At 42.2% G+C, this 122,915-nt stretch overlaps 3 protein-coding genes and 1 non-coding gene across 4 annotated transcripts; 1 reads left to right on the top strand and 3 right to left on the bottom strand.

The window, feature by feature from the left end:
• Positions 1-11,974: 11,974 nt before the first annotated feature.
• Positions 11,975-27,238, bottom strand: PTGER2 (prostaglandin E receptor 2). Its single transcript, XM_005899960.2, has 2 exons — positions 26,017-27,238; positions 11,975-16,116 (listed from the first exon to the last, which is right to left on the bottom strand). Exons 1-2 carry the CDS (start codon positions 26,839-26,841, stop codon positions 15,883-15,885), a joined length of 1,059 nt encoding a protein of 352 aa, XP_005900022.1. The 5' UTR covers positions 26,842-27,238; the 3' UTR covers positions 11,975-15,882.
• ANKDD1A (ankyrin repeat and death domain containing 1A) lies at positions 26,840-82,291 on the top strand. The gene is given in 12 exon segments (XM_070378482.1): positions 26,840-26,901; positions 26,963-27,224; positions 62,932-63,045; positions 66,916-67,002; positions 67,420-67,601; positions 70,999-71,089; positions 73,510-73,602; positions 74,909-75,023; positions 76,734-76,963; positions 79,261-79,465; positions 82,024-82,077; positions 82,080-82,291. Coding segments are annotated over 12 exon segments (1,707 nt in total).
• Positions 82,292-95,519: 13,228 nt separating this feature from the next.
• SPG21 (SPG21 abhydrolase domain containing, maspardin) lies at positions 95,520-115,584 on the bottom strand. Its single transcript, XM_070377279.1, has 9 exons — positions 115,444-115,584; positions 111,554-111,640; positions 108,788-108,949; positions 103,364-103,444; positions 102,338-102,483; positions 100,380-100,488; positions 99,609-99,716; positions 97,428-97,568; positions 95,520-96,198 (listed from the first exon to the last, which is right to left on the bottom strand). Exons 2-9 carry the CDS (start codon positions 111,614-111,616, stop codon positions 96,082-96,084), a joined length of 927 nt encoding a protein of 308 aa, XP_070233380.1. The 5' UTR covers positions 111,617-111,640; positions 115,444-115,584; the 3' UTR covers positions 95,520-96,081.
• A 4,307-nt stretch (positions 115,585-119,891) lies between these two features.
• Positions 119,892-119,963, bottom strand: TRNAS-GGA (transfer RNA serine (anticodon GGA)). Its single transcript has one exon. It is a non-coding gene; the product is annotated as a tRNA-Ser (tRNA).
• Between the last annotated feature and the right edge of the window lie 2,952 nt (positions 119,964-122,915).

The following is a 122,915-nucleotide window of genomic DNA, read 5'->3' on the forward strand; positions in this document are numbered from 1 at the left end:
AGACCTTTGTTGGCAAAGTAATGTCTCTGCTTTTCAATATGCTATCTAGGTTGGTCATAACTTTCCTTCCAAGGAGTAAGCGTCTTTTAATTTCATGGCTGTAGTCACCATCTGTAGTGATTTTGGAGCCCAGAAAAATAAAGTCTGACACTGTTTCCACTGTTTCCCCATCTATTTGCCATGAAGTGATGGGACTGGATGCCATGATCTTCATTTTCTGAATGTTGAGCTTTAAGCCAACTTTTTCACTCTCCACTTTCACTTTCATCAAGAGGCTCTTTAGTTCTTCTTCACTTTCTGCCATAAGGGTGGTGTCATCTGCATATCTGAGGTTATTGATATTTCTCCCGGCAGTCTTGATTCCAGCTTGTGCTTCTTCCAGTCCAGCGTTTCTCATGATGTACTCTGCATATAAGTTAAATAAACAGGGTGACAATATACAGCCTTGACGAACTCCTTTTCCTATTTGGAACCAGTCTGTTGTTCCATGTCCAGTTCTAACTGTTGCTTCCTGACCTGCATACAAATTTCTCAAGAGGAAGATCAGGTGGTCTGGTATTCCCATCTCTTTCAGAATTTTCCACAGTTTCTTGTGATCCACATAGTCAAAGGCTTTGGCATAGTCAATAAAGCAGAAATAGATGCTTTTCTGGAACTCTCTTGCTTTTTCCATGATCCAGTGGATGTTGGCAATTTGATCTCTGGTTCCTCAGCCTTTTCTAAAGCCAGCTTGAACATCAGGAAGTTCACGGTTCACATATTGCTGAAGCCTGGCTTGGAGAATTTTGAGCATTACTTTACTAGCGTGTGAGATGAGTACAATTGTGCGGTAGTTTGAACATTCTTTGGCATTGCCTTTCTTTGGGATTGGAATGAAACTGACCTTTTCCAGTCCTGTGGCCACTGCTGAGTTTTCCAAAGTTGCTGGCATATTGAGTGCAGCACTTTCACAGCATCATCTTTCAGGATTTGGAATAGCTCAACTGGAATTCCATCACTTCCACTAGCTTTGTTCGTAGTGATGCTTTCTAAGGCCCACTTGACTTCACATTCCAGGATGTCTGGCTCTAGGTCAGTGATTGCACCATCGTGATTATCTGGGTCGTGAAGATCTTTTTTGTACAGTTCTTCTGTGTATTCTTGCCATCTCTTCTTAATATCTTCTGCTTCTGTTAGGTCCATACCATTTCTGTCCTTTATCGAGCCCATCTTTGCATGAAATGTTCCTTTGGTACACACCCACAAATACAACAAAAAAGGACTGATTGGAATTGCATGAAATTTATAGATAAATGTGGTGGGACTTGACATCTGTACTTTGAGTCTTCCCACTCATAATATATCTTTACATTTAGTGAGTCTTTTATGTCTCTCAATTAAGTATGATAATTATCTCCATAAAAGTCTTTCACATCTTTTAATAGATTTATTCTGAGTTTTGTTGTTCATTTTTTAAAATTATATATAATTTATTTAATATTATATATTTAATTTTTTTAACTCTATTTTCTCTTTGTCATTTTTCTTTGTCTATTGTCAAAGCCTATAGGAATATAGGCTTTTCCAGACTAATCATTTTTTTTCCCAGGAAAATTGCTGAACTTTAAAATAATTATTCTAATAATTTGCCTAAAATGCCTGTTGGATTTCCCATATAGGTAATCATTACCTACAAACAATGTGTCTTCCTTTTTAATTCTCATATTTCTTATTTCTGTTTCTTGTCTAACTACATTGGTCAGGCTTCCAAGCCAATAGAATAGGGTAGTGATAGTACTTCATTCTTGTTCTAGTCAACTAGCTTTGTAGTTATATATATATTTTCCTCTATTTTGAATAATGAAACAACATGTACTGTTCTGGTGATAGCCTGTCCAAACCACGGAGATTAGCAACCTCTCTTACACTATCAGTTCTGTAAAGATCTCTCTAGAACGAGCCTCCATCTGTCTACCACTTGTTTTCCTCGGTTCAAAAGACAGCCCTCTTGGGAAAGTTGATTGGCTCACCCTTACATACTCTGATTATGGTATGAAGTTAAAAATATTCCCAAAGGAAGTCAGAAGCCAAATAAATCTTAATTAGAGTATTATTATTTTAAAGGATCACAGTGTAGGAATCTAGAGTAGATATAATACCTTTTGTGAGGGGTTTCCCCAGTGGCTCCAAGGTGAAGAATCCACCTGCTATGCAGGAGACATGACAGGAGTCGCCGGTTTGATCCCTGGGTTGGGAAATCTCCCGGAGAAGGCAATGGCAATCGACTCCAGTATCATTGCCTGGAAAAAACTGTGGACAGAGGAGCTTGGCAGGCTACAGTCTATGAGGTCATAAAAGAGTCAAACATGACTTAGGGACTAAACAACAATACCTTTTATGGGGCTCCTACCATCTTCTCAGTGATGTGCATGACATGCAGAAGACCTGTGTGCTCTGGAGCAGCACCTGAGCTTGGCCCAGGATTTGAACAAACTGAATAAGGAAATCCAGCCCTTTGTTGGAGGTACAGTGGGTCCAGCCACTGCTTTTCCATGCCAACAAAGTGAACCGGCAAATCCTCAGCAATTGTGTGACCTGTAATGGTGTCTGACCCAACAGCAACATTCCGAGCTTAAACTTGGCTGCTGCATCACTTCTGCCTTTCATATTTGGCAAAAAATTTTCTTGTGACCAGCCTGACAACAGAGTCGTGAGGAGAAGGGAACCGTGGAAAACACTTGTAGCTTAACTACATTGACAATAAAAAGCCACCACAATATGGGCTTGCTAGGTCATCGAAAAGTATCTTACATATACCACATCATCTGGGCCAAATTTTAAAAATTTTTAATAAAAGTCTATTAAGGTTTCATTTGAAAAATATTTTTTGTGTTCCAACATTGGACATTATCCGTTATTTTTTCCAGAATCCTAAAATCCTTTTTGGAAATACAGTGGATAAAAAAAAAATAAAGTATTCCTACGAGTGTGTTTGATTTCCACAGGACTTTCCAAAGAAAAGTCTAAAAAAGAATCCTCTTAACCAACATTTGCATTTCCAGAGAAGAAACCTCTCAGTGAACACGTCTTATTTACTGATGTTTGGAAACAAGATATACAGTCATAATGATCTCTTCATGAAGAAAACAAGTTACTTTCTTATGTATGCAGTTCCTAATTTTTCTCTCTCTCTCTTTTTTTTTTTAGCCAAAGTTAAATGTCCATGTTGATCCTGATTCTTAGTTAACAATTCTTCTCTCAAAACAGTCTGAGTACAAAACAAAACTTTTAGATAAAGATTTAAAGTGGAAGCCCACTAAAAACTTTTTGTATATGGTATCTGGCCTAGTTCATTATTTATGTCACTATTCTGAGATTGAACTCATTTAAGAAATTCAAACCATAGCTTCTAGCTTTACCCCTGGGGTATTATTGTTCTTTAGTATAAGGAATGCAAATGTTTATCAGATATCAGTTTTATGTTATGCCTTGAGAAAACTTCATATAAAATAATTTGCCAATGCAGGAGACCCCGGTTCAATTCCTGGGTCGGGAAGATCCACTGGAGAAGGGACAGGCTGCCCACCCTAGTGTTTTGGGCTTCCCTCGTGACTCAGCTGGTAAAGAATCCGCCTGCAATGCAGGAGACCTGGGTTTGATCCCTGGGTTGGGAAGATTCTGGAGAAGGGAAAGGCTACCCACTCCAGTATTCTGGCCCGGAGAATTCCATGGACTGTCTAGTCTGTGGGGTCACAAACAGTCAGACACGACTTAGTGAGTTTCACTTTCAGGACATACTCTGAAGATCTTCCTGGAGTATGTAATTTTGAAAGTGAAAGTGAAGTCGCTCAGTCAGGTCCGACTCTTTGCGACCCCATAGACTATAGCCTACCAGGCTCCTCCGTCCATGGGATTTTCCAGGCAAGAATACTGGAGTAGGTTGCCATGTAATTTTGAGGGTTCCTTATTTAAAGTTATTGCTGAGTTTGGATTCTCAGAGATTTATCTGTGAGACTGAATTGGGGTTAAGTGTTTTTGTTTTTCTCCTCAAACTTGGGTACTGTTTGTAAGATTATTTGCAGGGGAACAAACAACTAGTCTCGGGTATGTTTTTCTATCCGTATTCAGCTTCTTTTACAGATTTGGTTTTGGATCATGATACGATTCCACAGGCAGCAGTGAGATGTATATTACCCTAACTGGGATCTTGCAAACTACAGCTGGGGCTTCCCTGGTGACTCAGTAGTAAAGAATCCACCTGACAATGCAGGAGACACAGGTTCGATCCCTGGGTCGGGAAGATTCCTTGAGAAAGAAATGGCAACCCAACCCATTCCCAGTATTCTTGCCTGGGAAATCCCATGCAAAAGAGTCAGACATGACTCAGCAACTAAACAACAACAATAAAACTACAATTGATGGAATGTGATGGATTTCTTTTGGTAAATTAAAAGAAAATATTACAAGGCATGCCTTCAGAGGTATATTATAGTTTTAGAGAAAAAGCAGAGGATGGGTTAGTTTTAGTTATTACTGGGTTCGTTTAATTATTACTGGCTTGGTTAGTTATTGACCATTATGTTGAATTAGTTTGATTTTCATTAGTGTCATGATAGGAAGAAGAGGTCAAGAATCCCTTCCTCAGAGACTTCAGGACAGGAAGACAGCAGCGCTGCTGATGGAGGGGACAGGTCAGCCAAGGTAGGGAGAGGAGAAGCTGGAAGTACCTCAGCCCTAGACAGGAGTCAGGGGTTGTGTGAGATAAGAGAAGCAGCAGACCCTGTCCATCCTTGTTCATCCGTTAAGGAGCTTGGATCTCACCTTCAGGATGACAGGGAGCCAATGATGTAAGGAAACTGGTGACTTAGGAACGAATTGGTTCTGGACTGTAGTCACAAATTGGACTCCTAGGTCCTACCGTTACGTTGTAGAGTAGGGTTCTATTCATGGAAATGTATTTCATGAGAAGAGAAATACCAGCCATGAAAATAAACAGAAAAGAAATAATACAAAAGATATGCTTTTACAAATGTGTATAAGAACTATGTAGTGAAGGTTACTTTTAGGGGTTTGGGGCTTTGTTTGGTCTTTTTGCATGAATTGTGCTAAAGTTGTCTTCTCTTCTTTGAAACTCTCTGTGTAGCAAGCATGGGAATATTTTATTTTTCCAAAGACCTTTGGCCTCAATTAAAAATTAGGGTTCTTTGTGCCTAAACTGCTAGCTGACAGATTCATTCATTCACTGAAGAAGTATTTATTGAACCCCCTGCTATGTGAGATATTGTTTTAATGATAAAAAAGACAAAAAAATTTCCATCATGGAGTTTTTTTCCTACTTGAAGAGAAAGAAAATAAACACATACACACACACACACAAACACACACAGTAATGCTAGTTAATGAGAAGGGTGAATAGACTTGTAAAGAAAAATGAATAGACTGTGGGGAGGAGGAAGAGTGAGAGAAATACATTAGAAAGTTATTTTATTTAAGTCAAGAAAGACTTTGCTGTGGAAGTGACATTCGAGCAGAAACCTGAATGAAATGAGACTGTCTGGGGAAAGGCCTGCGCCAATGCCTCCAAATCTGAGTGTTACGGAAACAGGTGGGGCAGGTGCCCAAGTCACTACTTCTTTGGTGATTCTCTGCTGTGAACACAGATGTAGTTCCAATCGGCTACATCACCTCTGACTTCACTGGACTCTTCAGGGTCCCCAGTGAACCTCAACCTTGTTGGTAACATCTGTCAAAGTCACGAGTGGGCACAGATAAGAGGACGCTGGGTTGGCGTTGGTATCGGTGGTGCTGGCGGTCTGCATGCGGGCGCGCCTCTTATGATCAGAAAGCTTTGAACAGCAGAGGGTTGGAACTCAATATTCTATTAATATGGGATCTTAATAAAATGATTATTTAAAAAGTCAGTAATGATAATAATCACCAGCATTTTTTTAAAGCGTGTACCCTGTGTTAGACGTTATCTTAAGTATTTTACGTGACCTATTATTTGATTCTTTCAGAACATCTGTGAGGTGGCAAGTACCTCATGAGAGACTGAGAAAAGAGACTTAGAAAGTCTTTTAGTAACTTGCTCAAGGTTACACTGTAAGAGGCAAAGGCGGGGTTTGAAATGTGGTCTGTCTCACGTCAAAGCACAAACTTTATACCAACCACTGTGTAATTCAGTCTCCAAGGGCAACGTGCTGGCAGCATCGTGGAGGGTGGGTAGGCGAGGATGTGACTGCTAAGCAGAAGGAGACAGCACTCCTCACTAATTTCCTGACAACCTCTTCCCTCACCTGGGTATCCCGCTACATAGTCCAAGAGTAAACACAGTCCTTCTATACTTTTGAATGGAGATTTGCTATTGACAGGAAAATTGAACAGACAGATTTCCCACAAGGAGAAGGTCTTGTGGAAATTCATCTTTAAGAATAATTAATATCCATTTGTGCAATTCCAAACCTTATTGCATTTGTGCAGGTTGAATCAAGAAATAAGAAGTATGGAGGGCTACCCTATATATAAGGATAAACTTGTGATCCTTAGGAAGCTGGGAAAACACACAAAGTCAGATAATCACAGTATGAAGCTGGACCTCTGATGGATGAACCGTATCTTCTTTGGGGCAGAGTCACTTTCTTCTATGACACTTAAAATTGTCATTAGGTGATGCTGAAATAATTCCATTTTCCTTCCAAATAGCTCATATAAATTTAAATAACAACAGTTCACAACTGCATATATATTTGGCTTCTTTTTTCCTAATGGGAACAGGATGATAATTATATACATTCTTTACATCAAACCATTAGCATTATATTAGTGTTTAGTCTGACTTGTTGGTGTGCAGGTTGAAAAGGTTAAGATAACAGTTCTTGGACAGAGCAGCTTTACGGACCACATCAGTCTTCAGCCTGTAAGACAGCTGCCATTAAATTCAGTATCATTAGTCTTCGTTTTGGTTTTCGTTGATAATTACTCACAGCTCAAAAATAGAATATATGAGGAAAAATGAATCAAAGTGATAGAAATTAGATTCTGATTTTAGTTTGCCTTGTTAATGTCTCTCTGTATACAACAAATACGACGTTTTTTGTGTTTTCTTCCTCTTGCAGGGAGTGTGGCTGCTGTTTTAATTTTTTAAATGTTGAAACAACTGTAAGCTCACAGAAACACTGAAAGTATAGTACACATGACCTTTTTCCTCTGAGTTATCTGAGATTAGGTTTTGGAGGTGATGCAGAGTAAATTTTTAAAATAGAGGAAGGCCCTGAAATCTGTAAGATGCCATTCCAAATATATGGGATGTTTGGCCTCCATAAGATACCGTAATATTAGGCCTCAAAACAAAATAGACGACAATCTCTCCCTTCTGGAACTCACATTCTAGTGCAAAAACACAGCCCATGAACGTTATAAATATGCTAACTTTAGGTATGTTTGAGGTCATTTACACCAGAAAGTGATCGAGGAGGGTAAAGGGAATGGGGAGTATAAGGCGGGGTAGGAGGGACTTTAGGAAGGGGGTCAGTAAAGGCCTCACTGAGAAGCTAGCCCTGGGTTAGCATTCTGAAGGTGAGGAAGAGAAGGGAGTCATGGCTGTCTGGGGGAAGAGCATCTATTCCAGATGGAGAAAACAGCCAGGGCAATGAGCCTGAAATGGGAGCCTCTGGTGTGCGCCAGGCACAGTACATGGGCTGCTTGGTTGGAGTTAGCAGGGCAGAGAGGTGGGAAAGGGGCCTCGGGAGGAGGGGGCTGCATCCTACAGAGAGAAGAGCTCATTGATCAGATATCTGCATTCCAATCCCAGCATCACCACTCTTACTAACCTTTCAGGCTGTTGGTTTAAAAAATAGTAATCAGGTTTTTCCCTCATGTTATTTGTGTCTTAATCCAAAATTCCTATTGCAAAGTATTTTTTTAAGGGTCTTTTTTTGTGTGGATCATTTTTAAAGTCTTTATTGAATTTGTTACAATACTGCTTCTGTTTTATGTTTTGTTTTTTTGGCCATGAAGCATGTGGGATCGTAGCTCCCAGAGTGGGCATTGAACCTGCACCCCCTGCATTGGAAAGCCAAGTCTTAACTACTGGACAACCAGGGAAGTCCCCTATAGAGCATTTTAAATAGTAATATTTTAACAGGCTCAATGTTTAGATAAACTAAAGGCAGGACATTCTTTTTAAAAGGCTTTAATACTGATAACACAAGATAATTGTGTTTCCTCACTTTCTTAGCAGCCACTGTGGTTCCCTATAACTTAATCGAGAACACAGAAGAAATTTGTAGAAGGAAGACAGAAATCTGACTCTCCCCACCTTCCTCAGTTTTCCAAACTGGTATTTCACAGGAAGATGTGAACATCTGAGTGTTTCCTGTCAGAAATGGGCCTCTGACTCCCCAGTCGCCATAATAGGTAGTAAATAGAATGAGGATCTCTAGTTTATAGTTAAGCTCTCCTTTTTTCAGAACGCCTACTCACACCAGAAGGATTCATTTTTACGGGTCAAAGAGTAGTACACCACAGTACTCAGCCTGGCGTGTTTTGGTTATTGTGTCTTTCATTTTACAAGTAACACGAGGACATTTATTTTTAAAAGCATAAAAGGTTAATGTTGGGTTTTCAAAATCTAGGGCTTTTCGGCTTGTTCCTCTGAGCTCTTTACAATGTGGACATGTTGAGTTTTTTAAGAGCTGAAAGATAATCTCAACTATGTCTTTAAAGGTTTAATTGTGCAGCTTTTGAATTTTTAAATGTTTACTTTATCATGACATATCAGGCACTGAGATGAGCATGAGGACTGAATCTTAGAACTGAGATGAGTATTGACCAGTTAATTCTAGCAAAAATAGCTTTTGAGAACTAAAAGTGTGAGTTCCATTTTCAAGGAAAAAATTCTTTGGGCAGCACTGGCAGTTAAGTTCCACATCATCTCAAGGGCCGCATTGTTCACGCAAAAGACCAAGCTCAACCAGTAAGTTCAAAGCTCTCCATCCCTAGTCTACAGAGCCAACCCAAGAACCATAGGCCAGTGACTAACGAGAAACCAAGGACTGTGGTTTCAGGCAGCAAGATCAGCACCATAGCCACAATCGTAAGGGAGTCTAACAAGGACGTCCTTCGTGAGCAGCTCACTTCCCTCCCGCACACCCACTTTTCCTCTCTGTAAAGCAGAAAGCCAGTACTTCCATCTGTTGAAGGGTATGAAGCTATGACCCAGTTGCTCACAAAGCTTTGTGGTCTCAGTTTGCATTAATGGAAAGATAATGTCCGGGTCAAGCCGGCAACTGACATATCAGCACTCAGTGCTGGTAAGGCTGGTTTAGAATTATTTCTTGGTATTTGGTTCTGACCCAACACATCAAGAGGGACATTGGTAACTTGGATATTAGGAGAAGGGCACCAAAATGGTGAGCTGTCATGTAAGGGAGAGTTGAAGAAAGCAGGAATGTTTGGCCTAGAGAAGTCTTGGGCGCCGGCTTCAGGAACATGAAAGGTCAGCTGTGGCCCAGGGCTGGACCTGGGGATCTTGAGAACGTGATGTGTCAATGAGATCTGCTCAGTTTCCGGTTTGTGACCGCGTTGTGTCCCCCAGCACTGCGCACACCCTGTTTGAGTAGCGGGTCAGGTGCTGTCCCCTCTTGCCTCCTCCCTGGCTGCACTGAGAGGCAGGGGCCATGGTTTGTGTCCTGCTGTCTTTCTGTCTCTCTTGGTCTCTTTTATGCTCTACATTGTCCATGTGTACCAGCTGTTATTGCATTCTCAGAAATACAAACTCATCCTGCATACATATTATCATCTTCATTCTTGACAGCTGCCCAGAGTTAATAAAAGAATACCATGACCGGCCAAGAATGAGCAATCTAAGTCAGATGTGTGTGAAGAGGTCAGAGGGGACATTCAACCAAGCATCTGAGAAAATGCTAATCCCTAACCTTATTGCACTGTGTTGAATGTCCTGGTTGCACTTACTCATTTAATCCTCAAAATAATTACAATAACTACAGAGATGGATAACTTAATTGGGCTTCCCCAGTGGCTTAGTGGTAAAAAAAAAAGTATCCTCCTGCAATGCAGGAGATGCTCAGAAAACTAGGGTTTGACCCCTGGGTCGGGAAGATCCCCTGGAGAAGGACAATCCACTCCAGTATTCTTGCCAAGGAAAATCCCATGGACTGACAGACTACAGTTCATGTGATCACAAAAGAGTCACATACGACTTTGCAACTAAGCAACAACAATAATTTTATTATCTTTATTTAATAGACGAGGAAACTGAGAATCAGAGAGGTTGAGCTACTTGTCTGAGAAGACCACCAGCAGTCTGATACCTGTCTAATATGCCCAGATAAATCTAAAGTTTGCTGAAAGGGGAAAGGTTGAATGTGTGCATCAAAGATGACAGGACCCAGTGGAAGGGGGAAAGGGAACAGTCTGCTAGGAAAAGCATGCTCCAGAAGCGGATGGAGAGAGGAGAGTAAAGACAGAATAAAGACAAATCCTGTGATAACAGAAAGGGCAACGTGGACAGATGGCCTTGGGAGCCATGCTTTGTCCAGATTTTTTTCCATTTTATTGAAATTTGCTTTTTTTAATATATATTTTTACCAGCATTTTAAACTATGCAGACTTGCTGAATTGTTATATATACTCTTTCTCTATAATAGCTGTGTAGACACATCCCAGCTTATGTTAGGTTTGGGGATATGGCCTACCTTTAGCACTAACTACTGGTATTTTTCTAGATTTTTCTCACCCCTCCACCTCTGGGCTTTCTTAAAAGTAAGCTTCGGTTCCTTTCTAAACCAGTATGTGTGACTATTACCGTTTGTTCTGCTTAAGAAGAGCTATTAGGCTGTACTGCTGTGGCTGGGGAAAGCAGAACAATGCTTCAGCCTGATCTCCTTTCTCTCCTCCAATCATATAAACCTCCTTCAGGCTTGGATAAATGTAAATGCTGAGCCTCAAGGGAGCAGGGCCTAGGACAAGTATTTTGGTGGGGGAATCTACAGGATTTTGCCCCTCTCCATATACTTGGGGCTAATGCCTATTCCCCAGGCTTGCTGGAGGATATCTGTTTGGAGTGGAAGGCAGGAAGAAAGGCTCCCCGTGTTGTGGTTTCAGTTTTGTGTTGGTGTAATTTTATTTTATTTTTTAGTAATTTTTATTGGAGTAGAGTTGCTTTACAGTATCGTGTTAGTTTCTGCTGTACAGCAAAGAGAATCAGCTATGCGTGTGCATTTATCCTGGCTTTTTTTAAAGACGGTTATTTATTTATTTAGCTGGTCCAGGTCTCAGTTGCGGCACAAGGGGTCTTTTCGTGGCAGAGTGTGAACTCTTAATTGCGGCATGTGGGATCTATTTCTCTGACCGGGGACTGAACCCGGGCCCCCTGCATTGGGAGCGCAGTCTTAGTCCCTGCACCACCAGGGAAGTCCCCAAGTATCCCCTCTTTTTTGGATTTCTTTCCCATTTTGGTTACCACAGAACTGTTGGTGCAATTTTTAAAAGAATGTATTTTTAATCTCCTTACACTGGATATTCCCCATCTGCCCCTAAGCCTACTCTCCCCCTGCACTGTGGCCCTCATGATTTTTACTGTCTGGGTTACACTTGGGTTTGGCCAGTGGGAGGAACAGGCCGAAGAGCAGGAAGATCTTCCAGGAAGGTCCCTTGCTGCTTCTCTCCCTCCCTCCCTCCAGGTGGTTCCCTGGCAGCTGTGCTTCCCTGCTTAAGGACAGCTTCTGTTGGGTGGGACACAGCTGTCACGACTCCTCCCTTGTCCCTTCAGCCCTGGGAGTGGTAGCAGCTTCCAAGGGCTCCTCCACCATCTTTGTTGATTCCTTTAACCCTGCCCTTCCCTCTGTAAATATTTCCTTCAGTCAATAGTCCTCAGTTACTCTTTTGAATGTGCCAGCTGTTTCTGCTGGAATGATCATTTGATCTGTTCGATTTGGCATATTTAAAAGAAAAATGAAACACCCGGATCACAGAGTTAAACCACCCAAATCAATTTTTAATAGTACATACCTTTTATAGGAAATACAAAAATATAATTCAATAAAATTTACTTACAAATAAAAGTCACAAAAGTTACCAGGAAAAAAGTAATTATTCTGAAATAAAAATTAATGCCCAATACATGGCCTTGTTCCATGTATACACAAGACTGTAGCTTCTATGAATTGCTAAAATGACATTTATTTCCATAATGTGTATTTCAGGTGATCAAACGCTTTGTAAATTTAAAAAGAAAGTCAATGATAATGCTGTTAGTATAATGATTATAGATATGTTTTAAAAGTGCAATCAAAGAGGAATTCCAACAGAGTCATGTCTGATAAAGGCAGAAGATGGCCATCCTGAGCAGGCATGGCAAGTCCACATATAATAAATGTCTACAAAGACTGTTTCTCTGTGAATAATTCAAGTAGGGGCGCTTCTCAAATTCAGAAAACCATTATTTTTGGCTTAAAATATTAGATTTGACTAAGGGAAGTAATGGAGAAGGAAATGGCAACCCACTCCAGTATTCTTGCCTAGAGAATCCCATGGACAGAGGAGCCTGGCAGGCTACAGTCCTTGGGGTCCCAAAGAGTCAGGAATGACTGAGCAACTAAACCAAGGGAAGTAAACAAACCTCTACTTAAATGTGAACTAATTGTCTTCCCCTGCCTTTCAAAGTCATCAAGTTCTGAACTTGAAGATGTTAATTTTTCCTTGGTTCAAAGCAGAGCTGACATTACATTAGCACAAGGGCAATCTGTCTCTGAAAGTGCACTGCTGAGAGCAGGCCAGGGCACCAAGAGCTGAACTGAATCACACTGAGAATGTAGTGATGAGGCTCGGATTTGCCCTCCACCTGCCCAGGACTTGTAGTCTCCGCCAGTATGGCGGTTAGGGGTCGGTGCTCTTTCTGGCTCTGGGTTGTCGTGGGTCCAGACCACTTTGAGAGTCAGGTCTTTCAGAGGCTTTCTATAGTTTCTGAGAAACCACAGGCCTTATTAGGATCTTAGGAAATTCAAGGACACATTTTAGTACCAGAATTTCTCAGTTTTCTCTTGGAAAAGATGATCCAGGGCCACAGTGAAGCGTGCATGCCAAGTTGTCTCAGACGTGTACGACTCTTTGTGACACCAGGGATTGTAGCCCGCCAGGCTCCTCTGTCCATGGGATTCTCCAGGCAAGAATACTAGAGTGGGTTGCCATGCCCTCCTCCAGGGATCTTCCTGACCCAGGGGATGGAATCCCCATCTCCTGCATTGGCAGGCGGGTTCTTTATCACCAGTGCCACCTGAGAAGCCCCACAGTGAGCCACCCAGTAACAATTCAGCTCAGAACAGAACTGCTTCAGCCCATCCTGTTTCTGGACACCTAAAGTTAGGTGGAGCTGCTTTACAGTATCGTGTTAGTTTCTGCTGTATAGCAAAGGGAATCAGCTATGCATGCGCATTTATCCTGGCTTTTTTTTAAAGACAGTTATTTATTTATTTAGCTGGGCCAGGTCTCAGTTGTGGCATACTGAGTTGAATATCCACAATAGTTTTCCTCTCTTTTCATTCCACTGACTGTCAGGGACAAAGAATAAAATCCAGGTCTTCCTTTATTATAATTCAGTTTTCTGATATACCAGACTAAGTTCTGTGTTTTTTATTTAACTTGAAAATGAGTCAACAAACTTAAACAGGTACGTCTGATATGATTTTTAAAAAAGAAATATTTACATATCCAATATAAGTAATTTTTCTATTACCTTGAAATTTCCATTAATAGTAAGTAATTTACTATTACATAGGATTTTACCTTTCAATTCCTTCCATGTAAATATCAGTGCAAATAAATTTCAGGATTTAGTCATTTAACACAGTGCAAGGAACAGGAATATACTAGGAAACAAAGCTCTGGAAATCTTGGTTCTTAAATGGCTTAAACTCATATTTTGGGACCACAGAGTGAATAATTTTGTTTTCACTAGTGATATTATATCCAAGTTTGTCCTTTTTTTTTTCTTTTTAAATTTCTCAGGCATTATTCAAAAATTTGGGGGGATGATGAGGTAGGGTGAATGATTGTAGGTAACATTTTTATTTGGAGGAAGAAAAGTCATCTGATAAAAGAAATTAATCTTCCAGATCCAGAGTAACTTTAGCATTTTATGTTCAGGAATTACCCATGAGCCTAATTAGTCTTCTTTAGAACAATTTCTTATCTTGGTGGACAGGGAAGCTTTATTTACACATCCAGATTTTAGCTAAGTTAAACTTAGCCTGGTTTGTTTAAATTAGTACAAAAGCAAACCATTCACTTATTCTTTTTAAAATAAGGGATAATTTGATATAGATTCTGTCATAATACACTAATTTCTAAATTGGTTTGGAATCACTCTTAAGTGATCATCTAGTCTGATAACTACTTATAGGAAATAGTTTTGTGTAAGCAATTCAATGAGACTTTGAAAAAACTAATATTCTTTTTTGGTTTTTATTACAGCTATGTTGTAATAACACTCACTGCAAAATATAAAATAAAATAAATAAAGTGTCCACTATATTGAATATCATGCTATAAGGGGAAAAATTTCCTCTAATATCAAGTATTGTACTGAATATCTCAAACTCTAATTTGCAATGCAACCACACTTTAAAAATCTGCTAAATTAAAATTTTAAACTCCACTTTTATCTAATTTTTAAAATTAGTATATCCACACAAACTATAAATTGCTATTTGGGGGGAATTCATCACATACTATTCCATTTTCAAATCTTTTGTTTTATAGCTTATTTTTGTAACATTTCAGATGAGTTTATACTATAACTAAGATTTAATTAAACAGTGCAAATTCACTGAAATATTTTGATGCTGAATTTATACAATGCCAAACATTTAGATTTAGAAATATATTATGGTATGACTCACTGTATGATTTCCTATAGAGCATGAGTCAAGCCATGTTTCCCAGATAAACATACAGACATGAATTTTGCTACAACACCATCATCCTACAAACTGTGTCAGTCACAGCCTCGACATCAGCATTAAAAGAGTTCAGTGTAACTGAAGAACTGACCAGATTTTTCAGTTTTTAATTCTAATATTTGCTTCAGACGTAGCCACATACACCCTTCCCTGGAAATAAAAAGTAAAATATTAATGAGAATTACTTCTCTTAATAGTCTACTATTTATCGCTGAGAGGAAAATTCCTAAAGTCCTTTTCGTTACCATTAGCTTGACAGATGTTATAAAATAAATAACCTGACACTCTGACACACATCTTCTCATGGATGGGGAAAAAAGCTGACATTAACCAACTGAGCCTACTCTTCTGTGAGTAATACTATCGTGACAAGAGCATGCTCCCACATATACAAACATACAGTACAAAGTACTTATGATTTTCAAACTCATTGTCCAAAGAAAGGGTTTGATAAGCAATCACAAGACACCAGGCTTGGTTGCTTGCCCAAATCCACTTCCTAAAGAACACGTAAGTTTTTATCTGGTTAGACTGTACACTGTTATGTTTATAATGGTACTAGCCTAGAAGATTAAAATAGAAAACACAGTAACTATTTAGGGTTTTAAACAAATTACAAAACTACATGCTTTCTCATTCAACAAGGACGCTTAAATCCAAAGGCACGGGATCATAAATACATTTGGTTGTTCCTCCGAAGACCATGAACATGTTCCTTGAGGGTAGGTTTTATAGATCCTTCCGACACCTTGCAAGAAGTGCCTTGTCAGCACATCTATAGCCCAAACCACTCCTGAAATGTTTGTTTGCTCTGTTTCATTAGGGTAACGTCATTGTCTTTATAAATTTTTTTCCATTTCTCTAAGGAACCATTTCAAAATGATCTTCCAGATGGTGGTTAACTAGCACTTCTTAACTACCATCCTCAAAGGTCAATCTGTTTACTGGCATTTGACTGTGTAGAACAGGAAGTTTGTGTTGCTTCTTGTGTTCTTAATGAAACCCGACAGCAGAGGACTGAACGCATTAGTCTCAGAACAGGAGGTCTCAGGATGGCAAAGACCCAAGGGTCAATTATTGAGTTAATTGATAAAAATCTAAGAGCTTGGAGGTCCCACTTTTCTTTCCGGGAAGAGTTTTCATTCATATATGCAAAAATCTGTAAGAAGCAAAAGGGGGGAAAGACGTCAGTTTTATATTGTAGCAGTAGATAGGCTTCGACCATGTGCAATTTCTTAAGGCTGAAAAGCAAAATGTGTTTTGTGTGGTGGCTGTGGTGCTGAGAGGGAAGTTGCAAAATCTCACCCCTCTCACACAAGTTTATGCCTTAGGGACACTCTGAAACAGAAGTATTGTCTCCTTTTGATAGATGGGGAAGTGAGGGAATAACAATGTGTGGCACTGACTTTCAAATACTGAATTATGATAATTCAGTGACAGAGGGCACACAACAGAGCTTATGTTCTGGCCACTGGGCTGCCTGGGTTTGAATCCTGCCTCCAAAAATAGCTCTGGGACCACAGGTAAGAAAACTAACCTTTTTGTGTCTCCCTTTCTACATCTCTAAAATGAATGACAATGATAACAATACCTATTCTTGGGATTGTTGGGAAGATGACAGGAAGTCATCCATGTCAGCTACCGAAAACAGTGCTCCCTTAAAACGTGCCCCACAATGATAATCCTTATTATCTTCATTTTACCAGTGAGGACACCATAGGGCAGAGACAGCAAGGGATTTGTCCAAGTTCCCAGGACTGGTTAGTGGACAACTCAGGACACAAAGGTTGACAAAGGTCCATCTAGTCAAAGCTATGGTTTTTCCAGTGGTCATGTATGGATGTGAGAGTTGGACCATAAAGAAGGCTGAGTGCCGAAGAATTGATGCTCTTGAACTGTAGTGTTTCAGAAGACCCTAGAGAGTCCCTTGGACTGCAAGGAGATCAAGCCAGTCAATCCTAAAGGAACTCAACCCTAAATATCTATTGAAAGGACTGAAGCTGAAGCTCCAGTAATTTGGCCATCTGATGGGAAGAGCCGACTCATTAGAAAAGACCCCGATGCTGGGAAAGATTAAGGGCAGGAGGAGAAGCGGGTGACAGAGGATGAGATGGTTGGATGGCATCATCAACTCAATGGACGTGAGTTTGAGCAAACACAGGGAGATGATAAAGGACAGGGAAGCCTGGCGTGCTGCAGTCCATGGGGTCACAAAGAGTCGGACATGACTGAGCTACTGAACAACAACAGGACACAAATTCCAAGTCCCTTGACACCGAGCAGTGCTCACTGTTTGCGACATCCAGGTCGCCTATGTAGGCCAAAGGTCTTCAGAAAAGTCTTAAACACTGGAAAGCTGACACATCATTACACCTTGGCCAATGTTCTCAAAGTGGTATACCAGCTCTCATCTGATTCCTTAGGTATTTAGGGAACACACAACTTTTGGATCAGATTGCAGAGAATGGAACAGCACATACCCGATAAAGATCAAACACTTCCACATAGCTTACAGAAAAGAGTGAAACATGTAAATCATACCCAGTCGTTTGAAGCCAGTTCTTTATAGAGCTCCAGGGCCTTTCTTACCAACTGCAGAGGGTGAGTTAGAGACCTATTTCTTCTTTCCTCCACTCTCCCTCACCAGAAGAAGGAATAGTTTCTCTCCTATCCCCCTAGTACTTAATTCTGCAGGCATCTGGCAACTGCATATACAAAGCAAATTGCAGGGAGGGAAAGAGTAGTCATCTTCGGGTTGCTTATGTTAGGACAATATCGGGAAGGTTTGGCAGCCGTAGGTGTTTATGCCAGAGAATCTTGGCTTAAGGGAATGGAGAAGAGACTTGGCAGATGAGCAAAGGGAAAAAAAAAAAAACTGAAGGTGGATGTCCCTGAATACAGAAAGAAGAAAAAAGTTAGGTGGAGATATGCAAGGGAGCAATACTTGTCTTGTCAGCTAAATTATTTTAGATGAGAAATTTACAGTACTTCTATGGTATATTTAAAGAGCAATTTAAATATTGCTCTTTAAATTGTGACTCTTAAAATTGTGCATCTAATTATGGCACAGAATTGACTATAAGGTCTTGAATCCGGCTATAATTCAGTGTGTGTGTGTGTGTGTGTGTGTGTATATATATATATAGAGAGAGAGAGACAGAGAGAGAGAGGGCTTCCCTGGTGGCTCAGATGGTAAAGAATCTGTCTACAATGCAGGAGACCTGGGTTTGACCCCTGAGTCAGGAAGATCTCCTGGAGAAGGAAATGGCAACCCATTCCCATATTCTTGCCTGAAGAATTCCATGGACAGGGAAGCCTGGTGGGCTACAGTCTATGGGGCTGCAAAGAGTAGGACACAACTGAGCGACTTTCACTCACTCAAAGAGCCATTTTGGAGTTTTGGAATTCAGGATGATATTGTACATAAACCTGATAGATTAAAATATATTAGTCACTACACACACATACAACTGAGTGTTGTGTCATAGAAAAAGTTTGTAGCTGGGTTTATGACCTAATCTCACCCAAAAACTATAACACTGGATTGTCTAATGAGCCACATAGAGAGGGCTCAGCATTCCAGTGTCACAGTTCACATGTGCAGATGAGTCAGGTTTTCAGTGGCAAGATCAGACCATAGTTTCTGGTCTCTTTAGAGTGTGACTGACCAATGAGAAGTAAAAAATGGTTTCAGAGGATGAAGCAATTCTGTACTTTATTTCCTTTTCATCCACTATACTGAGTAATTTTTAGAAATGCTTAAAATTTGCATTTTAGGAGGTGGCCAATATGTGCATGCTTGTCGAGGTTGTGTCTGACTCTTTTCGACCCCATGGACTGTAGCCCGCCAGGCTCCTCTGTCCACGGAATTTTCCAGGCAAGAATACTAGAGCAGGTTGCTATTTCCTCCTCCAGGGGATCTTCCCAGCCCAGAGATCAGACCTGCATCTCCCACATTGCAGGTAGATTTTTTTATCCACTGAGCCACCTCTGTACCCATTAAACACTAACTCCTCATTCCCCTCTCCCTTCAGCCAATCCTGGATTTTCATTACAGGCTTACACAATGGATCTAGGTCAATTAATTAATAATGTTTCATTTATATTCTGGAATTCAGTTTCAGAGGCTGGTAGACTGTATACATGTTTTTGTACATGCTACTAATAAATTTGCTATGAGAAAAATATCAAGGACAAATGTAAACCAGTCAAGTGAGTTTTAATTCCTTAGGACAGACTCTCTACAGGGCTTTGCTAAGAACAGAGAGCTTGTGATACCTACAAAGCCGCACCAATGAAAGTTAGTGTCCTTTGGATTTGTCTTCCACTGAATCCCCTCAGCCTCCACGTAAAACTTCATCTTGGCACTGACCTGGCGCTGTTTGTTTTAGCTATTTCCCTACCTTTAATGCAACTACATAGCACGTTCAGAATTTTAGAGCAAATAAGAACCTTATTTGGCTGCTCATTGAAACCACCTGAGGATCATTAAAAATACTCTGATGGAAAAAAATAATAAAGAAATAAAAATATTCTGATGGCTTTCTCCCTCCCTCAGAGACTCTGATTTTATTAGTCTGGGCTATAAGCTGGGTGTCAGGGCTTTTAATGTGCCCCAGGAAACTCTAGGGCTTCCCTGGTTGCTCAGTGGTAAAGAATTTGCCTGTCAGTGCAGGAGACATAAGAGATATGGGATCAATCCTGGGTCAGGAAGATCCCCTGGAGTAGGAAATGGCAACCCACTCCAGTATTCTTGCCTGGAAAATCCATGGACGGATGAACCTGGAGGGCTACAGTCCATAGGATGGCAAAGAATCAGACGCCACTGAGCATGAATGCATACACAGGTGATACTAACACAGTGCAAAGTTGAGGCCCACTGCTTTAGACCCTTACCCAGTACCTGAAATAGTTTACAAGTATTCATCCATCACACTTAACAACAAAAGACCTACTGAGGCCTGGCCAATTAAACATGACTTGGAGTTTCCAGAGTTCAGTTCCTGATTATTAATATACAATGATTTCTTTTGAAAATGGAATCTTATGGGAAAAGTAGCTAATATTTACTGAATACTTTTGTGTCAGGTCTGGTGCTAAACAATTTGTGTCTTGTTGTATTTAATCCTTCTACAAATCTGTAAAAGTGTTATTAGTCCCATTTTTGTAAGAAAGAGATCAAGGCTTAGAAGATTAGTTACATTGACCCAAATCATACCATGGGTAAGCAGGGAAGCCTTGCAGCCACAGAAGCAGGACCAGACTGTCTTCTTAGCCACTACACACTCTAGCACCATCTGCATAAATACCCTATGATGTGAAGTGTTACATGACATTCACCACTGACTGATTATGGGTTTGTAGGAGATTTCTTTCCAAATGTGTCACAAAGATTTATGGGTATTACTGCTCCTGTTTATAGATTTAAAAACCATGGCTATCTAAGAAGCTCTTGGCTTTCTTTGGGGCTTTTCTTTCCTCCACGCTTTCCACAGCCAAATGGCAGGCAGTGACAATCACCTTGCCCAAGAGGGCAGACATAACACATCACTTCTCTTTAGGGAAATGGCCTGTAGTTCTTGCTGTCTACCTTTTTAAAATTCAGTGTGATCATATCAGTGTTCACAACCACCATTTCATATCATATGCAGAAGGAAAAGGTGTCAAGTGAAAATATTCATGTAGAAAAACTTTCTCTTAAAAGGTAAGGTGTATTACAATTCTTTAACAATCCCCAAACAGGAGAATGGATACATGTACAAGTGTGGCTGCATCATTTCACTATACACCTGACACCATCACAACATTGTTAATCATCTCCAATATAGAGTAAAAAGTTTTTAAAAATCCCCAAATACATCACTGATGATGTTTGAATGATAAAGGGCCTTCTAGGATTGCGTGTGGGAGAAGGCAATGGCACCCCACTCCAGTACTCTTGCCTGGAAAATCCCATGGACGGAGGAGCCTGGTAGGCTGCAGTCCATGGGGTCTCGAAGAGTCAGACACGACTGAGCGACTTCACTTTCACTTTTCACTTTCATGCATCGGAGAAGGAAATGGCAACCCACTCCAGTGTTCTTGCCTGGAGAATCCCAGGGACGGGGGAGCCTGGTGGGCTGCCGTCTATGGGGTCACACAGAGTCGAACACGACTGAAGTGACTTAGCAGCAGTTTTGCGTGCATATTAACTCAAAATATCACCAGGCAAAGTTTATCATGGTTATGCATAGAGATTTCTGAATTTCTCTTTCATTACTACTAGAATTCTGATATTGTGCAAGTATGTAATCAACAAATTTCAAATCAGTTTTACAACCCCCTTCATGTTAAATTTTACATAAAGAGTACCAGGAATGAATGAGGGAAATTCCAGTACTGTTTACTTGCGTTTGTTCTGTATTTGAAAGATCAGATTTCCACTAATCAGATTTACCTAAAAATTAGAGCCCTAAAGAATTCTAAAGATGAAGAAATTTTTAGAATGAGTCAATGGTTCACTCTTGAAATTTTAGAACCGAATAAAATGCATAAGTACTTTATCCTAATGACATGAGGAAAACAGTTTAAAATGACCAGAGGCTATTAACAGTTATTAGGAAAGTAGTGAGAAAGTGGCTAAATATAGGTTGGAAATTTAGAGACAAACAGTATCTGAGTCAAGAATGGATGTCTGATGTGTTTCCTGTGTCCTGTCTCATTTCAGGAAGAAAGAAAGTTTCCCTCTATCTCTGTGAAATGATAATAACATGTGATTAATATGAGGAATTTATTAATTTATACAATATTCCTTTAATGCAAAAACCATATGGAATATGTTATCGGTCCTATGCATGATTTTATATTGGATAGCCAAAACAATGCTTTTTTAAAAGATCAATTAAGAAATGTTTAACAACAAAACTTTATGTGAGGAGTAATCAGATTATTTCTTAATTTAGACCAGTATTTACACTAGCGAATCTTCTAAAATCTCAGACTCAGCCTTTTAATGCATAGGTCTGTGCAGAAGCAAAAAGAAACTGCACCCTCGGTCCCAGCTGAGGCCCCTTGATCTGCTGTGGAGAAAAAGGTCTTTGCCACTGTATTTTTACAGCTAAAAGTTGAGATTAAGAGACAAAGTGGTGCAAATATTTATAACATCTTCACAACTCTCTTATAAATCTTGGGTTGATCTTTTCATGGGCTTCCCTGATAGCTTAGTGGGCAAAAAATCCATCTGCAACCCAGAAGACACAGAAGATACAGGTTCAATCCCAGGGTTGGGAAGATCCCCTGGAGGAGGAAATGGCAACCCATTACAGCATTCTTGCCTGAAAAATCCTATGGACAGAGTAGCCTCGTGGGCTGTAATCCAAGACATTGGATTTACAGAATCAGACATGACCGATTAACTAATCACAAGCACACAATCTTCTCATATGTTACCCCCAAATAAGTATTTTCTTTCTGATGGTATTGTGGTTAAAAGCATAGGTTCTGTGTTTAAACTGCCTGCCTTTGAATGCTGGCTCCAGTATTCACTAGCTTGGGACCCAGGGTAAGTTATTTGCCTCATTTGTAAAATGGGAATAAAAATGCTACCTCTATGACCGATTGTTGTGAAGGTAATGGGTTAATATATGTAAAAATTAGCACTCAAAAATGTTAGCAATTTTGATGGTGGTAATAATGACCTGAACTTCATTACAGCGTACTGAGCATTTTACATTCTGAGTTTCACTTCCCACGCTTCGGAAGTCCTAGGCTGGCATTCTTGGAGGAAGCAGTAATTGTAACTTGCCCATACTTTGGGACAATGGTTGACATCAGCAGTTCAGGTTTCCTCAATGTCCTACCCCTCTTTCCTCATTCCTGGGTTGCTGAGCAGGCTGGAGTCCCACTGGGTACACAGCTATGAGTTCTCCTTGTCGGGCCAATGGTGTGGCCCACTTCTTGTGTGTTGAGTTAGTTGCTCAGTCATGTCCAACTCTTTGTGGCCCCATGGATTGTAGCCCACCAGGGAAGACCTGTGGCCCACTTTGAGGGCCCAGAAAGCAGTTCTGTTATCTCAAGGAAGAAAGAGGCAGAGAGAGGGCAGATTGCTAGCATTTTCTGGAACACAGGAAATTAGTTAGAATAGTTCATTAATAATTATTTTACATTGATTCCATTTTTCACTGATGCTATTTGGATATGTTGGGTTAAATAAAATATTTTAGTTAATAATTAATTTCATCTTTTTTTTAAGCTTTTTGTTATGTGGCTACTAGAAAATTGGAGAAACGCTGGACTGGATGAAGCACAAGCTGGAATCAAGATTGCCGGGAGAAATATCAATAACCTCAGATATGCAGATGACACCACCCTTATGGCAGAAAGTGAAGAAGACCTAAAGAGCCTCTTGATGAAAGTGAAAGAGGAGAGTGAAAAAGTTGGCTTAAAACTCAACAGTCAGAAAAATAAGATCATGGCATCTGGTCCCATCACTTCATGGCAAATAGATGGGGAAACAGTAGAAACAGTGACAGACTTTATTTGGGGGGGCTCCAAAATCACTGCAGATGGTGATTGCAGCCATGAAATTAAAAGACATTTGCCCCTTGGAAGAAGAGCTATGACCAGCCCAGACAGCATATTAAAAAGCAGAGACATTACCAACAAAGGTCCGTCTAGTCAAAGCTATGGTTTTTCCAGTGGTCATGTATGGATGTGAGAGTTCGACTATAAATAAAGCTGAGTGCTGAAGAATTGATGCTTTTGAACTGTGGTGTTGGAGAAGACTCTTGAGGGTCCCTTGGACTGTAAGGAGATTCAACCAGTCCATCCTAAAGGAAATCAGTCCTGAATATTCATTGGAAGGACTGACGCTGAAGCTGAAACTCCAGTACTTTGGCCACCTGATGCAAAGAACTGACTCACTAGAAAAGACCCTGATATTGGGAAAGATTGAAGGTGGGGGGAGAAGGGGACAACAGAGGATGAGATGGTTGAATGGCGTCACCGACTCATGGACATGAGTTTGAGTAAACTCCGGGAGTTGCTGATGGACAAGGAGGCCTGGCGTGCTGCAGTCCACGGGGTCGCAGAGTTAGACACAACTGATCAACTGAACTGAACTGAGAAAACTGGAGATTCCTTCTGTGGCTGGCATTTGTGGCTCACAGGGTATTTCTGTTGGGCTGTGCATGCTCTCTTAGAAAAACAGGAGAATTTCTGGAGGCAACCAGAGGCCTTTGCCTTGTCCACCAGAGCCCTGGTTAGGATGTGTGGAAATGATTCCTGCCTTGGGTGGGAGATTGGTGTAGGCCATTTCTTTTTCTATTATTAATTAATTACTTTTTCATTGTGGCAAAAAAGCATATCACATAAAATTCACCCTCTCAACAGTTTCTAAGTGTATAATTAAATACTGTTACCCAATGCACATTGTTGTGCAAAAGATTCCCCAGAACCTCTCAGCCCAATCCTACATGGCTGAAACTACATCTGCAAAACAACTCCTCCTACCCCTCCCCCAGCCCCTGGCGTGCACTGTTCAATTTTCTGTTTCTATGAGTTTGACTACTTCAGGTACCTTCTCTAAGTGGCATCATACAGTATTTGTCCTTCTGTGACTGGGTGTAGGCCGTTTCTGAGCACAATTTTCATGTACACCAAGTAGAATAAAAGGACATGGGGGAAAGCACCCCCAGAGACCCATGCCAAGCATTCTGAAATAGCAGAATGTAAAGCACCATTCTGTAGCCTTGACTTTTGAATTGTCAGATAAGCCTTCCAAGAAATAAATTAATTCTGGACAGTGTAGCATTTCATAACGTTTAAAGCACTGTATAAATGAAAGTTACAAGTACCAATAATCCATAGATAAAATAAAATTAGTTAATGGTGCATGTAAATGTCCTTATTAAGAGATGACTTGATACTTCCCGTTTAAGGTACAGTTCAAATATCTGTTTTGTGACAGGCATCATCTCTTTCTTTTCACCAAGACTGTGGCAGGTTAAGAGTCAACTGTTTATTCCCTGTAGGAGCAATCCTGTGCTTCTGAAGATTAGGAAGTGGAGATGCTAAAACTCAGAGTTCTCATTTCTCTGTAAGAGGTCAGCACTTGCTCAGATACATCCCAGGCTCTGCTACCCATGTTACATCTTAGGAGGTTCAAACTTACAGCATCATGGAACTAACTGCTGGTATTGCCTCCAACCAGGGCAGCACCCAGCCCAGAACCTAGGCAAGGGGTTTCTCCAAGCAACCAGTCTTTCCTCTACTTATTATCATGAACATATTATGAATTTTAATGGCAATCAAGAGTTATACTTCCAATATACATGTAATTTGGGAATCCTGTAAACTAGATTTTGTTGAACAAGACAATGAATGTTCTGGATTTCTGCAATGTGGACCCTTCTCACCTGGGACCATTCTTAATGGCAGCTGGAATGCTACTGGTTGGGCATCACATTTTGCTTTGAGAGAAACAGAAGGCAGAGCCTAGAGAACTGGCACCAGCTGATTGGGGTGGCCTGGAGGACTGGCCTGGAGGTGAACTACAGCTCAGGGAAGTCAGATTGTAACTGACAACTATCCAAAGGTAGATGGGAACTGCTTCTTCCTCAGATAGGAAGCCATTCTAGCCTTGTAGACTGGAACTGGCTCTAAGATGGGGTCTGGGCTGGCTTAGTGGAGGACCAAGACTCCCTTTCAGGGGTGCTGTGTCACCGTATGAGAAACACTAGCATGCTGCTGCTGCTGCTGCTAAGTCACTTCAGTCGTGTCCGACTCTGTGCGACCCCATAGACGGCAGCCCATCAGGCTCCACCGTCCCTGGGATTCTCCAGGCAAGAACATTGGACTGGGTTGAAACACTAGCATAGAGATGCCCATTTGCTGGGGTTAGGGAAGCAGGAAGTGGAGTAAAGGTGAGACTTGAGAGGGGAAGGCAATAGACCTTTACAAATTAGGTCATATTTTTACAAGTTGTGAAAATCTGTGTGGTGGTGGAAAGGGTGGGAGTAAGAGGAAAGAGTGTAAGAAGGCTGCACCGAGCTCGGCTGTAGAAACCAAATGAGTGCCTTACCGTGAAAGGCAAGGAGCAGACGGCGAAGGTGATGGTCATGATAGCCAGGAGAATAAGATGGTCCGTCTCCTCCGCCATGGATACCCTTTCCGCTCTCCTGTGGCTGCTGCCCAAGGAGGGTCCACAGCGGCTTCTCCTGCCCCGGCGGTGCATGTGGATGAGGTTGACGATGACACTGAAGTTGCAGGCCAGCACGGCGATGATGAGCAACATCAGCAGAGTGGCGTAAAGCCGCAAGTACGTGGTCTGCTTGTGTCCGATGAAGCACCACGTCCCTGGGTTGTACTGGGCATACTTCCAATGATCCAGCAGCGGCAGGGAGCAAAAGAGCAGGGAGACTATGTAGATAGTGGGCAGCACAGCCAGCCCACTGCGGCGGGTGACTCGGCGCTGGTAGAAGTAGGGGTGTCCGATGGCTAGGTAGCGCTCCAGGGCCATGGCGAAGAGCATGAGCATCGTGGCCAGGCTGAAGAAGGTCATGGAAAAGGCAAAGTAGGTGCACACGCGCCTCTCCGGCCCCAGGGCCACCAGAGTCCGGTTCTGCGCATACGAAGCCAGCACCACGGGGCTGATGAGGCAGGTCCCAAGCAGGTCGGTGAGAACCAGCTCTGTCACCAACACGTGGAACAGCGAGATGGAGTTTCCGCGGCCCTCGCTACGCCCTGAGTCCCCCCGCCAGCGGCGCACCAGGAGCGCCAGCGCAATGAGGTTCCCCAGCACCCCGGCCGTGAACATCACGGAGCTGATGGCCGGGCTTTCTCCAGAGGGGAGCCACAGTGGCTCTTCGCGGTTCTCGGACTGGGAGTCGTTGGAAGTATTGCCCATGGTGGGGTGCCGGGAGGAGAGACGCGTCCTTTTCTCCCGCCGGCGCGCACCTGGCGGGAGGTGGGGTCTGAGAGCCCAAGTGCTACGAGACTCTGAGCGAAGGGGAGGGATCCAAATCCAGAGCCCCCTGCCGGTCCCCGGGGCTCACCGAGGGCGGCCTCGGCCCGGGTCTCCTGCGGCTCCCGGAGAGGCCGCGCGGCTGTCGCATCCTACGGTGCCCCGGGCGCCTCGGGGGACCCGCCGGCGCCTCCTCCGCGTCTCCCGGGGTGGCGGCGGTCCAGGGGCGAGAGCCGGCGAGTTGCCGGGAGGTGGACGCGTCACGCTACGAGTCTCTCCGGGCGCGCGGGGGCGGAGACCGGCCAGGCGAGGGGCGTGGGTGGCCGGTGAGAGCAGCGGCCCTGGTCCCTAGCTCAGGCGGCTGCTCGATGCCCACAGGCTGGCTGACCACCGCCTGGACGGTAGTCCTTTAGCCTGGCCGAGGGCCTGGTGGGAGTGCGGGGCACAGTGTGGGGTACTGTGTCGGCACAGCGTTCACGGAAGGCAACGCCAGGGAGAGCAAAGCGACTCAGCAAGCAATAGAGAAGTTGGGAGGACCCAGTACCGTGAGACGTGAAAAAGGGAGCAACAGACACTAAAGACTGCTGACAGTAAGACCAATGTGTGTGTTTGTTTGTTTGTTTTTAACATTCTCAGGAAGACACATCAGGAAGGCGGGGCCAAAATTAGGAGGAAGTGAAAAGCAAGCCCGCGCATTCGAGCAACCGAGCCATGAGTGCACGCCAAGCTGTCTGTTGCACCGTCGCTTTGATTCGGTTCCCAGCATTTCTCCTTTTTCTATGTCAACACGGTAACGGATAACCACTTGTTTAAGCAACCATTTTTTTAAAGTTCTTTGTAATTGTGTACAATTGTGTTTGTGGGTACAGCTTAAAACCACATTGTTCTCTACCCAAGCTCAGCTGCGAAAGAGAAATGTTGTTCAGCCATATATATATATATATATATATATATATATATATATATATATATATATATAAAATAAGTCCCACGACCCATGCCTGGAAGAGTTTATTGGTTGATGACAGTTTCAGAGACTGGAGATGACAAATTTGGTTTGGTAGTTTCTTACTGCCTACTGTCATTTATTCAGTCATGAAAAAGAGCTGATGTTAAAAACAAACATCAGTTTGACAGCCAACATGTGCTGTGCTGTATTTAGTTGCTCAATCCTGTCCAACTCTTTGCCACCCCATGGACTGTAGCCCGCCAGGCTCCTCTGTCCGTGGGAATTCTCCAGGCAGGAATACTGGAGTGGGTTGCCGTGTCCTCCTCCAGGGGAATCTTCCCAACCCAGGTCTCCTGCATTGCAGACGGATTCTTTACCTTCTGAGCCACCAGGGAAGCCCGCATGGATAATTACATTCTGTAAGGAGGGTCATAGGCAATCTTTCCTTTACTCCCACAGGATGGCTTCCCATCCCTGTCCAACCCAACCCACCCCCCACCCCGACTCGGCCAGTTCCCTAGGCAGATCCATCCCCCTCCCAGGCCTCCTCCCTTCCCCAAGTGCAAGGATATGCACTCAATGTCCTACCATTGAGAACTGGTCTAATAGATTTTGATACACCTATGCAACACAATAAAAAATCATTAGAAAGGATGAGGTGTATCTGTATTTACTGATAATGTGGAGTTAAAAGCATGTAAATCATTCCATTCATATAAAATTATATGCGTAAGTATTTGTACAGAGCAGCATCTAGAAGGATGTTCAGCAAAATATTAATGGTAATTTCTCTGGGTAGTACTTTTTTCTTTATGCCTTTCTGTCTTGGTGAATTTTTCTATGTATTACCTTTATATCAGGAAATGCAAGGAAGCTGCTTTTTATTTAGAAAAAAATTAATTATTGGAGGACTCTTCTACTTGGTGGAAGGCAGGGGGTTAAATGCTAATGTTTTCAATTCTCTTTCCATTCTGTTTCTTAATGAATGGGAAGGTCTTATCAGTTTCTTAAAACTGATCAAGAAGATTGTCCTTATTTGAAAATTGGAAATCATCACACATTAGGCAGCATTTCTAATGACATGGAGCCCTGCCCCACTTAAAGTGACTGCTTTGACAATAGACTCTTGGTGTCTGTCAGCTAGTGTCATTGCTAGCTCAATTCTGACACTACCATTACCAGGAAGTCATAAACACATAGCAAAAAGTCAACTAAAGGATCAAAAAAACAAAAAAAATTAAGTGAACAGAAACTAACTTCAAGACTGATTCACAACATTAAGGAAAATTGTGAGGGGGCAGGTGGAGAATCTCAATAGAGAAATGGAAACTATAAAAACAAAAAAAGAACAAAATGGAAATTCTAGAACTAAAACTTACAGCAGCTTGAGGTTGACAGATTAAAGGGTGAAACCTGAAGACTAATCAAACCTTCCTTTTCTGTCATCATGACTTTTGTGCTCCTGGGAAATATTCTCACTTTTTCCATACCACATAAGGCTTAGAGAACACTCGTTTCCTGCTGCTTGCCCTGTTTTTACCCAAGAAGTGAAGCATGGGTTTCCTATGCTCTCAGATCCCTCAAATCTCTGAGAGGTACAGAGCAACCTTATCCAGGAAACCCCGTGTTAACATCTAAGCTTCCCCAGTTCTCCTAAACTTCACCTTCCCTCATTCATATCCCATGAAACTACTAGGGGAGAAGTGGTGAAACTCTGCTCTTCCTTATCTCCTCTCATCTAGGTCTTGACTTTTAAAAGTCATAAGCTAAGAATTTATGCCTGTGTTCTGCTAAGACTGTCCTTTCTCTGAGGCAGTCAGCATAGAACTCCCTGCTGCTGCTGCTGCTGCCAAGTCGCTTCAGTCGTGTCCGACTCTGTGCAACCCCATAGACGGCAGCCCACCAGGCTCCCCCGTCCCTGGGATTCTCCAGGCAAGAACACTGGAGTGGGTTGCCATTTCCTTCTCCAGTGCATGAAAGTGAAAAGTGAAAGTGAAGTCGCTCAGTCGTGTCTGACTCTTAGCGACTGCAGCCTACCAGGCTCCTCCATCCATGGGATTTTCCAGGCAAGAGTACTGGAGTGGGGTGCCATCGCCTTCTCCATAGAACTCCCTAGCTACTGCTAAAACTAGGGGATGGATGGTCTGAAGTATCAGGAAGTACTGGGCAAAAAAATCAAACAAGCATAAGTTAATATGCCAAATTAATGCCTGGCTATATTTACATTCAGTAGGCCTGTGTGTGTAACCAGGGCTTGGTGGGACTTATTACATCCTCACAGGATTGAGAAACAACTTGATAAGTCTTTGAAACCAGAGTCAATAAAAAGTGCTTTACAAATGGAGGTGAGAATACAACAGTTCTCTTGTCCTCAGACAGGAAATATGAGAAAGGGAAATCCACAACTGTTTATTAGCACAAGGGGTTAGATTAAATGAGTCACTTCAATAATGTTAGGAAGTCAAGTTACCTGTGATTCTAATTTCCTTTTTAAGATTGATAGAGGACAAAGAATCTAATATAATCATGAACATTTTCTTTTACCAGAAAGCTTTGTGTCTAAGAACAGAACCAACTATAAGGTAGAAAAGCACATATAACACAAAAGTAAGGCTATGGTTATTCAACTTGTTTATATAAGGTATCAACTCGTTATAGAAATTTTGGAAAAATAGAAGAAAAAAGTCATCCATGAGTGAATCCATCAAAAATGTCCACTCTTAACATTCTGATGTGTGTTTCTTTCAATTTTTCTGCTACGTACATCTTTTCCCCCTACTTGTGATATTATATGTAAATTTTGCTATACTTATTCTTAAAAAACTTAAAAGTATAATGATGCTGAGCATAAACCCAGAGAAAACCATAATTCAAAAAGACACAAGCACCTCAGTTTTTATTGCAGTGCTATTTACAGTAGCCAGGACATGGAAGAAACCTAAATGTTCAACAGCTGCTGCTGCTGCTGCTGCTGCTAAGTCGCTTCAGTCATGTCCGACTCTGTGCGACCCCACAGATGGCAGCCCACCAGGCTCCCCCGTCCCTGGGATTCTCCAGGCAAGAACACCAGAATGGGTTGCCATTTCCTTCTCCAATGCATGAAAGTGAAAAGTGAAAGTGAAGTCGCTCAGTCATGTCCGACTCTTCGAGACGCCATGGACTGCAGCCTTCCAGGCTCCTCCGTCCTTGGGATTTTCCAGGCAAGAGTACTGGAGTGGGGTGCCATTGCCTTCTCCAAATTTTCAACAGAGGAATGGGTAAAGAAGATGTGGTACATATGTACAATGGAATATTGAGTTCAGTTCAGTCGCTCAGTCGTGTCAGACTGTTTGTGACCCCATGAATCGCAGAACCCCAGGCCTCCCTGTCCATCACCAACTCCCGGAGTTCACTCAAACTCACGTCCCATCGAGTCAGTGATGCCATCCAGCCATCTCATCCTCTGTCGTCCCCTTCTCCTCCTGCCCCCAATCCCTGCCAGCATCAGTCTTTTCCAATGAGTCAACTCTTCGCATGAGGTGGCCAAAGTACTGGAGTTTCACCTTGAGCATCATTCCTTCCAAAGAACACCCAGGACTGATCTCCTTTAGAATGGACTGGTTGGATCTCCTTGCAGTCCAAGGGACTCTCAAGAGTCTTCTCCAACACCACAGTTCAAAAGCATCAATTCTTGGCACTCAGCTTTCTTCTCAGTCCAACTCTCACATCCATACATGACCACTGGAAACACCATAGCCTTGACTACCGACCTTTGTTGGCAAAGTAATGTCTCTGCTTTTGAATATGCTGTCTAGGTTGGTCATAACTTTCCTTCCAAGGAGTAAGCATCTTTTAATTTCATGGCTGCAATCACCATCTGCAGTGATTTTGGAGCCCCAAAAAATAAAGTCTGACACTGTTTCCACTGTTTCCCCATCTATTTGCCATGAAGTGATGGGACCAGATGCCATGATCTTAGTTTTCTGAATGTTGAGCTTTAAGCCAACTTTTTCATTCTCCTCTTTCACACTCATCAAGAGGCTTTTGAGTTCCTCTTCACTTTCTGCCATAAGGGTGGTGTCATCTGCATATCGGAGGCTATTGATATTTCTCCCGGCAATCTTGATTCCAGCTTGTGCTTCATCCAGCCCAGCGTTTCTCATGATGTACTCTGCATAGAAGTTAAATAAGCAGGGTGACAATATACAGCCTTGACGTACTCCTTTTCCTATTTGGAACCAGTCTGTTGTTCCATGTCCAGTTCTAACTGTTGCTTCCTGACCTGCATATAGATTTCTCAAGAGGCAGGTCAGGAGGTCTGGTATTCCCATCTCTTTCAGAGTTTTCCACAGTTTCTTGTGATCCACACAGTCAAGGGCTTTGGTATAGTCAATAAAGCAGAAATAGATGTTTTTCTGGAACTCTCTTGCTTTTTCCATGATCCAGCAGATGTTGGCAATTTGATCTCTGGTTCCTCTGCCTTTTCTAAAACCAGCTATATTACTCAGCCATAAAAAGGAATGAAATTGGGTCATTTGTGGAGATGTGGATGGACCTAGAGACTGTCAGACAGAGTGAAGTTTAAGTCAGAAAGAGAAAGACAAATATTGTACATAGACGCACACATGTGGAATCTGAAAAAACTGATATAGATGATCTTATTTACAAAGCAGAAATAGAGATATGGATGTAGAGAACAAATGTATGGATACCAAGGGGAAAAGGGAAGTGGGATGAATTGAGAGATAGGGGTTGACACATATACACTCTTGATACTACGTATAAAAGAGATTAGTAAAAGAACCTATTGTACAGCACAGAGAACTCTACTCAGTGCTCTGTGGTGACTTAAATGGGAAGGAAATCCAAAAAGAGGGAATATATGTATACATATAGCTGATCCAGTCTGCTGTACAGTAGAAATTAATACAATATTGTAAAGCAACTATAGTCCAATAAATTTTTTAAAGTATAATGAATACCTTATACTGAAATATGTATTCAGTTCAGTTCAGTCGCTCAATCATGTCCAACTCTTTGCAACCCCATGGACTGCAGCACTCCAGGCTTCCCTGTCTGTCACCAACTCCCAGAGCTTGCTCAAACTCATGTCCATCGAGTTGGTGATGCCATCCAACCATCTCATCCTGTTGTCCCCTTCTCCTCCTGCCTTCAATCCTTCTCAGCATCAGGGTCTTTTACAATATGTCAGTTCTTCACATCAGGTGGGCAAACTATTGGAGTTCCAGCTTCAGCATCAGTCCTTCCAATGAATATTCAGGACTGATTTCCTTTAGCATTGACTGGTTTGATCTCCTTGCTGTCCAAGGGACTCTGAAGAGTCTTCTCTAACACCACAGTTCAAAACCATCAATTCTATGGCACTTAGCCACCAGGGAGGCCCAAGGGCTTATTATATTCCCTAAACTGTTAAAGGCTTAGTACACATTACCTCATTACTTTTTCTATCAATTCTATAAGAAAGGTCAGAGATATACTCCTCTTACATATGACCAAACTGAAAGGATAAATGCTTGAAGTTCTATGTCTAAGGAAGTTCCTTTCATTATTATTTGTATGTTTTTCTTAGGAACTAGCCTAAATGTCTGGAAAAGGAAATGGCAACCTACTCCAGTGTTCTTGCCTAGAGAATCCCAGGGACGGGGGAGCCTGGTGTGCTGCTGTCTATGGGGTTGCACAGAGTCGGACACGACTGAAGTGACTTAGCAGCAGCAGCAGCAGCCTAAATGTCAAGGAAAAGAGACATATAAATATGTTAGATGTATCTGTTCAATGGAATATTTTGCAACTAAAACAAATTAAGACCTTGTAAATCCCCACCACCCCTGCCCCTGAGTTTCTACTTTTTATTCTCTCCAGTATCATATCAAATCCAAGAGAAGTAGGAGGGGGAAGAGTATTGACTTAAGAAAGACAGCAGATAAAAATGTGGTTAATTTTATCATGTGGGCATATATAGATATATCCTACAATTTGATTTGATATTATTAAATTTTTTGTTACATAGGGTGTGTTTTGTTATGATGATATCTGTGTGTCAAAGGGGAATTCCACAGGCCATGGCTGAGTTCTGTGGTTTCTCTTCTCCATAGCCCTACTGCCTTGTAACACACCATGTGATTTTGTTATTTTTTGTCATTTGCTTGTTGACTATCTCCCTCTGAAAGAATTTCAGTTCCTAGAAGGAAGGGATCTTGGTCACTTTAATTCAGTGATGTATCATCCCAGGAACTAGAACAGTGCCTGCCAGAGAGTAGTGAAAGTGAAAGTCGCTCAGTCTTGTCTGACTCTTTTCGACTCCATGTATTATACAGTCTATGGAATTCTCCAGGCCAGAATACTGGGGTGGATTGCCTTTCCTTTCTCCAGGGGGTCTTCCCAACCCAAGGATCGAACCCAGGTCTCCCACATTGCAAGTGGATTCTTTACCATCTGAGCCACCAGAGAAGCCCAATAATACTGGAGTGGGTAGCCTATCCCTTCTCTAGTGGATCTTCCCGACCCAGGAATCGAACCAGGGTCTCCTGCATTGCAGGCCGATTCTTACCAAGCGCTTGATAAATATGTGTTGAATGAACAGAGTGGAGCAATGGGCTGAGCCGGTGCTGCTGAGGGTTTAACCTGATGGATGCAGAGAAGTGGTCACTGACTTTTGCAGAAGGTACTCCATTGGTGACCCTGCTAAGAGCTCTTTTGGCAGAATTGATGGAGAGGAGAAGGAGGTTGTCCAAGAGAAAAGGAAGAAGGGATGTGGGCAATTTCAAATAGAAACAGTGCATAATTACTTCCAGGAGTTGGAAAGTACGTTAACTGGGAAATTGTGGCCTTTTAGATCCAAATTAAGACAATCTGCCATGGAGCTTGGCATTTATAAAGGCAGGCATGTTTCAGTAAAAACTACATTTTATTGTGATTCACATATACTGTGGTTTTTGTTTTTTGGGGTTTTTTGTTTGTTTTTTTAACAAATCAAAGTTTTATGGCAACCCTGAATCAAGCAAGTCTACTGGCACTGTTTTCCCCACGGCATTTGATCTGTACCACATTTTGGTGATGCTCATAGTATTTCAAGCTTTTTTGTTGTTATTTTATTTGTTATGGTGATCTGTGATCACTGATCTTTGCTGTTACTATTGTCATTGTTTGGGGTTGGTCCGAACTGCTCCCATATAAGACAGTGAACTAAGTGGATCAAATGTATATGTTTGGACTGCTCTACTGACAGGCTGATACCTTATCTCTCTCCTTCTCCTCGGGCCTCCCATTCTGAGACACAGCATTATTGATGTTAGGCCAGTTAATAGCAATGGCCTGTCATGGCCTGTAAGTGTTCAAGTGAAAGGAAGAGCTGCAATTCTCTCAGTTTAAACAAAGCTTAGTGAGGAAGACATGTCAAAAGCTGAGATAGGCTAAAGCTAGGTCTCTTGAGCCAAACAGCCAAGTTGTGAAGGAAAAGGAAAACTTCTTAAGGAAGTTAAAAGTGCTACTTCAGTAAACACATGAACAATAAAAAGCCAAACAGCATTATTTGCTGATATGGAGACATTTTACTGCCTAAAATAGAAAATCAAAGCAGCCACAACATTCTCTTAAGCCAAAGCCTAGTCCAGAAAAAGGCCCTAATTCTCTTCCATTCTGTGAAGGTTGAGAGAGGTGAGGAAACTGCAGAAGAAAAGTCTGAAGCTAACAGGGGTTGATTCAGGAGATTTAAGGAAAGAAGCATCTCTATAACATAAAAGTACAAAATAAAGCAGATCTAGCTAAGGTCTCGGAGAAAGCAATGGCACCCCACTCCAGTACTCTTGCCTGGGAAATCCCATGGACGCAGGAGCCTAGTGGGCTGCTGTCTATGGGGTTGCACAGAGTCGGACACGACTGAAGCGACTTAGCAGCAGCAGCAGCTAAGATCTGATAGAAGATCTAGCTAAGATCATTAATGAAGGTGGCTACACTAAACAGTGATTTTCAGTGTAGACAAAATAGCCTTCTATTGAAGGAAGATGCCATCCAGGACATTCACAGATGGAGAGAAGTCAATGCCTGGTTTCAAAGCTTCAAAGGACAGGCTGTATTTTTAGGAATTCATGCCTGAATTCATGCCACTGGTGACTTTTGGTTGAAGTTAGTGCTCATTTATCAGTCCAGAAATACTAGGGATTTTTCTTAAGAATTTCCATAAGAATTCTTAAGAATCCATAATAATTGTGTACTATGCCTGTGCTCTATAAATGGAACAATAAATCATCAAAGCAGCACATCTGTTTGCAACATGGTTTATTTTAAGAACATTCATGATTCATGGGAAGAGGTCAAATTATCAACCTTAATAGAAGTTTGGAAGAAATTGATTCCAACCCTCATGGATGATTTTGAGGAAAGCTTCAGTGGAGGAAGTGACTACAGATGTGGAGAAATAGCAAAAGAACTAGAATTGGAAGTGGAGCCTGAAGATGTGACTGAACTGCTGCAATCTCATGATAATAACCAACAAGGACCTAGTGTATAGCACGGGGAACACTGCTCAATACTTTGTAACAGACTAAATGGGAAAAGAATTTGAAAAAGAATAGATGCATGTATATGTATAGCTGAATCACTTTGCTATACACCTGAAACTAACACAATATTGTTAATCAACTATGTGCTGCTGTGCTTAAGCGGTCAGTCATGTCCAACTCTTTGTGACCCCATGGACTGCAGCCCCCCAGGCTCCTCTGTCCATGGGATTCTCCAGGCAAGAATACTGGAGTGGGTTGCCATTCCCTTCTCTAGGGAATCTTCCCAATCCAGGGATCAAACCCAGGTCTCCCGCATTTCAGGTGGATTTTTACTCTCTGAGCTACCACTATTCCCAATATAAAATAAAAAGGTAAAAAAAAAAAAAAAAAAACACCTGAATGGATAAGGAGTTGCTTCTTATGAATGAACAAAGAAAATGGTTTCTTGAGATGTAATCTGCTCTTGGTAAAGATGGTGTGAAGATAGTTGAAATGATAACAAAGGATGTAGAATATTGCCTAACTTTAGTTAATAAAGTTGCAGCAGAGTCTGAGAGAATTGATTCCAGTTTCGAAAGAAATTCTACGGTGAATAAAATGCTATCAGCCCTGCATACTACAGAGAAGTCATTTGTGAAAAGAAGAGTCCATCAGTATGGCAAACTTCACTGTTGTCTTATTTTAAAAAATGCCACAGCCAACCCAACCTCAGCAACCACTGCCATGATCAGTCATGAGCCATCAACATCAGGTAGAGATCCTCTAACAGCAAAACAGTATGACTTGCTGAAGGCTCAGGTGATGGCTAGCACTTTTTTTTTTTTTAGCAGTAATGTAGTTTTAAATAAAGGTATGTACACTTTTTTAGACATAATACTATTTCACATTTAATAGAGTATAAAATAGTATAGACATAACTTTTATCTGCACTGGGAAATAAAAAAAACTATGTAACTAGCTTGAATGACTGTAGGTTAGGAGTCTTCTCACAGGTTTTCCAGCCTCTAGCTCTGTTCACCTCTGTTCAGTTATTTATATTATGGCCTGAGTGATCCTTGCAAAAAGGAGACGTGATCATGATGCTCCCCTGTTTATAACTAGTCACTGTTTCCCCACTGCCTTCAGATTAAAGTCTAAATTCTTCCACTTTGCATAGAAGACCTATCATTCCCTGGCTCCTGACTACCCTCTGTGAAGACAATGACAGTGGGAGGGATAAAAACAATAAAAGTTTAAAAACTGGAAAAAAAAAAAAAAGCGAACAACAAACTACTTATTTGGTAGGCCAGGGATAAATACTTTTTATGGTCATGAATTAAGTTGAAAATTAAAAGGCAAGAAGTTGTTTATATTAGACAAAAACACATGGAAATATGTATAATAAAGATTTCACCTAAATTGATGATAGAAAAGAACATTAGCAAAAAATTATTAAGCATAAATTAAGGCATGGGATGGTGTCCAGAGGCGGGAACATTATCTGTAAATCTAAGTTCAAAAAATAGGGAATCCAGCCACTGCCCAAAGTTGAAACAATTTGAACAAAAAAAAAAAAAAAAAAAGGAAAATATTTAGTAGATTTGAATCAAACTGAATTATAAAAATTCATGTGTCTATATAAAGATCAAGATAGAAAGAACTCATAAGTCACCATTGAGATGGCTTGTAAATTGACTTTTTACTTTGACAATTGGTAGCTAAAGAGAAACAGCAAGCATTTATACACTCTTCCTATAAGCAATAGATCAACTGGGGCTATTTGGCTATGTAGTCAATAAGGGAAAGTGCTTGAGCTTCCCTGATGGCTTAGACTGTAAAGAATCCGCCTGCAATGCGGGAGACCTGGGTTCGATACCTGGGTTGGGAAGATCCCCTGGAGGAGAGCATGGCAACCCACTCCAGTATTCTTGCCTGGAGAATCCCATGGACAGTGAAGACTGGCGGGCTATGGTCCGTGGGGTCGCAAAGAGTTGGACATGACTGGGCGACTAAGTTGCTTGCAATTCCAAGACCCTTGACTACAGCAAGCTAGATGGGTTTGGAGAGAATGTATTTCAAGTACTTCTGCTCCCTCTAGAGGAGAAATGTAAATAAATCAGGTCTGTCAGATTTTGTTAAGAGTTTTGAAGTTAAATTTTTGTGTCATTTAAAAGAACTCATTTGGAAGTAGTGAGGAAAATCTAGCTTTAATTAATTATAATTTTTTAATTTAAAAGTAATAATTTTCCATAATCATATCACTTTAATATGACTCCTGTTTCTAATCTGAAATATGTCCTTCCAGTTTAGTCTGCTGTGCAGTATTACACGGGGCTTCCCAGGTGGCGCTAGTGGTAAAGAACCTACCTGCCAATACAGGAGACATAAGACACAGGATCGACCCTGGGTTGGGAAGATCCCTTGGAGGAGGGCATGGCAACACACTCCAGTATTCTTGTCTGGAGAATTCCACGGACAGAGGATCCTGGGGAGCTACAGTCCATGGGTCACAAAGAGTCAGACACGAATAATAGAGATTATTAACCCTTGGAGATTTTTTCCCCAGGACTGTCTACTCTCTTATTTTAACTTTTTTTTTTTTTTTTTACATAGAGAGCTGCATATAAACTGTAACTGTAAATACTTTACAAAGCCAAACACATACCTTGGGTTTTAATTTGGTCATATGATGGCCATTGGAGATAATAAAAAGATAAGACATGCTTGGTTTTCTCTAAAGACTAATTAGGGCTTAGATTAGTGTGTTCCAAATTGTTAAACAGTTATCCTACATTCTATTTTGATTAATCTTTCTCTTCCTCATTGATTTGAGATGCATTCTTTGTCATGTATATAGTAAGATCTATTTTTGGGGTTTTCATTAATTGAGGGTTTTCTTTGTCATACATCACATTGTTTTAATTACCATATCTTTATATGATTAAAATAGAATAGAATTGATCCTCTCACAACTAATTTTTGTTCAGTACTTTCTTCCTTTTTTATTCTCCAAGTGAACTTTACGATCATTTTGTCAATGTGGGCAAAAATTACTGTTCTTTTAAAGAAGTAATTCAGAGCAGTAGACATTTTGATTAAACCTATAAATTAGTTCTTTTCATATTCAGTCTTTCTAACTAGGAATATAACTAGGAAAATTAACTGGTCACTTTTCCAAGTCTTACTTTATATTTTTAATATAATATGCATTTTTTTCTTCATAACATCACTATGTACCTTGTTAAGACTATTCCCAGGCTGTATGCATGTTATTGCAAACAGGACCTTTATTTGGCTTGTTTTTGTAGAGCTTCTGGTACATAAAAATGTTGTTGACTTATATTGCTTTTATTTTAAGCCATACTTGTAAACTTTTATTCATTTTAATAGTTTATCGGATTATTCTTTTATATTTTATGTATATACAATATCAGTTTAGAATGATGCTTCTCTTTCATCTTAGAAAAGTTGTGTGTAGAAAAGAGCTAACAAAACAGGCCTGAGCCTGCTATTATTACACAGACCTGCTTGCATAGCTGGCCCTTGGCTGGTTTCTGGAAACTTGGACTTTGGGAGGGTTTCCATCATTCTCTAAGTGATAAGGGTGGTATAATATTTTTAGACTGTGCAAAAATATGGCTTCCTGAGGAGACCAGGAAAGCCGTTTTGCACCCGGCAGAATCGAAGTATAGATTATTTTACTTCAGAGTTCCTTCAGTATATTTTGGGAAATTGTGGATCATCATGTTCCCATGCATGCATTACCTGAAGAGATCCAAAAGATCTTGTCTTTAAGATATCTAGGCTCGATGTTTTAAAGCAGAGACATGGGAGAGAACAAGATGGCAAAGGAGTAGGTGGATGTGGAGTACATCTTTCTCCATGGATACATCAGGAATACACTTTCAGACACAGAAGTGCATGCAGAACACCAGCTGAGAGCAGACAGGAGAACCTGACCCATGGAAAAGAATATATAGAACCACGCAAAACTCGGTAGAAAAAAGCAACTAGGGGGAAAAACAGGAGTGTTAGTAGGACCGGACCTGCCCTGGGCGGGTGGGGAACTGAAGCAGGGGTCCAATCCCCACATGGGGCAATTGTCTGAGTCAAAGGAGAAACATTTAAGGCTGAGAGTGAAACAGCTCATCTGTGGCAGCCTAAATGGAATGAGAATCAGACAGTCCTTGCAGCAGCCATACATTCACCGGGGTGAGGTGGGGCAGGGGGATGTGGGTCTCCTGGAAGGGGCAGTGGCTGGGAGTTGGAGTTTAGGAATTGTGGAGCAATTCCTGGGTGAGGGCTGCTGTTGAACGCAGCGGGACAGATCAAGGGGATGTGAGGGAGGAAATCGTCTTGGGAAATGGCAGTGGAGGAAAACCAGGCAGCCATGGAAGCAAGGAGATACTGCTGAGTCACACGTAAGGGGTGGAGCCAACACCATAGCCTCTCTCTCGCCACATGCCAGCATCAACAATAGAGAGGCTGGCCCATCAAACACCTGACCACTGAACTACAGACTAGGACTCCACCTAAGGTGCCCCTTTCAGTGCCTGACACGCCGATCTACAGAGTAGGACCCCAGTCAGGGGGGTCCCTCCACGTGCCTGACACACTGAACAACTGAGACGGACCCCAGGCAAGGGAGCCCTGTAAGTGCCTAAACGGGTGGGGCTACGAAGAAAGACTGGCCAAAGAGGCTTTCTGATCACCAGCTACAAGAGGCTCGAAAAAAGCCTCTGATAGGGCCATAACTCCTGCGGCAGAGGCAGTCCATGTCCCTGCACACTTGGCGCCGCCAGGGTCCCTGCAAGCCAAGCAGTTGCACCACCTTAATGCTTAACTCTCACAGGGGCAAAACTGCCACAGGCAAAAAAATAAAAAATCTCATGTCTCTGGGCGCAGAGTCACTGCAGGCTTTGTCTGACTCTGCGACTCTGTAGACTGTGGCCTGCAGGCTTCTGTCTCAGAGAGGGGGTTCCCCAGGCAAGAATACTGGAGCGTATTGGCCAATACTGGTTGTCATACCCTTCTAGAGCACTATATTTGCTACTACCCTAGCTGCCAACCCTCCTGAGTACCTGGTGCTGCCAGAACCCCTGTGACCCAAGCAGTTGTACCATCTCCACACCTGGCCCTTACAGGGGCAAACCCAAGCCCTCTAGGGCAGCCTCAGGAGCTAAACCCCAGTGGATGACCCACATGTAGAGGTGGAAATAAAACCACCCCTGAAACCCAGGGGCAGTATAGCTAAGGAAGAAGACCCAAAACCTTCTCACCAATTGTACAAGCTGCAGATTAAAACCACACGATCAACTAAGCAGACTCTGTGTCTATGGAAAATATAAAAGGTCATTGAGAGCTCCCACAAAAGAAAATGCACTAGCTCTGACAGCTGTGGACATTGGAGGCAAGAACACACAGGAGTAGGACCAGATTAGAACCTGAGGTGTCCCCACAGCAGGTCCAGAGATCAGCAGTGTTGGAGGGCATCCTAGGGAGGTAAGGTGGACTGTGACTCCCAGTGCGGGAAAGTACTCTGACAGAAGTGACTCAAGACAAACATTTATTATTCTTATATTTTGACTTGTTCTGTAGATTCTTTTGGATTTTTTTTTTCTTTTTCTTCCCCCCTCTGTTGTAGTTGTCAATTTTATTGGCACTAAGAAATCCAGTTAAGCTTTATTTTTTTCCCCCCTCGGTCACATTTTTTCATTGTTGTCATAAACTTCTGCCCCTGCGTTAAGCTTTTGCAGTTCTGTGGAGTTTTCCTCTTTTTTTCCTTTTCTCTTTTCTTAATTTTAATTTTTAATTTTTTAAGCCTATTATTTTTTTTACATTTATTCCTTTGTTTGCTTTTCCTACCGTTGTTTTCCCTTTGCAGTTAATCTTTAATGTATATAAATCTTCATCTACCTCTATTTAACTCTGCATATCTATTCTTTCTTTCTTTTCTTTCCCTCCTTGCCTCTCAACATATTTGTTAGTTTCATTTTCATTGCTTCATTCCCCAATTGGCACTTTGCTTTAGTTTTGTTTTTCAGTTTGTGCTTTAATTAGTTTTGTTCTGGTAGATATAATTTTTGGTTTCCTTTGTTCCCCAGGTCAATCTATAGTACTTAATTTTTGTTGGAATGTTTTGATTTTGCTTATGGGTGTATATGTATATATGTATATTCAGTCACACTTCTACTGTTGTCACAAACCTCTGCCTCGACATTGGGCTTTTGCAGTTCTGTGGAGTTTTCCTTTTCCCCCCCCTTTTTTCTTTTTTCTTCTGGTTTTTTCTCTTTTCTCTTTTTTATAATTTTAATTTTTAAAACCTATTATATTTCCCCTACATTTATTCCTTTGCCTTTCCTACTCTTCTTTTCCCCTTGCAGTTAATCTTTAACGTATATAAATCTTCTTCATCTACCTCTCTTTAACTTTGCATATCTATTCTTTCTTTCCTTTCCTCTGAACATATTTGTTAGTTTTGTTTTCATTACTTTGTTCCTCACTTGTTTTAATTTTGTTTTCCAGTTTGTGCTTAAGTTAGTTTTGCCCATAACTGATAAATATAATTTTTTATTTCCTTTGTTCACTGGCGCAATCTACTGTACTTTATTTTTGTTGGACTGTTTTCACTTTGCTCATGGGTGTATATGTATACATTCCATTATTTTAATGATTATTTGCCTGATTTTGTAACTGCCATTTGTCTGTGGTTCATCTTTGGTTTCTCATTTTTGGATATTTGCTTTACTTTCCCTTAATGCCATAGCAAGCCACTTGTGGAATCTTCACTCCTGGCCAGAGATCAAGCCCTGAGCCTTTGGAGTGGGAGCACTGACTCCAAGACCCTAGACTGCCAGAGAACTAACCCTCCAGTTCCAGTTCAGTCACTCAGTCATGTCCAACTCTTTGCGACCCCATGAATCACAGCACGCCAGGCCTCCCTGTCCATCACCAACTCCCAGAGTTCACTGAGACTCACGTCCATCGAGTCAGTGATGCCATCCAGCCATCTCATCCTCTGTCGTCCCCTTCTCCTTCTGCCCCCAATCCCTCCCAGCATCAGGGTCTTTTCCAATGAGTCAACTCTTCGCATGAGGTGGCCAAAAGTTTCAGCTTTAGCATCAGTCCTTCCAGTGAACACCCAGGATTGATCTTTAGAATGGACTGGTTGGATCTCCTTGCAGTCCAAGGGACTCTCAAGAATCTTCTCCAACACCACGGTTCAAAGCATCAGTTCTTCGGCGCTCAGCTTTCTTCACAGTCCAACTCTCACATCCATACATGACCACAGGAAAAACCATAGCCTTGACTAGATGGACCTTTGTTGGCAAAGTAATGTCTCTGCTTTTGAATATGCTGTCTAGGTTGGTCATAACTTTCCTTCCAAGGAGTAAGCGTCTTTTAATTTCATGGCTGCAATCGCCATCTGCAGTAATTTTGGAACCCAGAGAAATAAAGTCTGACTCTGTTTCCACTGTTTCCCCATCTATTTCCCATGAAGTGATGGAACCAGATGCCATGATCTTAGTTTTCTGAATGTTGAGCTTTAAGCCAACTTTTTCACTCTCATCTTTCATTTTCATCAAGAGGCTCTTTAGTTCTTCTTCACTTTCTGCCATAAGGGTGGTGTCATCTGCATATCCGAGGTTATTGATGTTTCTCCTGGCAATCTTGGTTCCAGCTTGTGCTTCTTCCAGCCCTAGGGAGTATCAAATAGTGAGAACTCACACAAAGGAAACACTTGAGTACAAGACCCAGCATAACCCAGCCACCAGTAGCACCCTGTGCAGGACATCTCATCTAAACAGCAAACAAAACAAAAATACAAACCCACTCATCAGCAGACAGGAGTACCACCTTACTCAGCCTCGCCCATCAGAGGAAAAACAAACAAACAAACAAAAACTCAGCACAAATCTCACCCTATAGGAAGCTCACACAAACCACTGGACCAACCTTAGGAGGGCAGAAACCAAAAGGAAGAAAGAATTCAACCTTTTTCAAGGAAAGAAATCAATTTTCCTTGAAGCCTGGGAAAAGAAAACCTTAAAAAAAAAAGGCAGAGAAATACTGCACAAATGAAGGAACAAACTAGAAACACAGAAGTCCAAATAAGTAAAGAGGAAATAGGAAAATTACCTGAAAAAGAATTCAGAATAATGATAGTAAAGATGTTCAAAAATCTTGAAAACAAAATGGAGGAAATGCAAGAATCAATTAACAAAGACCTAGAAGAATTAAAGAATAGGCATACACAGACAAAACAACACAATTACTGAGATTAAAAATACTCTAGAAGGAATCAATAGCAGAATATCTGAAGCAGAAGAACGAATTAGTGAGCTGGAAGATAAAATGTTGGAAATAATTTCTGAAGAGCAGAATAAAGTAAAAAGAATGAAAAGAGCTGAGGAAAGTCTCAGAGACCTCTGAGACTTTGATATTTGACCATATCAAATGCACCAACATTTGAATTATAGGGGTCCCAGAAGAAGAAGAGAAAAAGGAAGGCTATGAGAAAATTTTTGAAGAGATTATAGTTGAAAATTTCCCCAACATGGAAAAGAAAAAGCCAATCAAGTCCAAGAGGCACAAAGAGTCCCATACAGAATAAACCCAAGGAGAAACGTGCCGAGACACATACTAATCAAACTAACAAAGACTAAACACAAAGAAAGAATATTAAAAGCAGCAAGGGAGAAGCAACAAGTAACATACAAGGGAAACCCCATATGCTTAACAACTGATCTTTCAGCAGAAACTCTGCAGGCCAGAAGGAAATGGCAATATATATTTAAAGTACTGAAAGGGAAAATCTACAACCAAGATTACTGTAACTGGCAAGGATCTCACTCAAAATGGATGGAGAAATCAAAAGCTTTTCAGACAAGCAAAAGTTAAGAGAATTCAGAACCACCAAACCAGCTTTACAACAAATGTTAAATGGACTTATATAGTCAAGAAATACAACAGAAGAAAAAAGATCTACAAAATCAACCCCAAACAATTATAAAATGGCAATAGGAACATAAATATCAATAATTACTTTAAATGAAATGGAGTAAATGTTCCAACAAAAAGACATAGACTGGCTGAATGGATACAAAAACAAAACCCATATATATGCTGTCTACAAGAAACCACTTCAGACCTCAAGACACATATAGACTGAAAGTGAGAGGATGGAAAAATATATTCCATGCAAATGGGAAGCAAAAGAAAGCTGGAGTAGCAATCTTCATATCAGACAAAATAGACCTTAAAATAAAGACGATTAGAAGATATAAGGAAGGACACTACATAATGATCAAGGGATCAATCCAAGAGGAAGACCTAACAATTGTAAATATCTATACACCCAACATAGGAGCATCTCAATACATAAGACAAACACTAACAGACATAAAAGGAGAAGTGAAAAGTAACACAATAATAGTAGGTGACTTTAACACCCCACTCACACAAATGGACAGATCATCAAAACAGAAAATTAATAAGGAAACACAAGTCTTAAATGATACATTAGATAAGATGGATCTCATTGATATCTTCAGGACATTCCATCCAAATACAGAAGAATACACCTTCTTCTCAAGTGCACATGGAACATTCTCCAGGATAGACCACATCTTGGTTCACAAATCAAACCTCAGTAAATTTAAGAAAATTGAAATCATATCAAGCATCTTCTCTGACCACAACGCTATGAAACTAGATATCAGTTACAAGAAAAAAAAAAAACTGTAAGAAACACAAACACATGGAGATTAAACAACATGTTTCAAAAAACAAATGACAATGAAAACATGACAGCTCAAAACCTATGGGATGCAGAAAAAGCAGTCCTAAGAGGAAAGTTTATAGCAGTACAATCCTACCTCAAGAAACAAGAAAAACATCGAATAGACAACCTAACTTTATACCTAAACCAACTGGAAAAAGAAGAACAACAACAACAAAAACAAACAAACAAAAAATTGGTAGAAGGAAAGAAATCATAAAGATCCAAGCAGAAACAAATGAAAAAGAAATGAACGAAACAATAGTAAAGATTAATAAAACTAAAAGCTGGTCCTTTGAGAAGATAAACAAAATTGACAAACCCTTAGCCAGACTTATCAAGAAAAAAAGAGAGAAGAATCAAATCAACAAAATTAGAAACAAAAAAGGAGAGGTTACAACAGACAATGCAGAAATACAAAGGATTATGAAACAATTATGAACAACTATATGGCAATAAAATAGATAACCTGGAAGAAATGATCAGTTTCTTAGAAAAATTCAATCTTCCAAGACTGAACCAGGAAGAAATAGAAATTATGAGCAACCCAACTACAAGCACTGAAATTGAAGCTATGATCAAAAATCTCCCAAAAAACAAAAGCCCAGGACCAGATGGCTTCACAGAATTCTATCAAACATTTAGAGAGGAGCTAATGCTTATCCTTCTAAAACTCTTTCCAAAAATTTCAGAGAAAGGAACACTTCCAAATTCATTCTACAAGGCCACCATCACCCCGATACCAAAATCAGACAAAGACAACACACACACAAAAAGACTACAGGCCAATATCACTGATGATCAGATCAGATCAGATCAGATCAGTCGCTCAGTCGTGTCCGACTCTTTGCAACCCCATGAATCGCAGCACGCCAGGCCTCACTGATGAACATAGATGCAAAAATCCTCAACAAAATTTTAGTGAACAGAATTCAGCAACACATCAAAAAGCTCATACACCATGATTAAGTTGGGTTTATTCCAGGGATGCAAGGATTCTTCAATATGTGGAAATCAACCAATGTGATACACCATATTAACAAATTGAAAGATAAAAACCATATGGCCATCTCAATAGATACAGAAAAAGCCTTTGACAAAATTCAACACCCATTTATGATTAAAATTGTTCAAAAAAAGGGCAAAGAAGGAACCTACCTCAACATAGTAAAGGCCATATATGATAAGCCTACAGTAAACATTATTCTCAATGGTGAAAAACTGAAAGTATTCCCCATAAGATCAGGAACAAGAAAAGGATGTCCACTTTCACCACTATTATCCAACATAGTTCTGGAAGTCCTAGCTATAGCAATCAGAGAAGAAAAATAAAGGAATCCAGATCAGAAAAGAAGAAGTAAAGCTCTCACTGTTTGCAGATGACATGATACTGTACATAGAAAACCCTAAAGAGAGTATCAGAAAGTTACTAGAGCTAATCAGTTAATTTAGCAAAGTTGCAGGATACAAAATCAATACACAGAAATCACTTGCATTTCTATATACTAACAATGAAAAAATCAGAAAGAGAAATTAAGGAATCAATCCCATTCACCATTGCAACAAAAATACCTAAATATCTAGGAATAAACTTACCTAAGGAGATGAAAGAACTGTACACAGAAAATTATAAGACAGTAATGAAAGAAATCAAAGAAAACATAAATAGATGGAGAGATATTACATGTTCCTGGGTAGGAAGAATCAATATTGTGAAAATGACTATACTACCAAATGCAATCTACAGATTTAATGCAATCCCTATCAAATTACCAATAGCATTTTTCACAGAACTAGAACAAAAAATTTCACAATTTATATGGAAACACAATAGACCCCGAATAGCCAAAGCAGTCTTGAGAAAGAAGAATGGAGCTGGAAGAATCAACCTTCCTGACTTCAGGTTATACTACAAAGCTACAGTCATTAAGACAGTATGGTACTGGCACAAAAACAGAAATATAGATCAATGGAACACGATAGAAAGCCCAGAAATAAACACATGCACCTATGGTTCCTTATTTTTGACAAAGGAGGCAAGAATATACAATGGGGCAAAGGCAATCTCTTCAATAAATGGTGCTGGGAAAACTGGACAGCTACATGTGAAAGAATGAAATTAGAACACTTCCTAACACCACACACAAGGATAAACTCAAAATGGATTAAAGACCTAAATGTAAGACCAGAAACTATAAAACTTGTAGAGGAAAACACAAGCAAAACACTTGATGACATAAATCAAAGCAAGATCCTCTATGACCCACCTCCTAGAGTAACAGAAATAAAAACTGAAGTAAACAAGTGGGATCTGATTAAACTTAAAAGCTTTTGCACAGCAAAGGAAACTATAAACAAGGTGAAAAGACAACCCTCAGAATGGGAGAAAATAATAGCAAATGAAACAACTGACAAAGGATTAATTTCCAAAATTAATTTCCAAGCAGCTTATACAACTCAATGCCAGAAAAACAATCCAATGAAAAAGTGGGGAAAAGACCTAAACAGACATTTCTCCAAAGAAGATATACAGATGGCTAACAAACACATGAAAAGATGCTCAACATAGCTCATTATTAGAGGAATGCAAATCAAAACTACAATGAAATATGACCTCACACTGGTCAGAATGGCCCTCATCAAAAAGTCTGCAAACAATAAATGCTGGAAAGGGTGTGGAGAAAAGGGAACACTCGTACTGTTGGTGGGAATGTAAATTGATACAGCCGCTATGGAGATTGCTTTAAAAACTAGGAATAAAACCATATGACCCAGCAATCCCACTCTGAGGCACATACCCCAAGGAAACCAAAACTGAAAGAGACACATGTATCCCATTGTTCACTGCAGCACTATTTACAATAGCTAGAACATGGAAGCAACCTAGATGTCCATTGACAGATGAATGGATAAAGAAACTGTGGTACATATACACAATGGAATATTACTCAACCATAAAAAGGAATGCATTTGAGTCAGTTATAATGAGGTGGATGAACCTAGAACCTATTATACAGAGTGAAGTGAGTCAGAAAGAGAAATACTGTATTCTAACACATATATACAGATTGTAGAAAAATGGTACTGAACAAATTTATTTACAGGGCAGCAATGGAGAAACAGACATAGAGAATAGACTTATGGACATGGGGAGAGGTGGGGAGAGGGTGAGATATATGGAAAGAGTAACATGGAAACTTACATTACCATATGTAAAATAGATAGCCAACGGAAATTTGCTGTATGGCTCAGGAAACTTGAACAGGTGCTCTGTATCAATCTAGAGGGGTGGGATGGGGAGGGAGATGGGAAGGAGTTTCAGAAGGGAGGAGACATATGTATGTATATATATGTATAAAGTAAAGTCACTCAGTTGTGTCTGACTCTTAGCAACCCCATGGACTGTAGCCTACCAGGCTCCTCCGTCCATGGGATTTTCCAGGCAAGAGTACTGGAGTGGGTTGCCATTTCCTTCTCAAAGGGATCTTCCGGACACAGGGATTGAACCCAGGTCTCCCGCATTGTAGGCAGATGCTTTTACTGTCTGAGCCACCATACCTATGGCTGATTCATGTCAAACTCTTCTGTTGAGGCTTGACAGAAAACAGCAACATTTTGTAAAGCAATTATCTTTCAATAAAAAATAAATTTTAAAAATATATGACTTCCTGTTTTCTTTCTAAAATTCTGAAATTTTGTTATGTGCCAGGCAGATGCTGCTTATGTGACCAACTCCAACAAAAACTTTGGGCACTGCAACCCTAATGAGCATCCATGTGGACCACCTTTCACAGGTGCCCTCACAACTCATTGCTGGAGAAATTAAGCACATCTGTGTGACTCCACTGGCAAGGACTCTAGGAAGCTTGTGCCTGGTTTTTTCTGCACTTCACCCCATATGCTTATTCCCAATGCTGACTGTGCTTTGTAGCCTCCCACTCTAACAAACCATAGCCACAAGTACAACTATGTGTGAATCTTGTGAGTTCTTCTAGAGAATCCTTGAAACTGGTAACAATTTGTATCTTTTCTGTGTGGTACTTTTTATCAAGTTTAACAATGGCACCCCACTCCAGTACTTGTGCCTGGAAAATCCCATGGATGGAAGAGCCTGGTCGGCTGCAGTCCATGGGATCGCTAGGAGTCGGACGCGACTGAGCGACTTCACTTTCACTTTTCACTTTCATGCATTGGAGAAGGAAATGGCAACCCACTCCAGTGTTCTTGCCTGGAGAATCCCAGGGACGGGGGAGCCTGGTGGGCTGCCGTCTATGGGGTCTCGCAGAGTCGGACAGGACTGAAGCGACGCAGCAGCAGCAGCAGCAGCAGGTATCATCTGCTGTGAATGACACAGATGGAGAGAGGTTTGGATGCCCTGCGTGTGTGCATGCTAAGTCACTTCAGTTGTGTCTGACTCTTTGCAACCCAGGGACTGTAGTCCACCAGGTTTCTCTGTCCATGGGATTCTCCAGGCAAGAATACTGGAGTAGGTTGCTATGCCCTCCTCCAGGGGATCTTCCCGACTCAGGGATCTAACCGGAGTCTCTTAGATCTCCTGCATTGGCAGGCGGGGTTTTTACCACTAGCGCCACCTGGGAGGCCCCTTTGGCCCCCTAACTGATCTGATTTCTTCTCCTGTATCCTCCCTCCCTGGGACTCTGGAAAGTGGATTATGGAAACTACTGGTGCCTAGTATCTTTCTACAACTGCAATATTTATCGGTGTCATATCTCTGTGATCTTTAATTTCATTCCATGTTATTTTCCCAGTTAGTTAAATTTGTCTCTCCTACCTCTCCTCCTTCCCCAAACAGTCAGCTTTTCGCTCACTTATATTTCTTATCATACTTTCATTTGTTTATCTTTATCATTTTAAATCCCATTTTGCTTAGGAATTGTGTTCTTTTTATTAAATTGTAAATAATGTAATTTCTTTTCATAATAAAAAAAAACTTGCTGTTATAGCTTTCCCTCTAAAATACAGGCTCCTATACTCTTTTTTACATTCATTCAGTTCAGTTCAGTCACTGAGTCATGTCCAACTCTTTGCAACCCCATGAATTGCAGCACGCCAGGCCTCCCTGTCCTTCACCAACTCCCAGAGTTCACTCAAACTCACATCCATTGAGTGGTGATGCCATCCAGCCACCTCATCCTCTGTTGTCCCCTTTTCCTCCTGCCCCCAATCCCTCCCAGCATCAGAGTCTTTTCCAATGAGTCAACTCTTCACATGAGGTGGCCAAAGTACTGGAGTTTCAGCTTTAGCATCATTCCTTCCAAAGAACACCCAGGACTAATCTCCTTCAGAATGGACTGGTTGGATCTCCTTGCAGTCCAAGGGACTCTCAAGAGTCTTCTCCAATACCACAGTTCAAAAGCATCAATTCTTCAGCACTCAGCTTTCTTCACAGTCCAACTCTCACATCCATACATGACCACAGGAAAAACCATAGCCTTGACTAGACAGACCTTTGTTGGCAAAGTAATGTCTGTGCTTTTGAACATGCTATCCAGGTTGGTCATAACTTTCCTTCCAAGGAGTAAGCATCTTTTAATTTCATGGCTGCAGTCACCATCTGCAGTGATTTTGGAGCCCAAAAAAATAAAGTCTGCCACTGTTTCCACTGTTTCCCCATCTATTTGCCATGAAGTGATGGGACCAGATGCCATGATGTTAGTTTTCTGAATGTTGAGCTTTAAGCCAACTTTTTCACTCTCCTCCTTTACTTTCATCAAGAGGCTTTCATTGGTTTGCTTTAATTATTTACCAAAACAATTTTAGTTATTTCATTTAAGGGATTCCCTCCCTGTTCCAGTGATTGTTTGATAGTCTGAAAACTTAAAAGAAGTCATATTTTGAGTAACGTAGCAGACTAGACTGTTTAGACTAACTCTCCAGATGAAAGCAACAAAAAAATGTTGTTCAAAGATTTCAAGTCTGAAAAACATAAAAATGATAAGATAGTTGGGATTTATCAGGCCAAAATCTGAATGAAAAGGGAATTTGGAGGGAAAGTAGAACACTGATGTTGCTTTTGCCTCAAAAGACATCTGCCAATTAAGGAAACTTGGTTGTTACTGTTTAAGTCCTCTGATGGCCCTTGAGTTTAGAAATTAAAGGTTTAGTTGTGCAAAACTGGAGAGCATAAGAGGAAGCCTTCCCCACTAAGTCTAGGATCCCAAAGGGTTATTTCCTCAGGTTAAGAATGAACCAGAAGAAAACCTACTCTCACTATCTAATCCTCATCCCCAAGAGACACAGGGAAAATAAAGTCCTTTGATGCCGAACAGTGCAGAGGGAGTAAAGAAAAGAAAAACCCTGCCCCCAGGAAGTTAAAACCATGAGCTGGTAGAGATTGTGAGTTTGTAACCCCGATTCACATTTCCTGGTTTGTCCAAAAAAGTGTTATGCTGTGAACTTGTCTAAAGTAGTCCTGGACAGACTAGGTGCCTGGCAAATACAAATCCTCTCTGGAGGAAGGCACCATCATCCTAGGAAAGGATGAATTTTTTTTTATAACAGTTCAACTGGAGACAACTGGTTATTTACATGGTAAAAATACAAAATTGACTATATCACACCATTCACAAAATAAATTATAGGTGGGCTAAAACCCAAGAGTGAAGGCAAAACTATAAAGCTTTTATAAAATAATGTGGAATAATATTTCAGGTTAGGAAAAAAATCAGGACATAAAAAGCTTAACCATAAAATAAAAGCTTAATAAATTAGATTCCAATAAATACAACTTCTATTCATTAAAAGTCACCATAAAAAGACTGAAAAGACAGATTACAGAATGGGAAAATATTTTTGCAACACATATAACTAACAGTAACAGTGGATAGGACATTTACAAATCAGTAAGAAAAGACATCACGTGGCAAACCTAGGCAAAAGACTTGAACAAAAGTTTTATAAAAAGAGAATTTCCAAACTGCCAATAAATATATGGAAAGGCATCAGATCAGATCAGATCAGATCAGTCATCAGTCCTGATTCTTTGCGACCCCATGAATCGGAGAACCCCAGGCCTCACTGTCCATCACCAACTCCCGGAGTTCACTGAGACTCACATCCATTGAGTCAGCGATGCCATCCAGCCATCTCATCCTCTGTCATCCCCTTCTCCTCCTGCCCTCAATCCCTCCCAGCATCAGAGTCCTTTCCAATGAGTCAACTCTTCACATGAGGTGGCCAAAGTAGTGGAGTTTCAGCTTTAGCATCAGTCCTTCCAAAGAAATCCCAGGGCTGATCTCCTTCAGAATGGACTGGTTGGATCTCCTTGCAGTCCAAGGAACTCTCAAGAGTCTTCTCCAACACCACAGTTCAAAAGCATCAATTCTTCGGCGCTCAGCCTTCTTCACAGTCCAACTCTCACGGCATCATTAATAACAAGGAAAACACATTATAAACCTCAGTGAGATATCATTACAAAGGTACCAGAATGGCCAAAATAAAAAGTCCAAAATTACAAATGGAGTGATAGGAGCTACCAAACAGTGCTGATGGTGGTGTAAATTGGAAAACAATTTTTATAATATAATAAAATAGATGATGCACATACTCTACAATCCCAAAATTCTACTCCTAGGCATATGCCTTAGATATACTCTTTTCATGTCTGACGTGTCTGAGATTGACAGCATATGATATATTCACACAATAGGACATTATTTGGCATAGATGTCATATGAACTGCAGCTATACAGTGAGGTGAATCTCAAACATAATATGTAGTGGAAGCTCCCCAGATTTTCCTTTCCAGGCCAGGGCACCCACTGGCCTCTGCTCTGGGAAAGTTGCCCCCTCTTTTAAAAAAAAATTATTTATTTATTTATGGCTGTGCTGGGTCTTCATTGCTGTACAGGCTTTTCTCTAGTGTGTGAATAGGGGCTGCTTTCTACTTGCAGTGCTCAGGCTTCTCATTTTGATGGCTTCTCTTGTTGCAGAGCACAGGCTCTATCTAGGGCACATGGGCTTCAGCAGTTGCCAAATGTGGGCTCAGTATTTGCAGCTCCCGGGCTCTAGAGCACAGGCTCAGTAGCTGTGGTGCATGGTCTTAGTTGCCCCGTGGCATGTGGGATCTTCCCAGATTAGAGATTGAACCCATGTCTCCTGCATTGGCAGGCAGGTTCTTTACCACTGAGCCACCAGAGAAGCCCCTGGAAAATTGCCCTTGACCTGAAGGTCCCCCTCCCCCAGTAGACCCTGGCCAAAGACTGCTTATGACCTGTGGGCCCAGCACAGTGGTGTTTTCCAGGCTCCAGGGTTGTGCAGGGAGCAGGCTGCCTCTGAGACAACATCTTTGCTTGGAGCTTGGAGCTGCCCTGTCCTGGCTTCCTTGACTGCCTTACTTCTGAGAGCACAAGCTTCACAAATCACACACACTGAACCTTTGTCTCTTGTCTGCGTGGGAGGAATCTGATCTTAGATGTAGTACTAAGCTAGGGAGAAAGATACAAGAGTACTCATTTCATGATATACATTTAAGTGGTAAAATAACAAAAAGTGAAAGCATGGTTATCCAAACATCAGGATAACGTTCACCTCTGGTTCTGTTTCTTGACCTGCGTGGCATTTACTTGAATGTTCACTTTATTATTTAAACAATATATGCACATTTTATGCACCATTTTAGTGTGAATGATACACACAAAAAAGTTAACATTTCCAAGCAATTGGAGAGTCTTGGTTTCCTTTTAAATATGAATGTGTTTCCTAATCAGAGAAAATGAGCTATTGGATTTCTGCTGCTTACATTTGTTGAGATTTCCCTTGTAGCCTAATACACCATTGTAAGTGTTTCATATATCACATGTGTGTGTTAGGTGCTCAGTCAAGTCTGACTCTTTGCAACCCATGGACTGTAGTCTGCCAGGCCCCAGGCTCCTCTGTCCATGGAATTTTCCAGGCAAGAATACTGGAATGGGTTGTCATTCCCTTCTCCAGGCGATCTTCCCAAACCATGGATCAAACCTGGGTCTCCCACATTGCAGGAAGATTCTTTAAACATTTATCAACAAAGTATGCTATGGATTTGTGTGTGATTTGTATGTCCATTAATTTAATAGTCACGATTGCATTAATTACCTATGACTGCAGAGAAAATCACCCCTAAATTTAGTGACTTGAAACGTTTCTCCTGCGTTTCTTGGTGAGTTTGGGTCTGCTTAGCCACGTCCTCTGGGTCTCTCTCAAGGTCACATGAATTAGTCATTATAAGGTCCTATAAGAAGAACTAAAGAACCTCTTGATGAAAGTGAGAGTGAAAAAGTTGGCTTAAAACTCAACATTCAGGAAACTAAGATCATGGCATCTGGTCCCATCACTTCATGGGAAATAGATGGGGAAACAGTGGAAACAATGATAGACTTTATTTTGGGAGGCTCCAAAATCACTGCAGATGGTGACTGCAGCCATGACATTAAGACGCTTGCTCTTTGGAAGAAAAGTTATGAACAACCTAGACAGAATATTAAAAAACAGAGACATTACTTTGCCAACAAAGGTCTGTCTTGTCAAGGCTATGGTTTTTCCAGTAGTCATGTATGGATGTGAGAGTTGGACTATAAAGATAGCTGAGCGCCGAAGAATTGATGCTTTTGAACTGTGGTGTTGGAGAAGACTCTTGAGAGTCCCTTGGACTGCAAGGAGATCCAACCAGTCCATCCTAAAGGAAATCAGTCCTGAATATTCATTGGAAGGACTGATGCTGAAGCTGAAACTCTAATACTTTGGCCACCTGATGTGAAGAACCGACTCATTTGAAAAGACCCTGATGCTGGGAAAGGTTGAAGGCAGGAGGAAAAGGGGACAACAGAGGATGAGATGGTTGGATGGCATCACTGACTCAATGGACATGAGTTTGAGTAAACTCCAGGAGTTGGCAATGCACAGGGAGACCTGGCATGCTGCAGTCCATGGGGTCACAAAGAGTCGGACACGACTGAGCAACTGAACTGAACTGATAAGGTCCTATGAGCTTGAATAAAAATATACTTTCTATAAGATTTGACTTGACTGTGCTCTATTATTCTCACTGGTTTTAGGATTTAAATAGCAAAAAGTAAAAGCAAAAAACAACCAAGTTCATTCCTTCTCTTTATATTTGATTTCATTTTTCTATAACCAGAGCATGGATGGATACATTGCAAAATTTTTAAGGCTGGACTGACTTCTGAGTTCATGTAGTTTGTTTTCTCTTTTAATTGTCTGGCAGATTGGAAATTTCACCTCATTGTTATCAGCTGAGATCTAATGACTTGTTTCAATAAGTTAGGCAGATGTGAAGAGGCAAGGAAAGCAAGCCCTAATCACATATCACTTTGTACTGTAAGCTCAGATTTCCTCCACCCAGAGGCTGTACTTGGAATCCCCAGATGGGCAATAGCAGCCTCATTCCTGAGAGGAATTATAAGAGAAGGCACCAATCTTTTCACCAAACTGTGTCAATAAGACAAAGTTGTCTTTACAACTTTTAAATTGCCTAATAAACTTTTCACATTGTTCAGTTCAGTTCAGTCACTCAGTCTTGTCCAACTCTTTGTGACCCCATGAATCACAGCACGCCAGGCCTCCCTGTCCATCACCAACTCCCGGAGTTCACTCAGACTCACGTCCATCGAGTCAGTGATGCCATCCAGCCATCTCATCCTCTGTTGTCCCCTTCTCCTCCTGCCCCCAATCCCTCCCAGCATCAGAGTCTTTTCCAATGAGTCAACTCTTCACGTGAGGTGGCCAAAGTACTGGAGTTTCAGCTTTAGCATCATTCCTTCCAAAGAAATCCCAGGGCTGATCTCCTTGTTAATTTTTGAATTTCTAGTTTCTGGATAAAACTAAAATGTTAATTTCCACAACATCTATGACAATAGGAAAAATATAGAACAAAAATACTTCCTCCTCCATTTTATTATTTTCACCTTTGGGTAGCCTAAGAAAAAAATCTTTTTTTGTTGAAGTAAGAGTATTCCTCTCAGATATAGAGGAATCTCTGACCAAGTTATAGCAGCCTCTTATTGAGTATACTTATGTTTTTGGGAAATCGTGGAGGAGAGAACCTTTTATTCAATGCATGTTTATAATCTACTTTTGCCCTTCCACTCTTTATGGTATTATGGGAAAAGACCAAAAAAAAAAAAAAAAGGTGAATATCTATTCCTCAAACATTTTGAAGCCTAGAAAGGAAGATGAAAAATAGAATGTATTTCTAAAAATATATAAAGTTCAAATTAAAAAAGCTTAAAAATAGCTTTACATATTTGAATGGAGATTACTATTCTATAGAAAGCTAGAAAGATAATTAATTCCCTAACGAAAGCTTCCCTGTAGACATAATCTCTGGTGATGCTAGTCTGGGAATGAATGCCCTTTGGTTGGCTTTCTTTCACAACAAAACAACTGTCAGGCTGAGGCCCAGTAAGCATCTGCACGAGCATAGAGAAGCAGCTCATCTCGGGGAGCATCTTCCCCTCGTGGGCCAAAGGCTCCTCACTGCCATCAACACTCTGAGCACATGAAACAGAGACCCGTGATGGCTGTCTGAACAGAAGTGTAACTGCCTTGAGAACATTACAGATAACATGCTTTGGGGAATTAGATGTCAGGGATTATGCTACAACTGAAAAGATCTGAGAATCAGAGGTCAGAGAAACATTATGAATGGAGGTTTTTTTGGCATATTTTTTGGTCATTTGGCCGGTATTTTCTTTCTTTTTTTTTTTTTTTTTTGGTGTCCTCTGTCGTCCCCTTCTTCTCCTGCCTTCAATCTTTCCCAGCATCAGGGTCTTTTCTAATGAGTCAGCTCTTTGCATCAGGTGGCCAAAGTACTGGAGCTTCAGCTTCAGTATCAGTCCTTCCAATGAATATTCAGGGTTGATTTCCTTTAGGATTGACTCATCAGTTTTAGAGTCTGACTATCCAGGTTAGATAGAATCCCCTCACTGACTGTGACACTTCAGGCGAGTTACTCCATTTCCTTATCTATATTATGGAGACAATTGCACCTATCTTCCAAGACTGTCACGAAATTTGAAAGAGATATAATGAGTAAAACCTTGAGAACAGGTCCTTGCATAGAATAATAGTTCAGAAATTAAGTAGTATTATTATTTCATCAATTAGAAGTTAATCCTTTCCTTTTCTAAATTCTCTTCTGGCCTTAGTCACTCCCTGTCACCCCCAGGATTATAGCTTTGTGGGCAAATGTGATGCTTTTCTCACTTTATTTCCCCACGATGAATTATAATGCCTGGAATGTTGTAGGTTCCAAATCCGAGATGAATGAATAAATGGATGATAGCAGGGATCTTCCCTGTTGGGTCGGGAAGATCCCACCCGTGTCTCCTGCACTGGCAGGCAGTCTCTTTACCACTGAGCCACCAGGGAAGGCCTCACAATGCATTTCCTTATATATAACATGCATGCTACACACCTCACAGTGTGTATAGATGCAGGATTTTTTAATTATTATTATTGCCTTAAATGACTATCTTTAAAATAAAATATGGAGAAGGAAATGGCAACCCACTCCAGTATTCTTGCCTGGAGAATCCCAGGGACAGAAGAGCCTAGTGGGCTGCCATCTATGGGGTCACAGAGTTGGACACGACTGAAGTAACTTAGCAGCAGCAGCAGCAAAATAAAATATTTAGATGAAGAGAAGGGTCTCTTTATATTTACCAAACAATATTTACCATTTCGGGCTTCCCAGGTGGCTGCCAGGTGGATTCTTAGCCACTGGACCCCAGGAAGTCCAGCTGCCAGGATTTTGTTGGCCATAGTGGACATGTCTGACAGCCCGCAGACAGCTCCCATCTGAAGGATGTCCCTAGGTTATCCGCCACAGGATCTGAGCCAATAGTGTAGGGGTGAGAGAAGGACCCTCAGAAGGCACCCTGTGAAGATACCCAGATTCAAGTCTAGTCCTGGCTTAGCCTTAGAGAGAATCTCAGTGTTTCTGGGAAATCCAGTAGCTGTCAAGATAATATTTGCTATCAACACAGAATGAGCCACAGTGTTCTAGAATGAAGGAGTTGAGGTCTTAGGTATAAGAGGAAAGCAGGGTTCTGAATAGTGGGATCTTCTAGTTAAGCAGATCCACTCCATATTACTTATCTATTTTGGGGAACAAATCATCCTAAAATGTAATGGCTTAAAGTAACAGTGATTTATTATTTTTTATAACATATATTTTTATATTTTTTTCCTCTGGCCTTGACTAGACTCACTTATGAGAACACAGTCTCACATGTCTGGGGCCTCTGCAGGGAGGAGGAATGTCAGGAATGGTATGTCTCCAGGTGGTAGCTGATATTCACAGAAACTTCCTTCTCTGACCACCTCCCTCCCTCTTCGCCCACTAATAGGATATCAAAAAAGCAAGAGTGGAAGTCCCAAGGTTTCTTGAGATATTACTTCCGCCCTGTTCTACTGGTTAAAGTCCATCACAGGGTCAGCCTTATTTCAGGGGGAGGAAAATACCAGATTCCTCCTCTTGATGAGAAGAGTAGCACAATCATGTTGCTTAATCTTGTGACAGTTTCTCAGAATGTCTTGTTTTTCATGACCTTGCCACTTTTGACAAGTACTGGTCAAGCATTTTGTAGAATATCTTTCAATTTGGCTTTGTCTAATGTTTTTCTCATGATTAAATTGGGTTTATGGAATTTGGGGAAGAAGACCACAGACAGAGGTCAAATGTCCTTCTCATCACCTCCTATCAGAAAGCATTTGATACCATTGTGATTTGTTACTGGTGATGTTCTCTTGAGCCAGTTCTAACACCAATTCTGATGTGTGTTTTTTCACCCAGCAGTTAACTCAATTCCTGTGGACATTGACTGGGAGTTCACAAATTTAGTTCTGTTCTGACACTACCTGGAAATAGTGTCAGATTCTGCAGGTTAAGGGCTCAGTCCTACAGGACTGCCCCCACTTTATTTGTTTATTTATTTTGACTGCACTGTGCAGCATGCAGGGTCCTGGTTCCCCAACCAGGGATTGAACCTGCGTCCCCCCGCCCCGTACCCACTGCATTGGAAGATGATGTCTTAACCACTGGACTTCCAAGGAAGTCCTAGGACTGCCCCCACTTTAGATAGCAATCACAAGTGCAGATGGTTGCCTGGCTATATGATAGCCTATAAATCAGAAGTTCCCTTGACCTCCTCTCTGCTGCTGCTAAGTTGCTTCAGTTGTGTCCGACTCCTAGTAACCCCATGGACAGCAGCCTACCAGACTCCTCCGTCCATGGGATTTTCCAGGCAAGAGTACTGGATTGGGGTGCTAGGGCCTTCTCTGGATCTCCTCTCTAGGTTCAATTAATTTGCTAGAGCAGTTCCCAGAACTCAGGTAACCATTGACTTACTTTATAACTGGTTTATTACAAAGGATATTAAAGATATGAATCATAAATGGCCAGATGAAGTGATGCATAGGGCAAGGTCCCAAAAGCAGGTGCTTCTGTCCCCATGGAGTTTGGGACCTGGCCCATGGATGTGACCTGGTTCACCCACCTGGAAATTCTCCAAGCCCTGTCCTTTTGGGTTTTTATGGAGGCTTCATTATATAGACTCAATAGATTAAATTCTCAGCCCTTGGTCACTGACAACCTCCTTCCCCTCCCCTCTCCCCAGAGGTGGGGAGGTGGAACTGGAAGTTCCACCTCTAATCACCATTGGTCCCCTGGGCAGCCAGCTTCCATCCTTAGGTTACATAGGGGCTTCTGCTGCTGTGCTGCTAAGTCGCTTCAGTCGTGTCCGACTCTGTGCGACCCCAGAGACGGCAGACCACCAGTCTCCCCTGTCCCTGGGATTCTCCAGGCAAGAACACTGGAGTGGGTTGCCATTTCCTTCTCCAATGCATGAAAGTGAAAAGTGAAAGTCAAATCGCTCAGTCGTGTCCGACTCCTAGCGACCCCATGGACTGCAGCCTACCAGGCTCCTCCGTCCATTGGATTTTCCAGGCAAGAGTACTGGAGTGGGGTGCCATTGCCTTCTCCAATAGGGGCTTCAGGTCACCTCATTAACATCATAAAAGACATTTTTTATCACTCTGGCCATTTAGGAAATTCCTAGGGTTTTTGGAGCTCTGTGCCAGGAACCAGAATGAAGATCAAATATATATATATATTTTTGTAAATCATAATATCAAGCTTGAGCACTTGGTTAAAATGGTGCCAGCTTTCTCCACTGGAATGTTAATATTTTTCCCTTTCGTATTCTACTGTTAGAAACTCTTTGTGGTTTTAATTTCAATGAAGACTAACAACTTCAGATATTTTTTCATGTGCTTACTTGTCATTCCTATACGTTATTTGGTGTGCAAATTATTTTTTAATTGGGATAATTTATTATTGATGAGTTTTTAGAGTTTTTTTTTAATACATTTTGGATGCATTTCAAAATAAATTGCAGACATCAGGGTACCTCCCTCTAAACACATCAGCATATTATTAACTAGAGTTCAAATTCTTTGTATACAATGAAATACACTGAGATTTAACAAATGCTACTTCCCTGTGACCCAAATCACTGTCAAGATGTAGAAGACTGTACTATTGATTTTTATGACCCATTGATGGTTGCAATCTATTTCAAAAACATGCTTCAGACAATCTAGTGGTAATGCAAGACCAGGGTAGAAGCTCTGGGCTATAAACATAGGATCTGCAAACCTCCCTCATCCCTCACTTAAATATTACTTCCAGGGCTAAGAGACCTTCAATAAAGTGAAACACAATAAGCCTGTATTATCCTAATTTGACCTACTAGGAGTTCGGAGAGGTACAGGTAACATGCCCAAGACAACATAGCTGATAAATGCAGGACCTGGAATGTGAACTCTGGCATCCTGCCCTGCACCAGCCCCTGTGAGGCTAAGTGGGTGCTGTGGTTGTCCCAGCGGCTCATCCCCATTTTCAGCGTGGTTTCCTTTGGAAAGCTGTTCCGATCACAAATATTCACTGTTTGGGAGATAGCCAGTGTGTGAGCAGGGCCTCCCTTCACAGACTACAGAGACCCTCTGGGCTTGTTTCAGGCTGGCCTGACCTTACTGCAATTCGAAGCCGCAAAAGGCCACGTGCTAGCGCTGCCGTTCATAATGGAGGACCCGGAGGGCTGGCGCCTGACCGCGTGACAGGGCAAGAGTGGCCGCAAGGCTGTGTGTCCTTCCCCTGGACCTGGGATTCCTGCGGCAGGGCCCCTCCTGTACATTCCTTGAGTGCATCTTTTGAGCCATGGGTAGTGCAGACTGGACCCTGCCTCAGGGAGCTGCTTGTCTAGAAGGGGCTTTAGGGCACAGGTGAGCAGGACACCAGCAGAAATGGTCAGTTCCCTCAGAGAGACTCTGACAAGAACTAGACATATCAGAGAAGGGAGCCTCTGCTTTCTGCTTCCTGGAGGATGTGGCATTTGATGGATGTACCAGATCGTGTCAGTAAGATTAGAAAGTAGGGGACATTCTAAATGCAGGAGAGACCATTGCTAGAGTTTTTGAGGTAGAAAAGGGCCTTTTGGTAGAAAAGGGCAGGTGGATTGAAATCTTGGGAGTGAAACCCTGAGAGGTTCTTGGGGGCTTTTGTGAAGATCTCAGGCCCCAGCCTCAGAAACGGGTCCTTCATTGAACTGTCAGCAAGGAGCCACAGGAAGATTTCAGTGGGGGAGGGGCCCTCCCAAGTGGGGTGTTGCTGGGAAGTTGGGTCTGGGCTTTCCAGGCAGGATGTGTAGGGCAAGGGGAGGGGAGAGTGTCTGGGGCACTGCAAGCCCAGAGTGGCTGGGGAAACTGAGGGCAGGGCAAGAAAGGTTCACTTTCTTCTCCCTGGCCAGCTAGGAAGAGCTGTGTTTCACTGGGCTGCAGAGCACAGGCAGCTGGATGCTCTGGACCTCTCCGTGGGCTCTGGCTGTGGCCACAGTGTCAAAGACAAGGAATTGTGACCATGGGTCCCAGGGCAGGGCCAGGCTCTGGGCTCCTGAGCAGGGTGGTCACTGGCAGCTCACCTGTGTCTACTTCTGACTCTAGTGTGCTGCAGGGCCTGATGGCCCAAAGACCAGCGCATGTCTGGTTTTCATCTAGCCGGCACTTTTTGAACCCTGTGCTATGGGTGAAGAGAACAGATGCCCAAGACACAGTTTCTTACTCAAGGAATTCAACACCACAATCCTAGTACAGAACTGTGACCAAATGTGGGGATCCAGGATGGCAATCTGATTGGTTGGTGGTGATGCCTGAGGTGGGTTTGAGCAGGGCTGTGATTCACTGGGGATGTCTGTCGCTGCAGGGAATGGGGAAGAGTGAGGGGCATGGTAGCCACACATCTGCTGGTTATTTGCTTTCTTTGTTGTTTTAGTAATCTACTATGATTATGGCAAAAGAGGGATAAGAGCACTGAGGAGGGAGCAGTTTATTCAGGGTAGAGCTTACAACGGAGAAGGCAATGGCACCCCACTCCAGTACTCTTGCCCGGAAAATCCATGGACGGAGGAGCCTGGTAGGCTGCAGTCCATGGGGTCGCTAAGAGTCGGACAGGACTGAAGTGACTTAGCAGCAGTAGCAGTAGCAGAGCTTACAAGCAGAATTTTACCAACCTGAGAAGCGATGAGGGGTGGGGACCTAAGGTGACCACTCTGCAGATGACTTGTATCAATGGACCATTGTGAATCAATAGGCAAATACATTGCCGCAAATTCTAAACAGTGCTTCCAACAAAAGGAGGAATTCCATTGTTAATTTTCCGATAAATATGCTTGGCCAGGATACAAGGAGTCCTGTTTATAAGCCAGTGACAAAGCTCACAGACCAATGGACCACAGGATCTTAGAGCTGGAAGATGTCCTTGAAGGGCCTGTTCAACCTTCTCATTTTACTGATGAGGCCCAGAGAGGGGGATACTTTAACCAAGGTCACACAGCAAAACTAGAGTCAAGCTGGGGTTTGCAACCAGCATCCTGATGCCTGCCCCTGTGCTTCTCCCTCTCACCATGCTGCCTCCTGGGGCCCTGAGCCCTGGGGATCTGCATCAGATTTGTCTGCCCACACTCATCTTTCTAGGATAAAAAGGCCAAGTCAGATTCCAAGATTCAGGTCAGGCAGATGTACTTCATTTCAGAAATATGGGCTGTGCTCTGGGCTAGGCCCTGAGCCAGGAAGGTGGAATACAGAGAACAGTAAAGGACAACTCTTGCCAGGACACATCTACCCAGGAAGCCAAAAAAAAAATAAGATGTTTTCAGGGCCCCAGGAGAGCAGGAACACCAAAACCAGAAAGCAAGAAAAATTCAGCTTTGATGAATTTACACAGAATCTTGCAATCAGAAATTCTAGAAAACAGCTTTTAAAATTGCATGCCCTGTTAAGGGTAGGGCTTCCCAGGTGGCGCTAGTGGTAAAGAACCCACCTGCCAATGCAGGAGACATAAGAGACATGGGTTCAATCCCTGTGCTGGGAAGATCCCCTGGAGGAGGGCATATCGACCCACTCCAGTGTTCTTGCCTAGAGAATCCCATGGACAGAGGAGCCTGGTGGGCTACAGTCCATGGGGATCACTAAGAGTCAGATACGACTGAGCATGCATGCACGTTAAGTGTTGTATTAATATTTTCCACTGAGGAGTGCTCTCATTTTGAATTTCATTGGGGGAGAGGGCACAGTCAGCTTTTCAAGACTTTGAGCCCCTGGAGGTCTGACTCCTGCTACAACCCCCGACCCCCACCCCCAGCCTGCATAGCAGGACAGACCTGTTAGAACGGATGACAACGCAAGCCACACTGCAGGTGCTGTGGCAGAGAGGTTTTGGGAGCCCAGAGACAGTGACTAATTCCCTGGGAAACAGCAAGGAGATGCTAACAGGGCCCCATAGAGGAGGAGAGGCTGGACGTCCCCTCAGCGGGAGGGGAGAGTTCAGGCCCAAGGCCATGGCCTCCTTCCGCCCAGCTCCCTGCCCTGCCTGGGCAGAGGGTGAGGCCCTGTTAGGGGTTCCCTGCCACCTGTAGCTTCAAAGGACAGGAAGTAGATATTTATAATCCAGAAGGAAGAGGGAAGCCCTGGCCTGTCTCCACAGGGCACATACCGGGCCCCCACAGTTCACCCACTTCCTTCCTGCCTCTTTGAACACAGAGGCTTCACACTGTGGCTACATCACCCACAGCCTGGTCCTCGCCTGCGGCAGCAAGTGGGAAAGAAGTAGAACCAAGTGGTCAGGGGATTTTCTAAAATTAGTTTTACATATTAGTATAATCTGATGACGATCATAAAGGAAATGTAAATGTTTCATCTTTGACCCCGTAAGATAGTTTGTGTAGGTGTGGATCTATCATGGGGGTGGGGGATGGCTTAACTACTTTAAGTCCGTGTTCACATCTTCACTGGGTCCTTAAAAGATCTGTGCCTAAACTGAATGTCTGTTTTTGTGTGTCTTTTTTTTCCTGTTGGCTGATTTGGGTCTTCGTTGCAGTGCGTGGGCTTCTCTGGTTGTGGTGCATGGGCTCCAGAGTGTGTGGGCTCGGTAGTTACGCCACTTGGGCTTAATGGCCCCATGGCATGTGGGATCTTAGTTCTTCAACCAGGAATCGAGTCCTCTGTATTGGAAGAAGGCAGGTTCTTAACCATTGGACCACCAGAGAAGTCCCTAAATTGACTTCCTTCCTGGGGCCAGGGCAGAGGGGAGCCCTTGAGCCAAAAGGCCCCCTTAACTGGTTCAGCTCAATTGTTCCCACCGCCTCCTGGACATGATGAATGGCTGAAGCTGAGTCTTCCCTTCAGGATGCTTTTGTCTGTGACTCCAGGGTCTTTGCCCTGGCTCCCTCTGCGGCTCCCCTGTAGGGACATACCATGTCCCGGGCTGCCTCCTCTTCCCTGGGGCCTCTTACCCTCCTGAAGCAAGATCTCTCTAAGGATGACCCCCAGCAGTCTGCCCTCAGTGAGGCCACTTCCCACACAAGGGACACTGTGCCCTTTGGCCGCCCAGTGGAGTCATCTGCCACGGCTCTGTCACTGTCACCTTGAGACTTCTCAAGGGTGAGGCTGCTCTCAAGTTCCAGGAGACACAGGTCAGGTTCTGCGTGTCCCTTATTTACTATTGAACAAACATCTACAGAACAAATATCTCCTGTATGCCCCAGGCCCTAATCTAGGCACTTGGGAAAACTTTAGAGAATAAAATAAGACAGAAATCCTTGCCTTTGTGGCACTTCTGTTCCAGCCAAGAGGTTCAGACAATAAACAATAAATATAATATACAAGTAGCTGGTAGAGGGTGTTAGGTGGTCAGCGCTATGTGGGGAAAGGAACAGTGGAGCAGGATAAGGGGATCAGGAGGAAGGTGCAATTTTCAATCGCATGGTCAGGGTGGGCTGTGCTATTCAGTAAGAAGCTAACATCTAGAACAGATGTAGGAGGTGAGAGATTGGGCCATGCGGCCGCCAGGCGCAGCCTGAGTACAAGGAGAATCTCTGGGGCTATGGCCTGATTAGAGGAAAGGCATAGATCTGGGCTCACTGAGTTGGGACCAGCTTTAACCTGGAGAATGGAAAATAGGGATTTGTTGTTGTTGTTTTTTAAGGTAATGTGTCTATCTTAAACTGTGAAAAAAGAGATGAGAACCTGGTCCTTGAAAATGCCCCTGGTTTTTGGTAGTTTGGGGCACAGCTCTCCGAGCAGGGTGGCATTGGTCCAGCAGAGCTACAGCCTGTCACAGACCTGCTCCGTCACGCTGGACACGTCACCCCTCTCTGGACCTCCGCTCCAACGGGTCCCCAGGACCTGCCAGTGTGGTGATCCCACCAACCCTTCGGGAGCCCCTCTCCTTACAGTAGGGCAACACAGCCCTTCACCTGGCTGCCCACCTGGCTGTGCTGCAGTGACTCGTGGCCGTCAGGCTGGACCTGAAGGAGCAGAATGCGGTGAGTCACCACCTGGCAGAGGCAGAGATGTGTGACGTTGACTTGTCCCCTGCCTTTCAGGAGCCCACAGCCCATGGTGCTGTCTGATTTCTCCCGGCGGGGGCCTTGGAACCAAGAACAAGGACATGTTCTCAGACTAACAGCCCGCCTGGAAAAGATGAGTGGCAGCACAAAGCTCCAGGCTCAGAGAAAAACTGGGCATCAGGGATTATGGAGAAGTCGTTATCACCGTGTGTGTTTAAAGGAGCGAGAGGTCACATGACCCGGGTGGAGCAGGGAGGAACAGAGACAGGAGGGTGAGGAGACACGAGCAGAGCCGTGGGGGAGGGACTGAGTGCACCAAATGCCCCTCCAGGTGAGAATCGGGCGTGGGGCTCAGGACGCCATGGATAACCAGGCCATCGTCTGCTGGAGCAGAGAGGCGAGAGCTCAAAGAGCCCGGCAGCCCCAGCAAGAGTGGTGAGCTCTGCCTCGGCCTCCCGCCGCCCTCCCACCACTCCTCTGTTTCAAGAAGGTCTGACCGCCCTTAACGCAGCTGCCGAAGGGATCCACCTCCCCTGTGTGCAGCTCCCCCTAGGGGCGGGGACACCTTCACCCAGGTAGCTGCGCCCCCTCAGGACAAGCGTGTGTCCTCAGCTGCCGAGCTGTGACTGTGTCGGCTGTGACTGTAGCAGCCACAATAATTCCTGAACGTGGTGTGAGCAAAGCTATGAGGCAGCAGGCTCAGGTCCTGGACTTGGCTTCTCTCCTGCTGAGCTCTGTGACCTTGGGCAGGTTACTCAACCTCTCTGAGCCTCTTTTCCAAGCTATAAATAGAAGATGATATATACTTGTGTGTGTGTGTTAATTGCTCATTGTGTCTGACTCTTTGCAACCCTATGGGCTGTAGCCTGCCAGGCTCCTCTGTCCATGCAATTCTCCAGGCAAGAATACTGGAGTGGGTAGTCATTCCCTTCTCCAGGGGATCTTCCTGACCCGGGGATGGAACTTATGTCCCCTGAGTTGCAGGCAGATTCTTTGAGCCACCAGGGAAACCCATAATATATACTTACTTTTTTATGTTGCCGTGAGGGCTAAATACCTAGTGTAGTGCCTGGAACTTAATAGGAGCTCAGTACCCATTAGAGTCTTATTGTTGGATCGTTGATAGTTCACAAAGCCCTTTTATAATGATTGAATATTATCTCAGAAAAATTTCCCCCATTTTACAGATGAGAAAAGTTCACTGACATTCCCAGGGCACAAGCTGCTGCTGCTACTGCTGCTAAGTCGCTTCAGTCGTGTCGACTCTATGCGACCCCATAGACGGCAGCCCACCACTTCCCTGTCCCTGGGATTCTCCAGGCAAGAACACTGGAGTGGGTTGCCATTTCCTTCTCCAACGCAGGAAAGTGAAAAGTGAAAGTGAAGTCGCTCAGTCGTGTCCGACTCTTAGCGACCCCATGGACTGCAGCCCTCCAGGCTCCTCCGCCCATGGGATTTTCCAGGCAAGAGTACTGGAGTGGGGCCACTAGTAAGGAGCAAAGCTGAGTCTGAGAAGCCTATTTCTCTGATTCCAGAGCTCGAGGCCTGACAGGTTTGCCTTGCCCAGTGTGGGTGGGGTGGGGGTGTGTCTCCAGCTGTGCCTGCCCACCCCAGCAATCAAAGCTGAGGCCTGGGTGTGACTCTGGAAAGTGAAAGTGAAGTCGCTCAGTCGTGTCCGACTCTTTGCAACCCCATGGACTGCAGCCTACCAGGGTTCTCTGTCCATGGGATTTTCCAGGCAAGAGTACTGGAGTGGGGTGCCATTGCCTTCTCCCAACTGCTGCTGCTGCTGCTAAGTCACTTCAGTCCTGTCCGACTCTGTGCGACCCCATAGACGGCGGCCCACCAGGCTCCCCCGTCCCTGGGATTCTCCAGGCAAGAACACTGGAGTGGGTTGCCATTTCCCTCTCTGATGCATGCAGGTGAAAAGTGAAAGAAAAGTCACTCAGTCGTGTCCGACTCTTCGTGACCCCATGGACTGCAGCCTACCAGGCTCCTCTGTCCATGGGATTTGCCAGGCAAGAGTACTGGAGTGGGGTGCCATTGACAGGCCTCTTTTCTCCCCTCCCATTGTGCTCTGTGAGTTGGCCATTAGAAATTCTGTGTCCTTGAGAAGGGGCGGGGGCAGGGGGAGGATTGTGACCTTTCTTTAAGTAGGAAGTTGGTTTTTTTCTTTTGTTTTGCTTTTTATTGTTTGATCAATGACATAATCTTTCTTGGATGGTTGAGCATCTGAGGGTCTAGAATTCCCTTTCGTTCTAAATTTCAATAATGCGGCAAAAATAACATTAATAGTGAATAATATAAATAATAGGAAAAACGGAGAAATGAAAAGGATATGCTAAAAAATATTTGACACAAAAGAAGGCAGTCTCGGGGAAACAGAATAAAAAGAGAGGAGACATTCTGAAAACAAATAGCAAAATGGCAAATGTAAATTTAATAACAATAGTGACCATGCTGCTGCTACTGCTGCTAAGTCGCTTCAGTCGTGTCCGACTCTGTGCGACCCCAGAGACGGCAGCCCACCAGGCTCCCCTGTCCCTGGGATTCTCCAGGCAAGAGCACTGGAGTGGGTTGCCATTTCCTTCTCCAATGCATGCAGGTGAAAAGTGAAAGAAAAGTCACTCAGTCGTGTCTGACTCTGAGTGACCCCACGGACTGCAGCCTATCAGGCTCCTCCGTCCGTGGGATTTTCCAGGCAAAAGTACTGGAGTGGGGTGCCATCGCCTTCTAACTGCCCTCAAATGTAAATAATGCTTTATTATTAGTATTAGTATTATTTTGGCCATGCCACGTGGTCCGCCGGATCCTAGTTCTCCAACTAGAAACTGAAGCACAGCCCTGGCAGTGAAAGCAGTCTTTCACGTATTGGACCACCAAGGAATTCCCTTTCTGGGGGGCCAATAATGCTTTTATAAGCCACAAAACATTTAATTTGCAAAACGCCCCTGGCAAGTTTGGAGACTACTATCCCTGGGGTGTCGGAGGGAGCAGGACAGCCCTGAGAAGGAACCTGGCTGCCCCCAGGCACCCAATTATGGTCATCCATTAGCAAGGCCCTCTCTCTGTGCCCAGCAGTAGGCACTGGGAGGAGCAAGGATGCTACATGCCATGGCGCCTCCCCAACAGTAACAGCACAGGAGTTTAAGAGGCTTGGGAGGTCAAGTCCAGCTGGTGGTCACTGGTGGTTAGAGGTGCCCACCTCCCTGGGCCTCGTGCGTGATTCATCCCAACATTCCCGCCCAGCCCCCCACCTCCTCCATTCCCCAGCCCGCCACCCCCCTACCCCCGCCTCGCAAGGTCATGTAGCAGAGTCTCAGAGGAGCAGCCAACCCAAAGGGCTTGCATTTCCCACCAGGAGATGGATGGGTTCCCACCCACCTTGTGCACTCGCTCAGACAAGACTTTGGCAGGGTGACCAACTCATCCTGGTTTGCCTCGTACTGTCCCGATTTTAAAACAGAGAGTCTCACATTCTAGGGAGCCTTCAGTCCAGAGCAACCTGGGACAGCTGGTCACTTAGTGGGACCTTCCGAGATGAAGGCCCATGAAAGCCCTTGCTCTGGCCCTGCCAATCTCCTCTGTGGACCCGCTGACACCAGCTCCAGCTGGATAGTACATGCTGGGTGGGGTTTGCCTTATACTGCAGATCTTGTCAGTCCCCCTCTTTGAAAACCATCTTCTCAGAGTCTTTTGTCTGCACTGGCTCAGGAATTGTGAAGGCTTTTGGCTTTTGTTCCAGAGTCTGTGACTGGAGGTGAGGAAAATCCTGAGACCATAGCGTGGTCCTTTTACTAGTCGCCAGGCCTGGGCAAGTCACTGATTTCTCCCTCCTTTGGGTTTAATGGGGATAATAGTCCCGGGATGGGGGGTTGTGAGTTGTGAATGGAATAATGAATCCCAGAGTGTATTGTAAACCCCACTGTGAGGGGTCCTGGGTATGCTGCACTGATGCCTGTTTCCTTCTAGAAAAAAGCAGAGCTGCCTCCACTATGCAGCCCTCGGTGGCTCCAAGGACACGGTCATCCAGGCAGGAGGCAGTAGTAACGTGGCTGATCACGTAAGTGTGGGGTGTGGATGAAAGCGGGGCACACTGAAGAGTCTCCCATGACTTGCTGCTCAAAACAGACATGGAGAACAGATTAGTGATTGCTGAGGGTGGGACAGGGGCAGAGGAGGGAGGAGGGTGTGGTTAGAAAAGGAGAACACAGGCGACCCATGTGGTGATGGAATGCTGCTGTATCTTGACTATGTAACGGATACATGAACCTACATGTGTATCCATTAATGAAAAAATTGCATAAAATACACATGTATACAAATGACTGGGAGTGAAACTGGGGAGATCTGAGTAAGATGGGTATTATCAATGTGAGTATTCTGGTTAGTGTATTGTACAGTGGCTTTATAAGATGTTACTATGGGAGTGGGGAGAACCGAGCAGATGGATATGGTGGGATAATGGTGGGAAGAAGGCATCTCACTAGATCCTTTTGTTCTTTTTGGTTCTTTTGGTTTTTATAAATAATGTGTAAGACAATGAAAAGCAATACTGATCTCTTGCCACTCCCTTTTTCGACCACAAGCCCTCGCACCTGTTTCTAGGAGGATGAAGGCTGTAAACAGCCTCCTTGGTTACTCTATCTCTGTGGTCTGCTGCTTCCTGGAAAGCCACCATTATAGCTCCACTAGGTTTCCCAGATCATCTGAATAGTTCTTTGAGCCAGTTTCCCATGTCTTCCCATTCACTCACACAGCAGACCTTCTTTTGACCTTATTTTAATTTCACAGTTATTTAGCAATGATCTGTTGAAATTCTGTGGCAGTTTTTCCTGGGTTTTTAAATTTTTTTCTAGATGCGTTTTAGAATGCTGTGATGTGCTAAGTCGCTTCAGTCGTGTCCGACTCTTTTGCAACCCTATGGACCATAGCCCGCCAGGCTCCTCTGTACATGGGATTCTCCAGGCAAGAATGCTGGAGTAGGTTGCCATGCCTTCCTCCAGGGGATCTTCCTGACCCAGAGATCAAACCCACGTCTCTTACATCTCCTCATTGGTAGGCGGGTTCTTTACCACTAGCGCCACCTGGGAAGCCCATTTTAGAATACTTTTTGGCATTTATTTGCAGTTTGGGTTTGGGATTACACTAAGTCTGTAAATAATATAAGCTAAAATGGTCATCTTTGTGATATTTTATTTTTTCACTAGGAACATGTCTTGCCATTTCCTTTATGTCCTGTTTTATATCTTTCAGTGGTGTCTTATGGCTTTTCGTTTGACTTTGTAATAGTCATTTCCAATTATACTCTTCTTAGGTACTTTATATATTTTGACTGTCATTGTGAATAGACTATCTTTTTAAAACATGTCATTTCTTGTAGGGATTCAATATAGGAATGTTATTGATTCTGGTATTTTTATCTTCTGTATGACTTTTCATTAATTTTGCTAGAGGTTTTGTTTGTTTGTTTTTTGGGTTGGGGTATAGTAGCTATTTTAACACATCTAGATGTACAATCACATTGCCTACAAATAATCATATAGGTTAAATCTTCTGATATCCATAAACTGCTTTTTTCCTGGCCAAAACTAGTAATGGTAGTCGTGAGTATTTTTGTTGTGTGTGTGTGTGTTCTGTTCTATAACCTTTGATTGCTCATTATGTGAGGGTGTTTTCCACAGTTATTAATAGTATCGATCTATACCACTGATTTTTCTGGTTTTGTCCTGTCCCACTATATGTGCGTCACTGTACACCTAGACAGCAGGGTGCTGTGGCAGTGTCCCCACTTCTTCATGGAGTCAGTGTTCACAGGGAGCCACTGGGGATGGAATCCTCCAGACCTGAGTGAGGCCTTGGGTGCCTGTTGGGCTTGGAGTGAGACCTATGTTCTGGTCCTGGATGGCTCTCTCATTCATTGATTACATACATAAATAGTTGTTAGGCACCTACCTAGATGCTGGGGGTAGAAAGTCCAATAACACAAGGTCTCTATTAGTTATGTGTCCTTGGGTGAGTCATGTTAGTTTTATGAACTCACTAAGTGTTCTTATTTGTGAGATGAAAGTACTAAATAAGAATACCATTCCTGTATGTTTGCTAGGTTCCTGGAAAGTAAATAAGTTATCAGAGAATTTTAAGGTGGCGTTCCTAGAAAGGACCTTGCTGCTCGTTGCAGCAGGTGTCACTTGCCAGATGAAGAGTAGCAGAGAAGCAGGGTGACTTGCCCAAAGTTGCGTGGTGAATGCTTGGTACATCAAGGTCTTTCGGGCTCCCTCCCACCCTGAGATCAGCAGTGGGCCCCAGGAATTCAGGCTTTGGGCTGTAAATGCTTTAGGCCACTCATGTTGCCTGAGAAGCGAGAGAGGCCAAACTCAGAAGCACTGTCTGCACTCCTCCTAACTCCCATCTTCTAGCACCAGCCTGCAGCTGGGCAGTCCTGGGAGGGACCCATCAATTGGTCTGTGTCTCCCCCTGCAGCAGGGCACCACTCCTGTGCACCTCGCTGAGGCACGTCACTGGCCTGCGGCAGGTCCTTATGGACGCCGCTGTGATCTGGACGCTGTTGACAATGTAAGTGGCTACAGAAACCATCCGGGCCCCATGGCATCTCTGGGCACCCTCCCAGGCTGGCTGAGTTTGGCTGTGGTCTACCAGCCAGGCCCAGAGTTGAGGAATTGCTTTCTTAGCTTGTAAAAAGCTGTTTGAATATTTGTTGAAGGTAGCAACATTTTATTAACCATTCCTCTATGTTGAGCATTTGGGTATTCCCAAGTTTTTGTCATGATATATAGAACACTAAAGTAAACATCTTCCTATATTTAGCCTTTTCCTTTCATGAATTTTTGTTTTCCCCACTTAGGGGAAATTACCAGGGCAGCAGTGACTGGGTTCGTCTTGGATAACAAAAGGCCTCTGAGTCCTGAAGTTGTGATCGGTCAGAATCGTTTTAAAACCCCCATCCCCACAATCTACCCTCTAATCACACAATCCTCAGGGCCACCATCCACAACCACTAGTAGTGGAAAGCAATTTGACAGAATATAACATGTATCTTTAAAACAGTCAGTATTTGCACAGTTGAAAATTGAGCCTCAAGAAATATACTGAGCTCATGCACCAAGATATTCATTGTAACACTGTATCAGTTTTCATTTCAAAAAGGGCCCAAATACTTAATAAGAGAGAAGTGATTGGGTAAATTATGGTGGTAGTGGTTTTGTTGCTAGGTTGTGTCCGACTTTTGTGACCCCATGGACTGTAGACTGCCAGATTCCTCTGTCCATGGGATCCTCCAGGCAAGAATACTAGAGTGGGTTGCCATTTCCTTCTCCCAGGGATCTTCCCAATCCAGGAATCGAACCTGGGTCTCCTGCATAAAATTATGGTACAGACATAGATTGGCTTTTATGGAGCTATGAAAAATGGTGTGTATTGAGTTTGTAATATACAGAAAGTTATACAGATACAAAATGTAATATGGAATGATCTCAAATATGTAAAGCCATAAAACTAAAAATAACTGCATTAAACAAAAGACTAGAAGAAATGTACTAAGACTGTAACAGAGGTTGACCTGGGTGGGCTGCTACTGCTGCTGCTGCTGCTAAGTCGCTTCACTCGTGGGTGGGCTAGTGAGTGGTATTTTTTTTTGTTGTTCTATTTTTTTTTTAACTAAGTTTTCTCTCCTGAGTAGTATGTTTATGATTAAACCCAGTTTATCCTTCCTTATAACTTCTTAGAGAGAAATTCTGTTAAGACCCAGTTGGGAGTGGACCCCCCCTCCACCTTGGTCCTGTCCCAGCTTTAAGCTACACACCATGCCTACATTCTTTTCTACATTCTTTTCTGCTCTTTGTTCCCTTGGCTTCTTCTCCAGAGGAAGCAGACACCCCTCCAACTTGCCTGGTGGGACATAGCAGAGATGCTCCTCATCACTGGGGTTAACTTAAACCTAAGAGATAAGGTGGAGAAGGCAATGGCACCCCACTCCAGTACTCTTGCCTGGAAAATCCCATGGATGGAGGAGCCTGGTGGGCTGCAGTCCATGGGGTCGCTAAGAGTCAGACACGACTGAGCGACTTCACTTTAACTTTCCACTTTCATGCATTGGAGAAGGAAATGGCAACCCACTCCAGTGTTCTTGCCTGGAGAATCCCAGGGACGGGGGAGCCTGGTGGGCTGCCGTCTATGGGGTCACACAGAGTCGGACACGACTGAAGCGACTTAGCAGCAGCAGCTCACAACCAGCCTCCCTTTCCAGCTTTCACAACTTCACCTTGGGCAATTGCCTCCTGCTTCCAGAGTGTTCATATCACTGTTACATATCAGCTCAAAGGCCACCTCCTCCAGGCAGTCTTCCTGCCCCGCCATCACCCTCCCCTGCCTCCTCTGAGGGCTCTCAGCACTTGGGCCACCCCTCTTTTGGTCCTTGTCTGTGATACAGTTGTCTTCTGTTTCATGGGCTCCATCGGACTTTGAGCTCCTTGAATTGTCTGCTGGGGAGAGGGGGAGAAGACTAGAGGGACAGTTCATCATCACCCCACAAGTCCCTACATGTGAAACAAGGTTGCAGAAGCTTCTGGGGTCATGGTGCCTCTGGGGTGGCCAACTCCTCAGGTGGCCAGAGGTTCAAGAAGACCTGAAGACTTGGTATGAGGCTGAGGAGATCACGGGCTCACGAGGGCAAAAGCCCTTGCACACATGGCCCAGCCCTTGGGATGGTGTGGGAAAGAGGTGGGGGCAGGGAACAAGCCCAGAGGCTAGACCTGGGCAGGGCTTCCTGCTTTGAGCTGGGCCCCAAGACAGCTGGCCAAGCTCAAAGAAGAGCTTCCCATCTTTCCAAGGTCCCCGGAGGTGGTTGAGGCCAGCTTTGTGCCACAGGCCTAGAGCCAAGGGCTGGGAGACTGAGGGGAGGAAGCAAATATGACATAGGGGCCCAGGCCCCTTCTCTGGGTTCTGGTTTTGTTACCAACAAAGGCTATTGGCCTTTCCCAGTGGATAGAAATTGATTAGAGGCCAGACAAGAAATTCAGACAAGGCTATATTGGGGCCCTTGCTACAGCAGGGGTAAGTGAGGTGGGGCAAGTTTGTTCTATTTATACAGGTTGAGGGCAGGGGTGTGTCCAGAGGTCGGGCTGGAGGGTAGCTTAGGTATTTGGCTCACCGCTTAGCTGGTGCTGTGTGCAGGGGGCATGTGCAGTACCCTGCTTTCCCTCCTAACCCTCTGTTTTAGCTCCACACTCCTCAAAAGTGGTAGCTGGGCTTTTTGTTCTCTTTTGATCTTTGGGGTCCAGAATTTGCCCCAACTGTCCCTGCACGTAGTTATTTTTAGTCTCATGTAATTTCTTTGTATTTTGCTGCTTGAGGAGTGGTATGTCCAGGTGCAAGCGTTGCAGCAAAGTCTTCCAGGTCCCAGGCCTGTCTCAGTTTCATCTGAGAAATGGGGCTGGTAACATGATCTCACAGACAACCTTGAAGAGTTATGTAGGCTGGGTGTTGTTTTTTTTTAATTTATTTATTTTTAATTGAAGGATAATTGCTTTACAATATTGTGTTGGTTTCTGCCATACATCAGCATGAACCATAGGCTGAGTTTTTAAGCTCTAAGGCCTCCTATTCTAAAGGAACACAAGGGGTGGTTGCTAGAATTATTATTATTGCCTTAGTCTACTGTGACTGTCCATACCTGGAGTTTCTCCCAGAAAACGTTTCTGTCCTCCACTGTAGACTGCTGGAAACCATTTGCTTTGGACAGGAAGGTTTGTTGTCAGAGCTAGAGACCACCACACACCCTCGAGTACAGACTCTGGCTTCCCGTCTCCTTTCTCACCTGCAACAAGGAGAAACTGCCCTGTCAGTGGCTGCCCGCAGCAACCACAGCAGCCTGGTGGACAGGATCCTAAAAGCCGATCACTCCTACAGATGGGAGAAGGTCCTGAGACCCCGTGCTTGGTCTCTCTCTGTGTTGGAAATGTGTAGCCCTGGCTTCAGGTGGAGCTGGCTTTGAACTTCAGCCCTGACCAATTCAGGAAACCCTTGGTTTCCAAGGGAATGATAATTGCTGCCTTACCTAACGCTAGGGTTCTTTGAGATTATAAAGAGATGGGTGAGCACCCAAACCACCTGAAATAAGGCTGACTGAGGTCCATACCAGTGTGGAGATACTGGTAGACGCTGCTCTAGCTCCTCGTTGATGGATGAATGCATACACGCCTGAATAAAGAAATGACAGTTTGGTTCCAGCTCACTGTCAGCTCCAGGGGATTGGAACTGTGGGTTGGGGTGTTCTATTCAAGCAACTTTCTGAGCCCAGAGACCAAGTGTGCTGGGATTCATTATGGATCTCTGCTCTGGAGTTGGGAAAGAGTAGTAGCAAATGTAAGGTCAGGCATTTGCAGTTCCAGCATCAAGAAATGGGGGTGGGTGGAGAGTTTTTTGTTTACCTTTGGTAGTTGTTTTTATATACAGAAAATAAAAGTTTGCATTTATTTCAGTTTTGAAATTAATACTATTTTTTTTTACAAAATTTAAATCTTAGTTTTCCTTAAACTTTTGAATTTATTTTTACATTCTTATTATTGTATTTATACAACTAATAAATTTTAACAGTCACTTTTGAGAAAGACATTTTTTTAAATGGCTGCATCACACAGCATGTGGGATCTAGCTCCCTGACCAGGGATCAAGCCCACACTCCCTGTATTGGAAGTATGGGGTCTTAACTACTGGACAGCTAGGGAAGTCCCTCAAGAAAGCCTTTTGTTTAAAGTTTGGTCCTGTGTTTAAACTTAATTAAACTACCTTAAACATATTAAACTGAATTAATACATTTAATATAATAGGTTCTCTTTTTAAGCACTTCAAATGCTTCCTAAATTCTTAAATTATTCCATTAAATCCAGTAAATTAAACCTATAAAGTGAATCTTAAATGTCATAGACATTCTGATATTGTATCATTGTTGTTGTTTAGTCAATAAGTTGTGTCCCCTTCTTTGTGACCCCATGGACTGTGGCCTGCCAGGCTCCTCTGTCCATGGGATTTCCCAGGCAAGAATACTGGAGTGGGTTGCCATTTCCTTCTCCAGGGGATCTTCCTGACCCAGGGATCAAACCTGCGTCTCCTGCACTGGTAGGCAGACTCTTAACTGCTGAGCCACCTGGGGAGCCCTCTGATATTGTATACAAACAGTAAAATTCTCTTGCACTTCTCAAAAAAATAACTGTCCCAAAACCAATCAATCAATAACAAATTTCCATAGGAATCAGAAGATTTTTCTCTTTCACATCTCGTAAACATTACAACTTTTTTACATACAACGGATTACTCCCAAATATTAATACAAATGATTAAATGAACTGATTCATCTCTATGCCTAATCTTAATCCACCTCAGGCTTTAAAAGTTCTCAACACTAAGGCAGTGGTGCAGTTAGAATCACAAATCCCTCCTTTCTGCCCCTAAACCAGTTCAACTAGAATCTTGAGGTAAAGGCCTAGCTTCTGTGGTTCTTAAAGGTCTCAGATGATTCCAATTTAAGATGCAGCTGAGAACACTGTTCTATAGAAACAATTCTTACCACCCCACGTGGGAGAAAAGCTCCCAGGTCATCACCTCCCAGACACTGTTAACCAGGATGTGAGGTTCAAAGCTGCGGATGCCAGGACCCACCTGAGCTTTTCAGCAGCCAGATCTAAGTATCCACATTTTTAAAGGGGCTTTTTTTGGCTTCAGTCTAGCTTTTGTGGGTTTAACTTATGCTACTACATAATTTTGGCAGCCTCATTTTATCACCTGCTTTGCATGGAAAGAATTCTGTAACCTGCCCTTCTCTACTTGTTGGCATTCAGCAAGTTTAGTTAGTGCCTGATTCTGGCTTGCCTAGTTTTAGCCACAGTTGCTGAGGTGTTCTACTGACACTCCTCCTATAAGAACACAAATGAAAAATTGGGAAGGCTTCTTGGAAGAGGTGGCACACAGGTGGTCTTTTGACTATGGCAATGAGATTGAGAGACAGGATGGTAAGGAAAGGAATTCTGGATGGAAAAATATGTAAGCAGCTCAGGTTCCAGCACTCAAAGCTAGGCATAGAGTCAAAACCCAGAGTAATGGACACTAAGCCCCAGGTCTGTGATGATGCCAGTTCTGGGTCCAGGCTCATGGAACAAGAGAGAGCCCAGCAGGGATTTCCCCAAGATGGCTGCTGTACTTCTGGGATGTGCGCCCCAGGACCGCCTCTTGTGTAGGGACATCCGTAACCCCTCTGGGAAGAGTTTGACTATTAAGTAGGGTCATCAGCGGGAAATGCAGCCTCTCTGCTCAGTGCTGTGGCAACTGGCTTCCCAGTACCTGCGGCCCCGCAAGTGGAAGAAGCTGGCGTGCTGCTGGGAGTTCACCAAGGCCCACATCCACGCCATAGAGCGACAGTGGGCAGGCACCACCTTGCCTCGGTGCCCCAGAGCAGCCCAGGAGGAGGCGTGGGGGCACATGGGGTGTGTTCAGTTTCCTGTGCTTCTAGGGGAAAATCCTCACCAAGTCACATGCTATTTCCAACATGCCGTGTGCTCTTTCCCTCCCCAGGCCTTTGCACGGGCTGAGCCCTCTGCCCCTCCCTCCACAACTGGCCTGTGAACTTCACATGCCTCAGGAGTCAGCTTGAGCTGATACCCATCGTTCACCTACAAAGCTAAAGGCACTTCCTTTACTTCCTGTAAAAAGGAAAGGAACTGTTGTTGCCACTATTATTTAACATCCGTTTGGAAATTTTGGCCCTGGTATTGAGGTATGAAACAGAAATAGAAATTGAGAGAGTAAATATTGAAAAGGAAGAGAGATTTATTAATTTCAGATGCTATAATTATATACATAGGAAGTCCAGAAGAGTCAACAGAAAAACTCTTAGAAAAAAATAATTCAATGAAAGGGCTAAATATGATTAAATATATAAACACCATAGTATTCCTCCGTACCATCAAGAAGTGGACAAAATATATAGAGGTATTTTTAAAAATATACCACTTACAGTAGTGTGTTTCTAAACTATGAGTGACATGAGTAAGACAAATTATTTGACATGAGTAAGATAATACAAATTATTTGACATGAGTAAGACAATACAAATTATTTGAAAGAAGACTTGGTAAGTGGTACAACATTCCTGTGTTTCCAGCTAAAAAAGTGTCATGTAGATATCAGTTTCCCCCCAACTAAAGCTTTGATCCAATTTTATTTTACTTGGTATTATTAATATTTATTTATTTGGCTGTACTGGGTCTTAATTGTGGCATGTGGGATCTAGCTCCCCAACCAGGGACAAAGCCTGGCCCCCCTGCAAGAGGAGCATGGAGTCTTAGCCACTGGACCACCAGGGAAGTCCCTCATTCAATTTTAATCAAATCAAGATAGGAAGTTTTTGAAATTTGACTACAGGATTCTACATGTGTGTGTGCTAAGTCACTTCAGTCGTGTCCAACTCTGTGACCCCACAGAGAGCAGCCTGCCAGGCTCCTCTGCCCATGGGATTCTCCAGGCAAGAATACTGGAGTGGGTCCATTTCCTTCTCCAGGGGAAATCTTCCCAAACCTGGGGCTGAACCCACATCTCTTAGTTCTCCCGCATTGGGGCGGGTTATTTACCACTAGTGCCACCTGGGGATTCTACAGTTCATCTGAAAGAAGAGACAGGGAATATATAAATACATACTCTGGGGAAAAAGGCAAAAAGGGTCTAACTCAACTTAGAAAGCTAAAAATTTAACACAGAGATTCCTGACATACACATGTGTAAATCGGGTAGTGGATAGAGTAGTGAGTCCAAAAGTGAAAATGAAAGGTGCGTCCAGCTCTTTGCAATGCCATGGACTGTATAGTCCATGGAATTCTCCAGGCCAGAATACTGGAGTGGGTAACCTTTTCCTTCTCCAGGGGATCTTCCCAGCCCAGGGATCGAACCCAGGTCTCCCACATTGCAGGTGGATTCTTTACCAGCTGAGCCACAGGGGAAGCCCAAGAATACTGCAGTGGGTAGCCCATCCTTTCTCCAGCGGATCTTCCTGACCCAGGAATTGAACCAGGGTCTCCTGCATTGCAGGCGGATTCTTTACCAACTGAGCTATCAGGGAAGCGGGAGTCCAAAAGTAAACTCTGTTACAGATGCAGATTTCTTAGACAATTAAAGAGCACTGATGAATTACAAGGCTGGTGACAAGGGCTAGTGAATAAATGGGTCAATGAAACATACCATGGGCATATCACTGGCAACACCAGGAGGAGGTGCCTGCTGGGGGCCCACAGACACCAGAACATCAGGGATGCAGTGGATGACTAACTTGGACATGATGACTGTGCCCCCAGGGCTGTGCCAAAGCCTCTGTCCCCACCTGGGAGCGCTGACCTGGTCACAGTTTAATAACAAGTTAATGCTACCACAGGCACTGAAGAGAGTAGGCACTTATTTTCCAAACACTGGAATCACCTAGGAAGCCTTAGCACTGCTCAGTGCCTAGGCGCACCCATTCCCAAGTACAAAGGAATCTCAGCGATGGAGAGGAGCCCAGGTGTGAGTGTTTGCTGAGGGCTCCAGGTGTTTCCAGTGAGCACCAATGGCTGAGAACCACGGGCGCAGGGTGAAGAACAGCGGGCGGAGCAGAGGTGGTTGTGAGCAGAGAGACACACTCTACAGTGCATCTTGGTGCCACCATGAATGCTAGTTCTTTCCCTTTTCCCAGTGACACCAATAGGATACACGATGGATGATCAGGAGAAAGTCTGGGGCTGGGGAGGTCCTCATGTCTCGGACCCAAAACCCCACCCCATACCATCTGAGGCTGCTGCTCCTCCCCTCCCTCCCCACCCTATCTCTGGGCTGAGCTCTGCTGAAATCTGGAGAAGGGCCTGGTGTTCTGGTGGAAGTTAGGGTGGGCTCAGACCTGGCTCTGGTAAAGCAGACAGGGTGGGCACCTTTTCTCTCTCTCCCTCCCTCCCTGGTCCTCAGGAACCAGGAGCTACGGGGAACATGGGCACCGCATGCTGCTCATCTGGCCACACGGTGTGGTGAGAACCCCACCAGAGCACTATTCAAGGGCCTCGTGGCCATTGGCAGGAGGGACCTGGCTGGTAAGTGTCTCCTTCTTGCCTACTTCCTGCTCAGGGCAGCTCTGGGCCCCAGCAAGGCCCTGCTGGAATGCAGCAAGGCCCTCCAAGGCTGCTCAGACCACAGTGCCATAGCACTGGCTCTGAACCTTCCAGATTGCTGGTCGTAGCCCTTCCTCCTCCTGGAACCCAGGCAGAGTCTCAGGCAACTGACAGTCCCTCTGGGCCCCAGGCTCCCCGTCTGTGCAAAGAGGGTGTCCCAGCTGGTCCCTGTGACCTTCACAGCCCCAAGGTCACTGAAGCTACAATCTCTTCCTATCCAGCTGTCTATACTGCTTTGACCCCATGTCCCACCCCACCCCCACCCCTCGCCCAGTTTGGGGTAAGGCGAGAACAGCCTACAGGGGTGTTTTTCACAAACATTAAGACCTATGGGCCAAAACTGGTTTAAGATGAGCTGAACTACTAAGATCTGATCAAATAAAATTTCTAAGGGCATCACAACCTATTTGAGTCTGTCAATCCCAAAAGTTTTTTGGGGGGTTTGGGATTCAAGGCACCATGTGGAACCATCAGACAAGCAGCAAAACAGGTTCTAGTAATGATCCCTCATTAATCACAAAATCAGCTCATGATGAAAAGGCTTCAACTCTGTAATGTCTGTTGGCCCGGTGCATTTTATATATATACAGGGCAACCACAGGATGGGGTACTAGGCCTTCATCCATGGTAATGGAGGAGCATGGCAACAGGAAAAGCGCTCACATACTGTCGAGGGCCAAAGGGAAAGTCCCCTGCATGCTGGGTCTTCACCAGCTGCCACATGCAACGTGGGAAACCAGTCATTTCAGAGGGGAAGAATTAGAGATGACGGTTCTTTTTCCAACATGTTCTTAAATATTATTGTTGTATCTTCTTTTAACACAAGCTCTGGCAGACAATTAAAACATCAAACCAGCCTTGTGAGGCAGCAGTTAGGCAACAAGAGGCAGGGGCAATAGGATTCTTGTCTTCTGCAGAAAGCTTCAGGAAGAAAACAAATGAGGACCCTAGGTGCACAGCCATGTAACTGGAAGGAACATGCGATCGCAGAGTGAGGGCCGCTGAACAGGGGAAGACCACTCCCTAAGGGCTAAAAATAATCACTGTTAAGAAACCTCCAGCTGCTTCTACTTAAACCCACAGTCATGCAGGACCAGCAGGCAAATGTCTGTCATCTTTTTCACAGGATTGGTTCACAGGCCAGTCTGAGGTTTTGTAGGTAGTCTCTTCCCACAGGTATAGTCCTTGGCCGCTCTTAGCTCAATTTCATCTCCTGCATCTCATTGGAGCCTTGCAACAGCCCCCTGAGATGCAAGGGATGTCTTTTCGAGAAGACGCTGGGCTCAGGGTGGATAAGCAGCTAATCAAGAGGTCTGGAGTCAAATTCACCATCTGTCTCCCCTATCTGATGAAAGTCTCCATCCATCCCTTATGAAAGGACTGCCCTTAATTCAGTCCCTGGCTTTTATGAAAGGTGTGCTTACTACACAGCTGTTTCCATGCATGGCTTGTATATTTTGATGGTTCCCAGAGGCACACAGTCTCATTTTCCCCTCTTTTTTTAAAAGAATTTTTAAAAGTTGTCAACTCTTAGATTTGAAATCATTTCAGACTTATAAAAATGTTGCAGATATAGTACAGAGAATTTCCAAATCTCTTCACTCAGCTTCCCCAAATATTAACCAACCAGGAAATTAACACTGAAAGGATATTATTAACTCACCTTCACACCTTATTGAAATTTTGTCATTTGGGCTTTTCATGTCATTTTACTGGACCCAGATCTGGTCCAAGATTATACCTTGCATTTGGTTGTCATCGTTCCCATTTTGGGCCATACAAAGGGTCACCTCTCTGGACCAGCACTATATAATAGAACTTTCCTCCATGGAGGGAATGTTTCAGATCTGCGCTGTCCAATATGGTTGCCACTTGAAATGTGGCTAGTGGAACGAAGAACTGAGCTTTTGATTTAATTTTAAATTTAAAGAACACCTGTGGCAAATAGCAACCATATTGGGCTGGTCTGAAGCCATTTAGGTGCCTTGACTGCACAGGTCATTGCATAGCTCAGCCGCACCAGATGGAAAGCATGGTTCTGGGGAAATATGACTCTGGAAATTCCACATGTGAAGAGGATCTGTGCTTGGGTTGCCTGAAAGTGCTGCCTGAAAGCTGTTTCTGTCTACGCCCATATTTTAGAAAAACTTCCCACAAAGGTACCCACTGGACCTGAGTCCTGGGAAGGAGATAGAATAAGAACTGCTACAGCTGAAAGGGGTTCCAGTTCTCACACATGGCTGGTGGGAGTTCACAGTGGTACAGTCCTCTGAAAGGCAGTTTGTCATTTTTCACCAAAATTACAAATACATTTACCCTTTGACTAAGCAATCCCACATCTATGAATTTATCCTACAGAGAAACTTGCAAACATACTAACACGAATGCCAAGTGAGCACAGCGGAAACTATGCCCTGAGAAGGGTGTATGGAAACTCTGTACTATCTGTTCAGTTTTTTAAAAACTGTTTTTAAAAACCTAGTCTATTTTTTAAAATAACTGAAACTAAAACATACAAAAAGAAAAAAAGGTTTTGAAACCAACTCATCAGGCTGATGATCTGAGAGGTGTGTTTTGCCCGAGGCCCCACAGTTTGCAGTGGGATTCGGCCCTCTGCACAGCACACAGCCTCCCTCCCCTGTGGCACCCGTCATCACACATGCTGTGTTGAGATAGAGAACACTCCTCCACCATCTATTCCATATGAGAAAGGCATTTCATAGGACTTGGATCACTTACCTGGATGAATTTTTATTTTTTGGGGACAAAAAAGCAAGCCCTTAAATAAAGTTTAAATGTTGATCTCTCGAATTCAATACTTTCATTTGTTTGGGAGATCAATGGGAAATTTTCAGACAATTTGTTGTGGGTTGGTTCTTTTCCTTTAGAAAAGATTAACAAGAATGATTTATAGAGTTCCCATGAGTGATTTGTTGCCTACTCAATCTGTGGGATTCCCTGGTGGCTCAGAGGGTGAAGCGTCTGCCCGCAATGCCGGAGACCCAGGTTCAATCCCTGGGTCAGGAAAATCCCCTGGAGAAGGAAATGGCAACCCACTCCAGTATTCTTGCCTGGGAAATCCCATGGACAGAGGAAGCTAGTGGGCTACAGTCCATGGGGTTACAAAGAGTCAGACACGACTGAGCGAATTCACTTTTCACTTTCAATCAATCTGTAAACAATTAAAAAAAATTTTTTTAATGTTTTTCTAAACCTATGAAAATAGTTATATCAATAATTTTAATTGAATCATAGTTTATTTATAGCATGGTCTTAGCCTAAAGTGTACATCTTTTTATTCAGTTTTTTTCTGATTATATGCTATTATAGGTATTTATTAGACACTAAATAAATAATAGATAAATAAATAATAAATAAATATTAGATACTAAATAAATTAGGTGTTTATTAGATACTAAATTAGATACTGTATACAGTAAATCTTTGTTGCTTATCTATTTTATGTATAGTAGTTTATATCTGTTAGGGCTTCCCTGAAAGCTCAGTTGGTAAAGAATCTGCCTGCAATGCAGGAGATCCCGGTTAGATTCCTGGGTCAGGAAGATCCCCTGGAGAAGGGATAGGCTACCCACTCCAGTATTCTTAGGCTTCCTTTATGGCTCAGTTAGTAAAGAATCTGCCCACAATGCAGGAGACCTGGGTTCAATACCTGGGTTGGGAAGATCCCCTGGAGAAGGGAAAGGCTACCCACTTCAGTATTCTGGCCTGGAGAATTCTATGAACTGTATAGTCCATGGAGTCACAAAAGTCAGACTGACTGAGCAACTTTCACTTATATCTATTAATGCCATAATCTTAATTTGCCCTTCCCTTCCGCCTTCACCCCTCTGGTAACCACAGGTTTATTTTCTATGTCTGTGAGTCTATTTCTGTTTTGTAAACAAGTTCATTTGTACTGTTTTTCAGATTCCCCATTTAAGTGATATTCAGTTCAGTCGCTTAGTCGTTTCTGACTCTTTGCAACCCCATGAATCGCTGCATGCCAGGCCTCCCTGTCCATTACCAACTCCCGGAGTTTACCCAAATTCATGTCCATCGAGTTGGTGATGCCATCCAGCCATCTCATCCTCTGTCGTCCCCTTCTCCTCCTGCCCCCAATCCCTCCCAGAATCAGTCTTTTCCAATGAGTCAACTCTTCACATGAGGTGGCCAAAGTATTGGAGTTTCATTATGTTGCTGCAGATGGCAATATTTCATTCTTTTTTATGGCTGAATAATGTTCCATAGTATATACATTTATATACCCCGACTTCTTAAGCTACTCATCTGTTAATGGGCACTTGAGTTACTTCCATGTTCTGGCTATTGTAAATAGTGCTGCTGTGAACATTGGGGTTCAGTTCAGTTCAGACGCTCAGTCGCGTCCGACTCTTTGCGACCCCATGAACCACAACACACCAGGCCTCCCTGTCCATCACCAACTCCCGGAGTTTACCCAAACTCATGTCCATTGAATTGGTGATGCCATCTAACCATCTCATCCTCTGTTGTCCCCTTCTCCTCCTGCCTTCAATCTTTCCCAGCATCAGGGTCTTTTCAAATGAGTCAGCTCTTCACATCAGGTGGCCAAAATATTGGAGTTTCAGCTTCAACATCAGTCCTTCCAATGAACACTCAGGACTGATCTCCTTTAGGATGGACTGTTTGGATCTCCTTGCAGTCCAAGGGACTCTCAAAGTCTTCTCCAACACCACAGTTCAAAAGCATCAATTCTTCTGCACTCAGCTTTCTTTATAGTCCAACTCTCGCATCCATACATGACTACTGGAAAAACCATAGCCTTGACTAGACAGACCTTTGTTGGCAAAGTAATGTCTCTGCTTTTTTAATATGCTCTCTAGATTGGTCATAACTTTCCTTCCAAGGAGTAAGCATCTTTTAATTTCATGGCTGCAATCACCATCTGCAGTGATTTTGGAGCCCCCCAAAATAAAGTCAGCCACTGTTTCCACTGTTTCCCCATCTATTTGCCGTGAAGTGATGGGACCGGATGCCATGATCTTAGTTTTCTGAATGTTGAGCTTTAAGCCAACTTTTTCACTCTCCTCTTTCACTTTCATCAAGAGGCCCTTTAGTTCTTCACTTTTTGCCATAAGGGTGGTGTCATCTACATATCTGAGATTATTGATATTTCTCCCAGCAATCTTGATTCCAGCTTGTGCTTCTTCCAGCCCAGCGTTTCTCATGATGTACTCTCCATATAAGTTAAATAAGCAGGGTGACAATATACAGCCTTGACATACTCCTTTTCCTATTTGGAACCAGTCTGTTGTTCCATGTCCAGTTCTAACTGTTGCTTCCTGACCTGCATACCGGTTTCTCAAGAGGCAGGTCAAGTGGTCTGGTATTCCCACCTCTTTTTGAATTTTCCACAGTTTATTGTGATGCCACACAGTCAAAGGCTTTGGCATAGTCAATAAAGCAGAAATAGATGTTTTTCTGGAACTCTCTTGCTTTTTCAGTGATGCAGAGAATGTTGGCAATTTGGTTCCTCTGCCTTTTCTAAAACCAGCTTGAACATCTGGAAGTTCACAGTTCACATATTGCTGAAGCCTGGCTTGGAGAATTTGGGGGACACATTGGGGTTCATGTGTCTTCAAATTAGAGTTTTCAACTTTTTTGTATACACACCCAGGAGTGGAATTGCTGGATCACATAGCAGCTTTATTTTTAGTTTTTTAAGGAAACTCCATACTGTTTTCCATAGTGGCTGAACAATTTACATTCCCCCCAACAGTATACTGGGGTTCCCTTTTCTCCACATCCTTTCCAACATTTATTATTTGTAGACTTTTTGATGATAGCTATTATAACAGGTGTAAAGCAATATCTCCGGAGAAGGCAATGGCACCCTACTCCAGTACTCTTGCCTGGAAAATCCCATGGACGGAGGAGCCTGGTAGGCTACAGTCCACGGGGTTGCTAAGAGTCGGACACGGCTGAGCAACTTCAGTTTCACTTTTCACTTTCATGCATTGGAGAAGGAAATGGTAACCCACTCCAGTATTCTTGTCTGGAGAATGCCAGGGATGGGGGAGCCTGGTGGATTTGCATTTCTCTAATCATTATGTTGAGCATCTGTTCATGTGCTTGTTGGTCATCTGCATGTCTTCTTTAGAAAAATGTCTATTCAGGTCTTCTGCCCATTTTTCAATTGTGTTTTTTGATATTGAGCTGTATGAGCTCTGTTCTTCTTTGTCAAGATTGTTTTGGCTTTTGGGGGTCTTTTTGTGTTTCCATATAGATTTTAAAATCATTCTAGTTCCATGAAAAATGCCCTGGTATTTTGATAGGGTTTGCATTGAATCTGTAGATTGCTTGCAGAGTTTGGTCATTTTAACAGTATTAATTCTTCTAATACATGAATATAGTCTGTCTTTCCATCTGTTTGTGTCATCTTCAGGTTCTTTCATCCATATCTTATAGTTTTATGAGTATAGTTCCTTTACCCTCTTAGGTAGGTTTATTCCTATTTACTCTGTTTGATGTGATGGTAAATGATATTGTTTCCTTAATATCCTTTCTAATAGTTTGTTCTTACTGTATAGAAATGCAACAGATTTCTGAATATTAATTTTGCATCCTCAAATTTTAGCAAATTCATTGATGAGCCCTGGTAGTTTCCTGGTGGCATCTTTAGGATTTTCAATGTATAGTATCATGTTTTCTACAAACAGTGTCAGTTTTACTTCTTCCTTTCCGATTTGGATTATTGTTATTTTCTTTTCTAGTCTGACTGCTATGGCTAGGACTTCGAATTCTATATTGAATAAAAGTGATGAGAGTGGGCATGCCTGTGTTATTCCTGATCTTAGAGGAAATACTTTCAGCTTCTCACTGTTGAGCATGATATTAGTAGTGGGCTTGTCATATATGGCCTTTATTATGTTGAGGTATGTTTCCCTCTCTACCCACTTTCTGGAGAGTTTTTTTAAATCATAGATGGATATTGCATTTTTATCAAAAACTTTTTCTGAATCTATTGAGATGACCTATGGTTTTTAGTCTTCAATTTGTTAATGTGCTGTCTCACGTTGATTTGTGAGTAGTGAAAAATTTTTGCAGCCCTGGGATAAATCCCACTTGATCATGTTGTATGATTCTTTATATGTATCATTGGAATTGGTTTGCTAATATTTTGTTGAGGATTTTCGTATTTATATTCACCAGTGATACTGTCCTATAATTTTCCTTTTTTGTGTGTGGCATCTTTGTCTGGTTTTGATATCAGGGTGAGGTTGGGTCACAGGATGAGTTTGGAAGTGTTCTTCCCTCTGTGATTTTTTTGGAATAGTTTCAGAAGGATAGGTGTTAACTCTTCTCAAAATCTTTGGTAGAATTCTCCTGTGAAGCCACCTGATCCTGGAATTTATTTGTTGGGGTTTTTAAAAAATTCCTGATTGAATTTCAGTATGGATAATTTATCTGTTCATATTTTCTGTTTATTCTTGGTTCAGTCTTGGGACATTGTATATTTCTAGAAATTTGTCCATTTTTTCCAGGTTGTTCATTTTATTAGCATTCAGTTATTTGTATGATCATTTGTATGTCTGTGGTATCTGTTGCAACTTCTCCTTTTCATTTCTGATTTTATTGCTGTGGGTCTTGTCTCTTTTTTTCTAGATTAGTTTGGGTAAAAGTTTATCAGGGCTTCCCAGGTGGCACAGTGGTAAAGACCCCACCTGCCAATGCAAGAGACACAAGAGATTGAGTTGGATCCCTGGGTTGGGAAGATCCTCAGGAGTAGAAAATGGCAACCCACTGCAGTATTCTTGCCTGGAAAGCTCCATGAACAAAGGAGCCTGGTGGGCTACAGTCCATAGGGTTGCAAAGAGTTGGACACAACTGAGCACACACACACACACACACACACACACACACACACACACACACACACAGAGGTTTATCAATATTATCCCTTTCAAAGAACCAGGTCTTAATTTCATTGATTTTTGGGTCTCTATTTCATTTATTTCTGCTCTGATCTTTACAATTCCTTTCCTTTGATTGACTTTGGGTTTTGTTTGCTGTTCCTTTAGGTGTAAAGTCAGGCTGAGATTTCCCTTATTTCCTGAGGTAAGCTTGTATTGCTGTCAACTTAGAGTTGCTTTTGCTCCATCCCATAGACTTCTGGATAGTTGTGCTTTCATTTTGTCTCTAGGTATTTTATTTCCTCTTTGATTTATTCTGTGATCTATTGATTGTTTAGTAGCATTTTGTTTAGCCTCCACATTTTCTTTTTTGGCAAGTTTTTTTTTTCCTTGATTTCTAGTGTCATAGCATTGTAGTCAGAGAAGATGCTTGATACGATTTCAGTATCCTTAGGTTTACCAAGGATTGTTTTCTGGTCTAGCACATGATCTACCCTCAAGAATGTTCCATTTACACTTGAAAAGAATGTGTATTCTGTTTTTGTATGGGATATTCTGTACATATACCTACTAAGTTCATTTTGCCTAACATGTCAACCAATGTTTCCTAATTGATTCTCTGGATGTTCTATCCATTGATGTAAGTGTGGTAAGGTCTCCTATTATTATTCTGTTACTATCAATTTCTCCCTTTATGTCCATTTATATTTGTTTTATGTATTTAGGTGCTCCTATATTGGGTGCATTGTTATATCTTTTTCTTGAATTGATTCCTTGATCATTATGTAATGTCCTTCTTTATTTCTTGTAAGAGTCTTTATTTTAGTCTATTTTGTCTGATATGACTATTGCTACCTTGGCTTTCTTTTGATTTTCATTTGCAGGAATATCTTTTTCCATCCCCTCACTTTCTGTCTGTGTGTGTTGTTGGGTCTGAAGTAAGTCTCTTATAGGCAGCATATATATGGGTCTTTTTTTTTTTAATCCATTCAGCTACTCTGCCTTTTGATTGGAGTATTAAGTCCATTTACATTTCAAGTAATTACCGACACACATGTTCTTATGCCATTTTGGTAACTGTTCTGGGTTGTTTATATAGTTCTTTCTTGTTCCTTTCTTTTGTCCTCTTGTGATTTGATGACTAGTGTTATGTTCTGAATTCCTTTTTCTTGTGTATCTATTATAGATTTTTAAAAAAATATGTATTTTTGGCTGTGTTGGGTCTTTGGCTTTTCCTGAGCTGCAGGGAGCAGGGGCTACTCTCTAGTTAGGGCTGCAGGCTTCTCATTCAATGGCTTCTCTTGTTGCGCGCACTGGCTCTAGGGCATGCCGGCTTCAGGAGGTGCAGCATGTGGGCTCAGCAGTTGCAGCTCCTGGGCTCTAGAGCACAGGCTCAGTAGTTGTGGCACACCAGCTTAGCTGCTCCATGGCATGTGGGATCTTCCCAGATCAGGGATCAAACCTGTGTCTCCTGCATTGGCAGGTGGATTCCTTACCACTGAGCTACCAGGGAAGCCCTATTATAGATTTCATATGTGACTACCATGAGGATTTTATATAGCAATTATTATACATATATATACACACACATATATATATATGTATGTATGTATATACACACACACATACACACACACATATATATGATTGTTATAAGGTGAAAGGGTTAGTCACTCAGATGTATCTGACTCTTTGCAACCCCAGGGACTGTGGCTCACCAGGCTTCCCTGTCTATGGAATTCTCCAGGCAAGAATACTAGAGTGGGTAGCCATTCCCTTCTCCAGGGGATCAGATTCTTTATAACCTGAGCCACCAGGAAAGCCCTGTTTTAAGTTGCTGATCTCTTAATTTCAGTGCCTTTTTTTTTTTTTGATAGACTATTTTATTTATTTTTTTTTCAATTTTAATTTAAAAAAAATTATACATGTGTTCCCCATCCTGAACCCTCCTCCCTCCTCCCTCCCCATACCCTCCCTCTGGGTCATCCCAGTGCACCAGCCCCAAGCATCCAGCATCATGCATTGAACCTGGACTGGCATCTCGTTTCATACATGACATTTCACATGTTTCAATGCCATTCTCCCAAATCTTCCCACCCTCTCCCTCTCCCACAGAGTCCATAAGCCTGTTCTATACATCAGTGTCTCTTTTGCTGTCTCGTATACAGGGTTATCGTTACCATCTTTCTAAATTTCAGTGCCTTTTAACAACTCTGCATTTGTACTCTCCTCTCATTTTTTTTTTATTCAATTTTAATTAAAAAAAAAATTATACATGTGTTCCCCATCCTGAACCCTCCTCCCTCCTCCCTCCCCATACCATCCCTCTGGGTCGTCCCAGTGCACCAGCCCCAAGCATCTAGCATCGTGCATTGAACCTGGACTGGCATCTCATTTCATACATGATATTTCACATGTTTCAATGCCATTCTCCCAAATCTTCCCACCCTCTCCCTCTCCCACAGAGTCCATAAGCCTGTTCTATACATCAGTGTCTCTTTTGCTGTCTCGTATACAGGGTTATCGTTACCATCTTTCTAAATTCCATATATATGCGTTAGTATACTGTATTGGTGTTTTTCCTTCTGGCTTACTTCACTCTGTATAATAGGCTCCAGTTTCATCCACCTCATTAGAACTGATTCAAATGTATTCTTTTTAATGGCTGAGTAATACTCCATTGTGTATATGTACCACAGCTTTCTTATCCATTCATCTGCTGATGGACATCTAGGTTGTTTCCATGTCCTGGCTATTATAAACAGTGCTGCGATGAACATTGGGGTACATGTGTCTCTTTCCCTTCTGGTTTCCTCAGTGTGTATGCCCAGCAGTGGGATTGCTGGATCATAAGGCAGTTCTATTTCCAGTTTTTAAGGAATCTCCACACTGTTCTCCATAGTGGCTGTACTAGTTTGCATTCCCACCAACAGTGTAAGGGTTCCCTTTTCTCCACACCCTCTCCAGCATTTATTATTTGTAGACTTTTTGGATCGCAGCCATTCTGACTGGTGTGAAATGGTATCTCATAGTGGTTTTGATTTGCATTTCTCTGATAATGAGTGATGTTGAGCATCTTTTCATGTGTTTGTTAGCCATCTGTATGTCTTCTTTGGAGAAATGTCTATTTAGATCTTTGGCCCATTTTTTGATTGGGTCATTTATTTTTCTAGAGTTGAGCTGTAGGAGTTGCTTGTATATTTTTGAGATTAGTTGTTTGTCGGTTGCTTCATTTGCTATTATTTTCTCCCATTCTGAAGGCTGTCTTTTCACCTTGCTAATAGTTTCCTTTGATGTACAGAAGCTTTTAAGTTTAATTAGGTCCCATTTGTTTATTGTTTTTGATATCATGTTTATATCTAATTTTTCTGTGTATCCCTTTACAGCTTTATTGTGGATGTAGATGATTTTACTACTTTTGTGATTTAACCTTCCTACTAGCTTTCTGTGAGGATGAGTTCCTACTTCTACCATTTGCCTTTACTGATGAGATTTTTCCTTTCATAATTTTTGTGTTTCTTGTTGTGGTCTTTTCTTTTTTGCTTAGAGAAGTTCCTTTAACACTTCTTGTAAAGGTGGTTTGGTGGTATAAACTCTTCTTGCTTTTATTTTTCTGTAAGGCTTTTATCTCTCCATCAAATCTAAATGACAGCATTGCTGGGTAGAGTATTCTTGGTTGTGGTAGGTTTTCCCTTTTCATCACTTTTAAGTATATTATGCCACTCTCTTCTGGCCTGTGGAGTTTCTGCTGAAAAGTTAGCTGATAGCTTTATAGGACTTCCTTTTATTTTTCACTTGCTGCTTTTAACACATTACGGACCAGAGACATATTATAGCCCCCGGTATAAGTTTCTGCAAAAATCCTCCAGTCAGTAATGGGTTAATATTCTAATTTCTGCCATTTTGACTACAATGTGTCTTAGTGTGTTTCTCTTTGGGTTAATCCTGTAAGGACTCTGCAATTCCTAGATTGGTTGGTTGTTTCATTTCCTAGGTTAGGGACTTTTTCAGCTTTTATGCCTTCAAGTATGTTCTCAGCTCTCTTTTCTCCTTCTTGAACCTCTATAATGTGAATATTAGTGAACTCGATGTTGCTGCAGAGGTCTCTTTGTCTTTTCATTATTTTTCTGTTTGGCTTCAGTGATTTCCACTTCTTCATCTTCCAGCTCATTGATCCATTCCTCTGTAGCATTAACTCTACTGTTGATTTCTTCTAGTATATTTTTCAACTCTTGGCCTGAGGCATCCCAGCAGTGATGCATGCAGGCTGTTGAGCCACAGCCAGGCTAGAGGGAGGATTCCATGATGGCACTTGCCAGTGCCAGTGTCCACATGGTAGAATGAGCTCCCAAGATTGGCTGCCAGCAGTGTCTATACCCTTAGCGTGAGCTGCAGTTGCCTCCTGACTCTCCAGGAAACTTTAAAATGCAGGTAGGTCTGACCCAGGCTCCTATCAAATTACTGCTCCTGCCCTGAAACCCAGAACATGTGATGTTTTGTGTGCACCCTTTGAGAGAGGAGTGTCTACCTCCCCAGCTCTCTGGGACTCCTGAAAGTAAGCCCTGATTGCTTTTCAAAGCCAAATGCTCTGGGGGCTCATCTTGCCAGTGCAGGACCTTTGGGCTGGGGAGCCTGACTTGGGGCTCGGAACCCTCTTTGGGAGAACCTCTGCAATTATAATTCTCCTGTATGTGGGTCCCCAACCTGGGGGTATGGGACTTGGCTATATTGTAACTGTGCCCCTCCTACCCATCTGGTTGTGATTTCTTCTTAATATCTTTTGTCATGGAGGATCTTTTTGGTCGGTTCTGGTCCTTCCAAAGTGTGAACTTTGGAAGCTAAGTAGAACACGTCAACTGTAAAAAGATAATTTATGAGAGAATCACAAATAGGAACACTGACTGGATATTAGTATGAAAGAATTATTGCTGAATTTTTTAAAGTGTGATAATGGCATTATCTCTTGGAGGTACATAGAAAAATATTTACAGATGAAATAAGATATCAGAAATTGCCTTAAAATAACCCAGTGATACGAGTATGTGTAGAAAAAGTGAGGGTGGAGTAAGAGATGATGCAACACCATCAATGAGGTGATAATTTTTGAAGCTGATGGGGATTTAGTTCATTATACTATTTTCTCTATGTGTGTTTAAATTTTTCCACTGAGGTGGTGAAAAGCAGGTATGAAAAGTACCTTGCCAGAGCAGCCGCTCAGTAAATGACTGTTTTTGTAATCTAACAATGAGCCAAGTGTGCTTTAGAGAGATTAAGTCACTTACCAAAAGTCACACAGGTTTGGCAAACACCATGCTCTGCTTCTCAGAGTCCTATGTGTAGGCAGCCCATTTGGCAGCTGCAATAATCATAAAAGCCAAAAAAATCATAAAATCATAAAATTCAACTCATTGAAATTGAATTTTTATTCCAAAGACTGTAATGGGTAGAAAGACAACAGCCAAAATTAAAAACAACTGGCTTAACTGGAAATTAGAAGTAGTTGATTTGCAGGAGAGCAAACAGTGGGTGACGGCCTTGGCACTCTAATAACTGTTATAACCAAGAGAGCATAAAAAAACAAATGTGCTATACATAACGTGGCTATGCAGCATTTACAGCAAATAACTGGAAGAAAGGAAGACAGAAAGAAAAGGAAAAAAATCTACAAAACCCCCAAACTAAGAAATTAATAATTAAGAACATAGTGGGTAAATACTTTCGGTAGCAAAATTTTCACAGTTCTTAAAATGGGAGTCTCCAAAAGTACTTAAGTTCAAAAGCTAAAAAAACTGAAGAGGAAATAGTTACACTGGCTTAGAAGAGCTGCTGCCTGTCACGAAGATGACCATCAGTCCTAGTTCCAAACACAGTGATAACCGGTGAACCTGACCAACCGAAGAGAGGCCGACTGGCGGGCACTGACGTCACTGATTGTACAAACACGCTGGACCATTCGTCACTAACAGCTACTGCTCCTCCTGACTGATGCCAAGGCTGCCTTTCTGCACCTCGAGTTCCTCGGCACTGACCATCGATGGGTCAATAGCTGCGTATTTGGTTCCATGGAATTGAAGCAAATGTATCTGCAGAAATGCAGAATGATTATTTTAAACATCACTGTCGCATATTAATAATTTCTACTTCTAAATTATAGAGTACTCAGGGAAGGAGCAAGATGGGGGTACGGGGTTAAAAGGTAAAAACTACCACGTATAAAAGAGGCCACAAGGAGATACTGTAAATCACAGGGTATATAGCCAATATCTTACAATAACTTTAAATGGAACATAATCTCTAATCTAAAAATGTTGAATCACTACGTAGAACACGTGAAACTAACATTATAAACCAACTACGTGTGTGTTAGTCGCTCAGTTGTGTCTGACTGAGACTCTGTGGACGATAGCCTGCCAGGCTCTTCTGTCCATGTAATTCTCCAGGGAATAATACTGGAGTGGGTTGCTATTCCCTTTTCTAGGGAATCGTCAAGACCCAGGGATTGAACCTGGGTCTCCTGCATTGCAGGCAGATGCTTTACCGTCTGAGCCACCAGGGAAGCCCAAAAAACCAATTATACCTCAATAAAAATAAACATACAAACACTAAAAAACTAGAGTAATATATACTAACTAGAGGAAAATTAGAAAACAAAAAGTCAAAAATCTTTATGTAACCAGTCTTTCTGGGCAACTACATTTTCTTACTAACATTTTAAATTGCAGCACGCTGCTTCTCAAGCAGGTGTTTACCCTTCTCCTCTGCTGCTATGAATCAGGTCCTTCCCATCCTCTGCTGTTCTAATATCATAATGACTGTCTCTGGGAATCAGACAGGATCAAAGAACATGATTGGTTTTTTAAGTCATGACACTATTTGCCAAACTGCAAAGCAGCCATTTCTCACACTATTCTAATATCAGTTTAGGCAGGTGTTTGAAGAGGTGGTGTGTGTTAGATTGTGTGTACGTTTTAATGCATTAAAATTCGACCAAGAAGTCACTTCATGGGACTCAGACTGACTCCATTTAAGTCTGGTGTCCTGACTGAATTCCTTGAATCTGGGAGCCAAGGTTCCATGGTACCAAATGGCTCCTCAGTGTGTGAGTTCAGGCCTGTGGTTCATAGAGAAGGGAGAGTGGGCAGACAGGCACCCAGGTGTCTCTACTATGCTTGAATTCTATAAATTACTCATGGAGACCACCTTTATCAAGTTAGTGCTTCATTCCTACAGAGAATTTTATAGTTCTCTCTCTCCACCACCAAAAAGCTTTATGTTTCAAACGATAGACTCTGGGTTCCATCCAAGGGCCTACCTGTACATAGAGATTCACCTCTGCACTTCTGCACAGGTATGGGAAATTGCCTCCTGTTTTAAGGTGAGCCCTCCGGGCATTAGGATACAGTTTGTACATTTCTTCTTTAGCTTCAGTTGAAAGTGCACTCTGGTCAAACACCTTTAGAAGAATATGAGGGCAAAACTGTTATTTCAATGTGTTCTTTTCACATTAACCAAAGTGTCCCCCCAAGCACTCCTTACAGGAGACATGGTTGAACCTTTCTGAAGCCTGGGCCACCACCTTCTGCTCATCCCTAGTGACTCTAACTCCAAAGTAAAACACACAGATTTTACTGCCAAATGTCTTTTGCATTGTTTAGGGGAAAAAAACTATACCATGAATTTCATTTGTCCTCAAAGATAGTTAATTAAATTAACAGAACATTAATAGCAAGCAATCACTGAAAACACCAATTTCAAAAAGATCACGAAACCCCAAAAGAACTTAGTATTTTAAAAGCAGTTATATGTGTGATATACTCTGTGAAAATAATTATCTAAAAAATTAAGAATATTAGATAAAAAGTCCAGGCCCTTTCCTGGGGGAGCCACTGTTAGGAGTTTACAATATATGACTCAAGAATCATAATACTCACACAAATTTATGTTCAAACTCATGCAAAAATCATTCAAATAATATAAAAGACAAAAAAAAAACCATGAAAATAAAGACAGGTGCGTCTCCACCTTGCTAAAACTTCTAGACATTTTAAGTGACCATGTACTTAAGTGGTGACCATAACTTTGAAAGTGCAGGCAGAGCAAATGCACTGTGAGGACCATATATTTCTTTGAGAGTATTGACAAGCTTACTCTGTGTTGTGGTAAATGTTGGAATGTAGCAATTACAATAGAAAATAGTAAGTTATTGTACATGTTCATAATAACCTGATAAAAATCAGTTTTTAATTTAAATACCATATTACTTGCATTTAGGAATAAATCTATTGTGAGACAGAACAGTTATATGATTAAAATAAAAAGTCAAAGCCACAGTGAAATACCACTTCACATCCATTAGGGTGGCCACTATTAGAAAAAAATAAAGAAAATAACAAGGATATTGGTGACGATATGGAGAAATTGGAGACCTTATGCACTGCTAATGGGAATGTAAAATGGTATGGCCCCTGTGGAAGACGGTAAGGCAGTCCCTCTAGGAGTTAAACAGAATTATCAAAGGATTCAGCAATTCCACTTCTAGGTATGCACCACCCAAAAGAACTGAAAATAGAACCTTGAATGTGTATTTGCACACCAACATTTACAGCAGCATTATTCACAGTAGCCAAAAGGTGGAGACAACTCAAATGTCTATCCACAGATGAAAGGATAAGCAAACTGCGGTATATACATACAACGCAATATTATCCAACCGTAAAAGGGAATGATTTTTAAAATTTTAAATTTATTTTTAATTGGAGGATAATTGGATATTTTTAACATATGCTTTAACATGGATAAAGCTTAGAAATATGCTAAGCGAAACAAGCCAGATACATATGGATATTTATATGATTCCACTTACATGAGGTACCTAGAACAGGTAAATTCATAGAGACAAAAAGCAGGACAAAGGTTACTAGGGTCTCTAGGGGTAACGGTGAAGGAAGAGTTATTGTTTAATGGGTACAGAGTTTCAGTTTGGGATGATGGAAAGTTCTGGAGATGGCTAACAGTAGCAGTTGGACCACACTATAAATATACTTAATGGTACTGAACTGTACACTTAAAAGTAGTTTAAATTTTGTTATGTGAATTTTGTTATGTGTATTTTACTATAATTAAAAAAAAACATGTAAGAAGCAAGCTTTTGTGTTAACTGGACTTTATGGGATTCTGGCACCTTCATTTTGCTGCCCAGATTTGTAACAGCTTAAAAAGAACAGCAAAGCAAACCAAAATGGGTAAGGACTACCATGTCTGTTTAAATTTATTTTTATTTCAATGGTGTTATTCCTTCCAGGAAAAATACAGGATAAGCAATAAAAGATTTTTTTTGAAATTGAAAGAAAGCTGTGTGGGGGGCAGGTGGTAAAAACAAATTAAATGCAGTGTTTGAAGCAACACTGAAAAATCGTAAAATGATTTGTAAGGTGGATCTTGACATATACATATAAAAAAGGTAAAGCATCTGTTTTACTTAAAGAAAACTCACATCCATAATGGTTACAGGGATATCCCGAATTTTATGAGGTTCCACATAAGAATTTTGACAATTCAGGGTAAGTCTTGAAGCCAGTTCACTCTGACCCAAACTTTCCAGCTGCAGGAAAAAAACACAGGTAAAGATTTTTCAAAAAAATTTTTTTCACATTTACATAAGATCCACAGATAATATCCCATTTATAAAGGTGGCATTATGTGTGGTGGGGCCAGTAAGTTAACCACTGAGGAGACACAATATATTTGAGACCGTAACTGGGCCCTGGAAGTGGTGATACTTTTCTGTTCTGGGCACCTGGCCTTCCACAACCCTCAACCTGAGGGGCCTCTTCAACCAGGTGCCTGTGGGCAGCAAGCCCATTCCAGAAGCTTAATGAAGACAGAGAAACATTTCAGTGATCTTAGAGCTGGAAGAGGCCTCAGAAAAAATCATCTATCCAGTAGTTTCTACCTGCACATCTACAAACCTGCTCCATCACACTGACCTGGGGAGGCAGAACAGATTCCCAGAGCCCTCGGCCAGGGATTCCAGTTCAAGGCCTAGTGTGAGGCCTTAGAGTCTGTGTTTTTTAAATTTCCCCAAATGATTCTGATAAATTATTCAGCAGCCGTAATATCCATCTAGATGTATTAAAGTTAATATGGAAAAATACTTAACAAACACCTCTAACACACACTGAATGAGACAGGTATTTCTCAGGAACCAAGAAGACATGAAAATTCCCAGGTCAAGGTGTCCCCTCCCCAAGGTCATGATCCTTACCCTGTCTACCATGAAATCAATGGCATCAGCCATCATAGGGTCCACTGGGCCAGAGGAAAAGTTCCCAAGAACTATTTTTTTAAGCATAAATGATGGCATCAGCCAAAAGCTGTAAAAAACAAACAAAAAAACTGACATTTAAACTTACAAGACAATACATGAGTGGCAAGTATTCATTCAATATTGAAGCTCTGTATAGCTAGGCATTTGGGATTTAGAGATTTAAAAAACCTAGTCTCTTCCTTCAAAGAGCTAGTTTTGAAGCATCCAGTTTTTATAAATGCTTTCTCAAGTTCCCAAAGAGTTATGGTTTCATATGATCAAACCTTTGAGGATTGGGAATAATTATAAGCAATATTTAAAAATGCCTTTATTGAGATAAACATTCTGATAATTCCAAGATTTTATTTTCTAGTTGGCCTTATTTTCAATGGCTTAAGCTACTTGTGGAAAACTGAACACTTACCATATCAATCTTAAGGTTTATATCACCTTTTGATTAACATTAAAGGATAGATTTCAAAATAGTAAAATCACAGAGTTATTATACCTACTATTGCTACTAGGGGATTCTTGGGCTAATTCAAAGCAATTCAATCTTCATGTATTTCTATATGTGATCTTTAGTTAGAGTTTACTCCATTAATTACATTGGGAGCCCTTATATAGGGTAAACATGAATTTTTTTAAACCTATGCTGAAAATGACTTATAAAAGGTACAGACCACCTTCTGATATACATTCTCAGTAAACGTCCCTTATAAGGACCAGTTAGCCATCTTCAGTCACCTTCAATGATCTAAGTTCTCTACTCCAAACCATCCCAACAGCTTCTTAACTTCTAAAGGGGATGCTGCCTGCGTGCTTTCTGTGTGTGAGTGAGGGGCAGGGGGTCATCCTCTTGGCTCTGTTCACCCCTGAAGCCTCTGTGTGACACATAGTAAGTATTCAGACATTTGATAAAAAATTACTGATATGCAAGAGCACCAAGTGGGGGAAGTCTTGACTTCTGACAATCAAAACAACATGAAAAAATCATCAAAAAGAATGACTTTTGGTGCATCATCTGGACATGAAGTATCTGTCTAATGCATACAAGAAATTGCTGCACAAATGCTGAGTAAATAAGTGAGAAAAAATCAGGAAACATTTTTAAAAAAATCAGAATGCAAGAGTAAATAGTTGTGAAAACCATGAAAACAATGTTTACCTAGAACATTTTGTGAAAACCAATCTGATCACTCAGGTAAGTTAAGTCAATAGGCTACTTTTGGGGGGTAGAGCCTAGCCTTGTTAGCAATGAAAGAAATATAGTGAAGTCAGTTTTAAGGTACCATTAGACATCTATAAAACTAATTCAAACGATAAAATCAACGAAGGGATGGCTCCAATAAAGCAGGTACCCCACTGGTTGCCTTGCAAAGCATTATGCCCTCTCCATCTTTCTAAAAAGCAGACTAATGTTGTAAAAGTGCCAGCGAACTAAACAGTCTCTCCATTTCGGGGAACCTATCTCAAGGAAATAACCCAGAAAGAGAGGAACAAAAGTAATTTACACACAAAGATATACAGTAGAACCTGATGAAAAATTGAGAGAAGCCGAAGGCCTTAAAAAAACTGTAACAGTCATTACACAGGACTCTGTACACAAAATACTAAGTGGAGAGCAAGCAGAATACAGTATCAGTGAGATATGCACTGAAGGGAAACCGTAAAGGCATGTGAACTATAATAAAGCCAGACGATGATTTAAAGTAATGGGAAACACTGAAGTTAGAATTCTCTCAATTCTTTTCCTTTGCAAGGATGACTGTTTCTAATGCTAAAAGCCAGGATGGTTTCAGAAGACAAAAGTATATATGGCCCCTCCCTCTCTAATGCTTCAAAAAAACCAAACATCAACATTTTCAATTCCACTAAAAATAACAAAACTGTTGGTCACATGTTTACATTCTTACCTGCTTGCGGTCCATGTTTGGTTGAAGATAGAGGTGTCACTGAAGGAATTGCAAAGGATGAGGGAATGGACTCGGGGAGATTTGTGAGTGTATTCAGCAAACTTTTGGGCCAAAAAGCCTCCCAAAGAAGCCCCAAAGAGATGAACCTAATTAGAAACAAACACAAGGATCCTAAAAACAATGACTAATCTTGAAGTATCAAAAAACTGTTTTAATTATCACCAACCACAGAATATAATGTTATCACCAGTCATTAGACTGAAATATTTACAGCAGTTAGAAGTTTAGGAAATACTGTATTTAAATGCAATGTCTATACCCTGTCAAGAAAAAATACAATGGTGTATATGTTATATTAGTTAAAAAATATTATTCACAGATTATATTAGAAAATGAATCTACTTTACAGTTTCTGTTTAAGAAAACAGAAATTTTAATTCAGTAATTCAGTATTTCCACTCCTAGACATGTACTCAAGAGAACTGAAAACGAAATTTGTGTAAGAATGTTCATAGCAACATCACTCATAATAACTAACCAGTGGAAACAAATCAAGTGATGAATGGGTAAATAAAATGTGTTTCATCCATACAATGGGATTTTATTTAACAATTAAAAGGAATGAGTTATTGATAGAATTTGCAACATCGATGAACCTTGAAAATCTCGTGCGAAGTGAAAAAAGCCAGTCACAAAAGACCACAAATTACATTTTTATATTTATATAAAATATCCATAACAGGCAAATCCACAGACAGGGCTCCAGGGAGGAAGAAGGGTGGTGACTGCTAAGTATGGGGTTTCTTTTTGGGGTGGAAAAAATGTTCGAAAATTGACTGTTGTGATGGTTGCACATATCTCTGAATATATTAAAAAACAGTGAATTATACACTTTAAAAGGGTAAACTGTATGGTATGTGAATTCTAGCTCTAAAGAGCTGTTATTAAAAAAAAAAGACAACACCAGACAATGACGTAAATGTTGCATTAAAATCACATGTGAGTAACTAGTTTCAAGGTACTCACTTTATCCAATTGTAAATGGTCTAAAAGTTTTCTGAATCCATCACAGAATTCAAGGTGGTCCCAATAAACTGGATACTGCAACTAGAATATAACAAGTTTTAAATTTATTTTAAAAATTGTAAAAGTAAAATACAACTCATATGTATCTGAAAAATTTAGGGCTCTCACAACAGTGTTTCTCATTTGCTCAATCTCTGCTCCTTTTTCAAAACATAGGAAAATAAGCTCTCATCTTATCCTAGACTTCAAAATTCCAATTTTATCTAACAGAACAATTAAAAAAATAAAAATAAAAACCACACTCTAGTGATACTACGTATACAACAATTTCAATTCACATCAATTTCCTTTCCAAATAGCTTAGAAACTCTGAGGTTCAAGGGTGAACAGAGCAGAACCTATTCAAGTAAGAAAATTTTGTTTTCCCCTTAAACCAATTTCATTCTGAATTATGGCTCAGAACTAGAAATCCTTCTAAGGAGAGTTTCCTCTCTTTTTGGTAGCATTTCTTTAAGGGAGTATTCAATAAAATTGTTCCTCTACGTTTACTGACTTAGTCATTCTATCTGACTTCTTGTAGTACTTTTGTTTGTGATTAAACATTTCAGGTGCTTGACCCCAGGTGACCCCTTAACGTTGACAATAATGAAGAAAAAGAAACACAAGTCACTAATTCCTTTCTAGGGGACTCAGGTTTGTCACCTAAGGGTGCCCTTTAATACACGTAAGATTCATCTTAAAGGCTTGCTGTTTTAAGCACTTAGATTTATTTGGCTAATGACAAATCATTGGGATAGATACCACCATGTAAATTATGGGATAATTTCAGATATGATGTAATATGTTAGTTTTACTATTAAAATTCCATTCGTGGATACGATTCCACTTTTCTGAGGCAGGATGGAGAACAGACTCTTCCTAGCAAAAATTTGAGAGTTTGAGTCAGATGATAGCCTAAAAGAAAGGAGATGACATTTTTATGAATCCTTTAATTTAAAAATGTCTGTGCCCTAAGGAGTGTCCCAGAGCTGAGGTGTCTGGCCTAAAGTGCCAGGTGGAAGGCCTCTGCATCTGACACTCTGAGCAAGAGAGACTATAAGCAAAGGGGAAAAAAAAAAAGCTGGAGACAAGATGGTGGAGTAGAAGGACTTGAGCTTACCCTCCTCTCATGAAAACACCAAAATCACAACTAATTGCTGAACAACCATAACAAAAAAGGCTTAAGCCTACCAAAAAAAAAAGCCTATACCCAAAGAAGAAACCATAATGAGACACCTGAGGAACAGAGGCCACAAACACAGAAAACTAGACAAAATGATATGCAAAGAAATATGCTCCAAGATAAAACCCGAGAAGAACAAATGAAGTGGAGACAGGCACTCTACCTGAAAAAGAATTCGGAGTAATGATGCTACTCCAGGCCCAAAGGGAGTGGCACAATATATTTCAAGTGATGACAGGCAAAAACCTACGACCAAGAATACTCTACTCAGCAAGGTTCCATTCAGCGCCACCAAACCAGCTTTACATGAATGCTAAAAGAATTTCTCTAGACAAAAAAGAAAGGCTGCATCTAGAAACAAGAAAATTACAAATGAGAAAGCTCACTAGTAAAGGCAAATATACAGTAAAAGGCAGGAAATCATCCACACACAAATATGATATCAAACTCAGCAATCATGAGAAGAGGAGAGTACGAATGCAAGACATTAGAAATACATTTGAAATTAAGAGACCAGCACTTAGAACAATCGTGTGGGTGTGTGTGTGTGTGTGTGTATAGAAAGAGAGAGAGAGAAAGACAGAGAGAGCACGCTATATCAAAACCTCATGGTAACTGCAAACCAAAAATCTGCAATAGATACACATAGAAAAGAAAAACTGATCCAAACAAAACACTAAAGATAGTCATCAAATTGCAAGTGAAAGTATGTTAGCCACTTGGTCATGTCCGACTCTTTGTGACTGTAGTGGTTAGAAGAGAAAAAAAGAGGAAGAGGAAAAAATGACCTATAAAACCAAATCCAAAACAATTAACAAAACAGCAATTAAGAACATACATATTGATAATTACCTTAAATGTAAATGGATTAAATGCTCCACCCAAAAGACACTGACTAGCTGAATGGATCAAAAAACAAGATCTAGGGCTTCCCTGGTGGCTCGGTGGTAAAGAATCCACAAGAAGAACTACCATAATCAGCAGCCCATGAACCACAACTACAGAGGACCCCCTGCTTGCTGCAACTACAGAAAAGCCCACGCAGCAATGAAGACCCAGCACAGCCCCAAATAAACAAGTTAATAATAATAAGTACCCATATATTTGAGAGTCCCTTGGACTGCAAGGAGATTCAACCAGTCCATTCTGAAGGAGATCAGCCCTGGGATTTCTTTGGAGGGAATGATGCTGAAGCTGAAACTCCAGTACTTTGGCCACCTCATGTGAAGAGTTGACTCATTGGAAAAGACTCTGATGCTGGGAGGGATTGGGGGCAGGAGGAGAAGGGGACGACAGAGGATGAGATGGCTGGATGGCATCACTGACTCGATGGACGTGAGTCTGAGTGAACTCCGGGAATTGGTGATGGACAGGGAGGCCTGGCGTGCTGCGATTCATGGGGTGGCAAAGAGTCGGACACGACTGAGCGACTGAACTGAACTGAACTGAACGCTCTCTATAAGAGATACACCCACATCTAGGGACACATACAGACTGCAACTAAAAGGATGGAAAAAGGTATTCCAAGCAAATGGAAATCAAAGAAATCTGGAGGAGTGATACTCTTATCAGACAAAATAGACTTGAAAATACTGTTAGAAGAGACAAAGAAGGACACTACACAATGATCGAGGAGTTAATCCAAGAAGATATAACAATTGTAAATAAATATGCACCCGATGTAAGAGCACCTCAATATACAGGCAATTGCTTAAAGGAGAAATCAATAGGAACACGCACCATGAAGAAATAGAAAACATGAATAGACCTATTACAAGAGATTGAAACTATGATTTAGAAACTTCTAACAAACAATAGTCCAGGATCAGAGGGCTTCACAGGTGATTCTATCAAGCATTTAGAGAAGAGTTAACACCTATCCTTTTAAAAGTATTCCAAAAAATTGCAGAGGAAGGAACACTCTCAAACTCATTCTATGAGGCCCCCATCACCCTGATACCAAAACCAGACAAAGATTTCACAAAATAAGAAAATTACAGGCCAATATCACGGATAAACATAGATGCAAAAATCCTCAAAATACTACTGAATCCAACAATATAGTAAAAGATCATCCACCACGATCAAGTGGGGTTTATCTCAGGGGTTCAAGGATTTTTCTATATTCACAAATCAATCAGTGTGATACCTCATATTAACAAATTGAAGAAAAACTGCATGATCACCTCAACAGATGCAGAAAAATCTCTTGACAAAATGAGTATGAGTAAAACTGGAAATGTGAACAAGGTTGGTGGATTATATTAACATCAATGTTGGCTGTGATATTCTACTACAGTTTTATAAAACGTTACTATTGGGAGAAAATGGGCAAAGTATATAAGGGGTATCTATTATTTCTTACAACTGCATGTGAATCTATAATTATTTCAATAAAAATGTAAATGAAAAAAGGACCCATGCATTTTTAACTGCTGGATACTAACAGATGTCTAGTAAAATTTCAGAAATCTCCTGGCACTTTGATCAAATCTTAAGGACAAAGTGATTTTGAAGACACTGCTGTCTTTTTCCTTGATTCTTTATCTAGCTAAGAAATAGGGAATGCCCACATCAGGAAGCTTGAGGGCAAGAAGAAATATCCAGGCAAAAGGCAAGGCTGTGTGCCCTGTCAGTTTAGAACCAAAAACATGCTGTCTGCTTTGAAGAACGCTCAAAAGTGAGACAGACAGCTGGGGGGCTGCTCAGTTTCCCCTTCCCTGGCTGACCAACAGCGATCACCTAGACAGAAAGTGTCACCACTTCAGCTGCAAAGGACTAGGACGAGGGCGGCTACCACCCTCCTCTCCTGGAATGCTGTGCAGAGAGGGATTACTGAAAACCCAGAACAAGGGAGGATTGCATGGCAGGGCTTCCAACACACCATATGAGGAATGGTTAAAGACTCCGGAGAGATTTACCTGGAGAAGACAAGACCTGGGGGGAAAGTCAGTAGGCGGCCGAAAGTAACAAGTTTTTTTCAAGAAAGAGCAGGGCTGTCAAGAGGAAGAGGAACTGCATTTGTCTCGTGTGACCCCAGTTGGTGGTAGCCCCAGTGGAATTTTCAGTTTCCTTCTAAGAGAAGAGCCCTGGTCCACATTTTCTCTCCTCTAGGCAGTAAATAAAACGTATACTAACAGCAGTACTCCCATGAGGAGTACCATTTACATTTTAACATTCTAGGTCCCAGAAAACAACTGCCAGCTCCAAAGCCAGGGCCTCTGCTTCGGGGAAGTTAGGAAACCAAAGTCCACCATCCTGACCTAGTCAAGGCGTGCCAAACACTCTATGGTGAGCAACAGCGCCTTCCCGCCTACGCCCTCCTCCCAGAGAGGGAGATTAAAGAATGACCAATGCAAAACTAGATTTAGACCAACCTCAGTGATAACACGGAGAAGGCAATGGCACCCCACTCCAGTACTCTTGCCTGGAAAATCCCATGGACAGAGGAGCCTGGTAGGCTGCAGTCCATGGGGTCGAGAAGAGTTGGACACGACTGAGCAACTTCACTTTCATTTTTCACTTTCATGCATTGGAGAAGGCAATGGCAACCCACTCCAGCGTTCTTGCCTGGAGAATCCCAGGGACGGGGGAGCCTGTTGGGCTGCCATCTCTGGGGTCGCACAGAGTTGGACACGACTGAAGCGACTTAGTAGCAGCAGCAGCAGCAGTGATAACAATTAGAAACAACATACTTTTTAACCAAATGTGAAGGATATGAGCTAATTAATGAACCTCACCTCACCTGTCAAAGACTCACAGTAAAGCAAGCTTTCGGTCCCCTTTGCTGCTCACAAGCAGTGATGGAATAAAAGGGGGGAGGAAATGGGGTCAGAAGATTGAGCTGGGTTCTCCCTCTGCTGCCTACTGGCTGTGTGACCCTCAGCCATCTCTAAAATGTCCAGACCTCAGCCTCATCTATAAACAACAACAATGCTTCCTACCGGTCAGACTTATTCAGGAAATGCACGTTCAAGCTGAGGGTAGAGAAAGCTTCGATAAAGGTTTGTCTCCTCTGCGCCTCCGTTTGTTTTCAAACCATACCACCTTCATCAAAAAACTCCCTTTCACATTTTAAAAATGAAACAGTATTTTACAATAAGAAACATGCCTATTACTATACTCAGAAACACACACACACACACACACACAAAATCAGAAAAGGTGGACCTGCACTGTTATCCTAAATCAACAATACTTACAGCTATAACCCGGTAACCCCATCCAGTCAAAGCCAAAATCTGCCGGAAAAATACATCCGCAGTTCCGCTGACGGGAGGGAGAAATATGAGAGGACACCTGATATTTCTGGGGCCTGCATCGTAGAGCGACCAGATCTTACTATCATCATCATCCACAATAATCTGGAGAGAAAGTTATAAGAAGAAAATGAAAAATCTCATGGATTTGATTTTACATGTTAATAGTTATTTCGACACCGTAACTTCGCTGACAATTTTAATACCACTGTCTTGGTGGTTTACACACTAACGTGGGGATCACACCAGACCAGTACATATAATAAACAGCTTTGTCTCCTTTTCCTTCTTCAGAACTGACACAGTCCATGGAACTGCTTTATACTTTTCCCGAGAGCTTCTTTTTCTCTCAGCTTGGAATTTTCCTCTCCAGTCATGATTATTTGAAGTTTATTTTGTTTACCATTAAACAGTAAACTCTGCACATGGCATCTTAACTCTCCCCCATATTTCTGGCTGTGTGTGTGCATGCGCGCATGTAGGAGGAGGACAATTTGCAGAGTCATTCTCCAGTGCTGGCCCAGAGGGCTGGCTGGGATCAGCAGGGTTAGTGTGTGAAAGGGGAGACGAGAGATAGAAAAGACTCCGGGCTCTGGGGAGAAGCTGGGTAGAGATGGGACCATGAGTGAGATGCTTCAGGAGCCTGATCTAGCCCAAGCCTCTGAGACAGAGACCTCTGCTAGAGAGGAGGGATGAGGCAGGTATAGGTGTCACTGTCCCCAGAGAGTATTTCAAACCATTCGGTCAGGTGTGGGGAATGGGCTCAGGAAGAAACTGGATTTTGGGGGAAAGGGGGATGAGGAGGAGGAAGGTCATCAGAAACCTTCCTCATTTAGTGGCTTTTGACCCAGTAAGGGAAAAAGATGAGCATTACATGAGCTGAGACAAATCAGGTGTTCAGCACAGAGTCTGGCAGATACTGAGTGTTCAATAGTGGCAAAAATGTTCGCTACAGTATGCACTGCATGATAGGTGATTTTCGTTCTCTTTGGCTGACTTTTTGGTGCTATTTGGAAAAGTACATTAACTGCTTGAACTTAACGCCAATGCAAATCAATACTTATCCTACTTTTATATTAAAAGGTTCAAGGTTCTATTTTTTTCTTCTTTGGCCATGCCATGTGGCATGCTGGATCTTATTTTCCCCTGCATTAGGAGCACGGAGTCTTAACCACTGGACCACCAGGGAAGCCCCAAGTTCCATCTTCTGAGAGCTCCAAGTTGGCAGTGCTGTGGGGCCTATGGTGTCAATGTGGGTGGCAGCATGCTAACCAGAGTCACTTAGCAGATGAACAGGGCAGGGCAAAGTCTAGAGGGCCCTATCCAATACTTTCCGGACTTCCACAAGTGACGGTATATCTCATGATTATGTTTTTGCCCTTTGGATTCTGCCACTCACATTTTTGTTTTTCATGTTTCTTTTTGCTGTGATTGTAGTGAAAAATCTTAGTGACCATTGATAGTGCATCCAGTAAATTCCAACCTTCTAATAATAAAACATGAGATATGACATTCAGATTTCTAAAATTAAAATCTAGCACTATGAAATTTCAAGCAAACTCTTCATCACTTATGGACCAAACTGACCAAAGGATAACACTATATCAGTGAAACTACTTCCTACAACTACTTCCAAGTATATTTCGGTAAGTTTGTGTTGCTTTGGGTCTAGTGATTAGCTTGCTGAGTGAGTTCATCAAGAGGAGCCCATGTTAATTACTTGAGGGGATGGGACAAGGCAGAGGGACTCCAGTGGCAATTCTTCTAGCACAGACAGTAGTTCCTGGGGTAGCAAGAAGAAAGGCAGGTTCCCTTTGCCAAGCTGCTTTGAAGCCAGATAATTTGATTTTAACCCAAACTCTACTAGACTATGTGACTTTAACATGTTAACCTCCATGAACCTTGGTTTTCTCATCTGTAAAATGGGCACACCACTACCCACTTTGTTACACTGTATTTGGGGACTTCCTACAATAGTGGAAGGTATTCTGTCTCTATGTAGAAACTGTACCTCAAATTTCTATAGGAAGAGTAACTGTTATTAATTCAAACTTGCATGCTACTTCCACAGCTATCTACCCTGACAAAATAATTTTAACAGCAACATAGATGATCTTCAGATCACAGTACTCTAATACTTCTGCAAGGGGATCAGCAAAGATTTTATTCTGACACAACTTTTGTCAGTGTGATCCCCAAGCATTTGGGATTAATTTGAGACTCACAGTCAACAGACTTCAACGTAAGTGTTTAGGGTTTTTGGACAACCCAGGCAAATAAAGTTTCTAAAAGATGACTATGACAGAATGAGTACAGATTATGGCAAACAGAGGATCTATAATGTAAATCTTCAATCTTGAAGAACAGGAAAATGGTTTCTAACAGAATCTAACTGCACTTACTGTACAGGTGCTGTTGCTTACACTTTCCACCAAACTATACAGAGGAGTACACGTATTCCTGCTTGCTTGAATATGTAAAAACAACTGTAAAATAATAAGTACAGTTATTCTGACTTTTACTCTTGAATGAGTCTCAAAAGTTGATTATACTTGACAGGGAAGGGGTTGAACATTATGTTCTGCAATCCAGTCGTGATATTTGGCAATAACCTTTACTCTCAAACACTATTAAGACATAATGTCTAAATCACACATGAAAAACAATACAAGATTTTGCAAATAAGAGGTGTAGTAAAACCATACATACCTTTTTAAGGGGGACTGTACTTCTAAACCAGTTATAATCAGGAGAGACTTTAATCTCTCCCATGGTTAGCTGAAATGGAGGTTAACCCTGAAATAAAAGCATGTGATGTTTCACGTCAAGAATTCATGTTTACATCAGAACTAAATGTAGAATCTGGTCTGGTTCTACCAACAATACTTTAAAAGGTAAAACCGAGGAAATGGGCTGTTTTACCTTGTCAACAGAAAACAATTGGTGAAATCCTATAATCATGGAGCAAGCAAGAAGTACCCTGAGAGAGAATTATTCCAACCCCCTTAGTTCCTCCAAAAGAGGAATCTGGTCTAGAAAATGTTAATGACTTACCCAAGATCCCATGGCTATTGCAAAACCAGGACCACAGGACAGTCTTTTCTGACCCCTGACTGCCTGTCCTAGTTACATGACTCCAAATGCAGTAGAATAGCCTGTCTTTCAACAAAACCTTAAGAATCTATGTTAATAAAGATGTTCCTGACAGAATTTTAGGGAACAGTCCACACTAGAAAAAGGAGTTCATGTAAGCCTGCTGCTGCTGCTAAGTCTGCTTCCTCATAAATTCATAAAATGCCATAAATCTAACTCTAGGAGAAGACAGCTTCAGAAACACACATAGATTTTAATGCAAAATACAGGAAAAACTTGCTGTTCATATGGATGTGGTAAAAGTGATATAATGCACGCTGAAGATCCATGATAAAGTACCAGAACATTCCTGAAGGCACAATAACTTGCAAAAAAATAAAACATGTGGCCTTTAAAAAACAGGTGGTCTTCTATTGTGAGATTAATGATTTCCAGCTGTTATAGTTCTATGACCTGGGAAAAGTCACTGACCCTTTGGGGGCTTGTTTTCTCATCTAGGATTGTTTCACTACTCTCTCCCTAAAGTGCAGCATAGTGCTTCGTACACAGCAGGCATTATCTGTCGACTAAATGAAATGACTGCATCCTAAGCAGGCCAAACTAGTCAATCCTAGAATCCCTTTTAACCTGGGTACCTATTAGTGTTACATTGGCCGGGCATCCTCAACTTAAAGCTGCCCCTGTTTGCTTAAAAATCTATGTTGTTTCATAACAGGAACTTGAAAATTATAGTTCCTTGTTGCAGATTCTTATTGCCAAATGACGAAATTCTACCCATTGGTTTGGAAGGACTCAAATGCTCCTTTGCATCATGTCCTCTACTGCAGCACAAGCCTGGACTTTCCTAGCAGGGCTAGGATGAGTTTGAGACCCTAGGACTTAAGTCTTAGGCTTGACTGTGAACTGAGAAACTTAGAGGGGCTTTTCTGGGCTGGTCAGGTGCCAGGGATTCTTAAGCCAATGAATCTTCCTCTTTGGCCCTCCACATCTGCTCCCTCAAAAAAAAAGGGCACTCAGCAATCTCAACTGTTACCTCTAGCCTTGGGGGCTACTAAACTGAACCCCAAGGAGATGGTAAATGTAGACATCCAATATTAAACTAGGTTTACAACCTTAACACTGTAGTAACTGGCCTTTTCTTTCAAGGCTGGGATGGTTCTTAGAAAAGTTTATTGAAATCTTCAGTGGTTCTAAAATATGAAGAAAATCATCAGCCAGTATTATACAGACAATCAATGTGCATGGATGTAGTTCTTATTCATACTGAAATAAAGAAAATCATTCTTTGCATATCCATTTTCTCTTAACAAATATTAACATGTTAAAAAACTGAAGCCATTTGAACTATAGCCCTTCTCTAAGCTGGTCACTGCTTTTAACTGAAAGCAACTGGTAAGTATAGTTAATTCTGGAAAACTTTCTACCTGGACAGACTTGAACTATTCCTATGTCATCTAACTATTGCCTAATCAAGACATTTTCTAGTATACCATTACTATAAACAATCACTATTCTACAGGAGGAAATATCAAAAACATGTTTAGAAAAAAATCCCTACTCAACAGATCAGAACAAAACACCTACTCAAAACACTTTGTCTGACTAAAGTCAGAAATTTTGCTTCTATATTCACCAAACTTGGGATAAAATAAATGATTCATAGTTTGGAATCAGTTGCAACATCCAAACCAAACTATCATACAAATATACACACACACATTGTACACAGGCTCACACACTCACTGTCATTCACTTCTTCCCTCAGGAGTAAGTAAAACAAGGTTCCTTACCACAGTCTTCAGTATTATCCACAACCACTCAATATTATAACATTTATTTTATAACTAATCTCACTGGTTGGAGATTCCACTGAACGGTGACTACATTTTTATAGAAGCAAGTGATGTGAACACTTGTGCTAGTTTGGCAGTACATGAAACGTAAGATAGATACCAAATGTTGCATATGACCAACTGACATTTAAGAGGGAAAAAAACTGCTGCAAAGGGAAAGCGGCTGTGAGTGGTATGAAAAGGAATTTTGTTCTCCTAGCTCTCTTTCATCCACTACAAGGGAATACTTTTCCAAGTCACAAGGGGAACATTCTGCATATGGCAAAAAAAAAAAAAAAAAAAGGTTCACTGAGACTGTGATCCAACTGATCGGTATTAAATAAGAAAGAATGTGGACCAGGAGCTCAACGCTGATTTGATCTCTCACAATTCTTCACAAAAACAAAAGCACCTGTTCATGCTGCTGGGAAATGGGTGGCAGGAATTTTCCCTTCGTCTTGCTTAGGGAAACCCCCTTCTCAGAGAGTGCTCTAGACACCCAGTCCTCTCTGGCCCTTGTGCTGCTCCAGGATAAAACTGCCAGTTTTGAGTGTGCAAGAATTACATGCACTTCTCCATCAAGGTTTCACCAAAACCAGCCACTTTACAGTCCACTTATCCCTCAGGATTTCAACAGACCCTGCCAATTCACAGCCAATGAAATCGCCTTTACAAATGTTTAAGTCATCTAACCAGTTCAACTAGTCAGAGATTTTCTGATCCTTTTCCTCAATCATATGCTCTACATACAGACAATCTATGATTCTTACTGACACAAGCAATAGCAAAATATTAGAACCTAAGAGTCTCTGGAGGATGCCCTTGGCTTTTTAATGCAAGTCTCCATACCTCACCACACCAGTACAGAGCTATTCTTTTTTTAGGTTTCCTGGGGGGAAGATTTATCCTTATCTTCAGAAACTTACTCTATTATCTTCTAAACCTCATAGGAGGAAAAGCTGACTACTTGACATTTTGACGGTCACATCTCATCTTGTACCCTGTCTTAGTATTAAAGCTTTTGGAAATTTGCACACAGCTATTCAATTACCCCTCAGTCTCTTGAAGCTCGGTGCCAAGAGGAGCTGGAACATTGTAGGTGGAGACAAAGAAGCAGCATAAATGCAGAATTTAGGACTCCCGAGGACAAGGAGAAGAGGAAAGTGAGACAGCTTAGCCCTGCCACTTTCCTCACACCTGGCCCGTGCTCAGCAATGACAAAGGCATTTATCACTTTCAGGCTGAGGTGCAATCTCCAAAATAACTAGTCTGCTCAGAGTTCTTCAAAGTTTACAGGAAAAATGCGTTCCTGGGCTGCAGCAGTGTAGCCCCAATATGGGATAACAGGAGTATGTCCAGGTCAAGTACCCGACCCCCCACCCGAGGCGAAACACACACAGATCTCCACCTTCTTCCAGTCCCACTGGTGACAGCTACACAAAGGCAGGGTCACAGGCACACCGATCACCCCCATGAACTCAGACACGACCTTAGACACACACACAGGGACGTGCAATCACGTGCATGGTCACATGAGCCGACCCACTAAGGGCCACACTCACAAAGTCACACCGACAGAGGCAGCCGTGATCACTACAAACCACTCTCACCTGCGGCCACAAACACATCATACACCCACATCCCAGGCTTCCCAGGACCCCTCCCACCCCTCACCTGCCGTGGCCGCCCCCAGGTCCCTGTCCCTCCTCCCAAGGCGGCTCTTCCCTCCAGAAAGGGGGCCGGCCTCGGAGGCTGCTGGGGCCCGGGTTGGGGCTGGAGGCCTGAGCGCTCAGTATCGGTAAGCGCTGCTAGCCGTGGGGGCGCGCTGGAGGGCCGGCCTCCGAGGGGCGGGGCGCGCGACCGAGTGAGACCGGACCGCCGCCCTCCCTCCTCCGGAATTGTTCGCGAAGCGGGCGCGAGCCGCGAGCTTCCGGGTTCGGAGGGGTGGGGCCACGTCGCGAGGAAGGGGTGGAGCTGCGTGACTCCGGCGGTCACCATGGCGACGGGGCGGGTTGGACCACAGAGTGAGAGAGACTCCGGCTTTCTCCGTACATCCTGCCGGCTGCAGAGTTGGCATCGGCTCTGGCGGGGGCGGGGGCGCCGGGAGGAGGCCCAGAGAGACTCAAGGGTCAGTTCTAGGTCACTCATATGACGTGAGCACCGAGGGAAAGGTTGTGGGACTGGAAGAAAGGGGCGCCTGACCCTTGGGACCTGCCTCGCCTGCAGTTCTCGGCATAAAGCTTTGAGCGAACTCCTTTGGGTTACAGGCTTTGATGAACAAGTCTTTGTATACTGTCTTTTCTTGACAAGATTTTTTTTTCCTTTGGCACGGCCACAAATGCCCCCCATAATCCTCCACCATAACACCTCCACCTCCCTTTCCAGACTTGTGCTGAGGTCTTGGGAATTTCCAGGAACAGCTCCCGCTGACCGGCCAGCTCCTTCATCACTTTCCCTTATAGGAATAGAGAATGTTCATATATTTATTAACATTATTAACACGGTTCAACAGTACGTGAACGGTGAAATTCCAGATGTTCAAGCTAGATTTAGAAAAGGCAAAGGAACCAGAGATCAAATTGCCAACAACTGCTGGATCATGGGAAAAGCGAGAGAATTCCACAAAAACATCTACTTCTGATTTATTGACTATGCCAAAGCCTTTGAATGTGTGGATCACAACAAACAGGAAAATTCTTAAAGAGATGGGAATAGTAGACCACCTTACCTACAGAAATCTTACCTACAGATTTCTTGAGAAGTCTGTATGCAGGTCAAGAAGCAACAGTTAGAACTGAACATGGAACAACAGACTGGTTCCAAATCAGGAAAGGAGTAGGTCAAGGCTGTATATTGTCACCCTACTTATTTAACTTACATGCAGAGTACATCATGTGAAATGCCAGGCTGGATGAAGCAGAAGCTGGAATCAAGATTGCCAGGAGAAATATCAATAACCTCAGATATGCAGATGACACCACCCTTATGGCAGAAAGTGAAGAAGAACTAAAGAGCCTCTTAATGAAAGTGAAAGAGGAGAGTGAAAAAGTTGGCTTAAGACTCAACAGTCAGAAAACTAAGATCATGGCTTCCAGTCCCATCACTTCCTGGCAAATAGATGGGGAAACAATGGAAACAGTGAGAGACCTTACTTTTTTGGGCTCCAAAATCACTGCAGATGGTGACTGCAACCATGAAATTAAAAAATGCTTGCTCCTTGGAAGAAAAGTTATGCCCAACCTAGACAGCATATTAAAAACCAGAGACATTACTTCACCAACAAAGATCCATCCCAGTAGTCATGTATGGATGTGAGAGTTGGACCATAAAGAAAGCTGAGAGCCAGAGAATTGATGCTTTTGAACTGTGGTGCTGGACAAGACTCTTGAGAGTTACTTGAACTGCAAGGAGATACAACCAATCCATAGTAAGGGAAATCAGTCCTGAATGTTCATTGGAAAGACTGATGCTGAAGCTGAAACTCTAATACTTTGGCCACCTGATGCAAAGAACTAACTCATTTGAAAAGACCCTGATACTGGGAAAGACTGAAGGCGGGAGAAGGGGACAACAGAGGATGAGATGGTTGGACAGCATCACCCATGTGATGGACATGAATTTGAGTAAATCTGGGAGTTGGTGATGGACAGGGAGGCCTGGCGTGCTGCAGTCCATGGAGTCACAAAGAGTCAGACACAACTGAGCGACTGAACTGAATATATTTATAATCACTTATGTAAGATTCTGCAAAGTACATGACTCTCCTTTTCATTAAAATATTTGGAGGTATGAAAATGCTGAATAACATATAAAGCTCCTTGCTTGAAGCTTTTTAGTAGTCTCGCAGTAAGATCCTGCTGAAAAAAACATCTAATCTGTTTCAGGGAAAACTTGTACCTGATTAAAGGCCTTTGCCTTTATCCTGGCAAATGTTTTTTGGGGATTAGGGGCAGGAAAGAATCAGAGTAAACTGCATCCTAAGTAATGAGCTCTGCCTTCCTGCTTAGGAGCCTTGGATCCCAGTCTAGGATTGGGACAAATCCCAGATACATTTCCCAAGAACACAGTAACATATCCACCCCCCTAAACCCCTGCCAAATCACCTGTTCAGAATTTCAAATCAGTAACAGAAAGTGGGCTTTTCAAGTGGCACAGTGGTTAAAAAATCTGCCTGCCAATGCAGAAGACACAAGAGACCATTCCTGGGATGGGAAGATCCCCTGGAGAAGGAAATGGCAACGCACTCCAATATTCTTGACTGGAAAATTCCATGGACAGAGAAGCCTGGTGGGCTACAGTCCATGGGGTCACAAAGAGTCAGACTCGACTGAGTATACAACAACAGAAAGTGGTCTTCTGTTTTTTGCACCACATAGGTTCTGAATGTTTTTGTCGAAGAATTTTAACCTTGGATGTTTTTCTTAAAAATTTAGAGAAGTTTAATGAATAGAATAACTGGCAAATCACTGGTTGTATGTAAAACCCATTATAGGTACTCATTACATTGTTTATCTGTCTCCTGCAATGGGTTGGGAGTTTTAATTTAGAAAATCAAACAGTGATTTAACCAGTGCATTAATTATTATGACCTGGTTCATAATAAGCACTAAATGTGTATTGAATGAATTAATTAGTGAATAAATAAATCTATCTGCTAGTATTCCTAAAGCTGTATTGCTTATATCCCACACTCCCAGACCTCACTTGAGTATCTACACTAAAGAGACATGAATTATGGATTTGCTCCAATGTATTAAAAATCCTTATTCTGGTAATAAGGATATTCTGCTTACTTTGGTAATAATAACTTTTAATTTGACTGTTGATAAAGGAAAGCCATTTTATTAAATAGATACATTTTGTTATATTTATACTTTTGTTAAAAGATCAAACCCCAAATCATGAATCTTTTGTTTCCCTTAGAAAAGGAACTCATGGTCATATTTGGACCTTCAGTTGTTCCATAACACATGGCAAGCACATTGTCCTTTCCCTAATCTGTGAACAAGGAACAGTTAATATCTGTGGATTCCAGCTGCCCTACAATCGCACAAGTGCAGGAAGCAAACTCTGGACCCAGGGCAAGCCAAGGGGCAAGCAGGCCTGGTGGGTGTGGCTGGAGGGTTTGCAGCTGTCATGGTTGGGGTCTGCCAGATGGTTCCCACAGCACCAGTCCCTGTGTGAGAATCTCACTTACAAACTGGAATGTTCACAAAATACTCTGTGAACACCAAGCAAAGTAAACAGGTGGCCAGCTGCTTCTCAAAACTGCCCAAAGCCAAGCTCTTTTCCTCAAATTGATTTTTTCGACAGGATAATATTTGTTTTAAAACACATGTGCAAAATAATCCTAGCTATATCTCATATGCATGTATACACACCAGAGTGGTGGTTACCTCTGAGGGGAGACTGGAAATACAAGGAGAACTTGGCTTTAGACGTAGCATCTGAATTCACGCAACAATCCATATGTTACTGTGATTAAAAAAAAAATACTTAAAAGCAACTGTATTCATGCTTTAAATGCTGCTCTAAATCCTTCAATAGCTCCTCGTTGCCTTCAAGTTAAAATACAAGCTGTATGGACTACAGCGGGGTCTGACTTTCTCACGGGGTCTCAAACCTGCCCCACCCCACTTTACCCACCAGACTGAATTTCCCTTATTTTGCCCCTGGGAAGCATGTGTGAAAAAGTAAAAGAGGAGCAAAACAATACCAATTCTTGGAATACCATCCTTTCAAGTTTTTCAGGGTACAACTGACTGCAGTGTTATATATCAAATTATGCTGAGAACCAAGTTTGAAAAAGAATACTGTTTCCTCATTGCCAGATCCAGTCTGTGACATACATATTTTATACTGGATTACAGGGATTGGCCACAGAGTGGGGGAGTTAAGAAACCCGAGTTCTATCTTTGGGAAAGACACTTCCTCTCTCTGGGTGCTGTTTTCTTCTCTGTAGAATGAGTCCAAAGTTAGAATAAATCATCTCTAAGTGAAGTCGCTCAGTTGTGTCCAACTCTTTGCGACCCCATGGACTGTAGCCCACCAGGCTCCTCCCTCCATGGGATTCTCCAAGCAAGAGTACTGGTGTGGGTTGCCATTTCCTTCTCCAGGGGATCTTCCCAACCCAGGGATCGAACCCGGGTCTCCTGCATTCCAGGCAGACGCTTTAACCTCTGAGCCACCAGGGAAGCCCTAAATGATCTCCAAGTTCTTTCCAATTCTAAGATTTTAGATTCCATGTAATTATGAGAGCCATATTATAGAATCTTCACAATAGCCTTTCCTCAAAGCTGCTCTTCTCTGATAACCCCCCCCACCATTACTTCCCTTCAATCAAACTTTTAAAAAAGTACGCTGCACACAAAACTGCTCTTTATGGAAACAGTATTTCGACTTCTCAGACAAGTTAGTGTTTGGTCATTACTACGCCAAAGCCTTTGACTGTGTGGATCACAACAAATTGGAAAATTATTAGAGACGGGAATACCAGACCACCTTATCTGCCTCCTGAGAAATCTGTATGCAGGTCAAGAAGCAACAGTTAGAACTGGACATGGAACAACAGACTGGTTCCAAATAGGAAAAGGAGGACATCAAGGCTGTATATTGTCACCCTGCTTATTTAACTTATATGCAGAGTACATCATGAGAAACGCTAGGCTGGAAGAAGCACAAGCTGGAATCAAGATTGCCGCAAGAAATATCAATAACTTCAGATATGCAGATGACACCACCCTCATGGCAGAAAGTGAAGAACTAAAGAGCCTCTTGATGAAAGTGAAAGAGGAGAGTGAAAAAGTTGGCTTAAAGCTCAACATTCAGAAAACTAAGATCATGGCATCCAGTCCCATCACTTCATGGCAAATAGATGGGGAAACAATGGAAACAGTGAGACCTTATTTTGGGGGGCTCCAAAATCACTGCAGATGGTGACTGCAGCCATGAAATTACAAGACGCTTGCTCCTTGGAAAAAAACCAATGACCAACCTAGACAGCATATTAAAAAGCAGAGACATTACTTTGCTGACAAAGGTCCATCTAGTCAAAGCTATGGTTTTTCCAATGGTCATGTATGGATGTGAGAGTTGAACTGTAAAGAAAGCTGAGTGCTGAAGAATTGATGTTTTTGAACTGTGGTGTTGGAGAAGATTTTTGAGAGTCCCTTGGACTGCAAGGAGATCCAACCAGTCTATCCTAAAGGAAATCAGTCCTGGGTGTTCATTGGAAGGACTGATGCAGAAGCTGAAACTCCAATATTTTGGCCACCTGATGCGAAGAACTGACTCATTTGAAAAGACCCTGATGCTGAGAAAGACTGAAGGCGGGAGGAGAAGGGGACAACAGAGGATGAGATGGTTGGATGGCATCACCAACACGACGGACATGAGTTGAGTAGGCTATGGGAGTTGGTGATGGACAGGGAGGCCTGGCATGCTGCAGTCCATTGGGTCGCAAAGAGTCGTACACTACTGAGCAACTGAACTGAACTGAACTGAAGCAAAGGTACCACATATCTTGTATCATCTGTCAACCTAGCATCTCATTAGTGTTTCTTCCATAAATAACCATGTGATAACCTACCTTCTGGAAGGAGAGCTGCAGTTAAAAAATCCTGGGAAACAAGAGCTGCACTATTATAATTCAAAATAAAGCAGCTTCTATCTGTAGGGTTCTAGAAAATTTCATGAATTTTTAGAGGTGATAAAGACAGTGATTAAATAGTAACTAAATTGAAAAAAATTTGAAAAAAAAATAGTAACTAAAATGGGAAATTCTTTTTGAAATGTCTAGCCTAGTGCCTGCATATGACAGCCAATTTAACATGTGCTCCTACTTCTTAATTTCTGAGCTCCAAGGCCTAGTACATTAATTCCTTGATCACAGATAGAAAACATTTGTAATAGAGGCAGGGAAGTAAAGTGGTCAGTCCCACAGTCTGGTGTCAGACTACTCAAGTATGAATTCTAGCTCTACCGCTTATTAGCTATCTAACAGTATGGAAAAAGGAGGATCAATAACACTATCCACCTCATAGGGTTATTGTAAAGATAAAATGAGAAAGCTCAGGTTGGGTCCTTAGAAAGGAGACTAGCAATCAGTAAGTGTGGGCTGATAAGAACTGTACTGTGAACCTGCAGTGTTCCAAGCACTGTGCTAGGTGCATTTCATAGACTATTTTTATTCCTCATGCAAATCCTTGCACAGTAGGTACATTTTTCATTTCGTAGATAAGGGAACAGATTCAGAAAGGATGAGTAATCATTCTAGGCTTAAGGTCAGTGGCAGGACTCATGCCACCTTGGTTGAATTTCAAAATCGTATCTCTTTATCTTGAAATTGCTTGATAAAGAAAAACTGGAAATATGTTGTATCACCTTTAAAACAGTTTAAAAGCAATAAGCATTCTTTCAGCAGCCTTTCTCAAGAGTTCAATTTTGTGCTCAGAAACATTTCTTTCATTCCTCAAATCAAGCCAAGAATAAAATCTTTTTTTTAATAGAAGCTACTGTAGGCTTCAGTTTCTAATATTGTCACTAGCTAGCTTGCTGGATCACCATTTCATCATTTCCAAACTGAATTTTGAGTACTAAAACATAGAGCCTTTCCCACTCTAAAATTCTTTTCCTTCTGTTAGTCTAAAAGCATCTCAGCAAGCTGTTGCTGCCATCCAGAGGAGAAAATATTGTTGCAGGCCCAAGGAGGCATCCTAGCAGTGTTAGACTGCAGTGACAAAAATAACTACCTTTTATTCCCTACTATGTGCCATGTGCTTCCCTAGGCATATTCTATATATATTTGTATTCTGCAACGTAGGTATTACCCATGTTTTTAAACTGAGAAATCAGAATTAAATTTTTGTTTTTTGGACCATTGAGAAGTATGTGGTCCAACCAGGGATCGAACCCATGCCCCCTGGAATGGAAGCATGGAGTCCTAACCACTGGACCACCAGGACATTCCCAGAATTTAAACTTTTCAACATTTGTCCTGGGACACCCATCTACCAACAAGTAACTGAATTCTGTTGAGTCTGATGTGTTTTCAGCAATGACAAGAATCAAAGAAGTATCTTGCATAAGGAGGCAATGTGTTTGCAAATTCACCCTTTCGTCCAAAATGCAGAATAGGCTGTGTTCCA

This window comes from Bos mutus, chromosome 10 (assembly GCF_027580195.1).
Source record: "Bos mutus isolate GX-2022 chromosome 10, NWIPB_WYAK_1.1, whole genome shotgun sequence".
NCBI lineage: Eukaryota > Metazoa > Chordata > Mammalia > Artiodactyla > Bovidae > Bos > Bos mutus.

What these genes read in the sequence shown, in the direction of transcription:
- PTGER2 (XM_005899960.2), bottom strand. Translation starts at nt 26,841, where the DNA reads ATGGGCAATACTTCCAACGACTCCCAGTCCGAGAACCGCGAAGAGCCA. An exon ending in TCTGCTCCTTGCCTTTCACG is followed by an intron (nt 16,117 to 26,016) that starts GTAAGGCACTCA and finishes TGCTTCTTACAG; the next exon opens with ATTTTTGCATATATGAATGA.
- SPG21 (XM_070377279.1), bottom strand. Translation starts at nt 111,616, where the DNA reads ATGGGAGAGATTAAAGTCTCTCCTGATTATAACTGGTTTAGAAGTACA. An exon ending in GTACAGTCCCCCTTAAAAAG is followed by an intron (nt 108,950 to 111,553) that starts GTATGTATGGTT and finishes CTTTCTCTCCAG; the next exon opens with ATTATTGTGGATGATGATGA. An exon ending in TCCCTGTAACCATTATGGAT is followed by an intron (nt 97,569 to 99,608) that starts GTGAGTTTTCTT and finishes ATTCTTCTAAAG; the next exon opens with GTGTTTGACCAGAGTGCACT.